The sequence below is a fragment of the Nipponia nippon genome, unplaced genomic scaffold (genome assembly GCF_047370975.1).
Source record: "Nipponia nippon isolate SJK-2023a ecotype South Korea unplaced genomic scaffold, ASM4737097v1 scaffold_6, whole genome shotgun sequence".
NCBI classification, from domain to species: domain Eukaryota; kingdom Metazoa; phylum Chordata; class Aves; order Pelecaniformes; family Threskiornithidae; genus Nipponia; species Nipponia nippon.
Window position 1 is genome coordinate 57,629,704 of NW_028262380.1, and position 102,670 is coordinate 57,732,373.

Here is a 102,670-nt window from a genome sequence, read left to right on the forward strand (position 1 = left end):
TCAAGGAAACTGTAATGTCAAATTTAGTTGATGGTATAAAATACTAGTTCTTCAGAATAAAAGCATTTTTACCCTTAGCTTGCATCCAGTTTTTAGAGATGAGAATGTCTTAAGCAATTGACAAAAACTTGAGAAAACTTGACAAAGCCCAGCAAACTTCCTTATTGGTCACATATATAAGGTAATAATTACTGTTAAAACTGAACAATTTAAAAAGTTAAATCACCTTTCCCTACCTGTACTATCTGTTGTCTGCACTTCATGTGTTATGCAAAGTATACACAAAGTGCACAGTTAACTGTGCTTTCTGTTTCTTTTTTTCCATGCATTAACATTTTCTTCTGGTGTTCGGTGTATGCCCACTTCAGGAAAACGTAGAATCCAAACAAATATTTCAATTTTCATTAATTAATTAAGTAGAATTGATTTTAATTTAAGCATATCCATTATTAAATGTCAAAATTGTCTAGCAGAGCTCTTTTCTCAGCTTTAACTACCTGGCAATATTTTTATATTGTCTAACACAAATAAATTCATGATAAAAAGTGATTAACATTTTGATCAGATGTTTACTAGAGATTTGACATTAGTTCATGTGGTCTGAGGGGTTACTGCTTACTCAGCAAACATACATTCCTAGCTTGCTGCAATGTTTAGTAAAATGTGTTTGTGGAAAATACTATGGAAGGTGTTGTAAAATAATTTTTCTTTCACACTGGAATTGTCTGGTGATGATTACAAATGGGGATTGTTAGAAGTAGAAGAGGGAAATGCCAAATAGATAGAAGGAGAAAAATGTCCCAGTGAAGAGGTTAAGCACTGGAATTTCTTACCCTATGGAATCTGCATCCTTGGAGATACACAAAACTTGACTGGACAGTCCTAAGCAACCTGATAGAGCTTTACATTTAGCCCTGCTTTGATAAAGGGTTGGACTGCATGACCTCCAGAGGTGCCTTCTAACCTAACCTCTGCTGTGACTTACAGTCAACTGTCTGTGCCCTCAATTACCTTTTGTTTCAAAAGATGGAAATACTGTAGGCCAGACAATTTATAATGGAAAATGGATACTTGGTATAAATGTATGTTTTTGTTTCTACTTGTACTATTTTAAAACTTAGTTTCCAGACTGACTTGTTTGAAATATATTTTTTAATGTGTTTATAGGCTGAGCTGCTCTGTATTAACTCTAAAAAAGGCATTTATCATGGAAAGCTTGACCCACAGTTAATTTTAGAGGTGCTAGCAAATGCTGCTGTTATAAAGCCTCTTTTCCTGTTTATGGTAAGAACAGATCTTCTCTTTTCCTCATACTTCTTATCTTGCCAAAACCAGAGGTCATTAGCAAGGTGAATCTCTGTTTTTTCAGTGCTTCTGTCAATATAATTTTAGGAAGTACCCACAACTGCTGTACAATACAAGTTTTCAGATGGAAACCTATGCAATTTTCAAATAGTTAAAGAAACAGTATTTTAGTCCACATTTTTCCCATTACTGTTACTGATGTTATTTGTATTTGGTATGAGGGATGTCAAGATTTTTTTTTTCCAGAAACTGTATGGGATATATTGTTGAAACATAAAGAGGTCCCTGCAGTTTCTCTTACGCAGTTAATTTCTGTAGATTAAGAAGGAGTTTTCTGAAAGCTGAAATGGTTGCAACTAATACAAGTGTACATCCGTTAGGGCCTAGGATGCTATGGCCCATATCTTAGCTGAGCTAACATTAGCAGTACTTAAACAATACAAGCAATATACCTGTATTAAAAAAAAAAAAACAACCTATTTAGTATATAATCATGCAAAACCCTGGGAAGTCAATAAATATATAATACAGACAAACTTAACTTTTCACCCATACTTGGTAATACAAGTGCAGACATACAGTCAGTTTTCCAGGTTTTCACTTTTAGGTGAGGATCTCAAAAGTATTTAAAAAATGAACAGATAAATGGGGAGAAAAAATAGGCTTTTTTTCCCCCAAACAATATGTATAAACTTATTTGAGAGTTTCAAAAGACAGTCCCAACTCATCAAAATCTTTGATAGAGGAGGCTGGTCAGAGGTCCCTTGTAACTGGGCTCTCAAAAAACAGCACTCATAAAATATAATTAGAAGCAACTTGCCCAACATCACAATGCAGAGCTGGAAGTAGAATTCCAGTCTTCTATTTAAAAATCCTAAGATAAACACTAGATTTACAGTGTTCCCTATCTTCTATACAGTTTGGTATTTTTTTTTTGGCAGGCTAATAAAGTTTGGCGTAACACTGTGGGCTTATGTGGCCTTCTTTCTCTCTGTAGCGCTCTTGGAACAATGTTATAATATGGTCATGTTAAAAGGATTTTTTCCAGCACTTTCTGATCCTAAGTTCCTTCTCATATTTTGTGTTCTGGAAGCCTGATCTGTCTCGCATCTGTGCATGCACACATACAGCCATTCCCCCTGTTACTAATATGTTTGAATTCTGAGCTTATTTAAAATTTCTAAGGTTTATTTATTCTAGACACAGTAGATTTCCCACTGATAAAAAATGGTGTGACGTTGGCTTACAGTACGTAGATCAGCGAGCTGAAGTCAGGAATCCTCATCCTGTTTCTGATGTGCAGCTGAACCTTGGAGAAGCCACCACTGTACAATCTTATTTTTATCTGATAACTGGGAAAATCGTACATACCTTCCTTTCTAAAAAATCCTGGAGGCATATGGATAAAAAATACTGAATACTATATTACTAACAATAAATGCTCAAACAAATCAACTGAATATCCATTATATATTAATCTTTCAAGGAGGATTGAAAACATTAAAATTATGTAAAACTTACATTAACACTTAAAGAAAACACCCTTGCGTTATGTGAAAAATAACCGTATCTTTATTTTCTTACTGACTTAAGTGTTTAAGTTATTATTCTTCAACAAAGTCCTAACTTTTTGTCACCTTGAGAATCATATAAAGAAAAGAAGGCAGGTCATACAAACCTTGAATGAAAGTGAGAATATACAGAAAGCACTGCAGCCATCAGAAAAATATGCAGACCACAGGGAAGGAGCAGAGGAGGAGGATGAAAATAATAATGAACAGGGAAAGTTACAGTAAATTTAGGCAGAAGAGAAGCAGTCATAGTATATATGCCTCAAGACTCTGAGTTTGGTAATTCACGACTGGCTTGGATCAGGAAGAATTAATGTTTTTTACAATTGAATAGTCACTGTGAAAATGAAATATTTAGAACTATACCTAATCTTGACAAATATATTATTTTCATACTACAGTTTCTATTCTTGATAAAGAAAATTTAAGTAGTAATTTTAAATCTTGCAGAACAGATATTGTTGTTGTTCTCAACCTTTTTCACATGTTATCCCAAATTACAGAAAAAGAGATATAGGGCTTTCTTCCATTTTGTTTTGGAAACTCCCTCCTAGATCAACATAAAGAGCGAGCTGACCATTATGACCCATCACCTACTTGGGTGCTAAGGACTGAAATAAAATGTGATTCTGGATTTCTCTTAAAAATGTAAAGTCCACAAAATTATTTCTGAATATTTTATCATACAGAAATTTAGTGGAATTTCTAGGATTTTATCAGTGACCTGCAGAACTTCATGGATTTACAGCAATACCAAAACTTTTAAGCCAGTACCTCCCTAAACACTTTACAGATTTAGTAGATGGTCGGTTAGAGCACAGAATAAATTTGTCAGAAGAGAAGCCTTAGTGAGGACCTAGCAGCAGCCTTCCAATGCTTAAGAGAAAGTTACCAACCAAGAGTCCAATGCCAGGCTCTCAACAGAGGGGCGGGGAAACAGAATGAGAGACAGCAGTCAGAAATTCAGAATGGGAGTTCCGGCTAGATATAAAGAAAACATATTTCAGTGTGATGATATTTAAGCATTGGAGCAGGTTTCCCAGAGAGACTGTGCGGTCTCAGAGGTTTTCAAGACCCAACTGGACAAAGCCCTGGGCAGCCTGGCCTGAATTCAGTGTTGACCCGGCTTCGAGGAGGAGGTTGCACTAGGTGACCCCCAGAGGTCCATTCCTGCCTGATTAAGTCTCTGATTTGATTTGCAGCTAACCCTGGCACTGAATGTGACAACTTTTTAACGGGCCACATGCAGCACTGCTTAAGAGTTTAGGACAGAAAGCAAGATGTAACTCTGACACTCTCAAGGAAAATGCAGCTAAGTAGAACAACTTAGTAGGCAAACTGCAGTCCACTTTGCTCCCAGTAACTGAAGTGAAAACCAATGAGCATGCTACAGTTTTCCTTTAAGCCTCTTTGGGCGGTCACACCAGTATTTGCGTGCATCCCATTATGCCCTAGTCTCCATTGCATTTTTTAAAAGATAGTGGCATGAAAACTTTACCATATGAGAAAGTAATTTCCACAAATCCTTTGTACGGACTAAAATGTAATTCTATTAGTGACCTTTAAGTATTGCAACTGTTTAAGAGAAATATACGGGAAGCAAATTTATCCCAGGAGTTGATGTCTGCATAAAAAGACTGCATGATCATAAACCTTTTAGCATCAGCATGGGAACTGTAGTGATGTATAGGAAAAGAGTGGAATGGAAGTGATTAACACTGGCCACGGGTGGGTTGCAGTTCTTCTTCTGTTCTTGGGACAGCCAGTGTAAGCTAGATCATGATCTCTTAGGCAAGAGCTCTCTGGTTCAAATGCAGTTAACCCCCAAATGGTTCCAGAGATGTAAGAACTATAAGACACTTGTATTCTGCCTTACTTCCGAGATTTTATATTTGGGTATTTTTTGCGGTAGGCGGTATCCTGGTGCGTACTTTAAAAATCTGTTTTTCCCCTCTTTCTGTCTGTAACAGGAGTCAGAAGCACAAACAAGGACACGTGTACTAGGGACTGTCTCTACTTTGTCCTTCTCCTTGTCTCCATATGGCAGCAAAAACCCAATTCCTTAAGATGTAAAGAAAGGCATTTTGAATTAGTAACAATAGGTTTTAAAAGGAGATTTTAAAAAATCTCAGTACCTCTAAATGCAATGTTTAACTAACTAACATAATCGCTGCAGCGTGAAGTCTTCAGGAATCATTATGTAGACTCCACTTATGGCTCTTAGGTGATGTGAAAATACTTTTCCACTGCATTGTGGATTGTGTCATCCCCAGCCTGCATCTGTCCCAGGTCCCAGCAGAAAGGCATAGAAGGAGGTCCTAATTAACGAACTCCCAGTTGCCACAAAAACCAGTTTAGCCATGACTGCCTACTATGGCATAGTTCTCTGTTGTTGCAATGTTCTTCTGTTATTCTCGTTAGCCTTTTCCTCAACATGTTTGTGAAGAAATTAACAAAGTTATAAAATAATGTTTAGAAAATACAAGTATCGAGCAGAGTAGGAATAAGAGATTTGAGTGAGAGTGCATACTGGATATTTACAGTGTGGGGGGTTTTTTTGCCTTAGAAAAGACCACAGGTACTGCAGGTTTTCCAGATGGACTAGAAAAATGCTTGCCTGGAGTTATTTCTACAAGGTGATCGACAAAGGCTGCTTTTCGTTCAGGGAAACATGTTTAAAAGCTTCTTCTTTTCAATAATTACATTTGATCAGTAACTCACAAGGGATATTATTGTCAGGGCTGTGGATGCCAACACTTTCTCATAGCGGTTATATGATCAGCAGTGTTTCCACAAGTCAGTCAGTTATTCCTGAGTCAGAAAGGAGCACTACTCTCCAGTCAGAGCATAATATGCTTTGCCTTTCTTCATACTCTGAAAGGAAGATAAGGATCCTCATATTTCTGGTTCCAGTATAGTTCCTTCTTCAAAGCCTATCAACCTGTAGGTCTTTCATACTTTTTATGGCTATTGCTGAACTGGCACAATGCCAATTCAGCTCAACGCGTAATTAATCAGTATCGATTATATTCATAGTAGATACAAGATTCCCATCAGCTTCAGATTGCAGAATACTCTTCCATTGCCATCTTACTTTCTATTGCCTTTCCTAGTGTGTGCAACCTTGGAGACATCTATATTTACAACTCCTTGTGATTTATTTATAAGAGCAGAACAAGAATCTCCACTCTTAGCAATGAAGATATCTCAAAGGTCTGCCTACATATAAACTTGTAGTACCTAAAGTCAAGATTATGCTATGGTGTTTTCCATTGAGACATTTCATGGAAAACTGTCGGCCTCCTCATCTCTTCGGAGATCTGCCCCTCTTCTCAAGCTAGAGACTTGAGAAGACTTCATCTTTTTTCTCATCAGGTTATAGGAGGAACCCTTCTCCCTGTATTATGACTCACCCTTTCTGTGTCCTCCTCCAAATCAATTAAAAAATATGAATCAAAGGAAAAGACACTTTAGAACACATTTTTACGACAGTAAATGTACATTTGGCAGGATATAACACTACCCGGATCCCTTTACTTTGGCTTCATGCCATCAGAAGCCATCTAGCCACATCTGTGTGACGATACATACAAACTGGCATAAAGACTCATCAGGAAGTGCTTTTCAGTCTAAAATATCATCCATTAATCAACATTTTCTCAACTGGGGCCTTTGCGCCAAATCTCTTGGCCATGACTTTCCATGAGTAGAACCAGGGCATTTTGCTCCCATGTAAGAATAAGCCGAAAATTACTTCTGCATACATTTCAAATACAGTGGAACAAAGGTCTACGTGCATCTTTTCACCAAACTCATTTATCTTTTGAGTCCTCTGAAAAAGAAGACATGTTAAAGCCCTGCTAATACACAGAATATCAAAAGAAGCATGTCATATTTGAAATTCAGAACTGATATATGAGTCAGCGCTGCCTTTTGCTTCCTCAGACCTCTGAGGTACATGACTCATTCACTTACTTGAAGGGTAGCTGTCAGAATGTCTTTAGCCGTTATTTCGTAATAGCAAGATTTTATTTAAGACTACTTTGTATACCTTCCAGAATTTTTACTCAAACCTTTTTAAGCTCTTGGAGAAATAGGCGTGGGATTGTATTAAGATCTTTTTTACATATTTGAGGAGCATCACACCCTACACACACACACACACAAAAAAAAAAGGCACCAAAAGCAGCGATCTTTTGGTGTTCAGTGCATAACTTTATTAAGCCCTACTTGTTGGTTGCTGGTCCTTTCATTTAAAAGGAGAAAAAAAGCATCTCCTGTTATGCTAGCCAGAAAGAAAACAAAAAGTGAGTACTCTGGAAAGGTAAGTAGATAAGCAGCTAGAATAGAAGGATCCTTTACTCCTTTCTATCCTTTTCCCAGCTTTTATTGGTATTGCCATTGTGCCTCTTCTGAAGTTTCTTGCATTGCCTGCTACCGGAGCCAGGACAGCAGATTAGATAGGAGGTTACCCTAGTATGATAGATCTCTCCATATGTTTCGGACTGAATTTACATTCAGATGATAACAGCAGTCACTTTTTTTTTTTTTTAAGTAGGCCACCTGTCCCTCATGCAATTGTGTCAGCTGCTTAGGTTTAAAAATAATTTTTGCTAAAAAAAAGTCTTCATAGTAATAGAATCCTAAAATGTAAGGTAATGAGATAAAAATTCTATTGCTCATAAACTTCAATGGGGAGGGGTAAATCGTAGCAGTTTTGGATTGCTCATTCACATTCCAGTTTTACTTCCTTTTCCCTCTATTTTTTTTTCTCCTTTCCCAGCTGAATAAGATAAAATTCTCCTTCATAGAAAAAGCACACACAGAGAGACAAAAGAGACCATCTAGCAACTCCTGTTCAGCTACCGTTAGTTTCTATTAAAATTTAGGGACTTTTTGTTTTGCATTACTGGGGAAAAGCCCTATAAGCTTTTTGTTGAAGAGGACGGTTGCTAGCAGTCAAGGGTTTAGCACAACTCCTCTGCTTCAGATAGGCCTGCTGCAAAAAATCCTAAGGCTGAGAAATGAAAAGGAAGGTACATGGGAAAGATGGGATCAGAGAAGTTAGAGAGGAAAGCTATTCCAGAGCATGAAGAGAAGATAAAGTAGATAAGGGTGAGTAGCAAAGAAAATGGTCTCATTCAGCTGTCAGTTGTCTTTGTGATAATTGTTACAGCTAAGCAGTCTTCTCTTGATTTTCATGCATTTAATGTCATCTCCAGAAATTCTTATGATGTTACAGAAAAGCCTTAATAAGCCTTTTCAGCTGCCTGACAGCATTCTTCTGATCTACTAGTTGTTTCCAAAAATGTTACCTCTTTTCCTAAAGAGGTTGGGAATATTTCCCATACTTCTGCTTGACGCAGTTTCCTAGAATCACCTTGATTTTCAAACTTGCAGATAGAGACAATAAGCTAGAATTTATTATCCTTGTTCCCTCATCTCTCGTTTCCCCCCTACACCCTCTGTCAAGTAAGTACCTGCACTCTTACTATTTCTTCTGAAGCCTTGCTTCATACAAGAAAAGCATTTCTTCAAATGCTGCTGTTGTGTATGGAAAGAGCTCTGAAGCTGGAGTCAGTGATTTTGGATGCGTATATTTTTAGATAGAAAATCAATTTTTGGCTTCAGTTGTAAGGGAAACTGGTTTAAAGAAACTGAACCAGTTCTCTTACTTCACAGCTTCTAAAGCATGTCTGATTTCAGATAGTTCGAATACTAAAAGCATTACCAAAACCAAACAAGCAAACAGTCGTCCCCCCCAAACCCCACCCTGCAGTAGTATCCAAAGGAAAAAATAGGATAACTTTGCGATACAGCTTTTTCTGCTTATATAAGTGAAATACTGAGGAGAAAGTGCAAAGTTTGTTCTCAGTAATTGCTTTGTTAAAAAAAAAAAAAAATCACTGTAGTCTAAATCAGTTTTTCTCTTTCCCATGAGCTTTATCAGGGACTATAAATTCCACAAAGCTTCAGCATTTTTTTCCTGAAATTATCCAAGGATGTTCTCAATACCATGTAAGCCTTTGGAAAAATAGTTTGGAAAACTTAGTGTCTCTGCTTAGCTTTCAGTTATGAAAACAGCTAATATAGCAATTTTTGAGGAATGTATACTGTATAAAGTACTGCGATTAGACAAATGGGAAACAATAACCACAGTTTCTGTCAGTCTCGGAAATGAAAAGAGAGTAGCTGGGGGAAGCCCCTGCCCTTCAGAGATGCTTCAGGCAGTCCCGAGCCAGACAGGCTCCTGCCAACGGCCAGCCCCGCGAGAAGGGCGGCCCGCGCGCTCCCGCCCGGCGGCAGCCAGCCCCGCCCCAGCCCCAGCCCCAGCCCCGCCCCAGCCCCGCCCCAGCCCCAGCCCCGCCCCAGCCCCAGCCGCAGGCGGGCACCTGCTGCCCCCGGCCGCCCGCCCGCCATTGGCCTGCCGCCGCTTCCCGCCTCCTTTCAAAGCCCGAGGAGGCCGGGCGGCACCGGCGCCTCGGCAGTCGGGCGGCGGGGACGGGCCAGGACAGGACCGGACGGGAGCGGAGCGGATCGGATCGCAGCGCAGCGCCGGGCCAGAGCAGGAGGCCGCAGGTAACCCCCGGGCAGTCGGTGGGCGGCTGTCTTCCCTCAGAGTGAGGGCTGCAGGCGGGCTCGATGGACTTCAGTGAGCTTCACTGAGGTTTCTTTGCTCAGGGGTTTGCTTACAAAGTGGTAGCGTTAATCAAAGTCGTCTAACTTTGTGCGCTTAGTCTAGCAGTGCTTGTCTTGACAGCTTAGTGCTTTGTAGTAGGCAGTATTCTTCTTTGCATCTTTATTTGGGTTCAGCTTCTACTGACTTGCTAAGCTTGCTATCTAAGCAGCTGAACTTGTGGTTGTGCTAGCTGTGATGCTTTATAAACGTGCTTCTTAATGTCCTAATGCCTATGATAGTAGGGCAGTACTATGTACTTTTGAACTGTGATGCTTATGAAGTAGTAATGGAAAAACTTGTCCTACAATTTCTTTTGTGGCTTATCTTTTCATCTACTTGCTCAGTTGCCAAAAAATAGTGACATTAATGGTGAACCTATAAGGTAAGCTTTTTTTCCTTGCTCTGAAGCCCTTGGTGACGAAAAAGAACTTGTGAATTGATTAAAATAATTAGGTGGAGACATAGAATTCATGTCATCACTGAAACACATCTGATTCCAAAAGTGTGAAACTTATTTTTGTTAGGTGTTGTTAAGTATTTAGCGAGTGTATGCTGATGGAGAATCACTCTGTGAATTGATAGTCTACATACATTTGGCTTTAGCATATTTTATTCTTTCATAATTGGATGGGAATAATAAATCATTCTGGAGTTACTTCATCTGTTTGAAGGCAGGAGTATCAACTAGCACCTTCACAGGGCTGCTGTAAGAACCAGGGTACAGAATATAGCATTAGGCCTGTGTAGAAGTAGTTTGCAGGATTACCCTGATTTATACGCTACTTGAAGAAAAAGCAAGGAAGAATTATGATGGACTATACTTATTGGGGGGGTATAGGAAACTTCAGTGTAAAATACTGATGTATGCTTTCATCTGCCCTTAACACAGCTGTAATAAAGGCTACAAATATGTGTGAACTCATTAGAACACATGTGCTTATTAGTTCTTCCCTATCAAATTTCTGCGCAGATGTCTGTTATGGCTTGGCTATACAAGTAGGCTATTTTTTTGTGCTACTGTTTCCTCTGTCTATAAAACACAAAGTCAGCTTGAACTAGAAATTGCTATATGGTTATTGCTTCCCCCCCCCCGCCCCCCCCCCCCCCCCCGCAACCCCATCTTGCAGCTTTAGTTCTGTCCCATGGCAGAACTAAGCAGGATTCTGGTGGTAGCTGCTTTTGAAAACTGCCTGGGTGTCCCTTTGGAACAGTCAGGATTTTAATGCACAGACGGGCTGTGTTTGTTTATAGAATTACTGTTTCCAATAATATCCCTGCTGATCTCATGAAAGGGGAAAAAAAATAAACAGTAATGAAAAAGTTGCTGGGTTTGTTCCAGCTGAAAGGAACTGTATTTTTTTTTTCCCCAAAACTCTTCTTTCCTCCCTCCCTCCCATCCGCTGCCCTGGGAGGCGAGAGAGAATGTGACTTGTATCTTGCTCTCCCCATGGAATTTTGTATGTGTGCAAGAGGTTTCTTTTTCCTCATAAAATAAGTCATCATTCTTCAGGTCTTAAGTTCTCTCCCTCATAATTCCTGTCTGAAAAGGACCTTGTGAAGTTAATCTAGTTTAAAGTAACGATGAAGAGATGTGTAATTCCTCTGCCAAGTTTTGTGACTTCACAAATATGCCACTTGCTCTCGAAAGTTTGTTGCTATGCAAGACTTGCAAACAGTAGTTACCAAATTAGTTACAGTCTCCTGCAAGCCGCTCTTCATAGATGTGCTTCTGGGCTCAATGGGAGCTCCGTGGCCAAGTTCTACACTACTTCAACAGGTCGCCGGGAGGATGGGCTTGTAGGGCTGGAAGGGAAGTGTAGCCTTGAACAGAGTGAGCAAATGTACTGTTAAATGCAGTACTTCAAAGAATAATACTTGAAACTAAAGAAAGGACAGTGTTTCAGATGACTGTTGTATCTAAATAATTTAGAAAAATGCCAGTAACTTTTGCTCGTCTTTCCTTTGAACCTTCCTTCCTTAAATGGCTTTTTTTCATTAAAAAAAAAAGAGGGGGGGCCTCTGGCTAGCATTTGCTATATCTATATGTACGTGTGCCTGTAGAAACGGTTTTTTTTACTCTTATTACTCTTTCTATTCTTAAACTGTTACTCTGCCAGTCATTATCCTCTTTTCCTCAAGTAAAACCAATTCTGCAAAGACTTGCACGTAATTAAGCGTGTGCAAATAAGCCCGTTATATGTGTTTGTAACCAGTTGAAAGCAAAAAACCTGCCCTGCTCACGGTACCTCTGTCGTTTCTCCAGGTTTGTTTCGGAGGGTGCGTTACCCAGCTGTAGGAATGGGGGGGCAGGCATATCGGAGCAGGTGAGGTTCCAGCGGATCTCTTCGGTTCAGCGCTAGAGGTGCGTGTGTGCACTCCCCTAGCAACAGGAGCAGCAGTAGTCTAGCTGAATTGTTTATCTGGTTAAAATACAGCATTCGCGTTAAGCCTGTAGGAGGGAAAACTTCAAATCCTGGCATCCTGTCTATAGCAGCGCTCTGCCTGTCGCTGTTGGATCAGGGTAGAGTTTCCCTGTCCCACAGAACTCCGAGAGCGCAGAAAATGTTTCCACCCTGTGCTGGAATAGAGCAGATCGCCCCTTCCCTTCCCCCCGGCTTTTGTGGAAAAAAAACAAAAGTGTGAGCAACCCAAGCAGAACAGCGATCGCGGGGTGGCGGGGCCGTGCGGGGATGTGACAAACGCCGGGTCAGGCGCCGGCCTTGAGGGCGGGCTGCGGGGCGGCCGCCCCCGGCTCGGCTGGCGGCGGGACGGGTGCGCCGCGGCCGCAGCGAGCCGCCGTGCGGCCCGGTCCACACCACCTTCCCCCGCCGGCCCCGTGTTTGTCACCCTGGAAGGCTCCCAACAAAATCGGGTTGCTACAGAATGAGGGGAACTCTTTTAAAAACAGAAGAGGGAGGGGGGGAAAAAAACCAACCAAACAACAAACCTACTCCTCCACCCCCCTAAAAAATCCCCCAGCAAAGCCAAGTCAGAAGACAGGGGTGAAACCCGCGAGAAGCGGGGGGTTTCAGCGACGGTCATCCTTCACTTGAGAACAGAGTTCGGGACATGAAATCCGCCGGCAAGAGCGGGAAGCGCTCCCCTGCTGGGGTCTGGCCTGGCTGCGGGGCCGGCGCCCGGGCAGCCCCGGCACCTGCGCCGCTGCGGGAGCCGCGCCTCTGCCGCCGAGCTGGCTCCCGGGGAGGGCAGCGCTCCTCTCCCGGCAAGTGTCTCACGGGTGCGGCAGAGATGTCGGTGCCCCGTTGTGCCAGCGAGCTTAACCCTTCCCCCGCGGCCGGCGGGCCGAGCCGCCCCCCGCAGAGACGTCTGTGGTCTGAAGCGCAGGCGGCGGCTGCGGGCATGGCAGACGGGATCCGGGCAGAGGCTGCAGGCAGGGAGGGGAGGCCGGGGGCAGCCGCGGAAGGGCACCGGCATGCCGCATCCGCCGAGGCCGGGCGTGCCCCGGAGGAGGCGCCGGCCCCGCCGCAGGGAGGGCGGCTGGGCAGCTCCGCCGCCGCCGGGCCCGGCCGCGCGGGGCGGTGGGCAGCGCGCGCGCGCGCGCGGAGGCGCGGGAGGGGGGGGGGCGGGAGCGAGCGAGCGGGCGGGGCCGCGCAGCCACGCGCCACCTTTATCGTCGGGCGGGGCCTCGGCAGAGCTCCTGCCGGTTTGGCTGCGCTGCCCCCGGAGAGCAGCAGCGCCGGGTGAGTCACTGCTCGGAAATGGAGCGGGCGGGTGTGCGTGTAAGAGAATGAATGATGTCAGGCGGGACTGTGGCCCTCGCGGCGAGCATGAGGCTGGCGGTAAACACGGCGGCGGCGGCCCCGAGCGAGCGCTGCCCTCGGCGCCCCCCGCCGCGGAGCCGCCCTCCAGCGGGGGAGCGCTTCCAGCTGCGGCGCTGCTGAGGTAGCGCTGCGGGCAGGGAACCTCTCCGAGAAGCGTCGCCGCCGCTGGCGCCCTTAAAGCCAATCCCTTTCGCCAGGAGGGAGAAGAGTCTGAGGCTGTCAGAGGAGCACATTGCAGGGGAAGGTGGCAAACTTTCTAGCTGCTTCTGCGTGCCCCTGCCTCGGTGGTGGGAGTGTCTGGCCATAAGGAACTGCAGAGCCCAGACCTGAGAGCCCTGAGGCTCCAAAAAAAGACTTCCAGCTGCCTTTAGAGGAGGAACTGCCAGCAGTGCAAGCTTTTGCATATACAGCTGAGTAGGTAAGTTGGGAACGGCACAGGTGGATTAAAAGCATGGCACACCACAGGTACGCACTTAAAGAACCTCTTTCACAGGAGACCTCTACGTGTGAACTGGACAGCGACTGGGAAGAGCAATCGTACGCTTGCGGTCTCTTCCATTTCTAGTCTATGTATGTTTTACCTGTAAAATAGTCTTAATTTTACACTTGAAGAGAGCCCCCCCCCCCAGTTAGGGATGGTACCTGCTGTTTTCATTTCTCTGGCAAATATGTAATGCATGGAACGCAGTTTGCTAGTAGAATTTTATGGTTTTGATGTGGGCGATGCGTGCATACCACTTAGAGCAGTACCATGTACCTAGTTGAACAGGAGGGGACTTCAAAATGCCTGATTTCAGCTCGGGAAGATAAAGGATTACTGTAAGGATCATAATGCTGGTGTAAAGGTGCATTGCTGTAGAGTTTGTTTGGGTGGGTTTTGTTTGTTTTTCTTGTTGTTGTTGCTGTATGTCTGCTCTGTTGAAGCCACTCTTAAACTTTCTGAAGTGCAGCTAAACTTAACTTCTTGACTTAGTAGCAGAGTGCATTTCTATTAAGGTTGAATTAAATTTAGCTGAAAATCCTTGTGAAAAGTAGTTAATGCATAATCTTCTGGCAAGATAAAACTCCTAGAATACAATGTTGACTAGCTGTCGTTCAGTTTTTAATCCATTTCTAATCTTTTTATTTGATTTTTTTTTTGAGACCTTAGAGAATCAAATATCTATCCTCAAACCACTTAACAGCTATTAATTTATACACAGGTGAATGGTTCTGTAGAGGTATTAGCCTAAACCGAGCAGGTGCATGATATTTTCTGAGACAGCAGGCCTTACAGGAGTTTTGGCAAGCTTCAATTTAAGTTGCATTTATTAAATAGCTGCCTAAAAAACAAACTGCTTTTTAAATTGTTTAATGTAGTTGCTTATGTGTATTATTATTTGACAGGGCAGGTTTTTGGAGACTGTATAGCCCTAGATTCTTTTTCTCTATGAAACCAGTAACTTATTCTTTATTTTAACCTAACTTAAATGATCTAGGGCTTAGTTTACTAGAAAGGTCAATGTTCCTTTTTTTTTTTTTTTCCTTTTGCATGGGATTTACATTGCTTTTCAGTAAAAATTTATAACCCATGCTTGATTTTAGAGAAACATATACATGTGTCCTTCAGAAAAATATTCTTCAAATGTACCCTTTGTCATATGTGCAGTCACAAGGGGTATTTGAACAAATCAAAGTAGTGATGGGGGGAAATTTCAGATGAAATTGTAAGGTGATGACAGTAGTATGTAGATAAAGGCCCTTAATGAGACTGATTTCTGTACTGTCCTTGAAGTGAACGTATACAATGGAGAAATGAGAACTTGAAGAGAGTAAAGGTGGATTATTTTTTTTTTTTTCCCCTCCTACTCTTAGGTTGGTAATCTGAATCTAGAATGACTTTATGTACTCCTAAATTTTAAATATTGAGCCATGGTTGGCATGTTGATAAGCATCTATTTTTCTGGATCATAAAAGCGTCTTGTGATTGTAATATTGTAAGACACAAAAATTATAGGGCTTAACAATCCTGTTTTCATAAACTAGTTTTCTTCTGAATTCAAAAGTTAATGGTCTAAGGAGACATCAGAAGTATTATATCATGATGCAGTATTGTGAAAAACTTCATATTTCCTTATCAATTCAAAAAACAAACAAACAAACCCCATACATGTACCTCCCTATCTCTGGGAGAGCTGAATAAGACTTCATTTTTCATTCTAAAAGCCAGAGAATTCTTTATTTACAGTGTATTAGTATACAGAGTAAGAGTATGAAGACTGGAAAGGAGTGTATTGATTTTTAAAGATGAACAAAATATCAAGACAAGTAATGGGTTTAAAAAAAGGAGTAGTTTTTCTTAAGGACCAGGGAGTGTAAAAGAAGGTTTTTGACAAAATGGCTCATTACAGTTAAGTCTCCTAATATAGAAATGGACTTTGAAGATGTAGATATTTGTAACAAAATTGCATACATCTTCTGTTTTGGATTTTTTTCTAATTTTCATGGGCTGTTGGCCTACAATGTTCTTTGATACTATTTGTGGGGAGTGGACAATACAGATGCTGTGACATTTTATTTAGTATGGATATGGTATTGCAGTAGTCTGAACAGATGCCGGGAAGATTAATGTAACACTAGGTCCACTGTCTTCAGAGATCTGTCTGCCGGGAGAATTGTTTGTACCACGGACACCACTGTCCCCGAAGATGCTGCGGACACTAAGAATGTCAGGCGTCCAGGCACCACTGTCCCAGCAGATGCTGAAGACCTTAAGAGCTGCCGATGGGGAAGCTTTACGGAACACATATAGCTCTGTCTTGTCCATTCTGCACCTGTTTGAAAGATGTTTCTTAACCGTACTGAACCCAACTGTTTCAGTGGGGCTCTAGGACTTTAATAACCACAAGTGTCTCCTATATGAGGACACTTGCTTATGGTATCACTGTTTCTCTTCCCCAGAATAGCTCTTGTGTGGATGTATGTGTAATACAAAGAAGAAAGTGCTTCTTGCCAATATAGTAGGTTTTGGAAGTCTGCTTTATAGCTGTTGATAGGAATTCTAATAGGACTAAACTGTATACTAAAACTAAATGAGCTTCAGGAAAACCTGTTAGTTATCCTCTAGCTAACATCTATGTAGTATCTGTAATACAAGGGGAGTGCTGTGCCTTGAGGTCATGCTTGTGGTTGCTGAGTAAAACTTCCTGCCACACGGTGCGTTAAGTCCCTTTCAGTATATTCAGTGCCAAGTGTGACTCCTCTTGTTGTTTGCAGTCTGACGGCATTAAAAAAATATTGAAGTCTAGTCTGTTGTACGGGTGAAGAAATTAAAATAGTTTGTCAGAGTATCAGAAGCTGTTGAGTTAATCATTGCAAATAGAATGGTTTTTAATAAAACAATGTTCAGGTCTAAATCCTCAAATAAAATAATTCTTGAGCATGATTACTCAGGAAAACTTTGTTGTATTCACTCTGACAAGACAGTTTTATGGTAAAAAAAAGCATGTATTCAATATTTAACTATTTAATTTTCCAGATAAAACACTTTCTCAGGTGTGTAACCCTAGAAAAGGAGAACATCCTGTTCACTTGAAGGTACCTGAGCAAAAAAGCAGGTGTCTTGCTTTCACTTACCTTCCCCAGTTTATATAGTTAACTTGCAACTGCCACGTTTCAGTTTCAAGGACATCCCACTTAGTTTTTGTTTACAGAGTTTAAAAATAATAAGTTGCTGCTGTCAGTGGAACTGTGAGCCTTCCGAAGGGCGAGCTTTGCTGCCGCACAAAGCAATTTCTTACTATTCCTGGCTTTTAGAGTTCATTTCTTGCTGCTCCCTTCTGTAGTCTTCTGTTTTTGTTTTATTTATATATTCACATTTCCTTGGGCTGAATCTTACTAGAATCCTGTGCAATGTGGTAAGCTTCACACTAAGCTTTGCGGTGTTTTTATGAGTCTGTGGCTACTGATGCGAAGTGGACTAGGGCTGTACACCTGTTCTTCCTTGAGGAAAAGATGCTGAGCCTCTTGGGTGCAGCACTGAATGTTTTGGAAAGTTGCATCAGCTTAACTTGGGTGATTTAAGCTGATCTGATGCAGAGCGCTTATGGACACTTTTGCATAAGATTGGCTAAATTTAAAATAAAATCATTCAGGATTACCTTTGATTTAGCAGTAATCTGGAATCTTAAATGAAGTGTGTAGAGCTGAACTCTGTTTCTTAGGTAAGACGAAAGCATATCGTGGCTGAAACTGAACGGAAACATTTGGAGTACAAATAATGATTAACTGTGTATCTTCAATTACAGTAATGTTACTTTGATGGTGAAAGAGATGGATGTCATGAAAGAAATCTAACAAAGTGAGCCAAACAAAACCAGGACGCTAGATATATTTAAGCTGTTCGTTCTAATCCCCCATCTGAGAATTTACAAACTGCCTGCAGCAGTTTGCAATCACTGATTTTTCAGAAACTCCCCAGGCAGTTGGTAATGTTCTTAGTGAAATATGATGTTTCAGAGGCAGGTTTACCTGTTACTTGTCATAAACCAGTATGTCCCATGTAAAGTTGTGTAACGTTTATTCATTTGGGAGAGAAGATCTTTTTGCCTAGTGTCTCCGTTGATATCTTAGGCCCAGGTCAGTCTTGCTGCTGTCGTAACCTCAAATGTTCGAAGAGTGAAGTTTTAAGTAGTAATATGGGTTAACTCATACTAATATGCTTATTCTGTTTTTGTCTTTGTGCAAGTTCTAATGGCAAAGCATCACTATGAACTAGCAAAACTTACTGGAGTTTGCATTTGTACAGTGTAACTTACGGGAGGGGTTTTTTGTTTTGTTTAATTACAGGTCTCTGGCGTTCCTGCCTCTAATGCTAGAACTTTAAATTTGGTTGGGTTGGTTTGTTTTTCTTTTTAAAATCTTGGTTAACTGTAAAATAAGTGGGAGTTTGTAACACTATCAGACTGCAGGAATCTGTCCAATCTCAAAGAACAAGCCTCTGGCAGAGCCTGTCTAGAACCTGGATCTTGTAAGACCTAGCTTAAAGCCTTAAGCAAAAGGTAATGGTTTTCCTTTATTGAAGTGTTATTACAAGTGTTTTGGCATATATTACCTCCCTAATATATCTTTAATAGAACACTTGCATCTATAAAAGTCCTTTATTAAGAAGTCACCTGCTCTCACTGATTGGGTTTTTCCGGTTGAAATATGTTTGCATTCCGTAGTTTTTCTCTTTTTAGAGCTGTTATTCTGCTTAGCCTCCTGACATCTTAAACTGTTGTGTGATGAGTGCCAAATGACTTCTCACAGTTAGTTTCAGTTATGTGAAATGTACATAATGGTGACAAAATGTTTACTTATGCACATGCCCAAGTTCCTGCTTATGTTCACTGTAGTGCTGGACAGTTGGTTAGTGGAGCAGACCTAAATAAGGAGACAGTCTCCTTATTTAGGTGGCATAATTTGCTAAAGAGAAACAGCAGTAGAGAAGGTCATGCCTCGTAGTTGTTAATTCTGTCTTTCATATGGAGAGCATGATATAATCCTATAGCTCGGTGGTAGTTCTAATACATTTCTACAGTAATTACAGCGCATCTGATCTTTTTTTTTTTTCTTCCCCCACATCAACCTTGTAAATGGGAAACAGCACTTGCTGTTTGTAGATGCTTTATAAGGGTGCCAAATACCACTGCCCATGTCTTGGTTTGAGACAGAACACAGACTGTATTGAAGTGAGCTGCTCCCATCATTGCCAGTGCCTCAAAAGGACATTTTAAAAACTGGAATGCTGTGTTACTATCTTAACAGTGCTAAAAACACACTTAATGTAGAATTCTGTCGTTTCATCCTCTGCCAGTTATTCTGGTTCAAATTTATGTATTACAATTTCAATATAAACCCAAAAGCATTTAAACTGAAATTTTGAAAGCAATTTTTTGTTGTCTTGCTGGGAGAAATTAATTCCTATGGATCTACTTTGGATTAGTTCATACTTACTAGTTTTTTTGGTAACTTACCTATTTTAGGAGTGTATAGAAACTATCAATATGTTGTAGCTTAAAAAGTTAACTCATAGTACTGTTAGTTCCTGTGTATTAGGAGCCTGACAAAATTCCTGACAAAGCTTGTGGTTTTTTTCCCTATTTTCGTAATACTGTACTAATCTCTAAGGGTGCTATGTAAGAGGTCTTTACAGTGCCATTCTCAGAAGCATGACCTTATCTTCATTTGATTTCACTCTGATTTTATATACAATTTTGAGTGTGTCACTTGGCAAGAGTTCATTCCTGTCTTCTGGCATACCATCTTGGTCTTGTAGAGGCTCATGAGCACAAAACTTGGCTCTACTTAATAAGTAATAAGGCCAACTTAAGACACTTGCTCAGCTGCAGTTATTGAAGAAGTGCAGATGCTCAGTCTGCTGTGTTTTCACAGAATTGTTTTGTTTCACTGCATATGTATACTTTGCACACAGCTATAGGGAGTGATTTTGAAATGTTTTGAAAAAAACAAGCAACTCTACTTGATGCGGAAGGTGTGCCAGAAAGCTAAAGGTGGTCCTCCGAAGCGAAGTTGTGTTTCTTTCCGTCCTGTGAGAAAGCGTATTGACTGAAATGGTTTGAATTGTATATTGACTATTAAAAGCGATCATGCACTAAAATAGAAAACCCACTCTTTTCAGTGTTTTTGTTTTCGTAGAAATATGTTAACTTCCATGACATACTTCAGTCTTGAGAGGAAGGGCTATGGCACCCTGTTCGGCTCTGAAGCAAGAAGTATTAAAGGCATTGCTGCTTCTAAGGTGCCATAGTGAACTTGGAAGTTAACATGAAGACAGCTTACTGAAGAGTTGAGTGTTATGAGTTTAAACTTCTGTCCGCTGCAGTGATTGTATCCTGAATATGCAGACACTATTTAAAATTCATCACCTTAGGAGTATTTGCCACCATGAAATTGAATACTACACATGCTATGTAGCTGAATGGCGAGCTCTCTCCAATGAGGATAACTTTTTTTTTGTCGTAACCATGGTCACTAGCTTCCTCCATGCAGTTCTTAAAAAAAAAAAAAAAAAAAAATGGCTAAGCTATTTTCATATGCACAATAAGTATTATAAGTAGTCATTTCTTCTGTGTAGCACAACTAGTCTATGTAAAGTAGGGTGGAATAGTGTGTATGTCTATGGTAAAAGTCAGTAGCTTGTACTGACTTTTCAAAGTTAGAAAGATGGATGAAATGCATCTCAACTGACCAACCACAGGACAAGGCACAATGCCGGTCAAATATCAAAGCTAAAGTAGTCGGGCTGAAGAAATTTTCGGCTCTAACAATCTAAATAATTACACTGCTTGCTGTAAAAGTATTTTTCATTGATTTGTAGTGTTTCTTTTTTTTAAAGCGTAATTCTACAGATTGCAGGCAGTTTACACTTTCCTGTGTACGCTGCTTTCTAGTCATTGAACAATCTGAACAAGGTGAGTGGCTTCCTGGCTTAGTTTTACTCTGCAGGATGATTGTTCCTATAAACAGTTTCTGGTTTTGTTTGTTATTGTTTTCTTTTTTCTTAATTTGGACTTAGAGAAAGTTTAAAATAAACTCTTAAACATCATAGGGTTTGGACTAAGCTCTTTAGCTCTCTTACATCTGAGGATCTCGGTACTGAATGACTGAAATTAAAATGGGACACTATTCCCCCTCAAAGGCCTGGAGCACAGAGAAGTGTTGCAGGAAAGCAGGAGCTCTCTGTTCTGTTGTGCTGCATTAAGGGCAAACACTAGAACTGTGTTCTTTTGCCCTACCCACAACTTTTTTTGAGTGTGCACGCATTATGTGCTTTCTTCCTATTCTCCCCCTGCACCCTGTTGTAGTGAAATCGGACACAAAGCTTTTAGCACTGCAAGCCTTTCTAGAACATGTTTAAGGCAACACAGTTTAGTCAAAATTCGATTGTGATGTATGTAATATGCAGAAAAGGTTGTTCGTTATCAAAGTCTGTATTGCAATTGTAAGGACAGCTATAAGAGGAGTATTGTACTTAGGCCTTGTTCAAAGAACTACTGTCTTGATTAATCTTGCATAATACTATTATGAAAGCGCTTACTGCGGTTTTCATGATTTGTGTTAGACTGTTATTACAGAGCAGGTGTTAGACTGTTATTACAGAGCTTATGATTTGGTCATGTTTTGCTGAGAATGGAACATGAAAAATCTACTTACACATGCATTTATAGTGATATTCTATAGTGTTTTCAATTAGAATCAGGTTACAAGCCTTTCTCCTTTCATCAAAAGGCTTGTAAGCTGCAGGACACAGTATTTTTGTTGTTGTATATTTGTAATAATGTGATCCAATGGAGTAAAAGACAGTCTTAGTGGACAGAGAATGTATTGTTATTTAGGATTAATTTTTAGTCTTGTTGTTATGGCTGTTTTAAAACACTCTGATCCCACACCTCTCATCTCCTCTTCTCATGAGTCCTATAGGTCTAGGACAGTTTGCAGATTGAGCTGAAGAGCAAAGGCAGCTTCTGCTGCTTCTTTTTTTTTTTTTTTTTTTGTTTTGCTGGTGCGAAAAACATCTCAAAGTGACACATCATGTCATAATCCCAGATGTGTGAATTGGAAGTACATGTACATCTAGAAAACCTCTGCGCTTTCTTAGTTTAGAATTTCTTGGGTGGTATTTAAACTATGAAGTGGCTGCTGCTTGTTTCTCTGCTAAACCTCACCATTTTTGACACAAGCTCGTTATGAGCAAAATGTCAGACTTAGTCTGAGGGAACAGGTTGAAATGCTTCACCCGAAGCAAGTCTGTTTGGGGAGTTGAAGGCATGTAGGCCAGATGTACTCAGGAATTGACCTATACCTTAGCTCAACAGGACCTTCTTCCTGAGGAAATCAAGGCATCAAAACTGGTTAATCGGTTTTGGCCTAATGTTTAATGTACAGTGTGATGTAACTGCAGTCTAGCCTTGTCTGAGAGGACCTTTGTGTCTGTTTACCTGTTAGCCAGGCAGCACCTATAGAGTGATTGCCCCTGAAGTATGTTTGCAGATACTCAGGCTATATTTCAAATAGATCTTCACGGTGGTATATGACAAACAACATATAGCCTCTTACCTAACAGTTCAGAATGGAGTTACTACTTCAGAGCAAGTACGTAGGTGTGTGAGCACCCTCTTGTCTTGTGTTATTCGGTCTCCTGTACGTGTGACGAAAATGGTTTGTGTAGTTAAACTGAATAGCTAACTTGCCCCCTAGTTTTTTGGTGGTTTTTTTATGTGGGATGTGTGTGGTTTTGTTTTGTTTTTTTAAAGTCTCTGTAGTGAAGTCTGCTCTTCAGCTCAAATGTTGAGGGTTAGTGAAAACTCACATTCTTGCTGGAAGGTGTCTCAATATGTGTATGAATATTCAGTGTCCTGGTGTCTGAACACGCTTAAGAAATTTTACTGTGAATTCTGACCCTGGACGCTTCAGGTGACTGCCCTGACTGATTCCTTCCAGAATAAGAGATCACAGTTTGTGCCATCATAGGGCTTGTGCTGTTGCCCCATAGAAGCAGCGTTGAATAGGTCTCAATTCTGTTTCATAATCTTACTGTCAGACATGAGGAAACATTGGGAAGCCGAGAGCTTTCTCTGAATAGTCCTTTTTAAACTAAGATAGTTAACTACTCTGTTGGAATTGAACTATTTCAGGGTTGAAGATGATAGAACTTTTTTGAGTGCATGTTTTAGTGTAGCTATCCTAGGAAGGTAGGAAGAAACATTTTTGGCTTTGGAAGATGTCTTTACTCAAAAGATGCAACACTCCTTTTCTGCTTATGACCCACACATCTGAGTATTCAATACTTAAGGCAGCTCACAATGTGCATTATCTTAAATAAAAGGAAATCGGATTTGCTCAGAGGCTGGACATGATTTTCAGGCTGACTTATTTCCCAGTCTTTGCTGGAATGCTAACACTACTGCACAGAAAACCTGTTTCTTGCGTGTTCTTTGTCTTCAGTGAGATAGTGCATGATGGGAACTCATCTGGGAAGTTTTAGGAGGGGATAATACCTTTCCTGTAGGGCATAGATCCTGCTTTCTAAGGTACTTAAACTACAAAATTCTAACTCAACTTGTATCTTATGCCAGAGCAGCATTTTGCATTCCTTGTGGTGTAAAGACTTTTTTTTTTAGACAATTTCTTTAAACTTTTTTCCTATGTGCATACATTCAAAGAGCTTCTGGTTAATGGAAAAAAAAAATCCAACAGAAAAAGATTCTTTGACTTCTTAAAAACACATTAATACTATTCTTGGCCTCTTCTTCTGACTCACAGGATGAGGCTCAAATGGAGATAGCAAAATGTCTGGGAAAGGCATTACAGAAAGAATTTGCGTGATATTTTGTAGTTATTTTCTATTGCTGTCTCACTGTTACCATCCTCTTGAAACTTTATTTAACAGTGATACCCAGTGTTGTGGGGAGATAGCGTGCCAGGCAGGAGAAGAGATAATTCTAAGGAAACGTGTGTTCTGTTCATCAATCTGCAGCAGAAACAAAAATGAAGAAGGAAGTGTTGAAGTGCATAATACTTGTGTTTAGTACTTAAAGCTAAACAGTGTCTTCTTCCCTGACTAATTCAATAGTATAAAAAGGAAATGTTTTTTCTTGTCAGCATAATGTGGAAAGTATTTTCTTCTATTAATAGAAAATCTTGAGTTAATGGAACAGTTGAACAAGTTTAAGGGAGACCATGGGACTGCATTGGAAGTTCAGGTTCTGATGACTTTTTTTGAACAGTTTTAACTGTGTAATGCTTAAACTTGATAAGTAGAATTTAAGTGAAAAACCCAATTACATATAGTAAACTTGATACAATTTTGGTTATTGCAAACTGGAAGCTCGAATAATATATTATGAAGGGATTCTGTGCTGTTCTAATTTCCTACATAAACATCTGTGTGGGCTGATCATGGTAGTCACAGAAATTGCTGAGTAGTCATAACTTCTCAGTGTTAGAATTAAACTTACCTGGTTTTACTTCTGAAAGTGTGGCATGAAAAGCTGAAAAAAAGAAAAGTGAGAGGGAAACAAACATCCAGTGTGTGAGCTGGATGTAGATTTGGGTGTCTGAGCCTGTGAACAAACAGCTTGAAAAAGAGGTCCGAGCATTCCCATATCTGCTTTACTGGGGGTGTTGGCTGTGATGCGAGAGCCTTGTGCTGTTGCTGCTCATGGCAGGTGGGGTTAGGAACCAGTAGTTGTAGCAAGAGGGTAGAGGGGAAGACCAAAATAGGGAGCAAATCATGTTTCATCATCAGTTTCAGCCAATCTGTATGTTTACTGTCAAGGATAGAGGATGTGTTGTGTCTGTATCATCCCTCTTGACTAATATTCATGACGCTTTCCAGGCAGCTACATCAGAGTTGAGCAAGCTGAAAACTATCTGGGAGTTCTTTGGGGGAAGAGAGGCGAAGGTATTCAGTGACTCTTTCCTGATTTGTTTGACAGTGTGTCAGGATTTGATCAGGACACATATACAGGATCCCCTAAGGTAAAGGGGGGCGGGGGGAGGAGATATTAGTGTTTCTGAAAAGGGATGTTTTCATTGCTTGAGCCTCTGAACACAGCAAGTGTTGCTCCTGTGTAGAGATCCATAATTTGTAATGTGCCAGTCGAACTGAGGGATATGTGAAACTAGCTTATAGTATGATACTAATCAGTTTTAAATATGCCCTGTTCTAAGAATTCGTGTGGTGTCTTTCTGCTATCACTAGATGAGGATTACAGTTAATGGTTTTCTCTTTAATGTCATATGCCTTGCAAGTACTAATGTCTGTATTAAACTTTCATTAAATGTGATTTATGAGGTATGAACCTCTGGGTATACTTCAATGCTAAAATAGCTTTTGTCTGGGTTGTACGACTTGTGCATATATTCCTTACTTATTACCTGCTAACCTTGTAAAATACTCTGCAGGTTTAAGCAATTATTGTCCTCTCACTTTAAACTTTTAGGAAGAGGGTTCTTACTGCTGCAGGAAATATTCGAGAATGTTCTCATAAATGTGACCTCTTATTTTGGAGTTGGCACTACTGCTTTTTGGGAGTAGCACAGGGGAAAATTTTGACAGGCATTATCTTCTTAATAATTACCCAAATATTTTTAGGGTGTATCACTGATAAAAATTTACTCTTAAGTACGCGACTTCCTCTCCTAGCTGCCTGATGGCTGATAAGCTGTAGCAGAGTCCCTTTAAAGCACACATTAGTCACTGTGATTCCTCACCGCCCTGTGCTGAAAGTGGTGACTAATCTCTGGATCTGACTTTCCATTATGAAGCGAAACCTTTACCCTCGGTAACTAGGTGGAGGATTTCACAAAACAGTCTAAAACATTCTTGCCTTCTGTGCCAGGCCCGCTACCTGACAGCCAGTAATCTGCAACTTTTGCCTGAGGTAGAAAGGATGTGGGGCATCAGATGTGCTGCTAGGCTCTTAACAAACCTTTAAACCTTGCTGTCTCTTTGAGAAGAATCTTGCTTTGGATACTGGTTCTTCAACAGTGTTTGCAAAGCTACAGCAGAAATTAGCACTGAGAAGCCCGAGACGCTTGGACAGCAAACTAAATAACAGCCTGATGATCCAGAGGTTTCTTTTGGCCCTCTTGCGGAATTATTTTGCCTGGTAAGACTGAGGTAGTACAGTGGCTTCCACTCTTTGTAGAGTGTTTATAATAGTCATTTTTAATGAATGGAAAAAAGGACGTGAGCCCAACGTTTTTTTTGCAATGTTATAAAATATGCAGTGATAGAGCACCTTTTTTGCCTTTTATTCAAAAGCAGCTGATTCAGAGCTTAAGTATCAATTTAGGTTAGCAGATTTTTCTGTCCAGATCTAAAATACTGAAACAGGCTCATTTTGGAGAGGATAGATTAAATAGGAAGAAGACTTAATCTCATTTTTCTGCAGTGAAGAAGTTGAGGGAGTCCTTAGCCTCTTGGAAAAAGGTCGGTGTTTCTTTTGGCTCTGTTGAAAAGGGATTTAGCAATGTGCATTGGCAGTGAAGGCAGCCAACGCTGTCCTGAGCTGTATTTAATAGGAGCCTAGCCAGTATTTATAGGGAACTGATTATTCCTCTCTGCTCAGTACTTCTTAGCTGTACCTAGAATACTGTGTCTAGTTTAGCATCCTTGATCCAGGAAAAACATAAACTGGAAGCAAGCCCAGCAGAGGGAGCATGAGGGTGGTCAGGAGGCTGGAGCACAGGCCCTGTGAGGGGAGGCTGGGGGAGCCGGGTTGCTTCAGCCTGAAGAAAAGAAGGCTCAGAGGGACCGAACAGCAGCCCCTTCATACCTACAAGGAGGTCATCAGGAACATCGGGGCCAGGCTTTTCAGTGATGGGAGAATGAGACACAAGGGGCATAGTTTGTAGTAAGAAGTAGATCTGAAAAAAAGTAGATTTAAAAACAAAACAAAACAAACGACTTTTCACTGTGAGAAGAGCCATGCAGTGGAACAGGCTGCCTGGAGAGGTTGTGCATCTTTGGAGCTGTTAAAGGTACAGCTGGATGAAGCACTGAGCAACCTAATCTGATGTCACAGCTGATCCTGGGCAGAGGCCTAGAGACCTCCTGAGGTTTCTTCTAACCAGAATTATTCTGTTAGCGCTTCTGATTCTACAGATATGACTCTGACCATTCTCAAAACCTTTGTTTTAGGCAAGACTGTTAACCTGAAAATAAAACTGCCATATACCTGTGGATTATTGCCAGAATGTGTCACTGGCACTAAAAGATAACAAATAATTGCCATTTAACAGATATTGTGACCTTGGTTCTTAAAAGATAAGGGTAAATAACTGGGAGGAAAATCTAAGCCTGTCATGGTGTCAGGATACAAAGCACCTTTAAAGGACATCAGGCTCTTAGTTACTAAATATGATCCTCTCCAGTCTGGGGACCAAACAGTTGAAGAGTTTGAAGATGCCTTTAAATGATTAAGGCAAACCTACTCAGCAGTGTTCAAAATGATAAAAGAGCTCAAAGATACTTTTTTTTCTTGCTTAGTCACTGGGATCCTGGTGAGTGCTCTTAAGGAAAAATTTATATATATTTATAATCTACATATTTACATGTATGTGGGTGTGAATATTTTTTGTGCTTTTTGGCACATACTGTTTCAGAAACCTGGCATTGCTGTGGAACGCACTGAATACTAAATGCCAGGAAAATGGAAACTAATATCCTTCTTACTATTAAGAGGTGTGAAGAAACAGAATTCCACAGGACTGGTAAAACTTGGATTATACAAAGAGATAACCGGTAACCTTGAAGCTTTTCCCCTCTCTCTGGGAAAGTGTAGGGATTTAGTCCTTAAAGAGATAGCTTCTGTTGGTACGTTAGTAATCCTAAATGAGTTGCAAAATCCCTCTCTCAAGAGGGAGTATCTGCTCTATTTCTACTACTGAAAAGAATTTTATACAGGGTAAGTAGTTAATGCTTTTTACAAAAGTTGAAATTTATTGCAAGTGACAATATGATGATAATCTCAGTTCTGAGAGCATTTGAATGAACAGTACTTCTGTAATACAGCTTTATCTTACTTGCACTTCAGCATCACATGAGCAAGAAATGTGTTGGCAGCCTATTACAGAATGTAGATAAACTTGTAACTTTTAGATAAACTGCAGTTCACTTGTGCATGTATTTATATATTGTAAGCATAAACATTGTGCAGCTGAAAGATGAACCCAACTCTGAAAATATTTTTACTGTAGGGAAATAGAAATGATAAGCAAACCTATTAAACTCGGTCCTGTTTCTGCATACCTAAATGTACTTTGTTCAGATCTGGTTTAGCAGTTGCTTTTTTGGTTTTGGTGTGTCCCCCCCCACCCCCGCAGTGGTCTACATGCTGTGGGGCATACATATAGCATAGAAGAAGGGATACTATAAAAACAAACTGAGACCTGGAATGCTTTTAAGAATAAAAATTAAAAAGAGAAACCCCACAAAGCCTGTTCTTATTCATTGCTGTCAAGGTAGCAGAGGCTACCCAACTTCTTTTCTAGTTCTGGTCCCATAGGTAGTCCTGAAAATTTGACTGAAGAAAATACGAACTAGCTAACGGTTTTCTCCTGCTAAGTGTGATATAGATAACAATATGATACTGTAACTTTCTCTCATGTTATCTCCAATTGTGTAATTTTTTTCTGCAGCACTGTATTTTTTTTTACAGACCCTTTTTATGCAGCTACCAAATACAAGAGTATATTACAGCTGTATCAAATGTTTCAGCCAACCTTAACAAAAGCAGATAAGGCTTAAATACCACTGCCTAGAAACTTTTTTCCATCTTGTACATGAGTGTGTAGCTTTCCTTAAGGTCAGAGTAGATCGCTCTTACTGTTTTGGGTGCTCTTGTTCCAATACCGTAGTTCATATTTGGAACAGCAGGTGAAGAACTAGTTATTTGGAAGGCCTGTGCGAATTGTGACTGTTCAGTCCTTAATAAATTATAAAGTTGGAATATTTTGAGAAATGTTACAGAAGTTCCGAGTACTGGTTGAGAAACACCAATTGTGAGCTAACTTTATGTGAAAATGACCTTTATGTGAAAATTGGATGACTAACAAGCTAAATAAAACTGTTTGTTATTCTTAAGTTCTAGCATAAAGAACCAAGTGTAGACGTGCTTTCTTAGACTTGTCTCAAAGCTGTACCCCCAGTGAGCTATTTTCTTGTGAATGACAGTCAAATGGGGAGGCAGAAAACTAAAGGAGCTATCTGCATAGGAGCAAGTAGAGAAGCTCAGGATAAACAGTTGGGACCCCTGCTCTTTTTGCATCTTTTTACTCTTAAGATCGTCCTTGAAATGTGTTGTTCCTTGCAGCAGTTACGACTTTTGCTGTAATACTGCTGGTTAAGAAGCTCTGCTCTTTGGTGAGGGTATGTGTCTGTTTTTAGAAGGTATTGAAGTGGTTCCAAAAAGAAAACTTGTTCCTAAAGCCTGGGTTTATCCCTTACAGGAATTTTATTTATCCTTTTGGGTTACTGGGCCAATTTTGTCTGAGTCTTTGAGACTCAGCCAGTGGATGTTCCATAGCTTAGAGCAATTGGGTTGGATTTTCAGTCCCTAGGTGTTGGCAAGATGGCCAGGTCTGAGCATTGCTGCCTGGTTACTGAAGAAGTCTAAAGCCTACTACTAGGCACTTCATTGGCATCTCCTATGTTTGATACAGGGGCATTCCACGTTCGACAAAAGAAGCAGTAGGATATTTTACCTAAATTAACATAAGGACAACACGGAAGCTAAAAGGAACGCTCTCCTCATGGGGACTCGGATGGGTATGTGAATTGGGGACAGGAGGTTGGCAGAAAAACCTGTGCGCTTCTGGGGAGTTCCTTTTACAGCCTGCAGCAGAGGACGATTAGGCTGTTGGTGCTCTGGATCTGTCACTTCTCTGGCCAGTCAGATTGGCAGCAAGGGACTGAAAGCTTCAGGCAGAGTGTTTTTGTCTTTTTCATCGATAGTTTCTGCTTTCGTTTAGAATATGGGAGAAACAGGTTGAAATGGTATTATAAAGGAAAGCCTTTATGTTCTTGCAGATCACTGATCAGATGATATATAGCACCTTGAACTACCAATGTAAACAAAGGTTTGACCACAGTATGCACTCTGCTTGAAATAATCTTGATGAGCCATCAGAAATGGTAGATCAATATGCCTTACCGTCCATTTAAAAGTACCAGGAAGGAACACAACTTTTTTTCCTGCAAAGCTGTAGGTATAATTGCTTTGCTTAATAAGTTAATGTAAAAACCTGAGTGCCACTCTACTTTTAGGTCGTTAGGTTATTGTTCATTTGTAGTTCAGATGCTCTTTGATCTTTAAGGCCTATGTGGATGTCATTAAATATCTGGGGGGGGAGGGGGAAATCTTCCTTTTACTTCTGTTACTAGTGGTGTTAGGTATTTGTGGGGAAGAGAAGGAAGTAACTAAGGTTGCTAGTTACTGTGATGCTCTCTTCTTCAGTAAATGCATAATTCTAAAAATGTTTCAACTGTGCAGGATATAAATGTATCAAGTTTTGATTGCTGATCTTTACATCAGCGTCTGCTGTGTAATAACATCGTGTTGAGAAGAAGGGTCTTGACTTGAGAGGAGAGTGTTTAGGTAGACTTGTGTTCCAAAACTAAAGCAATTAGACAAGTTCAGATTTTTTTCTATCCTGTCACTTAAGCATTCTGTCATATGCTTATCTTCAGTAGACAGAGGGAATAGAAGAATGTGTGTGTGTGTGAAGAAAAGGACTTGTGAAAGTTGAAATGTTGTTCTACTACAGTTTTGAGTTAGGCTGTTGCTTTTGCAGCTGCTTTAAAAGAATATTCTTAGCTGTAGGAAGCATCAGAGAGGTCGTTGCCTGGCTGCTGGGTTAAACATCCCCTTGTCTTAGTGAAGCAGAGTTTACAGTCTGATTAGTAAGAGGGAGAAAAAGCATCTGAAATCACCACTTGTTTTCTTGGGTGTTGTTTTTTGGGGGGAGGTGGAGAGTTGTTGTTCGGGTGTTTTGTGTGTGTTTCAGTTTTCACACACTTGTTGATTAGGGATTTAGGAAAGGTCAACCAGCGACAGCGAATTTCAGAAACACTGCTGAGAGGTTGATTTAGAAATGCTTCTTGACTATTTCAGTATTATTTGTATGAATCTCACACATTTGTGATCTAAACACTTAGCTCTTCTCTCAGTAGTAAGGGCAGCAGCTAGGAAATCAGTAGGATTTACGTGCTGACCACGTTAAATGTCTTCTCTGTTTGGGGGAGTTAGGGAGGAGGGACCAAAACGCAAACACCCAACTTTCCAGGCTGTTTTGGTTTAGATTGTCCTTGCTATCACGAGATCAGTTACTGGACAGGTTTTTCCTGAGCAGGTTGTTTTAAGCTAGGTTCTGTGATGTACGCTTAGGGAGACTGGCTGCTGTAGTTTCCATCATGATGACTTAACTGTACATATAGCGTGGCAAACTGTGGCAGCCTGTGTTGGCGTGCAGAGCCTTGAGGTGATGGTAGTGTTGAACTGCTCTTAGAGGAACAATTAAAAAAAAGAGAGAATTATAATTTGCTGGTAGGTAGTGAACAGTGTGTATATGATAATACTACTTTTGCCATAGGAGCTGAACAGAGTGATAAAAATAGGTACATCACAACTACAATAAGTGGTTTCACAGAACTTTAAAGATGGGGGGGGGAAATGACCTTTGTTTTGACTAGAGCAATGTCAGTTCTGTAGAGGTGAATTGAATTCTTTTTTCTTTGTAGAAAATGTTGTTATAAAATGTACGCACTTTTTTATCTAATGAGATTTTACTGAATTGACAAATGCAGCCTGAAATAAATCCCATGCAGTAATGAATCTTGCTATTTGTTCCTGTTTAAAAAAAACCAAACAACTATTTAGACATATTTTTAAGTAATAAAGGCCAAACACAAATCCATTTGTAGTCTGTTCTACATATAGGTTACTGTAACTAAGAATCTAATCCAGAGGCTCTGAAATTTCAGACATTATTTAGTGGGTACTACAGTAGCTATGTAGACACTTTTTTTTTACTGTTTTCGTTGAAATACTCATTTAGATCCAAGAAAATTTAATGGAGCTATCCACTGAGTAGATTTTCCACATGAATCTAAATTACTTTATGCCTTACAAAATCAAATCCTGTAATGCCCTTCTGTTTTCTGTCCTGTCACCTGGACTAACAAGGTTACCTAATCTACATGGACAAACCATGTTGGTATCTGTAGCAACCCTAGGGTCAAAAAGGAGATATTTTGTGTGGAATGCCCCTAAGCAATAAAATTCAATATTGCTGCAAACATGGATTAGTCTTAATTCTGACAACTGATAAAGCAAGTCCTGTCATAATTGTTAAAGTCTGTGGATCTTGTTCTTTTAAAAAAAAAAAAAACAACAAAAAAAACCCACACAAAAACAAACCTATAATTGCTACTAGTTCCTAAACTGTTCAGAGATTTATCAGGTTACTCAGTAGGAGCTGGCTTGAATTATTTCACAGTAAACACCTGTCTCTAGTTTACCTTTTGACTGTACATGTAAGTAGATTTGGGTGGAACTTAGAATAAACATTTTTAAGGTATTTGTTCAGTGTCACATTACTAGTTCTGAAGGTTCTCAGTGTCTGTTTTGGTTTTTTTTGCAGATGATACAGCTCCAGAGGAAAGAGATTTGTCTTCATGACTCGCTTTACAGTATCTGAATAGCAAAAGCACAATGGACACTTTTTAGAGTTTTACAGAAATCAAAAATCATCTAGGAACAAGAACGTTGGACTTCGAGGAGTAACAGAATTTAGAGAGCCCAGAAATTGGTCACTGATAAACCCGATTTGGCCATACAGCTTGGGAATGAATACCATTGAGACAGCAAAGCTTGATGAGCATATGGAGGGTCAAACGAATGATGCTTCTAATGGCTTCTCCCGACCTACTCTCTCAGTCAGTGAAGAGAACAAAAATGGCACTAGCAAACCAAAGGGCTTGTCTAATGGCTTGCGGAAAACAACAAAGAAATATCCTGATTACATCCAGATTGCTATGCCTGCTGAGTCTAGGAACAAATTTCCTCTGGAATGGTGGAAAACAGGCATTGCCTTTGTCTATGCTCTCTTCAACTTGATTCTAACAACTGTCATGATCACTGTGGTCCATGAGAGAGTACCTCCAAAGGAGCTAAGCCCTCCCTTGCCTGACAAATTTTTTGATTACATTGATCGTGTGAAATGGGCTTTTTCTGTATCAGAAATAAATGGAATGATACTAGTTGGATTATGGATATTCCAGTGGTTGTTTCTAAGATACAAGTAAGTAGCTGTATTTTTTTTTTTTTCCCTCCGCTATATGTTTTCAAAATGTTCGTTTCCCTCATTCACTTTGGGTAGAAGAAATCTTATGGTAGCACCTGTAGCAATATTGTAGAATAGGGCAGGCAGGAGAATGACAAAGGGATGACCTCTTTAGAAAACATTCCAGTGTCCATGCTGGATACAGAAACACAGGTTTCTCCTGATTATTGAATAATATTTTTTTTAAATCTGAATTTGACACCTGTGGTGTACTACTCAAATTTATTCTGGGACTGGGCTTTTCAAAGTGTGTTCACTGACATGGTGATGTTTAAACAGAGGAAATCATGATGATGTAAAAAAATCTCATCCAAATTTGAGGAGAAACCCACTGTCCTCTACAGCTAGACTAGAAGCTTTTTCCTTTGTCTTCATTTGTTTAAACTACACATATTTAAGTCAAGTACGTGGTTATAATATGGGACTAAAAAGAGAAGGTCACTGAGTTGAGGAAGACTATGCCTGATGACACAGTTAAGTTAGACTGAGGCCACGTTAAATTGGTTAGATAGCTTTGGTGGGAGCTTTGTGGTAGCTATGTACTATTATGAGCTAGCAAGACTAAAACCTGAAGAAAGACTTTTTAGTATTTGATTTAGAGAATTGTGTGGTGAAGAGCAGGGGCTGGAGCTGCTCTTTAAGTCTAGGGATTCAGCTATATAATAAATCTAGAGCTCCATAACCGTTATACGTATACCCTGCATGTGAACTTTGTACTCAATCTTTTTCCCCCTTTCCCTTACTTTCAGATCAATAGTGGGACGCAGGTTTTTTTTTATAATAGGAACTTTGTATCTGTACCGCTGTATTACTATGTACGTTACCACCTTACCTGTGCCTGGAATGCATTTTCAGTGTGCGCCAAAGGTAAGAAAGAGCCTTTGCTCCCTAATTCTTGCCTTAAGTCTCTGCCTGAGTCCTTATGACTCATTAGAGCAAATAGAGGATAATGTTCCAGGTATGATTAAATAAGACAAATTACTTTCAGCTGATGTCTTCAGAAACATAGATAGCGATAAACCAAGTTTTAAAGTTGTGTGATACAGAAAGAGCCTCCAGCCATTGCTGCAGTTAAGTTGCTTTAAAGGAGAGTACCTATGTTGAAATAGTGCTGCTACCAATTGGTAAACTTGCTTCTGAGGCTCAAGCTAATCACTCTAATAGTGCAGCAATATTTTTTTGTACATGGTGGGATACCTAAGGTCAATATTGTAATTCATAGGGTCATACACAAGCTTGTGTTGCAGTATCCTTTTAAAAACCCACAATGTTATCATGTGCTTTGTCCTGTTTCTCACACTATTTTGTCAAGAGCTGTTGCAATACCTGAAGTCAGCTGCCTGTCCCTGCTTCCAGCCTGCAAAATTCTTTCACATTGGGACAACTTAGGAACATAGTGGATGAACTACTTTTCTTATGATTCAGTATCTATTTGAAAAAGCTTTATTTACGTACCATTATTGTAAAGACTCAACTGTTTTGTTCTAGTAGCTTGGGGAATGACTTTGTGTATTGAGGAACGGGAAGGGGTAAGCAAAGGAAACATTAAATGTCTCTGCTGAAATGCATTTTGCTAGCATTAAAACAGGATGATTTACTTGAATTCTGGAAAAACTTGATAGTTGTTCTGGATTTTTTTTTCCTATGTGAATATTTTTCTGATTATGAAAAACTCAGTTATCCCTTTATCTTGTTTTGTTTTGTTTTGCTTTTTCCCCCAGAGTTAATCTTTAAACAGCTAGGTGAAACTAAGTGTTTGCCTAGTATCTATGAGAAATCAAAAGCAGATCCTAATGCACGTTTAAAAAAATAAATCCTCTAATTCTGAGTAAGTCCTGACTGAGTTTGTAACCACATCTAGAATTAAGTGAGTTTGAGGTTTTCATCCTGAACAGAATAGCAGAAGCAGTATGCAAGGTTGTACTGTATTGGAACCGGTTTTGAATGGGTTTTATCCATTCTGTCAATGGCTATCATGAGATACCTGACCTTACAAATTCTTAACATTTACCTTTCCAGTATATTCTGCATCTCATTCTGATACAATGCATATTTTAAAATAGCCTGGGAAAGCATAGACAGAATGCCAGTGTTATCAAGCTGATCTTTAGCACCTGTCAACTTTGATGTGCGTGCTTATTTGTTTAAGAATATGTGAAAAAAGCCAAAGAAAACAAAGATAATTTGTGTCCTTTTTCTCCCTGTCTCCCTGAATTCACGTATGTTTGGGCAAGAAGTTTACTCAAGTCACTTATGGTGTATCTTAATTTTTTTTTTTGTACTTGTTTTCCTGGTGTTCTAGTTGAATGGAGATTCTCAGGCAAAGGTTCAGAGGATCCTGCGACTGATTTCTGGTGGTGGTCTGTCCATAACTGGATCACACATCCTATGCGGAGACTTCCTGTTTAGTGGTCACACTGTGGTATTAACACTGATCTACCTGTTCATCAAAGAGTGTAAGTGATGGTATTTCAATGCGCTTTTCTTGTTCAAATCTGCTGTACTGAGAAAACACATGATAAAAGCGCATATAAATACTGCGGCCCTCCAAAAGTTACTGCTCAGCTGTACGCAGACTGTATGGGTTTGAAATACAAAATATGACTTTGCTGAGTGAAAACAGAATGCAGGTGTAGTAAAAGTGGTATGGCCTTTAATTAGGGGCTTATCTGACTAGACATGTCTCTTCTGTCTTTATATGGAGTGTTTACTGGGTGATTGAAGCAAGCTAGCTTTTCATTATTCGTTGACAGGTTATTCAAATTTTGGGTAAAAAATACTGTAGTTAATTATGCAGATTGGCTCTGTGCAGGTTGGCTGATACACCTTAGATGTTAAGGAATTTTTGTGGCTTGAGCACAGCGCCATTGCACGCTTGTACTACATCCAGAAGCAACGTTATTTCTTTTAAGTGTGCTGTACATAATTTACTCCAAACAATGGGAAGTTGATTCATGCTCCTTGGATGTCTTCTGCTAGTGTCCTACTTATGCCTCTTAAAGTTGATAAGAATTTGTCAAGCACACAGAAGATGTAGTTGGGGCTATGGTTTCCCCCTTTGCTTTACATTGCTATGGGGCATGGGAGGAAAATCTGTCTGTGCTGCACACACAGCATTGCTTGAAGCTTTGGAGAACTGAGCACCAACTTCTAAATCTGATATAGGGTAAGCAATGCTTCTACCCTGGCAACTTGGCCGCTCACGAATGTGTAGTGGGGAAGTTCCCTTTCCAGTTCACATGTTTGGAATTGGAATCTTCTCTCCTACTGTTGTGTCCCAAACTATGCAAATGGCTGCCGGGAATGTGTAATTCTCACTGAAACAAAAATAAGACTAGCCAGCATCACTTGAATGCCTTCCTTTTATTAAAATGTTGAGGGAAGGAAGTGTTGCAGTGCTACATTCTGCCTTAAACAAAAAAAAAAAAATATATAAAAATGCCTGTTTAATATGACAGACTTCAAATCTGTGGATGCGAGACACTCTTCTTCAAACAGTGATTTAAGATGCTGATTATAGTCTGCTGTTTCTTAGGCCTAGGTCCTTCGTGTAAAGTGAACGTTACTGGGGGAATGGCATGTGTAACTCATCAAAATTACCAGAACAGTATTAAGAAAATAGTCTAATAGTAGATTTGTTGTTTGCCTTGTTTTGTGTATGTTATTGCAGCTTAATGCTGGTCACATACTCTTTCGTATCTTTAGTACCGGGAAAGATGTAGATAACCCAGTACTTTCAGGGCTGGTATAACTCATGTACTTTCATCATAAGGGGCTGGAGGAATTGTATCCTGCAAATTCTTGTAATAAGCCCTTTGACTGCTGCCTAATTGTTAGGCATATATTTCAGTGGAGTTGTGCTTTATAAATGAGAAAAGCATAGCTTTCCTTTTTCTGCCTCCCATATAATTAGCAAAATGTTATCTGAGGAAGGGCTTAAGCCGTATAATTGCTCTGAATCAGAGGTTGCTTATGGTGTTCTTTTCTGTTCTTTTGGTGCCACATCTTCAGTACAAGATGCATTCTGAGGTTTTTTTGGTTTGTGGGTTTGTTTTTTTTTATTTCTGGCTTAGTGGATTTTTGCTCTGCTCTTGTATTCCTTTCATCGTTTGCTGCTTCTTCACTTCTTCCCCTGCACTCCAGCGTTTTTGGCCCAGAATAGTTATTTACATTTTTAGCCTTGGTATGTCTGTCTTGCTTGGGGCTGTTTCCATCAACTTCTTGAGATGACTTGGCTCCTTTTTTTTTTAATCAGGAGATACAGATTTGCCTGCAATGTTTTGGGGAGAGTTAAGAGAATTTACTGTTTTGACACTTGCACCAAAATTTAAGTCCTCCTACAGTAACTATTTTGCACAGGCGCCTCAAACTACTACTGGGTAGGCTCGTTGAGATCAGTAACTCTTCTGCCAGTATTGTGTGAAAGTAAAGGCTGACCATTGCCCCACAAGGCAAGGGGTGCCAAAACCTCCCACTGTGAGTCAAATGAAGCCTGGAGGCCTGTTAGCCTGTCAGAAGTTATGAATGGTCATTGTGACACCCAAGGCATTTTTTCAATGGGGAAAGAAGGGCAGGGGATCTTTTCCACTGAAGTGGCTTAAATGCATTTTGAAGAATAGCTTCACTCCCATTTGTTAATCTTTAATGAAAGGGTATAAATTCACATACTGTACTTCCCCGTACAGTGTATTCTGTTTTACAGAACAGAGGTTTCATGCAGAGTAGTTAAAACCTAGGAATTAAAATAAGAGTGTATTTTCCTGTTTAATCTGTGATCTCTGCTCAGGTTGTATCAATTCTAGACGTTTTACCTGAGTGTAAGTTTACTTGAGCATAGACTGTAAAAACAGCCCATGTAAAATAATCAAAGTGTATGTCTTGCCTCAATTCTGTCTCTTCCCTTGCACCCCATACCCTAGAAGTGATTTAACTGGAAAATTTACTTAATTTGACTAGAAAATGGGTGATGGTGCTGTCTGTCTCTAACTGCAAGCTCATCTTGGGTTCATTTTACAAAGTAAGAACACCTCAGTAAGTTTGCATAATTCTTTAGTCTTGTTTTCTGTGTCAAAAGAGGGTTCTTGTACCAGTGTGGTATAGATGAGTTACGTTTTAAAATTCAGTAGCCTTAATTAAATAATCTTTTTTATCTTCCCCCTTCCTTTTGTGGATTGCTATAATAATGTATATGGCTTTTTCTGTGTGTTTTTGGTTTTTGTTTTTGTTTTCTTTCCCATCACCTCCCTATTTCACAGATTCACCACGTCATTTCTGGTGGTATCACTTAATCTGCTGGCTAATGAGTGCTGCTGGCATAATTTGTATCCTTGTTGCTCATGAACACTATACCATAGACGTCATCATTGCTTACTATATCACCACACGGCTTTTCTGGTGGTACCACTCAATGGCTAATGAAAAGGTGAGTGGCAAATACCTTTAGAATCAACGTATAGCCTGCATTTGTTAATACCCCTCAAATGGCAAAATTAGTTCTTAATTTCAAAATAAAAATAGACATTCCATATTGAAGTTTAAACAAATTGGACAAGGAGTTTCACTTTACTGTGGTTTAAGTAAATATTTAATGGATTAAGATGTTCTTTTTTGATCTGTGCCTGTTATTAAGTTATTTCAAAATTTTATTTTTTATAAAGTTATTTTTGAAATTCCTGATATTTTGGCTTAAAAACATTTTTTTGAACTTCAAGTTTTTATTGCTGTAGTGGATGTATAGAATAGCCTTTATTTGTCCAAGCTTATGAATAAACAGTAGTTTAGTAATAAAATTTCTGACCAACCTAAATTACCTAGACCATCCTAAAATTCTAGTGACAGTTCTGTAAATGTCACTAGAAGTATGTTGTTCAAAAGGTATCTGCTGCAGTTGTTTCAAGAACCCTTTCAAGTAGGGGCATAGCTCTCAAGCCATTTTAATCTACTTTTCAACTGTTAGTCATCAATGGAAACATGACATGCCTGGAAGGACTCACATTCAAAAAGACCTGAGTGCTTTGTCTCACTAAATTTTGTACAGCAACAAAGCATCCCTTTGTGTTAAAGATGCTCAGTTTGTAGTATGCATTTGGACTATGATGTATATGCTATCTCAATACTCTTTTTTTTTCTAGGCTAAACGCACCTTGTCTTTGCAGAAATGCATGCAAATAGATTGCATTTTTGTAGTTGTCTTGACTGAACATAATTGATTATAATGCTTTAAACTGATTGTCTGTTTCCTTTTCCTCTTTACCTTCTTGTGCCAATATAGACTTTAAAGGTCTCCTCGCAGACGAATTTTCTCTCTCGAGCATGGTGGTATCCAATATTTTATTTCTTTGAGAAGAATGTGCAAGGCTCTGTTCCTTGCAGCTTTTCCTGGCCGATATCTTGGCCTCCCAGCTGCTTCAAATCTTCGTGCAAAAAGTATTCACGGGTTCAGAAGACAGGAGAGGACAATGAAAAATCTACCTGAAGAAAAGAAGGAAAGCATCTGCTCTGGTTTTTTTGTGTTTTTTTGTTTTGTTTGTTTTTTTGTTTTGTTTTTTTTTTTACCAAAAGATTAATGCTGTAACCAAAGTTCTTAAGAGGACTACACTGTAACTGAAGAAGTGGACCAAGCTTCTGTGCAATTGATTGGAAAGACAATTGTAGACACACATATTGCCATTTCATATGTTTTCCTATCATCAGGCTGTACAGACCTATTCTACTCTTCAGTGCTAATAGAATGCACCACTGATGGGATTTTTTTATTAAAGAAAAAAAATGGAGCAGGACTTTGCTTTACTAATGAGATAGAGGTGCCAAAGACCACATTAACACTTTCATTACTAACTATCACTCATCCACAGAAGCACCCAAAAATCTCATCTTCAGAGTTCTGGAGTGCATAAGGGCAAAAACATGCTAAAATGTAAAGGCACGATATCGGCGTATTGAGGTATATAAAAAAAAAAAATAACACAATTGTGGGAAGTGGTTTGTTGCATTTTTCTTGCTAATGAAGGTAAGGCCTTTGCGTGACTGGTACAGCTGGAAGCAAGTCTTGACTTTTTTACGGTCTGTGGGTATGAATATCTCATGACCCTAAAATACTACTTACCGCCGTTATCTCTCATATATTCTACTATATACCAATTTTTACATTTTTACTAGTAATTTTATATTTAAACTGTTGTGCTACCTGATGACTTTGCAAATTAGGAATAGCTGCTAACATCAGAGCTCAAGGAGCCTAAAATTTTATTTTTAAAGAAGGACACAGTTTCAAAGTCTAAATCTTTAACTGCAGTTTAGCCTTGTGTATATAGCTATGCAGTGCCTATTGGTGTATGTACATGCATATACACACAAAAGCACACACTGCTGTGTAGTTAAACACGCATTAAACAAAACTACTTACTGGAAAGAGTGATCATACAGTTCTTAATTCAGGCAAAAGTCCTACAGTTCTCACCTGCTTGAGGAATGCAAGGCCAGGTCCAAAATGGGGCTAGGTTTAAAATAAACTTTTTAATTTTAGTAGCTATCTCTTGCTGAAACTATGTAGCAAGTTTGCTTGGGAGCCATAATTCTGCATTGAATTTCTTTTTTTATCTATTGGCATGTTTCTGTGACTTAACTTAAAAAAAAAAAAAAAGTGCCAAGGTGAATACCTACAACAGTAGCATTTCTTCAATTATTACCTAAAACCATTTCACATTAAATGACGCTCTGGTAGAACTTACATGCAGATTACTTTTTTTTCCCCAGGGTTTCAGTCCAACTGAAATGGCTGTTTAAGCAAGTTGGCTGAGAATGTGGGAAATTACCATGGCAAACACTTAACAAAACCACAGATTAACAGCTACCTGGTTCTTGTTGGTTTTTATTGTTTTGTATTGTTGGGAAAGCAAAGTAGAAAATTAGCATACCATGTTTAACCATTTATGTTCTGTATTAATTTCTGCAGTTAACTCAATTTTATTTTCAAATCTTCAGTAAAACCTGATAGCAAAGATAAAACTACATTAAGTGTTGAAGTGATACTAATATAAAGGAAATGCTGCTTATTTTAAGAATGTCTTGAACGGAGTGACAAGTGTGAACACAGTTTAAATAATGAAAACTTGTTTTTTAAAAAGTCCGGTATAAAATGCAATACAGACTATTCAAATACGATTTTTTTTTAGTTAAGGGGATCAATTGCTATGAGTTGTACATGAGAATATTATTAATGTGCATTTCAAATATTTTTGTGCATTATCAAAGTAATACAATAAACAATGTTCCTTACAATACATCCTTGGTAAAACTTAGCTAAGAAAGAAATTCTGCTGATGTTTGGTTTTGTTATTTAAAATAAGCTTCTTAAAATCTTATAACATGGCCCTGGAAGTTGTGTGTGTATGGGCATACCTATGTTTTCATTTGCTTTCTCCTGGCAGACCTTGAGCAGCTAAAAAGCCAGTATCAAAACATTTATAAGAAAGTCCTTTTTCTGTATCATATAAATGAATCTGTTCAATGTCAGTCTGTAAATCTCCCAAGGTCCTTGTTATATCAATACTACTTCGTAGAGCATAATATTTTTTTTTTAAGCTGAATTCTAAGCTTTGTGATATCTTAAATACTACAAGTGGCTTAACATGACTGTAATACTATCTTTTAGAAATTGTGAATGAATTTCATTAGTGGTAACCATGCCTTGAAAATAACATGATGAAAAGCATTCCAGTAAGGAGCTTAAACAGTGGTTTTCATCTGGTGGCTGAATAATAGTCTTTGATAGTCTAGATAGCTAATTGTCTGCATAACCACCACCATGTCTCAGTGGGATTTCTGTAATATATCTGCAAAGTAGAATTTCTTCATGCAGGATGAGGTGTTCGGCTTTTTTACACTTATTCCTCTTTCCGGAAGGAAAAAATATGAAAGTGATGAAATAGAACTAAGTAAAGATTACGCTTTTGTTGGGCAGTGTGAGCTTTCATTCTACTGAATTTGATAAACTTCTATTGTAATACAAAAGGAAAGTTTAAATGGCAGCCCTAGCTCAAAATACTTGATTCCTGTTCTGAGTCGGCCCTCCCTTAAGTGCTTAAATTTTCTCCATTGTATCAAAGCCCTCAAAATGGGGGGGGGGGGGTGGGGGTGTATGTGTGTGTGTTTAATTAGCAGAAAACCCTACTTCTCTGATCTCAATAGGTTTAAATTGCTTTTGCAAACTTGGGTGGTACAGATGTATTTGAAGACTCCTTAGGCCTATATGTAAGGTGATGAAATGGGGTAAGTAATGGAATATGCTAGTGCTTACTGCTGTAGTAGTTAATTCAATACAAACCACAGCTGGTACCTAAAAATTATTACTTTTAAGAACTGAGTGATCATTGTATATAGATACTATGAAACTGAAAACATGGTTTCATCCTAAGAAGAAAAAGGGTTGCAGTGGGTAAAAAGAACAGGAGAAACTTAGACTTCACCTAATGTACTGATCGCTTGATTGTAGGCTTATTTGGGCTGTATATGCCCAATGTTTTGCAGTATGTCATTGTAATTTTTTCCTGGAGTTAAAATAATCTTTCTTACAGAAGACACATGAGCTGCACCTGTACTGTGACGATAAATAAAATGCTCCTTCTCTCTACTGAAGAGCATTTACATGTTGAACTTCTCAGACGCTTAAAAAAAAAGGCACTACACTTGTACACCTGGCGTATCAGTACAACTCAGATACTGTTGGGTGCTTTGTTTTTATGAAACAAGCTTTCTTAAATGCCTAGCCTAAATTTAAACCTGGATTTAAAAGGTTAACTTGAGCATTTAAAGAAATGTGCTTCTATGCGGTCATGCTACAGATGCTTAATTCCAATGCCAGAAATGATTAACATATACCTGGAGCCACTGTAAATTGACATTTTTATGGTACATGCTTAGCACTCCCATGTGGATGTAAATGGTATTAAATGTTAATTATTCTTCACTGCTGTTTTCTTGGAAAGATAGCTACCGGTGGGGTAGTAGCAACATTTAGCACACCTCTTTTTGCTATGAACTCTAGTATGGGATTTGCTTCCCTCCTTAAAAAAAAAAAAAAAAGGGTGGGAGAGAAGGAAGGAAAAAAACCAACCAAGACTGTATTTATATGTTCAGATAGCTACCTTCATGTAATAGAGAAATAAAGCTCAGTAACAGAGACAGAACTGGGAAGTATTTTAAGAGATGAGAGAGAATTCTCTTAATCGGATTATTGCAAATCCACTTATCTGTATCTTAAATCAGAATCTGTTCAAACTCTGGCCTTCTCCCATCAGTAGTATCTGGCTAGACAATTTATCCTAAAGCTGTTTGGTACTAACCCAAATTTTTTTTTTCTCATTTCGGTAGATATGAAGTATGATTTACAGTTCTAGAGACCAGATCCATTAACTTCAGTGCAAAGTGAAGTCTTTCCATTTACTTTAAATGAACTTTCCCAGAGCTTTTTTTTTTTAAGTTAAAAAAAAAAAAAAATTAAAGATTCATGGGGTAATTTTAAAAACATGTCCAATCTATTGGATGTACTGGAACCGTTTTTCCTTACTGGCAGACTTAACAGCTCTGTTGTCATCTTTATTTTTATAATACATGTGTTTTAGACTTACCCAGAAGTCTTCCATAGGCACACAAAATTAGAGTGATACTGTAAGATTGAACACTTCTGAATTTAAGTGTTCTGTACCAGGCATTGTAAAATCAATGTCTTAAACTCAGTTACTGAAAAAGGGGTCTTAAAAATAAATACTTCTGTTGGACACCATTCAAATGAGTGGTGCTGCTTAAGCGCACGTGAGGAAATATCCTAGTGTGCCACTGGAGTAATTTTGGTTATCAGTTAGCCTTCATATGCTACTTTATGATGCTTCCCAGTCTCTGGAAAAAAAAAATTTTGCTGAGAAACTGAGAACGAAGACAAAGGCTTTTGTTCTAGTATTTACAAGAAAAAGGAAGGAAGATGAAAACATTGAAGTAGATGGTGATCATATATTGCTTTTTACATGAAATTGAGGTACAACTACACCCACCTTCTAAGTAATGTAGAATTAAGCTGTTTATGTGTAATAGTGCTGCAAAAAAACCTGTAAGGAAACAGGCAGTGTTAAGCACTTCATTCTACAATACAGATGCATCTGTGGACGGTGCTGGTTCTCATCCATAACTTACAATATAAAAATAAAACCCAACTCAGTGAGAGATGCTTGGAGATTGTAAAATATTTAAATATGGTTAGCAAATTTGCATAAGCTGTTCCTCCAAGCTGTCACTAATAGTTTCTAAAACAAGAAGTCCTGCAATGCTTAAAACATACTCAAGCTTTTTCTAGTTGGCTCAAGTTTCCATGGATTATAACCATTTGATTAAGTCTTATTAACCTAGAAAGCAGCACATAAGAACTCCAGGCTAGGTACAGATAACTTAAATATTGTAGGAAAAAGTTCTAGTTCTGAACTCATCTCTTATTTCAGTAGATAATTGTTTCTAACAAAACACTTAACGTCTGAATGATGTTTTAAGATGAAGTAACAATATTGTGCAGTCTCTAGTGTGTATCTAAAATACTGGTGTTGAGGACACCTTCTTTCCTGGTGAAGATTAATGCTTAAAAATTCAGGAAGATTTGACTCATTTTCAATGAAAATATTTTAATTCCTAAGGACTTGGAGTTTAGCAAATACTATGAGAAGTTTGTTTTCTGTGGCTGTTTGCTGTGGGCTAACCTTTAACTTAAAGATGTAACCCAGGCAGGGCAAACCAGCTCTTGCTGGAAGAAGCCGTTTGTGGCTTTTTGACTTAAAATTACATTGGCTGCATGCTACAGGCAGTCTTATCCATGCTGTAGTAGAAAAAAGATGCTGTATTATACCATTATATTTAGTGTTTGCTCTTTTTCAAATGATTCTGTATTGGTTGGCCCACTTCCCCTAGATGAGGAGTGAGTGTTTTTGTCCTTTACTTATATGGTTAGTCGTAACTGGTTTTAGTTCTGGTAAATGTCAATGGAAAAAATGTAGATCCATTGTATACAGTGCCTGTGGTATTTTTAAAGTCTCTACGCGTGGGTTTCTTCTAGCAGAAATACTCTTCTTTCAAGCTATGCCTATTTAATATTAATTTCAGCTCTTGTATTTGCCCTGTGCATAATAAGGTCTTTAGGAGGTTAGCATTTGTGAAACTGCGAAGACTTATTACAGAAGAATCTCCTTTGTGCCAATTGAGATTAATTTGTACAAAATAACTTTGCTGAAATGTGTTTGAAGGTGACTTTTGCCTTTTTCTTTTTTATTTTTTTTATTTTTTTTTTTATTAAAAGGTGGTCAGAAACTAGTCTGAAGTAAAGGCATCTTGAGCAGTTGGGGACCCAGGCACCATGCAGGCACGTGCATGCGGAGAGGGGTCTCTGCAGCATATGCAATATTGGATGCAGTACACAGACTTCTCTGGGAAGATAAACGGGGTTGTACACGCGCGGTGGGCTGTGAGCCATCTTCGCGTGTCCTTTTGAGCACCTTTCAGACTGAGGGCATAGTACCAAAGGTGGCAATAGCTAAAAAGCGTAGTAAAGATCACTTCCAACCAGAAAACTATTGAAAGGGGCTGAAAAGGCAGACCACTGTAAAACCAGTCATCAGAGAGCCGTGTTCTAATGCAATGGAGTATATTATCTAGTGCTACTTCAAGCCTGTGAGTTGCATTTAAAATTAGTGGGTCTCTTTTCTTTTTCAATTATTACTATTATTAATTTTATTTTTTTAATTAGAGATGGCAGGAGTGCTGAGAATATAAAGAGGGAACTTATCTCCCTGCTTGCTTTTACCTCTACCAGTGAAGGGTTTGTATATGGACCTTAAACAATATTGCTGAACTCCAGCCGCTCTTCCATTTTGAGTAATTTGTTATCAGTGCTTTGTTACTTCTGTAAAAACTGGTTTTGCATTCCACTTTTTTCATAGTTTGTTGCCACTCAAAATGCTGCTTACACTTTAGCCTAGGCTGCTTTGGGTTCCTGTCTTACTTTATCCGCTTCTGTTAACTGCCTTTTCTAAATGGCTCAATACAGAAGAGCAGGATTTACATTTGGGAAGGCTCCAAAATTAACACTAAAGCCAAAAGGTATTCTCGTCAGACACATCTTTGCACACTTTGAAACTTGAAATTATTTTGAAGTACAAAACCTAACATCCTAGGGCCTACTTTTTATCTCGGGAATCAATTCTTGCTCTTTAAATGTTTAGTACATTCATTTGTGTTTATTTTCCTGATTCAGGAGAGCATATATGAAATGTGAAAAACATAAATTCTGGGTGTTTTATGAGGTCAGGGTCACAGCAAGGAACCTGAAAGCAAAAGAGGAAATACTGGTTTTATGGCTGCGGTTCTTGTGTTTTCCATATGACTTTGAGGAGCACTCTAAAGACTTCTGTAAAAACAATACAGGTTGTCACTTTTAACTGCAGCATGGCTTCAGCCTCATTGGCCGACAGCTTTCTTGCGTGATTTCTCCTAGGTTGAAGCCGTAGCTCTGTACGTTAATTGGAGCTATGTATCCAAACTGTGAAAAACTAGGCAAGAAAAGCCATTGGGTACTGAGGAACCCTAGATGGTAATAAGGAGTGCTGTAATGCTCGCGTGATAAGGAGCTAATATATGGCCTTTTTTTTTTTTATAGCTTTAGGGTCCAGTTCTGCAAACACTGTACGGCATAACACTGCAATAACAAATGATGCTACTTAAGAGACCTTTTGTGCTATCGTTTCTACTAATGTTTGTAAACTGGGCCTTATTTATATATATAAATTGTTTATAATTAGCAAGAGTTGGCTTTTATGTTGCAAAACTTTCTGGATGACACTTTCTAGCACGTCAGCTATTTTGGTTAAGTGGATGACAACTGAGTGTTGTGGTTTGCTGTATCCATGAGATACTAGAGTTGTGATTTGTAAGATGTTGCAATCTGTTATTCACTGTGTTTAAAAAAAAAAAACAAAAACACCCCCCCTAAAAAACCCTATTGCACTAGCTGTACTTAAAAAAAAAAAAAAAAAAAAAAAAAAAGCAATAATGTGAGCATCTTGTAGCTTTTATCTCCAAAGGTGCTATCCATCATGATCACTTACACTGTTGACCATGAATTTGGTAAAAACACGTTAAAGAAATTGTCCTGTGTGGTTTACTCAGCACATACAAGTTGAAACTTTTTATGGTCAGCCTGTGTACTAACAAATGCAATACTTTTGTTGGACTATTTACGTGACCACACGCATCTTTAAAAATCAGAAACCTATGTTCGTTTATGGTGCTAATGATCTCTTAAAAATTATCAAGAGCTGGTATTCTCTTCTTACCCATGAACATTGAGGAAAGCTGTTGTGACACCTTTTCAATAAAGCAAAATTTCTCTACATTTTAAGCTTGTTCCAAATGCTTTTTATATAAATATGACCCTTTTCTATTTCTGTTTTATATAAAAACTGCAAAATGTTATAGTAAGTATTTTTAATGCAGGAAAACATTACAAGTGTATATGGGTCTAGACTACAGGTCCAAGATGAACTTTTCATGCATGCTTAGGATAGCTAATCTTCTGAAACTTGGTCTAAAATGTAAGAATTGTATTGGGTAGGGTTAAGGCATAGGCTAATAGTTAAAAATTCTCTGGCTTCATCATCATTGTTGAAGCCTTGGAGACAGAGAGAGAGGCGGTGAAATGGACAAAACTGTATTAGGAGAGCACTGATTATGCAGCGTACATCCATCTTTTGCTGAAACTTTGAAAAACAAATTGTGAAGGAACAAGACCACATAACAATATCTAAAGAACAGAAGTGAAACTTGACATAATTATCAAGGCAATTCATAGTAGGACATTAGAAAAACACATGAAAGAGCCTTAAATTAGGATTGTTTAGATTGTGGAACAGCAAAGTAATGTTCTAACTTGTTTTAAATCTTCACAAGCAACCTTCTCTTAAGATGAAAAACTATCTTGTGCCTTCCCTTGCAGAAGATATTGTTGCTTCCCTTCTTCCCCTGCCCTTTGGTTATGATTTTACGTTGTGTATAATGAAGGACAATGCACTTCCAAATCTTTTCAAGAAGCATCTCTGGGCAGCAGTACCGACATTTGCTCTCCATGGAGAATACAAAGCCTTTAATTCTTGTTAAAGGCCCCTTACTTCTCAACTTGCAGTTGTAAAAGTGTCTGCCTGTAACACATTTGGAAATCCTATTCTAGTCAACTCTGAAATAAGTATGGCGCTCTTAACTGATACGGACACGTGAACGTGCAGAGCGGGTGGCACGTCCAGGCACCGCAGGGTGCACGTACAAGGGTACAGTTCCGAACACTGCCGCACGCTTCCTCTGTGCTACAGCAGTCCACCCTGAGGTTTTGGTCACTAAACAGCTAGCTTTCATATACTGCAATAAGTTCTCTTGAATCACTTGCACCTAGTACTTCAAGAAAGAAACGGGCTTCTCTAAGATCTACTTTATGGAACTTCCGTGTGCATGCAAAGAATATTCCAGGTCTAGAGTAACTTCATTTAAAGCGGAAACAAACCCACCGTCGAGGATAAAAACAGGGCTGGCTGGGTTTTTTGTTGAGTGAAGATGGACAGTCTAGTAAGAATAGGCTGTATTGTGTCTTGCTACTTCTCTCAGCGCTTGCTTTAATAGTAGGACACTTGGAAGAGCCGAAGATAGAACAAAGTCATCCAGTTCCAAACTTTACATTTAGAACAACAGTTCTAAGGCACATTGAAATATAACTTTCCTATCTTTTAATTACTAGATGCTTCTGAGAAAACTAGTTGTCTTTTAATTTACCAAAAAAGTGCAATATTTACAGAAATACTGAGATAAATAGCTGCATGTTTAAATGCCCTGCAAAAATGAAACCTTTGTGAGCATGTGACACACACTTAACTGAGAGCAGATTTTCAGCATTAGCATCTGCTGTGCGTTACAGAAACACGTTTGTCAGTGCACTAGTCTAAAGTCAGAGCTTTCAAATATTTTCAATATTCTTTTGACAAGGAGAGTGTTTTTTTTGTGAATAAAGTGCCTGTGGAAATAAAAATCCAAAAGTTGCCTGCAAGCTTAAATAAAGCATAGAAAAACACAGCCCATACTTGAAGAGAATGGGTGCTAGCTCAACAACTGTATCGAGTGACTGGCCAACAGTCATAGGTGTTGGTAGGATTCAAAGGCTAAGATAAAGTTCGAGAAAGGAATATTATATTGCTTTTGAGAGTTTACTGTGTTAATTAAATTTCCAATGTTTCTGCTTGGGCCTTAACTCTGTAACTTGGTTATCTTTGAAGAAAAATGAGTTAATTTGGACTTTTTTTTTTTTTTTTTAAACACTCATTTTAATGAGTCTTTGGTGGGGTTTTGTATTTGCTTGTTATATGGAGGTTTTCTTACCTGTTAAAAGTAGAGTCACCAAATGCTTTGATTGCTCAATTTAGGGCAAAACAGCTTGAGGAGTGGTTTTTCCTTAAGTGCAGAATTAAATGGGGGTGGTTTTTATTACACTGATACTAGAACTGAGGAGGAATGACTTCCAAGGAAAGCATTATAGTGCTAAAACTTGCATATGTATTATCTGGGGTATGCAGGATATTAGTAAAGTATTTGGTTATATTTTGCTGTTAATTTTATGCTTTAAAAAGAGGCTATTTGGTTCTAATTTTAATTGGAAAAACTGACTTTAATGTTGCAACAACTTGTTATTTTTAAGTAGAAACATCCATTTAATAGTACTTCAGAGCAAAGTTTACATTTGATCAGTAAATTCATGTAAAACTATGAAAATAGTCTCATTTTTACCAAAATTAACATGAAATTTAATCTCTGGGCAACCTAGAATTGGCCATATGCTGCTGAAACCAATCTTTCAACTGCATATGGAGGCAAGGAGAGAATTTCTTTATCTAGTGCTACTTCTCAGCTAGACTGAGAAGGAAGTAAGGCAAAATTACTCTTCTATAAAGAAAATAGGCAAAGCCAGTAATGTGTTTCAGCTGTGCTGAATAGCTTAGCTTCTTATTTTCAGACTGCAGAACTTAAACTTTCCTTCAGACTCAGATCTTAAATTTTTTGGAACAGATAAAGATTTGCCTGGTTTTTCTGTATTTTTCTAATAGATGCATTTTATTTGTGTACATTGTAATTAACCACTGAATTTCTGCCAAATACGGACAAAAAAATAAGCCGCATTCTGTTCTGCCAATTTAAATCTGTGACCTTAGTTTTTCTACTTTGTTTCATCCATGGCTAGTAAAATATCAATTTGCTGTTTATGCTAGATTAAAGAGAGATTGTATCCAGTTGCCTTAATTGCTTGGTGGAAAACTGACCTTGATCATTTGAAGCTTTATGTATTTCTAAAATTCCTGTAACTTCTGTATGATTGCAATAAAACTTTTTTAATATAGTCCAGCCACTATTTTAAGAGCCGCTTGTCACTATCTTTACTGAATGTTCAACTATTTAAAAAACAAAAACAAAAACAAAAAAAACCCACAAAAAAAACAAACAAAAAAAAACCCCAAAACCAAAAAAACCCCAACAAACACACAACAAAAAAACACAACACCCTTTTTAATGGGTAAGCACCATTTGTTCTTTGCATTTTTATATTTTGGGGGTCACTTTCAAGGTGGTGTACTTGCATTTTGCCCACAGTGCTTTTCTCTTTTAGTAAGGGAGTATCAAGAGCGCTTACTAAAATCACTGATGCTGCAGGAAACGGTTTGGAAGACCATGCAGTCACATTTTTCAATGTCTAATTACCATTGTAGGGATTAAATTTTAGGTTGATCAGCTGGAGAAAGTGTACTAAGGTGTATTTCACAGGGCTGGAGAAGTTACCCTGGAAACCAGTTGGGGAGGGTGTTTGTATTGTGTGTTTTGGTGTTTTTGGTTGTGGTTTTTTTTTTTTTTTTTTATGGGGAAGGATAAGAACTAAAACCATCTTTCCTCTAAAATTTAGGTCCAGCTCTGAGGAGCCTCTCTGTATTGTCCTGCATTTGCCAAGCAGTTACTTAATCTAGAGCTGGGACATTGCTCCAGGTTAGTCCTTGTTTATGGAAACAGAAAATGTTGGTGTATTACCTAGAAGTGCCAGCTTTTGTATTTGCGAAGGCGGAGAGGGATCATCTGTATTTCTTTTCCTCCTCAGCCCCGATAAAAATAGATTTTTGCATACGGGGCATTTGAAAGTGAGTTCTATGTCAGGAGCAGTCACTTTTTGGTTTTTTTATTTACTAGATGGACCTATGTGCTTATGTTTAAGGAAATCTTTTAAGCGTTGACCAAGTCCCAGCAGAGAGTCAGCTTTTGACACCACCCTCCCCTCCCACAGCACGCCCCCGCAGGAACCAATTTTGCACTTCGCCGTGTTTACGGCAGCCGCCCCCAGGCTCTGCAGACGAGCGGCCGCAGGCTCGGGGTGCTGTGCCCCCGCCGCAGCGCTGCCATCGCCGCCCCTCTCCGGCGTGGGGCTGGCGGCGGCGTGCGGAAACCCCCCGTAAGCTCCGGGCCCCTTTTCCCCCCCCCGTTACCTCCAGTGGGCCGCGGCGCGGCCAAAGCCGCTTGGGCGCCGCTAACGGCCGCGGCGGGAGCGGAGCCCGGCCCCGGGGCGGACCGCTACCCGCCCACACCCCCGGCGGCGACGGGGCCAAGGCGCCGGTAGGCCTCACCTCCCGCCTGCCCGCCCCCGCCATCTTAAGCCGCTACGCGCGGGGCGGGGGGAAGAGGAGGAGGGCGGGGGGCCCGCCGCGGGGCGCGACGCCGCCTGAGGGGATGGCGGCGGCGGGCATGGCCGCTTGGACGTGGCTGCTGCGGGCCCCCACCGCCACCGAGCTGCTGCTGGCGGCCCTGTGCTGGCTGGGCTGCTACTGGCTGCTGCGGCGGCCGCGGGCGCCGCCGGGGCTGCCGCCGGGCCCGGCGCCCTGGCCGCTGGTGGGCAACTTCGCCTTCGCCCTGCTGCCGCCGCCGCTGCTGAGGAGGTGGGCGGTGGAGGTGCGGGCCGGCGGCCGGGGCTCCCCCGCCTTCTCCCCCCACGTCTTCCTCACCGGCCTCACCGAGATGTACGGCAGCGTCTTCCGGCTCTTCGTGGGCAGCCGCCCCTTCATCGTCCTCAACACCTTCGGGGCGGTGCGGGAGGCGCTGGTGCAGAAGGCGGAGGTGTTCAGCGACCGGCCCTCCGTCCCCATCGTCCTCATGATCACCCGCAAGAAGGGTAAGGGCCCCCCGGGGGCGGCTGCCGCAGCTGGCGGCGCAGCCCCGGGTCCGGCGGGGCGGGCGGGCGGGCGGGCGGGCTGCTGGGGTGCCCGGCGGGCCCCGCTGGGTGAGATGCCGGGCGCTTCGTGAGCTGCCCGGGCGATACTTCGCGAGAGCACCGGGAGCTCTCCGGCTTCGTGGCCCCTGGGCCGAATTTCTGAAGAACTGTTACGAATTACAGGCTGAACTGTCTGCTCGCTGCTTGCTCGTCGTGCGCGTCCCTTGCCCTGCGGGTGACAGAAAACCTACAGAGGGAAACCCGCCCCGCCTGTGGGTGAACTCGCAGCATCCCTGTGAACTTGGCAGCGCTGCCGTGGGCGCCGCAGACGGCCTCACCGCCGCCGAAACGCCTGGTCCCTTCGCCTCTCTTTACAGTGAAGGGAGTGGCGGTGGTGCGGGGACTTCAGGAACAGCTAGTCTGTCACCCGGGGGCTTTCTCATTTTAGCTGTGTCGGGAGAAGACATTTCGAATACTTTGGCAGCGGTATGAAATAATTGTTCGCTTCCCCGGTTCTTACTGAGGTAACGATGGCTAAGAGCAGGCTGCTGTGGAGCCCCGTAGCTGCGCAGCCTGTGCTGCCTGCGTGCAAGCCACTGTCGCTGAGATGTTTGCAGGTGTGTTATTCAGCTGTCAAAACTTCCTGAGCATATTTGGGTGTTTTTTTTTTTTTTTTTAATAGGTCAAAGGAGAGTTTACTAACTTTTGCAAAACGGGCATGAGGAGTTTAAACACATGATGGCAATATCGCAGTTAGAATTTCTTCATGTTTAGTCTTTGGGTCCGTTACAGATCTCAGTGTTTGTGGAACCTACCTTTGCTTCTTCAGTTTAGAAGGGGTAGCCCAGGAGGCTTGTGCTACCGTGCCAATGGTATTGTGAAACTTGTTTATCTCCCTCCCCACCCCGAGGCCAGGGAAATCTATTGGTTGAATGCCTGAAACATTTTATCTTCAATTTTTTACTGTACCAGAATTACCCCAGTAAAGATAAGAGGAAAGCAAGGGACCTAGATCGTGTTTACTAAAAAGCAATCAGGTACCATTGCTGTAATTGGTTTAAAGGATAAAAAAATAAATTATTAATTATACTGGTTTAATGATACTCGTCTTAGACAGATCTTACTGGCATGTAGTTGTTGTTATAGTGCGAGAATATTTTTAGGTACAGTACATTTAGCAAGGACTGGAGGAGGAAAGGGGAAGAGCAGTTAGATCAATTTTAGCAGTGCTGCAAAACCACATGTTCAGCCTCGTGGTGGATTTCTTTTTCCTTGAATGCTCTGAATTTTGTGTTTCTTGTTTTTTGCAGACAGTTCTCTGTTAGACTTTTTTGAACACAGTGACACAAGAGTAGCCAGGGCAGTCGATGCGTGCTACTTACAAAGAATTCATGTAAATACCTGAATAAAATCTCTGATAACCAAGGTAGCAGTTCCCATGGTTGGATGCTCCAGGGGAGTCAAAAGTGTCAGGAGCCTGTTGTCCGGAGCGTGCTGCGGCCAAGTGCAGGGACCGTGCCTGCCTGTGTTGTGCTGCAGCAGGGACGTTATGTTGCTTTACATTTAGTTTTCTCTGGAAGGTCACCACAGCTACATTCAGGTACAAGGCCTGTTATGTGAGGGTTGTCCATAAAACGTACCGAGCTGTTATGTATTGCTTACATTAGCTGGTGCAACAAGTTGAATTGCCGCAGATGTGAGAGTGTTGTAGAATGAACCACAGGGGTCGTGTATTTCGAGTACACAAAGGGAAAAGTCAGTGAATATGGGCAGTGTGGGCCTGCCTGGCCCCCACGCAAGGAGGTTCTCCAAAAGCCGCTGGAAGTCGCAGCTGCTCTGGGTGAGCTGGCTGGGGTGTAGCGGTGGCACGTAGCAGGTGACCGAACCTCTGTGGTGCTGCATTTGTGCTACTGTGAAGGCAGTTGCTGCAGAAGCAGTTGGGTAAGGGGTGAGCGATATAGGTTTTCTAAAAGCTTTGTATTTTCTTTTTTTTTTCATATGGTATAAGTACAACGTAAATATCTAACCTCAGTTTTCAGATATTGTCCATAAGAGCTCTGGGCTAACTAACAAGTGTTTCTGTTTGTGTGTGGTTCATGGGGGAGATAGATGGGTTACAGCACTCAAACTGGAGGCCTCTTAAGTTTGGTGTGGAAGCCTCCTGTGCTTAGTTTCAGGAGTTCATGGGTGAGACTTCGCTACAGATCAGGGCAGCCACAGTTGGGCTTGTATGTACTAGGAAAGGAATTGATAGAAGCGGGATGATTGTGTAACTTCAGATCTGATGCTCACGATGGGTACTACAACGCTGGGACGCTTTGAGTCAGTAAGTGTCCATTTCGGATTCCTACATCTTCGTTCTGTAAACAAACTACCTGGTGTAAACTTATGGGGCTATTTTCTTTTAAGCTACCTTTTCTGTTGTAGTTTTGCCTTTACCCTGAGCTGACCTGCTGGGTATGTTATGGAAGAAAGAAGGGCTTATCTCAGCTGTGTGTGGCTGTATTGCTTGTAAGATGCAAATAAAATATTGTGCCCAGGGGAGAGCAAGTAGAAGCATCAGAAATGGCAAATACTGCATTTCAACAACTGAGTAGCGAGGAAGGGAGGCATTCTTGGCTGCATGGGAGGTGTGGTGAGAAGGGACAAGGTAAAGGTCAATTCTTAATCAAAGGCTTCTGCACATTTCTCTTGCCTGCAGAACGAAAAATACTAGACTGGGGGGAAAAAGTAGGTTTTGGTATTTTTGTTTTAGTAAAACATTTTTGTATTCTATAGTTATGAGAGGTAGCAAAGACTCAGTCTCTAGCTTGGATGGAGCTTGAGTGGTCGTCTGCCTTTATAGTCCTGCCCTGTACGCATCCAGATGTGGACATCGGACAATACAGATGATAATGCTATTAAACATCGTGAATTCTGTTTGTCAATGTTCCCAATATTGCAGCAACACTAAAGTTAGAAGTGAGAAATTTGGGGGTGGGGAGAGAGTTAGCCTTTGCCAGAACTCGCTTCTCGTAAGGATTTGAATTTTTCCTGTAAAAAGGGAGAATAAAAGAAACTTTTTGTTTTTCTGTGTGTTTGCTGCTTTTTTGGTTGTATTGAAAGGTTTTCATTATCAGTTCATAGAAATTAGCCCTCTGTAATGAGCATGAAGTCCTGGTTATTCTGGGTTCCTGTTGCTTGAGAATTTGTTACTATATTTTCTTCATTTTTTAAATTTTGGTTTTGGCTTTTTTTGTTGGTTTTGGTTGTTAGTTTGGTGTTTTTTTTAAGAATACAGTTGTCTATGCTGGGTACGTTGACTTTTCAGGTCATGCAGAGATTTGGTTTGAAAACAGTGAAGTACCATTCCATTATTATTGCCTGGCAGTGATCCAGTTGGCAGTTTTCTTTCTTCTCTTATCTTATCTCTGTTATTCTAACTTTATGCTCTTCTTCCTCCTTAATGTGTCTGCTATGTTATTCTTTCCCAATTTGTGAATCAATTATTAGTATTCTGCAGTAGTTTGGGGTTTCAGGATTTAGAGGACATCACGCTGTGCAGCCGTGCCCTGTGCAGGACTGCTGGAGAGACTCTCTGAGCGCAGGGAGGTTTGTTGTTGGTGTCAGCCTTCCTGTGTGGCTAGGAGAGTCGTCTTTACATTCAAGATAATAGGTCTCTCTTCTTTTATGAAGGTATTTGGATACTAAAACTGATTTTCCTAAAGGCAGAGAGGGGAAGAGATTGTGGATGTATAGTCTGTTTTGGAGATGTTTGTTGTGGGATAGAAATAGTGATAACATCGTTTTGTTCCAAGAAATCTATGTTTCTTCCCTACCTCAGCCGCAAACCTTGAAAACCCAAGTTGGTTCTTGGCTAAGTTCAGCCCCAAATAAGCCTGTTTTTTCACCTGCCTTACTTGAGGATACCAGTGCTACCAGGAAACATTACTTGAGAAAGGGAATCTGAAAAGTTTTTGGTTCTGTTTTTAAATTGCCAGGCAGTAGACATTTGAATAGATTTCCTAAGGAGTGTCTTCACGCAGAGAAGAGGAAGTTCAGCTGATTCTTTGCTTGTTCTGACTTTTCATAATTTTCTGCTATTTTGTTCAGGGCTTTTGAAGCTAGGTCATGTGTTTCTATTCTTTGGTCTGTTGTTACTACTATGAGTAGATAAAGTAATCAGAAAATCTGGCTAGAAAGATTACCAGCTTTATGTTACACTGAACTATTTATACCTTTGGGATTGCAGACCCTTCTAAGTACAGTTATCTCATTTACGTATCTACAGATTTCTGTTTCTAGCTATAGATTTTTTATTTGTTTATTCTCCTTTTTGCATTAGGGGCAATGAACATTACCTACATTTCTATTACAACTTAATGTTAAGTACAGGAATATGGTGTGTCTTTTCTGTTGCTAATTTCTTATGGCCATTTCTCTTTCTTTTAAATTTAACATTAAGATTTGCAGTTGACAGAAGAATTGATGTTGATTTTATAAAGTAACTTTTTATTTTCAGAAAAAAACAGATGTGGTGTCACTTTACTAGAAGAACAAAAGCAGAACTAGCCCATATTTTAATGACTTTTAAACTTTCTCAGGTTAACCATGGAGTACATTGGAAATAGCAGGTTGTGTATTTTGTTACACTGCGGTATCTTTGGTGTGGTCTGTTAATTCAACGAAAGAGATGTTTTTGTCTGTAAGCGAGCAATATTTATACTTGAAGCTAAGGCATTTAATTTAAATGGTGTTTCAGAATGATACAATCATGCAGAATGCATGCCTAGAGGCATCAAAACAGTTGAGATGCAAATCAGGCAGGTTTTTGCCAAGTGGCTCTGAACCTGTCTTCACCTTCCCAGTTTGTTTGCAGCATGCGGATCCTGTATTTTGATTATAAGTTAAAGAAAAATCTTGCTTGTAATAGAAATATGTACACATGCAAACAGTATTGAGAAGTTTGTATAACATGAAGGGGAAAAGAAGTGCAAACCAGTTTGTGTTTTAATGTCTTCAGTTCTGCCTCGCTGAAGGAATTAATGTCTCAGGACATTGAGGAGAAAAGGCTATAGCTAACATATGTCCCAGAGTAACAGTTCCTACAAAATTGTTATCATTTGTGATAAAGCATCTACAGTACCTTTTCTTCATCTGTTAGTGTCTTGCAAAGAGTAGTAAAACTATTGATATAACTGTTATATTCATTTCACTGTTTGGGAAAAGGAAACAGGATTTCCCAAAGCTATTACAAAGAACCTTGTGTTCTACCTTTAGCTCCTAGCCCAGTGCTTGGGATAGATTTGCCATTTATTGTTTCCGTCTCTTCTGGCTCTTGGGTTGCAGGCCTGTCTAACTGTTTCTTCTTGAAAACAGAGCATTTTGGTTTCAGACTCTCCCTTTCTCTTCCAGGTGTTATTTTTGCACCTTACGGCCCTGTCTGGAAGCAACAGAGGAAATTCTCTCTCTCAACACTGCGTCATTTTGGAGTAGGGCGACACAGCTTAGAGCCTAAAATCATTGAGGAGCTGAAGTTTATAAAGGAGGAGATGCTGAAGCATGGAAAGGATTCATTTAATCCCTTTCCGATCATTCGCAACGCAGTGTCCAATGTTATCTGTTCCATGGCCTTTGGCAGGCGTTTTAACTACGAAGATGTGGAGTTCAAGACGATGCTGAAGAACATGGCCCGTGCACTAGAGCTGAGCGTGAACAGCTATATGATTCTGGTCAATATCTGCCCTTGGCTGTACTACCTTCCCTTCGGGCCTTTCCGTGAACTTAGGAAAACAGAATTAGATATTACTGCTTTTCTGAAGAAAATAATTGCACAGCACAGGGATACACTGGATGCAGCAAATCCCAGGGACTTCATTGATATGTACTTCATCCATGCAGAAGAAGAAAAGAACAACAAGGAGAGCAGTTTTAATGAAGACTACCTATTTTTTATCATTGGTGACCTCTTCATTGCAGGCACAGACACTACTTCCAACACATTACTGTGGTGCCTGCTCTACATGTCTCTCTACCCAGACGTACAAGGTAAGACTATTTTTATTCTAGGTGTTTTATTCCAGACTGTAAAGGTCTAGATGGATGTTCAGAAACAGAAGCAAACAGTGACAGTAGAGGAGTCATTTGGAGTGCAAGTAGTACATGTGTACATGTAATTTGAAAGGTTGATAAGTAATCAGGCATTTTCTCTCCTGCTCTGCTATGATGATCTCTAGGTTAGTGCTGTATATTAACTATCTAAATGGCCCTTTAGTCCATGCATTTCTAATGTTTTGGGACAACTTCATCTTTCCCAAGCAATTCCAGGGAACCTTAGCATGTTTCAAAAGCTTTGGCAATTATGGCATTCCAGGCCTATAGTAGTGATACAAGATATGTGGGGTACGTAGTGGTAAGGTCTGCTTTTATGCCTCCCTGAGCAGGGAGGTTCTTGAGCCTAGCAGCAGAGTCTGGGGAAGTGAAACGCTACCCACTCTAGAGGAAGATCAAATCAGAGACAGCTTAAGCAAATTGGACTTACACATGTCCACGGCGCCAGCTGGTCAGTGTCATTGCAAGGCCTCTCCCCATCAGTCTTGAATGGTCATGGCAGTTGGGTAAGTTGCTGATGATGGGGGGAGGAAAGACACATGGAGCAACGTGGCCCCAAAGGAGAGGCAGAGGGAACTGGGCTTGTTCGGTGTGAGGGAGAGATCACTGAGGGGAGACCTTATGCTGTCTACAACTACCTGATCAGAAGATGCTAGGAAGATGGAGGCAGCCTCCTCTGAGGTGTGCAGCGGAGGGAAGAGAAGCAGCAGAGACAGTCTACAACAAGAAAATTCTGATCAAATACTAGGAAAAAAAAATTGCCCTGTGACGATAGCGAGGAGTGCAACAGATTACCCCGAGACTTAACAGAATCTCCGACTTTGGAAGTATTCAAAACTCAGTGGGGTATGACCCTGAGTAGTCTGATCTACCCTCAGAGTTGGATCTAACTTGGAAGATGACTTTGCTTTGAGTAAGGGTTTAGATCAGATGACCTCCAGAGAGGTTCCTTGCAACCCGAATTATTTGATGGTGCTATGATCTGGTTACTGTTTGTGACAGAGTTCTACAAAATGACTTGTAGATTTTTGTGGATATGAAAAATACCAGTGGTGTTGGAGAGGTTACAATATGAAAATAGTACTTGCTAGAGTTGTATTTCAGGACTTCTTAGGATAAATTTCCATTGCCAAAGACTTAAAATTAATTTTGGTTAAATATTTTTCTATACTGAGTCTTGTTACAGTACATGTGGTTGCAAAGCCAGTGTTTTCTTTAGTACTCTTTAGCAAATTTAGATGGTTGAATTTAAGAAAAATAAAGCAATTGATTTATTAATTTATTAGCAGCTTCTCCTAAAGTCCTACATAGCAACTGATGTCCACTAGAAAGTTTGTTGGGTATATGCGGACTGGAAACCTTGGCAGGATGGACAGATTCTACTTAGGTAATTCTGCCTCGGTTTACAGTAGTAGAAACATTTCCCCAAGAGACCACTGCTTTGACCAGACTTCTTTCTACTCTGGAGTGAAGAAGGGTAAACCTCAAGTTATCTAAAACCAATATAAACGTGGAATGCTTTTATCAAGTATTTGAGATTTTGAGGTTTTCATGTGCTGCAGCTGCTTTGCAAATAAGCAAATAGATACTTGTTTACAGCACCTATCTGGAATAATCTGTTTAAAGAGGTTAAGATAATAGTTTATTGCACAAAATCAACCAAATTGTTGAGCAAAGATTGCAAAATAGGGCATCAGTTCAGTATATGGGAGAGAGAGTCCACTGGGGACAAATGTAAAACAAAATTTTATTGCATAGGCTTATTCTTCTATTTTTAATGGTTGTGTGTTATCACTGCTTGACTTGGTAGGCAGTTACATGAATTAGATATGTTCTAAATTACACAAATGAGATCTAGAACAGTTTTGTGTTTGTTTTTTTTTAACCCCTTTCCCTACTGCCTGGTACTGTACATGTATGTGCTAGTCAGCTTTCTCTCCTGCTGATCGCTAACAGTTTTATTGCCTCTCTCTGATTTCCCCTTTCCTTATGCTGTGGCTGTTGTCAAACAATATAAACAAGCTCGGTAGTACAGCTATGTAATGTGATTCTCTTACATAAGGAATGGGATACTAGAAGAATCCTGATTGCCTGGGAGTCTTTTTTTTTTTTTTTTCCTGGTAGTATGTTTCTCTTACCGCTAAAGGAAAAACCTGAATTGCGTAACTTTTAGCAGTAGCAAATGTTGCAGACATAGAAAGGTAAACGAAGGGCTATCAGGGGAAAAAATTGGAAAGAATGTATTTGTCTGTGGAAGCCAGTTTTGCTTTTTACATGGAAACAGAGAAAGGTGGGTGTGCGCGTGCATGTAGGGAGGCAGTGGGGAGTATTTGGTTTGGTCTGTTCCCTGGCTTTGTTTTGGTCTTTGACTTCTGAAAATCTGTGAGGTTTTTAAATGCATGAAATGTAGTGGAGCGGTTCAAATGACGTGCTGTTAGCAGAGATCTCTTGAAGTCTATGTTTTTGCAGTTGGTAATGTGAGCAGCAGTTTGGCTGCTTTCTGTATAGTTCTGCATATCTTTACAAACTCCGAAGAAATGTTGTTCAGGATAAAATGCTGGTGTGACATTTGACATGAGACAGTCTCCTTAATTTTTTAGTTTTTTTTTATATTGAAAAGTTTACTCGTTTAAATTACTCTGGACATGCATATCTGAATACAGGGCTATAATGTGTCATTAAAAAAAGTAGCAAAACCCCACAAAGCAGGTACTCGAGAGCCACACCATTAGCAAATCTCTTGCTCTCAAGGTATTTTTTACTCTGTGTTCCTCATATGAGAACTTGTTTTCCTAGCAAACCCAGTAGGTGGCAGCAACTGTTCGTTGAACAGAGTTTGTGCGATATTTCTGAATGCTTCTCTGAAAACAGAGAAACTTTTTTGCACTGAGCTTTTATTTAACCTTGAATCAGTGCTAAGGAGAGAAAAGAGCAAAAACTCAGTGTATCAGCAGCCTGGGTTCCGACTCTTGGAGAAGGCAAGCAGGACAACCATAAAATATTCAGGATATCAAGGGTAAAAAATGAAAACTGACTTTTATTATTTTTGATTAATGGTTATTTTTGAGGTCTCCTCTTTCAAGGTTGTCTTTTGCTGTGTAGCCAGATTCCAAGTTACCTGGAAGAAAAGGCGCATCATCCTGTACATGTGCTGGTTTTGGCTGGGATAGAGTTAATTTTCTTCACAGTAGCTAGTGTGGGGCTATGTTTTGGATTTGTGCTGGAAACAGTGTTGATAACACAGGGATGTTTTCGTTATTGCTGAGCAGGGCTTACACAGGGTCAAGGCCTTTGCTGCTGCTCACCCCACCAGCGAGCAGGCTGGGGGTGCACAAGAAGCTGGGAGGGGACACAGCCAGGACAGCTGACCCCAACTGACCCAAGGGCTATTCCATACCATATGACGTCATGCTCAGCCTATAAAACTGGGGGAAGAAGATGGAAAGGGGGGGATGTTTGGAGTGATGGCGTTTGTCTTTCCAAGTAATCGTTATGTGTGATGGAGCCCTGCTTTCCTGGGGATGGCTGCACACCTGCCTGCCCATGGGAAGGAGTGAATGAATTCCTTGTTTTGCTTTGCTTGCATGCGTGACTTTTGCTTTGCCTAGTAAACTGCTTTTATCTCAACCCATGAGTTTTCTCCCATTTACCCTTCTGATTCTCTCCCCCATCCCACCGGGGGGGGTGAGCGAGTGGCTGTGTGGTGCTTAGTTGCTGCCTGGGGTTAAATCATGACAACGGGTGAAGCAAATCTTGCATCTTGGAAACTTCTATGAAGAGAATTACTTGTATGCTGAGCCTTTAGTGAGATGAAAATGTCAAACAAATATTTTGACACTTTGTGCCTCACGTGAATGAGAGGGGAGATAAGCTCATTAACTTCTGTTTTTCCTTTGCAGAAGGGCTGTGTGGGGGAAGGAGCATCTGCTGCTGCCTTTTGGGAGAACGGGGAAATAGCTGAGTTTAGGTTCTGTGAATAGAAAGTAGGAAACAGCAATAACAAGTTAAGTGGCTAAAACGCTTGCAGTAACAGCACCAGAATTCCTGCTCCAGAAAGAAGTATCGACAGCAGCTGCATGAAAAGCTTTCCCATCTTTTCATCACCTTTCCCAGTTCTGAGAACTGGATCTCCCCAGGGACAGAGGCTGGTTCAGGCACGCACTGCACGCAGTCTTTTTTTGTTCATTTTTTCAATGCAGGCCAGAAGCTTGATGTTTTCACTATTCAAATTACTGTATAGTTAAACTCTTAAACTAAGATTATGAATACATTTGGAACTGGAACAGAACTTTTCCTGGACTTTTCCAATACAGAAGTGCTAGCAATGTCTGTCATCTCAGTAGCTTTACTCTTGACAGTTGTCAAGATTGTACTTGGGTATTTTGTTCTTAACTGAGTCCGTTCTTAAGGCTTATGTTGGCGTAGTTATTTCAGCTAGGGATCGCATGTCTTGTAGTAATTTTTGACAAATCTATGTAAACAATGAAGCATAGGCAAATGAAATTGCAGTGTTGTTTTCTCACATATTGTGCATCTTTTTTTATTTTTTCATTTTTCTCACTCCCTTTGAATAGAGAAGGTTCATGCAGAAATTGAAGCAGTTCTAGGACGTGACAAAGTTCCCTCTCTTACCCACAAGGCTCAAATGCCCTTCACAGAGGCAACCATTATGGAAGTGCAGAGGATGACTGCGGTTGTTCCCCTTTCTATTCCTCGAATGGCCTCAGAAACTGCTGGTAAGCCTTTATAGAGACTTGCTAATACAGCGTTTCTTTTGTGGATGAAGATCTGATGGGACATCTAGTGAGAATTTACGAAGACCTCATTTATGTATTAGACATGTAACCCAAGTATGTAAAATGCTATTTATAGAGAGTAGGTGGGCTTGAGATACTCCTCTATTTAAGCAGCATGTCTGACCTAACATCCAGAAGTTTTCTAATTTAGAGCAATTTCTTTTCTCGGGGTCAGCTTGTGTTGACTGATGTGCTTAGTGATAGTTGGCAGCTAAGACTCCACCTTTGTACCTGAAAGAGCAGAGTTGTTTTTGGCCACCTGACACAGAGGTCTGAAAACATCAATTCAGAGCAATTAGTTTGCTAAAGCTTGAAAGACATACCATTGAGCTCCACATCGACAGAAAACAATAATAAATATCCTTTTCCAAGTTATCTTGTTGGCTATATGTTTTAATAAACATAGCTGAACACTGGCTAAAGTTATGGGAGGTAGCAATACTTGGCTCTCAAACCCAGTACTGAATTGTTCTGCTTTTTAAAATGTTTTGGCTTGCAGGACAGTGAGGTACAACAAGCTGAAATGAGACTAGTCACTTCAAAACCCTTTTGTGATAACAGTCCAAAACCTGTCCCTCTTCCTTGCCTCTACTTTCACTGTGGTGGGGCTCTGTGACAGCACAGGAACAGGAGGAAACCGGGTCACAGCACTTCCATGCAGCAGAGTGCATTTCTAATGATTGCTGCTGCCTTTTCCCCACAGGGAGCTGTTGGTGTAACTTGATGTCTTGCCAGCTGCTCTGCCTATGTGATTCTGACCGAGGCAGGCTAGCAGAGATCACCTTTGCCTTAAGCTCCTACTACATTTGCAGCCTGCGGCTAGGGAGCCGTATCATTTTTGTGACATCTTCTTGTCGTCTTTTTAATAAGTGTAAGTCTCCTGTGTTTACTTCTAGCGACTTGTCAGGTCCTCTGTCTCTGTGCTTTTGTTTAAAGTGCTGCAGGGATATACCATTCCGAAGGGCAGTGTGATCATACCCAACTTGTGGTCAGTACACAGAGATCCTAACATTTGGGAGAAACCAGACGAATTTCAACCATCAAGATTTCTGGATGAAAATGGCCAGCTAATTAAGAAAGAGGCATTCATTCCTTTTGGAATGGGTAAGATATCCACATGCAGTCAGCGCTGGTTGGGGGTGGTGCTGGTGTTTCAAGTGTAGGGCCTTGAAGGCGTGAGATGTGAGTCGCACACAGGACCAGCTACAGAACTTGTTTTATTATTACAGTTGGTGGCTTGCAAAATGGGTTGGGTTCCTAAAAGCTCCAGTTGCCAGGCAGAAATGAGAAATGATGAATTGTTCTTTGATGGTACTTTTCCTATGGATGTAATTGCTGTTAATATGAAGCAGTACAGCTGAGCAAGGCTTAGACTCAAATACGGGAGGCCAAAGCTTCAGAGTTCATAGTGTAATAGTAGCTTGAGCCTTTCTGTGTTTGGACTGTGCTAGCATAGGAATTGCGTGTGTGTTAACAAATGGATCAACAGTATAAAAAGAGTAATATGTCTTTTCTAACTGTTCTTTAGGTAAACGTGTGTGCATGGGAGAGCAGTTGGCAAAAATGGAGCTGTTCTTAATTTTTGCAAGCCTAATGCAAAGTTTTACCTTTTTGTATCCTGAAAATGCTGCAAAACCATCTATGGACGGAAGGTTTGGTCTGACTTTAGCTCCATGTCCATTCAATATAATAGCTTTGAAGAGATGACATAACATCAAAAAAGATTCAACAAAGAAGTACTGCACTTTTAAAATCCAGCTTTATTTTGTTTCCAGTTTATTTTGTTACTTCCTTTCCAGAAAAACACCAACTGCATAGGCTTTCATAGTCGGTGAGAATGATCCATTTACGCTTCTGGAAAGAGATTTTTTTTTTTTTTTTGTCAGCTGTTGCATTCCACAAATGAACTGACAGCATAGTTTGCAATTTGATATTAAAACTTGCTGGGCTTAACCCGTCTGTTACTAAGCTATTACTGTCAGTTTGTCAAATACTAATTATGGTCCAAAACATCTGTTAATGCTTTAGCAAATAGTAATTGTTATTTTGGTAAAAGCAGTGCGTAAACATTTAATTTACCAAATGAGTGAAGGACATCATCTAATACCAAAAGGGTTAATGAAGGAGAGGGTATTAGCATTTTCTGTGTAAAGAAACATTATAACTGAGCTTAAATAATTGACAAATACTTTTTGGAAATGACTAAATGACACTTTTAACCTTGGAGGGTTCTTTCTTGCAAGTAACTCATAGGTGTAGACTGGATTGAATCAGTCGGGATTCCTGGATCCAAACATTCTTGACTATCAGGGCTCACTATAAACTCTGAAAACTCAGACTTGGAGGCCAAATGAATCCTTGAGTATACCATATCCTTAACATGAAAGGAGTGTGCAGTGTCTGCATGCAGATGTTTTATCTCAGAATATAAATGAGAGCAGATTTCCCTAACAAGAAACAGAAGTCTGCTCTCTCTGGTGCCAAGCAGATATTCAAGACATCTGTGCTGCCACTTCTCATTCGCTGGTTTCCCCACATCAGCAGTGGCTGCAGTCTGGATGAGACCAACAGCCCGCTCATCGGGGGAAACTCTACGTGTGTAATCCTGAAGTTGGGGCTTGCACTCAGGTTTTCCATTTACAGGCAGTGTGGACAGTACTGCCACAACCAGTTTGGCTTTGGGAACTGGAATCTTCAAATACGGCATTGATACGGCACTACAGATGTAGGTCTTATACATTTAGGCATGGAACATGAGGAATCTGGCGAACTTGAGGTTTGAATATAAAGGCTTTCTCTTTGTTATCTTCCATATGGAGTAAAAAGATCTGTAGCTCATACAATATTAGTGTATCAGTACCTTACTCTTTTCACACGCAAAATTTTAGTGCTGTTTACCACTATCAAACCAATTGCCAAGGAAACCTGTTGTTAGGTGTTTCAGAAGGGGGCACTCAATCTTGCCTTTTATTTGAAAGATCTCTCAAACATGGAAAGCGATCTTTTGGGGGGCATGTTACAATTAACCTTTAAATAATTGCTCTTAATCATCCTTAAATCTCTTTATACACCTTTTGATCTAGCAGAATTTCATATCAGATGAAATAAGTACCTACGTACTCTCTTAAGGAAATATATTCCCGCCCCCCCTTGGAGATCTAGAAAATACTAGCAGTCTTCCTCATGTCAAGTTTACAAGAGTGGAGTGTGAAATTGACTGTAAACTGGAATTGGGTATTCCATAGCAGAAGCTAAACCTGCAGTGTAAAAGAAGAGTCAACTCTTCAGCTTTACATTCACCTCTGGTTTTGTCACTTTCTAACTTGAAGTATTAAAAGCCAGGTAAGTGCCTGGCAAAGACTGTAAGTAGTTATTTTGGATTTAAATTAAGGTTTTCTGTTAGCTGTTTTCAATAACAGAGGGGCTTAATTTCTGAATGATGTATTTGGTTGGTCAAGTACTCCACTGGTTGTGTGAGGACTTCCAGTTCTGGTATGGGCTAACTTTTGACTTCACAGGTTAGCCCATGCTCGTGTTAAGTTTTTTCTTTGTATGAGATTTTTTGAAAACCCCATAGCACAATAAAAACTGGAGTTTGGTACCAATGCTAGTAAAATTGCACTAAAAGCTGGCAATCTTGAAGTAATAAGCACTTATTTCTTTAACTTTATATTTTCCAATGAATAAATAGATTCTGTACAGTTGGGATTTTTGTCTGGAAATCCTTAAAATGGTGTATGGTTCATTGCAAAGCTAAAATTAAGTGCTGATAATATTTATCTTTCTGTTGAAATGCTTCTTTAAGCAACATAATGATGTTGGTGTGCAACTGATTGCTTATATAAAATATGCGTCCTTTTGATCAATGAGGACACATGTGAAAAGCACTTTAGTATTTTTTAACAGATTCCAAAGAAGACACAATTCGCATAATCCCCTAGTACGTGGAATTGTACATATTTGTGCTCGTTTTGCCTGCTGGGTTTAGTTTAAAATGTCGCCTTTGAAAACTATCCTTCGAAAAGTATCCTTCTACAAATAGTACTTTGAGATGCGGTTTTTGATGATACCTATAATCAAATGCTGCATAGCGCGACAGGCTAAAAATACTGATGTGAAGGTGCAGCCATGTCAATGTCTGCTAGAATGCAAGATGCTGTTGGAAATGACAATAATATTAGACCTGCCTTTCATGCCTTCCAGATGCACTGAAATTTTCACAGGATGCCATGAAAGTAGCTAAACAACAGCATAAAAGCAACGAAATGTTTGTGGTTTTAAAAGTGTGTTGCCATCTTTCGTAAACTGTAAGTAAAGTGGTAGCAGATTTGGTTTGTGTTTGTAAATGTATACTTCCCCTCCCTTTTTTTTAGCAGAGGAAGCATCTCTAATGCCTTATTGAAAAAGATATGTTTATATAAGTGGATGGCTATTTCTGAATGCTGAAGATGTCTTTGTTTCCAAAAAGGACTTCAGACTTTGCTTCAGTGTAATTTTATTTTTAATAAAGTAATTCCCAAGAAAGTGTTTGAGAGCTTTGCATAGTCATTTTAATGAGTTCCATTTGTTGACTAAGCTTGTGGTGTTTGGTGTTTTCCATCTCACAAAGAAAGCTTTTGAGTGAGGAGATGTTACAAAATGTTTTGGATGAGGAGTGAAGGAGGTGGGGGAATAAAGTGAAACTGGGAAAATACAATGCCAGGCATGTTAGGAGCACATGATAGAAAGAGTATGTCTGTTCATTCTCCCAATGCAGTTTTAAAAACACTGTTACTTGGAATAAAAGGAGGAGAGAGAAGAGTGGAGGTGAGGAAGACAAAAGGGCGAATGAGTTGCTGCCAGGAGGAGATGCACAGCCTGAGGAACGAGGTGGGAAGGAGAACCACGGCAGAGTAGTCGAGGCGTAGTTTTGTTGGGCTCCTGGCATAGAGGGGTCGGAGAGGGGAGGGCAGAGAGAGAAGGGGGTGCCCAGGGAGAGCCCGGGGTGGGGGGCAGAGGCCCGGGGCCTTCGGCGCGGAGGGAGCCCAGGGAGAAGCAGGAGATCCCTGCAGGCAGAGGGGAGGGCCGAACAGGAGGCAGCAGAAGCGCTTGTGGGGAAGGAGTGGGTGTGAGCGCTGGCGTGCACGGAGGGCTGGGCGCTCGGGAGCAGCTGCGTGTGGAAATCCTGTGTCTTGCACCCCAGAGTTAGGTTGCAGGTTACTTGGCACAGTGCTGGGTTTTTTTTTTTTTTTATGAAATTTCATCACTTGTATAGACAAGGAACAGTAACTCGGAGCCTCTCTTTGGGTAAAGCTGTTGCTCGTGGCTAATCTGCTGTCACATGAGGCTGAGCCAGGAAAGGGAATTTTTTGCATTGCGCCTTTGGTACAAAGCGCAGAGACGTGAGAATACTCCCCTGCTTTTGTTTGAAGAAAACAAGTTGCTTAATGTTTATCCCAGTGCTGACTCAAGTAGAATATGCAGTAATTGCCGTCTTGTCAGCTGCCGCTGTTGCTGACTTGAAACGCTGGTCGTTCATGCGATAAAGGAATCAGATGGAAAATTACGGTGGTCTGCATCGATGTAATTCAGCCATTAGTATTTATAAAGGAAGGATTTTTTTTTTTGTTGTTGTTTACTATATAGTTTGTGCGAGCCTGAAAATGAAAGAAATCCCCTTCTAGTTTGGAAATACCGTTATTACAGAGTGCTTCTAACGTTGAGAAAATGAGCGGCTACAGCCCAAGTGTGACCGTTTGGAAGGAAAGGCAGCGACCTCGGCTGCAAAGGGCAGAGGTTAGAGCAGCCTCTGCACCGAGCCTGCCGTTGGCCAAACGCCAGCCAGGGGCTAGCAGGGAAGTTTAGCGGCGCGCGGCAGCGTTCCTGTTGTGCCGACCTCGGTGTTGCTGCTTCACTCCTCTTCAGGAGCCAAAAGTAGCGCAGGCGGAAGGGGTCGGAGCCCTTCTCCCCGCGGCGGGCAGCCGGGCCCGGGGGCGCCACCGCCCCCCCCGCCGCTCCCCGGGGCGGAGCGCGGCGCTCGCCCCGCCCGGCTCGGCCCGGCGCGGCGCGGCCCAGCCCCGCCGCCTCTCGCTCCGCGCTCCCCGCCATGGCCTTCGCCACCCGCCACTTCGTGCGCGCCGCCTCCTCCGCCGCCGCCACGGCGGCCGCCAAGAAGCTGATCGTCAAGCATGTGACGGTCATCGGCGGCGGCCTCATGGGCGCCGGCATCGCCCAGGTGAGCGCGGCCCGGCCCGGCGGCGGGGCGGGGGCGAGGGGAGGCGGCGGCGCGATGGCGGCCGTTGGGCGGCCGTTACTCGGCGCGTGCCCCTTCCCGTCTCGCTGGGGGCCGGGGCTCGCCCCGTCGCGGGCCGGTCGGGTGCGGGGGGGGGGCCGGGCGGCCGCGCTGCTCCCCCAGCGGCTGCGCTGGCCGGGGCCGCGGTTCCTGCTCGGCCGCCGGCTGCGGCCCCCTCCCGGGCCTTGCGGCCCCTTCCCGGGCCTTGCCGCCCCGCTGCGGCGCTCTGACCTGCCCCCGGGCGGGAGCGGGCAGCGCGGGAGGAGGCGAAGCGGTCGCTCTGCGCTCTCGTCCCGTCGGGGCGCGTCACGTGTTGGCGCCAGTTGCTGGCCCGGCCTTGCCAGCTTAAACGAGTCGAGTCGCCGCTCGGGTGTTCTCTCCGAGTTGCACGGCGGGAGCGGTATTTAAAACCAAAAAACCCAACCAAAGCTTCTCTGAATGTATTATAGTTTGCGTTCAAATTATTTCACGCTATGCTTTTTTCAGCCTGCGTTTGCCTGAGAAGTAGTGGCCGCTCTTGCACGGGAGGGGCGTACGCTCGGCAGCGCCCGACAGTCCTGGTCCACCTGCCCTGTGCAAGGCACGTCGGGGAGCTGGGGCGGGCGGCCTGGGTTCATCGCAGCCCCAGGATGAGGGCTGCTGGGAGCGCCGAGGGACGCAGCCGCTCTGCCGTCTTGGCAGACTTCTGCGAATTTTGGTTTTGTTGCTGCCGAGGCGTAGGAAGCACTGCTGCAGCGCTGCTGCCCAGTTGCTCAACTTCCAAACTTTTTGTTCTATTGCTAATCCACACATCTTCAGGTCTGATGGGTAGGCAAGAACCACCAACGTCAATGTTTTAAATTGTTTAAGGTGGTTCTTAAGACAATGCGTGGACTATTTATAAGCCAGACGGTGTGTAATAATGTTTTGAAAATGTTGGTCCAAGAAAGAAGCTTGTTCTGACTTGCCAAGGGAGCAGATCAGGTGACATTCTACAAGTTATTAAAGTAGAATACAGCAGCTAAAATGAACGTTTGGCTGTCCGTCATCTGCAGAATTACAAAGTGGTTAATATTTAAATAGGACTTATTTTCCCAGTGTTTAATCTCAGGCCTTTGGCTTTCAAGTTCATCTTTAACTTGGTAGCTTTGGGACAGAAGACTGAACGGTCCTGTCAGTGATTTGAGATTTAGATATTTACTTAATTCACAGGAAGAGCCTGTTGCCCAAGATAAACAGGGTAGTTCACAAACTTCACAAAGAGCAACTGGAGTATGCAGGCATCCCCAAGTGGAAACTCACAGTGAGGCTGGAGTTCATAAATACCAATTCTCCGTTTTAATGAATTAATGGGTTTCCTTCTCAGAACTGAAGATTTCTCACATTCCTGGCAAACCTCCAGCAGGAGGAATACAGGGGCTATTTTTTTTGCTAGGGAATTAGCTAGTTGTTTATTAACTTGTCTGGTAAAAACACTCCCCTGTACCTTGGTACTAGAGTTTGAGGTTTCCACTGAAGGAACCATTAAAGAACAACTTTGAAGGAAGTTGTTCTCATGTTTGAGGAAGATGCACACTATGCAAAGGTTATAATTCTGTGGGGAAAGTGAACTGATCTGCATATTCTGTTAGACTGCACGTTTTCAGAGAGCAGCTTGTCAAGAGAAATATGTCCGGTATTTAGCAGTAACAGGGGTTGCAGTCTTCTACCACTGTTAAGGACCGAGGACTGTTTTTCTGACCATCTGCCTCCAATTTACCAATCCAAAAGTATCTCAAAGCAGCAATGACTCTAACACTGAGTGGTGTCTCCTCTGCACCCTGTTAATAAAGCTTCTCCTCCCTTTCAGAACACTTAAGAATTTGTCTCTTCTCTTTCCTTGCTTTCTCATACTGTCAGGAGAAGCTAACCTCTGCTAAAATGTATGGCTGAAAGCCAGGAGTTTAGAATTTCTGATTCTGTTATGTGAAAAGCACTTCTGTACGAGAAAAACATTAATTGACGCACCAGCACTCTTGCGTTTCTTATTTAGTATTCTTAAGATCATTCATTAGCAGAGTCCGAGCCAGCATGTGTTTGAATTGCAAGGAGATGGTATGACCTTTTGCCATTTTTCTTCTCTCCTGTCTATGCAAATATGGTAAAAATGAGGTGGCAAACGGGAGATGTTAATTTCTCTAGAATTTTTTTTTTTGCCAACTGGTCAGTGATGGTATAATCATAAATAGATAATCAGTGAAGCATCTCTTATAAATGTGCTTGGTATTGATTTTTCTTCTGAAGAGTGGAGGGTCTTGCTTTGCTGTTGCAAATGATCAGTGAGAGAGGAAGTGTTAGGAGTGCAAGTCCAAGCTTGGTTTAAACGTTTTTTATGATTCAGTTGTTTTTATGAAATGGCCATAGTGAAAATAAAAAAAATAATAAAAAAAAAAAGATGGATAAAGAAATGTCCAGCTGCAGACTGTGTTAAAGCTATACTGCTGCTGTCCAGAGGCAGCCTGGCATTTCTTTATTTGCTGGATTAGTGAGGCAACTTGGATGAGAATAGCACCATGCTTTTCTTTAGGCGATACCTCTGTATTTTTCATTTCAGCTAGCTTTGTTGGAGTAGGTCTTGTGGGCACAGGAGAATCTTTAGTCTCTAGGTGCAAGGTGAGATGTAAAGCAGAAGTTTGTAGAAGGTAAGCTTCTAAGTCATGTGACTTTAAAAACAGCCAGTGGAACCATGTTTTAACATGTTTTCCACAATTATTATATTACAACTCTGTTCGTTCAAGAATTCTGAAAACAAAGACAGGCTGTTGCTAACCAACAAGAGAAACGTGGATTAATGAATAGTGAGGTAACAGTAATGAACAGCTGATTATTAATAGGCTGGTGCAATGTGGGGAAGTGACATTATATGTTTGAAATTAATTGAATACCAACCAAAAAGGCAACCCGGTAGTGCTATCTGTAGCTGAGCCAATGTTTGTACCAAGTCCGTAGTAAGGAGCGTTTGCGGGCCTTTCAGGTCTGTGGCGAACGTTTCACTGCTACGCCCAGCTCCACTGTCACCTGCCTGTTGTTGCAGGGACATGCTCATGGCCTAACAGCAGAGCTGTGTTACGCGACGTCCTGGGAACACAGGGTTAGCCATCCCTTATGCCACCTGCTCACGTTGCCAGCATTCCAGTTTTCGTCTCCACAGCCCTTTTTCCTTACAAGATCCAAGGATCACAGCTAAGCCGCTTGCTCTTTTCAAGACGGCTGCTCATTCTATACCCACAGCCTGAGAATTCAGCTGCCTCCGGGCACAGGCAGCATTCTGCAGACAGCTGGGGGGAAAAATGGATTGCTTTTTGCCTTCCCCTCAAGTTGTTCAAGACCTTTATCCCCCAACTGTATGCAGGTTTTTATGATTTTTCTAGTAAAGTGCATAAGTCTTGATTCAGTGTTCTTTAGCTCTCTTCTGCCTAATTCATTGCCTAGTTTATTGTCTGCCCCAACACAAATCAATATGGTTTGTTGTTTTATGATACTGATGTTGAATCTTTATTTTTTAACTTTCAGGTTGCAGCAGCCAGTGGTCACACTGTGGTGTTGGTAGACCAGTCAGATGAAATCCTTAAAAAGTCTACAAAAGGAATTGAAGAGAGTTTGAAGAGAGTGACAAAGAAGAAATTTGCAGATAAGCCTGAGGTTGACATCATCTTCTTTATAACTCTAGAAAAACTTAGGAGAATGAAACTACCGTACTGAAGTTCTGATATTGTGTACAGTTATGTATTATAGAGCATGTTAATATATTGGCTTAAAAAGAAAACTTTTTCCAGTGTGCTGAAGAACTTGGGGGTTTTTTGTTTTGTTTTGTTTTGTTTTAATTCAGGGAGGCTGAAAGATGTCTTATCTTATTTTCTTTCCTTTGTAGACTTCAGCCTTGAGATAAAGATTGTAAACAACTTGGTGACCTTTTAAAACAGATGCTAAATGTGAAATGGTGCCATATTATTCATCCTAACTTAATAGCAAGCTATCTTTGAGTGCTTACCTGGGAATGCACCAATTTTGTCCAAAAGCCAATAGTCACAGAATTTTCTTAATCCCTTTTTGTAAGGACTTCCTAAAAGAATGAATTCAAAGATCTCCTATTTGCTTCAAAGCAGATTTGATTGGCTAGGAAAATTTTGTTAGTGAAAGCATTGTATCTGTATATACTTGGAACTTTCTCACTGATTTGAAAATGTAGCAGACTGACTGAATTTTTGAGGGCTCAGAAACACTTCAGGGGTTTTTCGTGTAAAAATAAATTATATCATTGTGAACAGACCTTGCAACTTCTTGGAAATGTTTCAGGCTGGTGCTGAGTTCATTGAGAAGACCTTAAAGAACCTCACAACAAGCACAGATGCAGTAGCAGTGGTCCACAGCACGGACCTGGTGATAGAAGCCATTGTGGAGAACCAGGAAATTAAAAGTGAACTCTTCAAGAGGCTGGATAAGTTTGCTCCAGAGTACGTGTATTTTTCCTGTTACGTTTTGAAACTTAGACCTTTGTATCTTCTATTTTTATTTTTACACCATTAGTTCTGCATTGTCTTAGCTGCTTTTTTAAAAACAGGAGTTTTTATCCCTTAGACTAACTGCAGACTGTCATGTGGTATGGAATAGTTGTTGTGCTAGGTGCATATGCTGCAAACACTTTCAGGTGTATTCAGCCAGGTTTATTTACTTGTTGCATTGCTTCATTTGATGTGCTTCTGGGTATGTTTAGTCATAAGGTTTGTCCATCTACTCAGCAAGTTCAAATCCAAATGCAAATGAATAACAGTAGAATAAGCTTGTCATGGTACACACGAGGTATGGTTAACGTATGTGTTCCCATATTTAAATAGGGAATTGGGATGATAAAATATTTGTTTTTAGCGTGCCTAGCATGAAAAGTTTTAAGAAGTCTGAACCTCTTAACTGTAAGTCACAATCAGCTCGACAGTAGCTTAAGTGAACTAAGTTTACTTTGTAATACAAGAGTTTGGAGATAGCTCATTGCTGGTTATTGTGGGTGAGGTAAAAGTGTAAATAATTTCTTAGCATGTGCTCACGCAGTTACTTACAGCCCCTGGAACTTTCTTTGAACTATATTTGATAACTGTTGGAAGTTACTGTTGAATTGGATTCAAACCCAAAAATGCTGTTTAAGCGAGTGTGCAGCTTCAGAAGCTTGATCCTTGTGATGGATGACTCAGGATCACAAGACCTTGACTGCTTGCAGGTTGAGGTTTTAACTAGTACAGCTAAATCTGGGGATATTGGCTGAGAGGTATTCTAGGCTGTCTAACTAAAGAACTAGGCAAGCTGTGGCTTGAATATCATGTCAAGGGAGAAGAGATGTTATCATTAGTTATCATTTTCAGGCTGTCTCATATGATTGGTAATCAAAATTACCTGGTGCCTTCTGAAAACAATAAATGATCACAAACAGTGGTGCACTGAGCACAGGGAAACTTGCTGTTACCCTTAGTCTGACAGGCAGAAGTAAGTAGGTGCCTTTGACAATTAGGAGGACACCTCGTCATGATTAGATTGTGCTTATTTTGTGAAAACAGACTGTTGGTTGCCTGAGTCTGTTCATATTCAGCAGGGAAAGCTAATGAGCAAATTAAGCCTATTCAATGGCAAACTGTCTAGAACCAGTCAGCAAGGAAAAGTGGACACAGGGAGTTGGAGCGTCATTTAATAATATGTATCTTTGGAACACCTGAGGCTATTTTTTAGTAAGACTGAGCTGTTTATAAGCGTAGCTGTCTTAAAACATAAAATTTTACATTACAGAGTGTTAAAAGATATTGGGAGTTGTTCAGATATGCTCCTTCCTGTGGCAAAAGGAATGATTTTGCAGGGTTGGGAAAAGTGACGTGAGACAAGAAGCCTTCCTTTTTAAGAGAAATGATGATAAACGTGCAGATGCCTTGCATGTAGGATAAAGAAAAGGGGAGCGAATGGTGAAGAATATGGGTTAAAGTGTAGAAAGTCTAGATGAAAAGAAAGAAAAGCTAGTAAAGTAATGAAACTTAGTAGCCAAGTGTTTAAAATATTAGCTCTTAGATACAAATGGTAATTTGTAATTATGTGAGGAATACAGAGTTACAGATCGCGTGAGTAGCGTCGGGAAAAGCAGAAATGCCTAGAGAGTGTTTTTCTGTGTGTGGAAGGAAGCAGTGGGCTTTATTCATCCCGCGCGGCACAGCAGTGGAATGGAAAGCTCTCCCTGTCAGCGCAGGCGTCCTACAGCCTTCACTAAGATTCAACGTTTCAAAATTTCTAAAAGTAGTATGTAGGCTAACTGTTTCATCAGCTTAATGGGGGTGGTGGACTTGCGGTTGATTGGCAACAAAGGCAAGATTTGTTTAAAGGTAGCTTTGAGTCTTGGGAGAAGTTTTGCTTCCGTGGGACCCTGGGCGTTAATGGCACAGTGAAGTGTATGTTACGGGCAGAGATCCTGAAAGACCAGGCTTCTGAGGAGGGGGGACTTGTCTGAATTCAAATCTCGGGACTTACCGCAGGGGTAACTGATCAAAACGTAAGGGGCTGTGTATTACAGTTGCTCAGACCAGATGATGAATTATGCCTTTGGAACATAAGCTGTGTGAAACCTTCCATTTTTCTTCTTTTGTACTGTATCCCATGTCTCATGTGTTTCCTCAGCTGCAACAGCTACATATTTGTCTCCCGTTTTTGCACTGCGATGACCTCGCCAATGAAGATAAGTTTGGGAACAGCACAAAAGCAAAGCATTGCATTAAAAAAACAAAATGCACTTAACTTATTTCCTCTTCCTTTTTCTCTATTAATAACTATAATTTCTCTGAAAGTGGGTCTATAAATGGAGGGGGGTGGGAAAGCTATTCTTTATTGAGAGAAGTTTTATTTGGGGGTGGGGAGTGAATTTCTTTGGTTTTCAGAGAAAATGTAATGAGCCAGGAGAGTTTGGCAATGCCAGAGAGCATTGGGAACTCAGGGTATTCCTCATCTGGGTAACTGTCCAGGTGGAACGGTGACTGCTGTTTCTTGGATGCCATCAGTCTGAGCGCATAATGGTTTATGTTCTTAGAGCTTTGCAAAATTCTTTGTGTATGCTCCATTCCTCTCAGTGTTATACTCATCCTCCTAACATGGTAATTGCTACTGTGTTACATGGTCATCGTCTTCAGAGCAGGCAGTAAAGCATTGCTACCCACTCTTCAGTTCTGTTTTCCTTTTCTTGAATCGGGTTCGTCTCACATTTCCATTTTGAAAAGGTCAGCCTAGGGTTTTTGTAGAATATCCCCATGTTCTTTGTGGCTTTTAGGCCTTTAAACACTGCAGCACTTTTCCAAACAGGATCATAGTGAACATGACAAAAGCGTTTTTCAGGTATCCTCTTTAAGAGCTCTTGCCTGCTTGCTTTCTGTTTATTTCTGGGTGGTGAGAATGCCCGTCAACATCTCTTGGTCTAGGATTTATCTTTAGATGTGGAAACTCAGCTGCGAACTGGCCAGTGGTTTTCAGCTGTTCACTGTGTTAGAATCAGCGTGCTATAAAACTGTTACAAAAGAAGCGTTGTTCAATGTTCACTGTGTAATGGAGCTGGACTGTAAGACTCAGTTTTATTGAAATGGTGTGTTTCTCTTGTGTTGGACTCTGTTTTTAATGTCTTCCCATGACCCACTAGATGGCACCAAGAGAAAGCACACTGGCGGTGCCTGGACAAGCATCACTAGGGCTTCACTGTTGCTTTCAAAAGGCTTCCAACTCTGCTGTCACCTGAAGCACGGGTTATGTAATTCTAACTCACAGAGGCATCTAAATTCTATTTTAAACTCCGTTTAAATCAGTTGGCTGGTCAGAGCAGAAAGTGTAAACAAAATGCCTTTGTACACAATACAAATATAACGCTTTTTTTCCGAAGGCTTTGTGTCATGTGAGGCTACAGTATTCACCCACAGAAGTCATGCTGAAGTAAAATCTCTTACTTTAAGTGAACACAGATATAAACCTAGCAAAGATTACATCTCACAAATCAGTGTGCTTAGTTTTTATGTGAATATTTGAATTCTTTGTATACGGTGGCAGATTTTCAGAGAAGGTAAGTGTCTTTTGGATGCATTGACCTTGCAAGGTCAAAACTATGAGATGCAGAATACTCTTTTTAGTACCCCACCTCCGAACAATATAAGGCCCACTTTATGATGGGGAAATAACAAAAGAATATTTGTAAGAAATGTAAACAGGAATTTTCAGGATTTTTTATTTCCTTCTCCGTATCAAATTCTCAAAAACTGAGAAAACATAATAAAAAATGGAAATCAGTGTGGGTTTTGTTATCCCCAAATGTTTTCTTTTAACGCCACTGTAAGATATCCCTACGACTTGGACATAACTTTTCTGGAAGCTCCATTGCAAAGCTCAGTGGTATCTTGGTGAAATGTAAACAAAATACCACTAGAGATTAACATTTGATGAGTGCAGTAGGATAACTTTTTGAAAGGTCAGTAGGATACAGCCCAGAACGGAAGGTAGAGTTTCATCTCTAGTTTAGTTTCTCATTTTTGTGGTTTGAAGAAAAAGCCATTTCTGTAAGTTTTTGGTGTGATGTCAGTGTAGCAGGGCTGTTGAGGTTCTGAGATATTTCTGGAAAAAAAAATAAAACCAACAAACCATTATAAATTGCAATTAGTAAATCTAGTTTATGTCTGGAAAAGGACTTTATATATGTCTTAAAATTCTTGTGATTTTATGTATCCTTTGCAGTGTGCTATGCATGGCAGTTTTTATCTTTTCTCTGTTTTTTTTTCACCAGCTCTTTGCTCTGGTGGTAGGTTTTCTCGTTACGTCTACCATTGATCATTATTAAAAAAAAAAATAGATTCCAAATTTTTCTTAGGGCTCCAAAGTGCATTTTTGACATGGCAAATGATTGGGTTTCCATAGATATGTAAATGATTAACAATAAAAAAATACCATTAGGTTCCCAGGGTTGCTGAAGGAATTACCTGGAATAGATTTGGGGAGTTAACAAAGATTTTCTACTTACGGAGTCTTTTTTTCTGTCACCTAATACAAGTATTCAACATACTTACTTGGGAGTCAGAAACTCACACAGCCCTTCCAGTGGTTATTTCATCATTGCTGTACTTATACCTCAGCAAAAGGACCATGATAATCTGCTGGGATACTTCTGAGAATTCTGTGGATGGTTAGCCAATGGATGTCTATTTATCTTCCGTGCACCAATCTCCTACTGTCAGAAAAAGAGCTGTCATTTATGCAATTCATATGTTTCTTTTTTTCAGGCATACGATATTCGCAAGCAACACTTCATCCTTGCAAATTACGCAGTTGGCTAACTCAACCACCAGGCAGGACCGATTTGGTGGTCTCCATTTCTTCAATCCTGTGCCTATGATGAAGCTTGTGGAGGTAAGTGCTTTGTAACATCATCATCGTAACGACTGTAGCACAGCAATGCAATTGTCATCACTAAGAATTCAGTTAGATGAAAGAGCAGATCTCAGTTTGCAGTTCTTCTGATATGGAATAAGCTACCTCTAGTGATAAGAGGGTGGTGCAGTCTCTGTTGTGGGGCAGGTTGAACAGACAGAGGGAACTCCTTCAGCCTCGAGGCTCCAAAGTTCTCCACTGAACTGCCATGATGGAATATTACTGCCTTGTGACTTTTGAAAAAAGTCAGTCATTTTTGTTTCAATGTTCCACATGATTTGTCTGGAAGTATTACAATATTTCCCAACCCTTAAGGAAGTGTGAAAAGAAGTTTTTACATAACTCTTCAGATGTCTTTTCTAAACATACTCTCTTTGGCTACATCATGCAATTTCTAGTAATACTGCAATGCAGAGCAGAATAAGAAATAATCTGATGTTAAGAGTTTATCTGAGCCTCCAAAGTAAAGATCACATTGCAGAAACACTGACAGGTGTCTTTTCTGCTTTTTCTCACCTTCCCCTGTTACAGCTGACCTTGATCAGCAAGAACTTATAAACTCTAGAGTAAGTGAAAATAAACTTTGCATTCTGGCCAATCTGCCCCAAAGTTTCATGTACTTTGTGCCCTTAAATACTGTAAATCTTTTTCCTCTGTCCCATGAGTGATTAGTTCTAGTATTGCCTTGGTGACAAGCACTTCAAATACGTTCTGCCTGCCTTTTGAACTCCTGAGATTCACTTTATTATATTTTTTGTTTGTTTCCCATTAAAGTACATATTATGCACTTGCTTCCTCTGTGTCGTTGAATGTATCATTCTCTTCATCCCCCTTTTGAAATGTTTGAAACTTTTGGCTGAAATGAACAAATTTGATTCAGAGTATGGTTGTCAGACAAGGGCTCGGTCACTTGCAAATTCTCTCTCACTAACTTCGGTACCCATGTGGATTTTTTTCTTTTTAGTTTAGTTTTATTAGTTAGTAGTTTTTTTAGTATTTATTAGTTTAATATTGCATCCTGTGTGTTGTGACTAAATGCTCTGGGGAAATGTTGTAAGAAGGAAAGGAAGGAATTTTGTAGGTGTTGTTAGAGGTAACAGAAATCTTTAGCATAATTCCTTAGGCTAACATAGGCTTTATTGATTTCTGTGTTAACACCTACTTGTTGGCAGTAATTTATTTCTATGGATGAAATGTTCTATGCCTTGTCTCAAGCCTAAAACAAATGGTAGTCTTTAGAAATCTAAACTAAGCCTTTGTGAGGTTTGAAAATACAGAAGATATCAATCATTGTTTGTAAAAAACAAAACAGAGCAATCCCTGTATGACTGCTGTGGTCAGTCTTTATAATTTGTGGGGTTTTTTTTCACCTGACTTATGAATGTCCTAGCCCAGAGTCACTGCAGTTGATGAGTAGTATTTGAAGAACTTTAAAACACAGAAGCTGTGCTTTTAGTGACTTGATCTTGAAAGGCACCAATATTAGTAAATAAATGCACTTTTTAAGGCTGTGCTTTTATTTCAGATTTACTGCTGTGAGTCAGGATTGGCATTGACAAACACTGTAAAACAACATTTTCTGTGTAAAACAGATGTTTCAGTTTGAAATAATCAGGAGAAAATCAAAAGAATTGCCCAAAATATAAAGTATTACTGAAATTGCCAGTCATCTGTCATGGAAGCTGTCCTTCATGGGTCACAAGTCTGCAGTGCCTTTGAGTCTTATCTGCTGTTTTCATAGATTGCTGATCTCATGCTCAGAAGCGCATAGCTTTGAGGGGATTTCTTTCTCTAATAATCCAAAAGACTAGTGCTAAAGTTTCAAAATTCTGAAGCGTATATTAAAAATTCATTCTTGAAACTGTTGCAGTCTTATGTAAGTATCTCAGATATTTTTTTCTAATGTCAAAGAACACTTTTCTGCTGAGAAACAAGCCTTTTCCTCAGTCCTAACAGTGTTTTTTTGTGTTGGCTTTATGTAAGTCATTAGGATGGGGGGAAATCTCTGTGTTACTTAATTGTATGGACAAGGAGATCAGCCTTAACTGCTTGTGTATAGCATTTTTTCAGTTACTGCACAGGGAGGTCAGTTTCAACACAAATATCACAACCAGTGCAGCTTCTGCAGGTCTTTTTTTTTCGTTTTTTTTTTCCTTTTGTCTTTTTTTTAATTTTCTTTTTTCCTTTTCTTTTTTCTCTCTTTTTTCTTTTTTTCTTTTTTAACTTTTTTTTTAAATTTTCTTTTTTCCTTTTCTTTCTTCTCTCTTTTTTCTTTGTTTTTTTTTATTTTTTTATCTTTTTCCCCCTTTTTTCTTTTTTCCTTTTTTTTTTTTTTTTTTGGGTGGGGGGCAGGTCTCTAATAAGTGACTTAATGCATCCCAACTCCAGTGAAGTATAGAAAATAGTATGTGGCAAAAGACTCAGTTGTGAAGAAAGTCAATGTGGAAACATACTACTCAAAAAGCTAAGAGGCTGTCATATATTTGAAAGACAGATTTTAAATTTTCTTCAGAATTAAGTGTCTATGTCATGTTTACATTTGGCACAGGGTAGATGTTACAACTCTTTATATCAGGAACTATGTCTGTTAATATGGTTCCCTAGATTGATGGCATCATGTTTCCTAAGGCAACAGAGACTGTGTAGCTTTTAAAGTTGTCCTGTTATACTGTAATCTCTAAATGGGATTCCAAAGGATGGTCCCTTTTACCATCCATACTGGCTGACTGGGAAAGTATCTTAAGGAAACACATAATTTCAAAATGTGCAAAATGCTGTATCTATCTTTAAAATAGATTTCTGTGTCTGTTACATATATATCCACTGAAACTGGTTTTTGCAAAACAAATGTTTTATGAATTTCTGGAATAGTGTTCTGGATTACAGTTTAATCATTGCTGCACTGGGAAATGAGAGATTCTGCTCAGAAATGTGCTTATGCTCTGCCCAGGTCATCAAGACTCCAATGACTAGCCAAAAGACTTTTGAATCGCTTATGGATTTCAGTAAAGCAGTAGGAAAGAGTCCTGTCAGTTGTAAGGTGAGTACATTTTGATTATATAGGGTTCAGAAGGTCTGTTCTTGAAAACTGTTAATTTTAAGGTGGTAGGTTTTAGTAGATGTAAGAGCACTTCAAGAATTTCCAGGCTGCTTTTTATCCAGTTTCTCTTCCCTATTAAAAGCATTTTGGCAAAGAAAACGTCCACGTTTACCACAAATTCCTCAAAGTAGAGTGACTCTAGACATCTTGTGAGAAGCAGCAAAACTCACAAGTATCAGGGTTTACAGTTTTTGGTTTTTCTTTTCCAGTCTTGCAGAAGCCTGGACTGGAGAGCTTAAGCAGGAGCTCATCTTTAGCCATGCTAGAGACAAGACTGCTACCTCTTGTACTGTGAGGCAGTTGGATGGATCCTCCATGGTGTGTGCTCGTTGCAAGTTTTTCTTAAGACTGCAATAACTAGACACATATTAATCTTCATTGCTTTGCAGCTTTGTTTTTTTTTTTCTCTAGAGGAACACCCTACTTCCCAAGCACACTTTTTCTGAATCCATTAAGTTGTGGTCTGGGTAGCTTTATGCAAGCTATTGCCTTGAGTTTCACAGCCCCCAGGAGACATTTGGTCATAAAAAGAAAGGCCTGCAATCCGGTAGTTACCAGTAATTCAGCATCTGGATGCTGGACTCTAATTCTGGCTCTGCTGCTAAATTGCTCTGTGGCCTTAGTTGACTTTTTTCCTGTTTCTGTGACAGTTCTAAAGTATATAATGTGCAGAATATGTGATGAATTATTGTTTATAAATTAGCTTGGGTAGAGGGCAATGCAGTCTATATACCTGAACCTTCCCCCCCCGCCTTTTTTTTTTTTTTTAAATTCCTGTTGGTAGAAGAAAAGTTGCATGGAATTCTCTGGATTAAATATTGAGGTAAAATGGAATGAACAGTAAAAATCTGAAACAGTAGTAGTATATGAAATAATACTATATTTGCAAAGCTCTTTCTCTTTCCTTTGTATTTTTGATTTTGATTAAAGCTTGTGTAAAAGAAGTTCTATATCAGTTTGTTATCTTCTTCTGACAGCATATATCTTATCTTTTTATTGGTATTCATTAGTGTTTCCTATTGAAGTGATCCTAATTTTCAAAAGCATGGTTTACCAGTGAGCAATGGAGGAGAAGTACACTATTTAGCCAGGAGTGTTTGTAGTGGCGAACACACACAAAAAAACTGTTAGGGAAGAACTGCTCTTCTTGTATCCTTCAGGAAATTGTATCAGTAGAATTTTGCTAAAGAAAAGGCAGTTGCCAACTGACCACATTAAATTGTTTTAAGAGTAATTGAGTTGGGCTTGTAGTAGTTTTATTGTTCTCAGTCATGATGAATGTTTATGTGCCATTCCTTGTTTGTGAAATTCATCCTTTGTGTTTTAATACGGAGCAGATAAATCAGATGAAAAATACAGTTTAGAAAGTACCAGAAGTTGATGATTCAATAAGTGTCTTCATCCACTTGTTTAATTTGTCATGTAGCATTTGAGTGTAGTACTGGTAGAGAATGTATATTTAGAACCCTTTTTTTTTTCTTTCCATAGGATACTCCAGGGTTTATTGTAAACCGTCTCTTGGTGCCATATATGATGGAAGCTGTTCGACTTTTTGAGAGAGGTACTTGTTGGGATATTGACTTCAGGGAATGTTGACATATAACACTGCTGAATGTTGTATCCCTTCAGAAGAGCCTTGGGATTCCCTCAAAAATTTCAGACCTTAAAGGCTGGAAGTGAATAGTGAATATCAAATATGAGCCAATATGTGTAGTTGGAAAGACCTTGTCTTTACTTTGAAATGTCAGTGTATGCAGAGTTGGAAGGCACTTGTTACTTGTGTGGGAAATTTCTGGTGGTGGAAAATGTTTCTGGTGTGGAGATGACAAGGTGAGTGTAGTGCCATTGTAAAAATATCCTCTTCCAGCTGGTCAGGAACCTCCCTCTCTCCATCCCAAGAGGTGTTAATGAAAGTGGCTGAAAATCCTGTAGTGGGACCATTAGCAAAGTTCTCCTGAGTTCACTTATATTGGGCTTGCGAAATAAAACACCAATTTTGAGGTGAGGTAAGTAGTATAATACTCAGTGTCACACTATGGTACTGGCATACAAGTGATTTGGGCTCAACTATTGCCCTGCAAAACCTCCTATTCTCTTTCTATGTCCTATTTTAGACATAGGTTCTTTAGGAACTCCCATCTCACTGCTGGTCTCTTCTATGTTAATTTGGAGGGTAGGTAGAAATAATCACGAATCTCCAAAGAATCACTAATTTTTTCAAAGCATTGATAATTGTTTGAAAAGGAAACAAGCCAATAATGTAGTGGATAAAGAGGAAGTTATGGAGTATAACTGCTTTTATTTCAAGTGCTCTGCTCATAGCTGTGTGCTACTAAGAATGTCATTTGAAACATTTTGTTTTTGAAATCACTCCTTTTTTACAGATGAAAGCACTCCATTATCAGGATTCCACCAAATATGCTTTAAATATTAAAAATCTCTTTTATAGCACATGGAAAGGATGGTTTGATCTCCAGAAAAAATCTAAACCAACACTACTTGTTTATCCATCAACAGATGTACCTAATTACATCTCAAAGGGAGAAAAGAGCAAATTTAGTGACTTGAAAGGCAAAGGCATGGATGCGAGGGGGTGTTCTTCTCTTAGAAAAAGTCACAGTTTTAAATAAAGTGTAGGGGTGTTCCAGTGTGTGTAAAAGAGGTGCCTTTATGTGACATGTATCATTATGCATATTTCAGGAGACAATAGAACTTTTAATTAAATGTAGAAGAAAACAATCACTGAGATTGTATGTTAAAATTGACTCTTCTCTGCCTAAGCAAAACAATATTTTGATTTAATCTTTATTCTGTTTGTATTTTGTTCAACGGTATGATATTTCCAAACTTGTTAAAGTTCATTTATGAATTTTTAACTCTAATGAAATCTATTTAAAAAGCTGGTTAATGTTTTGAAAAGCCTGATGGCTGTCTTCTAATTCATATATTCCATTGAATCAGGTTAAATTTTTATCACATCCTTTGCGTTAATTCTCAGAGTAGACACTTGAGCCAGATTGTCATCCACACTCGTGCGAAATTTGGGGCTCTTTCCTGGCAACCTCAAGCACTGAAATACAATTTTATTGGGGCAGTCCTTGAGTCTTTATTTATACAACATCTCCTTGGGTTAAATGTGTGCTTTTGCATAGGGAAAATACCTTTAGTATATTAACAGTGATTTAAACAGCAGGCATATTATAAATATTAATGTATGGTGGTCTGTACTGCCCTGTTCTTAGTGAAAAACCAAAAAAGCAGTCAGCCAAGTTTCTATGGAAGTCTGCTTTATACTAGGAGACTAGTATGAACTAGGGGTCCAACCTTTGTTTGCCTTTTTACTGTTTTTAATTGTATTGTAACGCAACTGTATACTGTCAGTGGCCAAGTCCCGAGTTCGACAAACAAAGTGGGACAAATCTGTTGATAGAAGAAGTATGTACACCTGCATGAACTTCAAATGAGTTGAGGATTTATGTGTGTTTGAATTTGGGGAACTGAAATTATGTTAGAATTAACTAAGGCTAATTTACCCAGTTTCTCAGAAATAAAACGTGGTTTAAAAAAAAAAATTGTCAGCTTTAAAGGGTAAAAGGAGATATATAAAAATTATTACTTTGTACAGAACTTTCACTGAAGTTGTTGACTTTACAAGAGGTTTTGAAAATTTATTTCTAAGTTTCTCTGATCTTAGGTGTATAAATTGCATAGGCTATGTCTGCCGAGCTTTTGGACACCCTGAATGCCTGTACGCATCAAGCATGGAGGTTATTTAACAAGTACCTCTGGGGTTTGATTAACTTTGTCCTTTTTACAGCATCTGCAAAGAAGTGCACTGCCTTTACCAAAATATATGTTAGAAATAAGCAGTAGAAGTGTATCTGCTTTCATGACAGTATAAAATATGCATTCCCAGCAAAAGAATGAGGTGAATATTAACTGTGACAATGTGGCAATGCAGGATTTATATTTTTATGAGCACAGACTGAAGTAGAAGTAACAGATTTCTGATAATTTTGATTATTATTTTTTAAAATAATTTTGGAATTCACAAATTTAACTGCACCTGCACAGTCTCTTCAGGTCACTCTTCTCTGCCATCTCTGGTGCTGATGGATATCCTCAGGTGAAAGTTGCTGTAGCTAAGCGTGTTACTCAGCTGCTACTGCTCCCCGCCCCCCATGCCTGCCTTGTCCATCAGCTGGATGTCACTTGCCTTCTGGCTGTTGTAGAGTAAGGGTAGCTCTGTCCTGTGCATCATTCAAAAGCTGCTGCTGATCTGATGAAGCTGAAATTGAGACCCTTCCTTACTTACACTATTCAGCTGCTTCTAAAAGAAGCTCTTGATTCTTCATGGTGACCAGTTCTTCCTCTAGTCTTTCTGGTAGGTTCAGCACAGTAGCTCTGGCTCCATCAATAGCGTAATGATCTATACTGAAATGCAAGAGGAAGCTTGAAAAATGGAAAGCAGGCCTGCAGGGCTTTTTTTTTTTTTTCTGTGAGAGATTCAGCTTTATACTCCAGCATGTATATGCTGACTCTGGTTTTTGTGGTTCTGAAACGTGCAGAGATTTCTGTGAAGAGCTGCACCAGGGTGAAATAACACCCTGTTAATTATTTATGAGTGGTGCCAAGTAGATGTGGAATCTTCTCTGTTCATCAAACTGTCAATCTTTTCTCTAGGAGATGCATCAAAGGAAGATATTGATGTTGCTATGAAGCTTGGGGCTGGCTATCCCATGGGTCCATTTGAACTGCTGGACTATGTTGGGTTGGATACCAGTAAATACATTATAGATGGTACTGCATGCTTATTTTCTTCTCTTTTTCCCCTTTTTACCTAAATTGTAGATGAATGTTCTAATGAAAATCTGACTCTTAATTCGTTTAAACTGAATGTTTATGGCATAGCCTTTTAACTGTTGAGGACAAAGGAATGAGAATTCATCTCAGAATGCTGTGTAAGTACAGTATTTGTACTGTATGCCTGTACCCTATGCACATGGGGACAGAACAGTGGTGGTTTTGCTGCCTTCATCAAGTTCCAGGGGAAAATAATAATAATATTAGTGGAACTTGATATGTCTAAAAAGATTCAGTGGGAAGAGACACATGTACTGGAGGTAAGAAATTCTGATGAAAAGCAACAAATGTTGAGACTCCCTATCCTATTTCTGCCAGCCACGTTTTCATTCTCAATTAATAGGAAACCCAGTAAATACCTTAAAAGATGCAAGTATACCATCTCCCTTTCACTGCAGTTGATAAGGGGATGAATGTCAGTACAATAACAAAAAAAGACATAATTGGTGACGGCTTGTTGATGATTGTTGTATTATTTTGAATGAGCAACTTAAATATTCTCAAAGGCAGAATGTCACTTTCAAAATGGCATCTTCAATGAAACCACTTTTGCTTTTAGCCAGTACTGTGGAGTAGTGTTATATTGTTCTAACTGACCATATCTTTCACCAGTATAAATTCAACTTGGAATTTCTTTCCACTTGAATTTCTTTTCAGCATAGCCCTTGTTTTATTTCTTTGTACTTATCTATATTTTAAAAGTTCTCATTTTTTTTTAAAGTATTAAAAATCCTCAGTCATGCAGATTATAAAGTGTTCAGAGTAGACTACACCTGAAGACTAATTGCTAGATTTGCTCATAATCATCAATACTGATCTGTGCTTTATGCAGCTGTCTTGGAGGGTCTCAGAGAGTCTAGAATAAGTTCCAAACCTCCTTCAGTTTTCTGACCTCTTAATATTTTTCTAAGGAGATGCAGATCTCTATTACGTTTGCATATAAACAGAACTGTTACTAATTCATCCACTTCTTTTCTTCGACCAGGATGGCATTCATTAGAGCCCAACAATCCTCTTTTTGCGCCCAGCCCACTCCTGAATAAACTGGTAGAAGAGAAGAAGCTGGGTAAGAAGACTGGAGAAGGATTTTACAAATACAAATGAACTCCAAACTTCAAGAGGTGTTAAACTGTCTGTGTATGCTATTCAGCATTGCCATATTACAGGTGAATTCTGTTTAAATCTTCCCAAGGATGGCACAAGCTGCATTTAGAACATAACCCACCTCTGAACTGAGCGATTGCGCTAGTTAACTACTTCTCTGCTGAAAGCTTGATTCGGTAGATAATTTTTTTCTTGTAATTCTGAAAAGCTTTATATGTACAGTGCCTTCATGCAGATGTTGATTTTTCAGGTGCAGGACAGAATGACAAGTGAATTTATGTATTTGAAACATTATTATATTAACAGGAAAAATCCTAAAAATAACCGCACTTTCTTAAAAATAAAATTTTCAACAATTCTGTATGGAATGTCATGGCTTGCAGTTGATGTACTTGGTTGTAGGCCACTGGGTGGCAGTCTCTTTTCACTCTGGCAAATGTAGTGACGAAAAGGCAGTAAGTTGTTTTGTGAGGGTTTTTCTTAAATGCAGTGCTAATCTGTAGGTATAAATTACAGTGCCTTGAACAATAATTTTTTGAGTGTCATACTGTTTAAAAATAAAAATCCTGCAATGGCAGGCTGTCACCTGGACAGAAGGTTCCCAATACAGCATTTAAAAGCAGAACTCGTGATTTGTGTTGGGATTTTCTGGCATTTTCCATTACTGGTTGATGGCCTCCTTTTGCTAGGTGCTGTAGAAACATAACAAAGTGGTAGTTTCTATTCTGAAGGGCCTAATACATAGATTTGGTTTTTATTAACTAAGCTAGGAAGCTGGTGAAAGCTTCTGTACGCTTTCTAGAGTCCTGTAAATTGGCTTTATTTACTGGCTCTTCATTTCAAGTGTCATTTTTACACTACCACTGTAGTTGAGTATTTTGGGGGATTGAAATTGGAGTCTGTGCTGTGTAAACAAATAGGTATGTCTGGCTGTGTGAGGCACCTTCTGGTTTGCAACTTCACTTCCTTGGAACTTAGCAGAGCCTGGATTTGTTCATGGCGGGAGTGCTGCAAATCCTGCCTTTTCTCCAAATATCGCAGAGCAAGTGGTCATGAGGGTTGGAGTTCCAGTTCAACTGAGTAGTAGTAGTCTTTTACTTTGTGTATGTTGCATCTGCAAACTGAGTGCTTATATATTTAAGTAAAGAAACGATGAATAATTATTTAACTCTAAGTTGCCTCTTCCTCCCCAACTTCAATTCAGATTGCATATAAAGAAACCGAGGCTGACAGATGTTAATTTCCTTGCACACGATCACACAAGAAATCTCTGAGTAGAGAATAAAAATTGTTGGTTTATTGGATCCTGGTTCCTATTACAGATCTTCTGATTTTGAGACGCTTGTCTTGAAAGAAGAGGGTTAAAGAAAAGAAATGGTACTGTAGATAGTCTCTTTCCTTTACTAATATATCGTTAAATTGAATTGATTTGCGTAAAACACAGTCCACTTCTTGCACCTGAAGTCTGTTTCACTTGAAGGTTCTTAGTGCCTGTAATTCAGTTGAGTGACTTCTAAGTGCTGCAGGGTGAAGTTAACTTCAGAACTTAGCTTAGTTTTCAGTAGTAATTAAAAATGGAAATGTGTTTTACTCTTCTGTCTTAAACAATGTTATTTGTTTTTTACTAAAACATTTGGGCAGAATTAACCTGATGCTGCTCCCTTTACTTGGAAGATCATCTTTATTTTTAATTTGGAAATGCTTAGGTTTATAGCAAGGCATAGGCTATTTAATAATAAATGTGCAAAATATTTTTCGCTATTAAATGTGATATTGTAGAAAAACAAACTTTCTCTAAAACAGTGTTGTCCTTTCAGGAGCTCTAACAGGTACAGTATGTATATATGTAATATATACAAGAAACCTGAAAGAGGCATTTGTAAGTTTGGCTTTCTATTTCAGAAGAGACTTCTTTTTCTCTGTAGCAAATAGGTCATGTGGAGGTACTTTACTGGTGGGTGGGGATGGTTTATTTTATCAGCATGTGGAGTACTGTGCCAGAACGAGCAGAAATGAGGTAAAGGGCCAAAACTTCAAATACTCTCCCTTAAATCTAGATCAGAACTCTTAGTGGTAATTGAATGACTGGGGCCATTGAATCAAGGTAAGCCTTTTCTTTTGCTCCTCTGTCAGGAGGTGTGGAGGATGTAGAAGTCCCTTGGCTTCAAGATCATGATGAAATTAGTCAGAAGTAGGATATTACCTAGTCGCTCCTGATTTGTACAAGAATTTCTGCAGCTTTGACAGTTTAAAGATGTCTGGGAGGCTCAAAGAATGAGCAATGAAATAAAGGAATTGTCTGTCTCCACCTTTCCCTCAATAAAGATTATTTCCCAGCCATTGCTATGCCTGGACTTGATGCGGAGGTACGTGAGCCACCTTCCACTGCATGTAGTGTTGAACAAGTGAAGGGCAATCTCCTACTAGTCAGTACCTCAGACCAGGACATGGTACATTAGACCTGCTCTCACCAGTCAGCTCTTCCTGAATTTTTATTAATAGGGGAAAAGAGATGGTGGAAAAAAATGAGGGATAGAAGAGAAAAGAGGAAGGGTGTTTGGCTTCCCTCACTGCCTCCTCCTAAAACCTTTAGTCTTCATTATCCTTTTTGTCAGCAGGCCTCACAGGTTTGGAGCATTTGCCCCACTTCAGTCAAAGCTTTGAGATGTACGCTTGGCACTGCTTGGGGGCAGCTTGACAGCCAACAGCTGAGGAGTCGGACGTGAGCCTAGCTACTATTGCAGCTGGGAAGATGGCTCCAGATTCAGCATCTGGGTCATTTCAGCTGCCAAATGTGCTCCATCTATGGTCATCCTAGCTGCTGACATGAGTGGGGAGAAGACTGGAGCACAGCAGACTTTACGGAGGGAGCTGAAAGCAGAATCTTAATTGGACTAGAGGAGGATGCTCTGCATGAGTGGCTTATGGAGTATTAAGTGCAAGAGGCAGCAGTAAAGTTTGATCTGAAGAGGAATTAAGCGTGTAGAAGTTAAAATTTGGCTTTGCTCTAATGAATGAAATACTCTCCGTTAATGGCACTGAGCACAATAATACACAATAGTAACAGCTGCCTGTTTGTTGAGTGCAGATGTCCTAAAGTTCTAAATCTGCATCTGTGCTTGCAAAAGTCATTGAGCTTTTCCGGTATATTACTGTAGGAGATTAATTTTCTTAGAAGATACAGATATCAACTTGCAGTATGGATTTGAATCTGGCATGGAAAGTGGAGTTTGTTGCTTCCTCCTGCCTTCATTGTGGGGACTTGCAGAACATCACCTTGGTAGGAATTCAGTTGGGAAAACAGCATTGCCAAAGAATTTAATGTATGTTAATTGTCTGTTGATGAAGTCTAGCCCTTGGAAATGAGTAGCTGCCTTGAAGTGCATAGCCCAGCTCTGTCCAGATGGGAGTTTTGTGAACCTATGCGTTATTTTACACAGCAGGAAGAAGGGTTGACTGAGCAACTGCATAAAACAACTTGAAAAAGTACCTTTTTTCTTTTCAGACAAGTTATATTTTTCCCCCAAACCATCTGAGTCAAGGGTTTTGAAGTGACAATGCAAAATGTCCTTCAAAAACCAGTTGTTACAAACAGCAGGCTATTGACAAGACTGGAGTTAACTCCAGCATCTAGCATGGGCTCTTCAGATCCATGAGATCCAGCCCTACCAGCCCAGTGCTCCAGCAGTGAATCAGGCCTCTGAAAAGCATGGTAGTGGCTTCAAAATGAGATTCAGAGTTTTGTTTTGGTTTTGTTTTCTTAATGCCATATTTGGTGGTTCTTCTTCTCCCAATGTTTGTTCTGTGGATAAGGTTCTTATCACACTTTCAGATATCTATGAAACTTTTGAGGTTTGTCAATGAATTTCTTCTGTAGATCCACTTACTATAAATTAGTGCATGTTTATCAGGCTGGAGAGGAAAAAAACAAGAGACTTGTTGTATAAAGCTAAGTGTAGCGAGATGCGATTGTCTGGTTAAATCTGTCCGTGTTATTAGAAAGAGAAGGGCATCTGAAAAAGAGGTACTTCCAGTTTGCCCACCCAAATGGTTGTCTTGGTGTGAAAAGGTCTTGTGTATTCCTGACTTTGTGCCAGGCTTTGGTCAGTAAAGTCTGCAAATGAGTTAGGTGTAAGCCAACTCAATGTAACATATTCCTGCGGTCAGAAAGGTAGGTGCTAGGGGATGTAGGTACCAGCAAACAATCTCTGCTGTTGTGTTACTTTGTACTTTGTTTGCAGTGCAGTATTGAGGGCTGAGATCACTGAGGACAGGGTGTTTGGGGGTGTACAGTGTAGTGGCATCAAGGTGATGGGATTGCATTGTTCCTCAGGGAAAAAAAGAGTATGATCAGCCATGAGAAAGTACGTGCTCTTTCTGCTGCTGCTTTGGGAAAGCACTTTTGACTTTTTTTATTTCATGAAAAATTCTTCTTGCAGAGAGATTGGAGAACTTGTGTGAAACTATAGATGCTTGCTGTTCTCTGATGAATTCTTTGTGTAAGCATCCACTGCGTAGCATCGTGAGAAACGAAATGTTTTCCATGTCTCAGACTATTGCTTTTCAAGCCTGTGTCCATTTTGATAGATATATAGTTGATGGTTATTGCAAATGTTCAAACGAATAATTTTTATTAAGCTATCAACACATAATTGCCAAAGTTTAATGAATGCTTGTTATTCTTACATCTAGGGAAAGCTACTGTACAGTACCAAGTGGCTTTAAAGATGTGGGCAAACCAGAAGCAGTTTTTGTAGTTCGTAGTGACCAACTTTCCCTAAAAATTTACTGCTGACAGTTTTGGAGTTAATTTTTTCAAGAGAGGCCATAGTCTTCTTGCACCTGTAGCTGTGGTGCTATGTTCTTACTTTTCTAACTAATACCACAGCAGTGACCCACATCTCAGTATTTTTATTCACTACAGTTTGCAACCACGTGAGCAATTATAAAACTGACCTGAATGATGCCTATTGCCCTGTGCCTTTTGGAAGAGCTGAGACCAGGAGCAAAAGCAGATGCTATGATTCTTTTGTGAGCTAGATCTTTTCATGTTATATGTTCCTTCAGCAGCTTTTTCTGTTGTTCACAGCCAGAGGGAAGTGCTTCTGCTGAATTCTGTTAGAGAAGGGTTAAGTAGAGCCACAATCTGGCAACTGTAAAGATGATTTGTAGAATGATCTGTCTTGAATTTTATGATCTTCTCAAAAGTTCATGTTAAAACTGAAATCCCTTTTTATGTACCATTTGCTATCCAGTATACTTTTCCATTTATAAATGCAGTGCTATGCAGAGTCTTAAATTAAATGTATATGATCACAGAACAGTATGTAATGAGGTCTGGTGTTGTTACTGATAAGATATTAATCAGATTTAGGTTTGTATGCCCATGAAGCAGCTTTGCACTTGTTCAATTCGCTCTTCTCTTTTATTCCCTTAGAGGTTTTCTATTTGGTTTTCTATAAATTGCAAGTAACTTGCAGCAACGCATTCTTTGCAGAGAAGCTAGCACCACAGAGGTCTAATGCGGGCGGGATGTTTTGGTTGCTTCTGGGGTAGGAATAATACAAACCACCAAACCTAGTTATTAAAGGAGCCGTTTCTTTTGTCATGTGGTGGCATGAGGCATCACAACGAGGCATAAGGCCAAGTTTTGTTTCCAGCCTTGGGTCAGATGTTGTAAGTTGGCCAGGGCACAGGAGGATATTTTAGCACAAGGTTTTTGCTTGGCGGGCACAGAGGAACTTGTCGCTTACTTTGGCTGTTTCATGCTGCCAGATAACAGGATTTTTTCATAGCCTGTTGTTCACTGCTGCTTTGCTTGGTGCATCTCTGTCCTGCCTGGTAACAGCTTCTTCTATTCTGGTCCCATTTTTCTGCCAGCAACCACTTCTAGGGTGGTTTTCTGTAAATGGACAATCCCTTACAGTATTCACTAGTTAAAGAATGCAGAATTTTTGTCATTAGTAACCTAAACCCCCTATTTCAAGTTTTGGCTTCAGCAACAAAAATCTTGTGGATTAACCACTTTCACCAGCAAGAGGCTTTCTGATGAGCTGTGGGAAGAAGTGTATGCTTGGTGGTAGGTCTACAGTAAACAGCTGGAATTTGCATGTGGTGAATTAGCACCAAATAAAATCCCCCTCTTTTTTTGCTTAATTATCCTTCCATACTCAAATGGATCTATTAAACGTTTGCGCAATAGAAATTGGTAAAACCACGCATTTACAATAAGTGGGTTTTGATTGTGCACAGACTGAGATTTGTCTGCTCTGCTGGTGGCAGGGCCTGTGTAGGTAACATAATGGTCTATGATCTGATGAAGGGACCGCTCAGTTCCCTGACTCCTCCTCGGCACGCAGCGATGCCCGGAGCCGGATTGAAGCACTCCAGCCATTGGAAGCCCTTGCTGCAACTCTGAATCTTCAACTACTTTACATTAACTTTGTTTGAGGCCTGCTGTTTTGAATCCGACAAAGCTGCAAGCATAAGCAGGTGTAAGATATTTCTATTTCACAGGCTTTTTAGTTGTTCGTTTTCTCTAAAGAGGTTGTAAAAGGTAGAATGTTTCTGACAACCACTTGAAGTCGTTATTTCTCTGAAGATGACAAGAGGGCTAATGGGTTCCTTACAGCTGATGTTGCAATTCTTTCTTCGTTGCAATTTAGGGTGAGATTTCTAAAAGCCTTTTGTTTCAGTTGGAAGCCTACTGATGTTTGCCGGGAAGTCTAAGCAGGTGAGGCATTTATCTTCCAACAATTTTTTTTCAGCGCTGAAATGCCTCTCAGAACTTAAAGAAGAAGTATTTATGGAAGAGCCTGGTTTTGGGGGTCCTAGTTTTATTTAAATCTTGAACTTAATTTTCAAAACAATGGGGAATATTAGAAGAGAACCGGCGTGGATTTTGGTGACAAGTTCCCCCACCCCACTCCAGTTCTTGCGAGAATGTGAAAGAAAAGAGCAGCTTTCAGCCTTTTCCTTCTCTGTTTGCTGTTTGTCTGCTTTCTTGAACACCGAATCAGTTACAGGAACAAAACTCTGCTCATGCTGCTAATTATTAATGTCAGGCAGTAGCAATCAGACTATACTTCTAACAGTCACAAAAAACACTGCCTTCAGATTTCTTCAGCCTCCCACTTCACTTTCTTTTGAGGCAAAGGGTTATCACAACTGTTTATGGATGGATTTCTGGGTGCTCTCCTGACATTAGTGTTGGAGAGCAAGCAGCAAGAGTTAAGCACCCAAAATAATGTTTTAAGTGTCTAAAAAAACTTGTGTGAGTCCTTTGAGAAAGGAGCGTGGGTGAAATAGGCTACAGGGAAATACGTCATTGAGAGAGCTGATCTGAACGAGGCTGTGGATTCTAAAACCCAGTCAGGGTGCTTTTAGGAAAATGGCAGTGTCTGTGAAGAGTGAGATCTATGATAAGCATTTAAATAGCTTACTTTAGGAGACAGAAGATACTTAGAGAATTTAATTTGCTCAGTACTAGAGAGATGAGGTTTTTAAAGTGGTAAATTTTTCTTTTAAAAGGAGGATGGGGGGGGGGGGAAAGATGCTGTTAATTTCACATAAGTGGTTTTCCTGATACCATCTTTTTCATTTCTTTAAACAAAAGCATTAATTGAAACTGAGGAAGAAGTCTTTCTCTTTCTTAGAGACTTGGCATTTTATTTTTGGCTAAGACTGAAAGCTATTGTTGCCTAAGTTGACGCTAAACTGGCAAATCTATGAACTGAAGCCAGTATTGTTATTTGGATCTAAATTTGTAAGGACATTTTGTTGTCTTAGAATTAAAGTTGAGCATATAGTTTACCTCAAGGGCAGAGTTATACTCTAAAGATTATTTGCACAGTTTTATAGCTGAAAACGTTGCTTAGCTTATTGACACGTGACATTTAAAGTAGCATGTTGGTGGAAGGGAAGAATGATGGCAAATGATGGTGAATGTGTCAAATGGTCATACAACAGACACGATCTTCATCCACAGGCTCACTGCTTTTTGGGAAAGGGCAGAGCTTTTCTACAGTGGCAGCTAACATTACAAGGAGGAAAGTTTCCAATGAAGACTGATGTTGAAAAATCGCTTTTATTGTGTTTTTAGGCAATGAACTGTTTCTGTGACAGATAAGACTGGGCTTAGCTATGGCTGGTATCAGTTTGACTTAGAATTTCATTTTAAGTCACGTTATGAGAGTAAGAGTAGTGCAAACCCGCAGGCACCCAGCTCAACTTAGAACTGATTTATATTGAAATTGGGAATTAAAATCTAAAAATCAATCTAAATAATTAAATTAAATCAGTCTAAACAAAGGCAGTGCCTGTACAGCAGGCTATTCTGATTTAAGTACCGCAGTTTGCTAAGGCTTGCTTGCCCACAAAGCTTGCTTTCTTTTAACTAATATTCCATGTAAATTTTTGGCTACTGGCAGGGAAGGAGAGCCACTTTCTCTGCCTTCTGCGTGGAAGGAAGATCTTTTGGAGAACTTGCTGGATCTGCTGAGGAATAGAGAGAGAAGTATCAAAATTTGATGTTTGGCGTGACAGCTGGAAATCCAGCATGTGTTAAAGGATTTTAAATACCTTTGAAAAGAACTGATTTCAAGATGTGAATTAGCAAGGACATCCTTCAACCCCAACTAGTGTATGCTCCAAAGGACTTTGCAGGCTTTCCTGTCCTGTTTAGGAATTGTCACATCTATAAATTACCCAATTTAACTAAGTATTGGCCGTAACATCTGAAAAAAATTCGATGAAATTTGGTAAAGGGACAGAGGAGAAAGTGCTGCCTAGCCTTCAGTGTTCAGCAGTCATAGTAGTGGTGGGTAGCTGGGACTGGTGTTATGCTTTTCAATGTTGTCTTTTCTGTGAGGTGCTAGTTCTGCTTCCCCGGGATCATGGAAGGGTAATGCTACAATAGCGCACAAGAGAAAATAATTCAGGTGAAACACTTAAATCCATGCCCATCAACTTACTCTGTTCTCTTACTATTCTCTGAGTTGTTACCGTTGCCTCTGGAAGTGAGGTAGCTCCAAAACAAAAATGACAAAGCGTTAAGCTAGTGAGACAGCTGTTGGAGTAAGGTGATCTGAAGACTTCTTCGAATGTTGGTTGATAAATACAATATATTACGTGTTTATATAATTGTGTGGTAGCAGTTATAACAACTATACCCATAGTGTAGTTGTATGCATCTCATTTAAGATATCCCTTAATTCTTCTGTCTGTGGTTTACACTAGTTTTATATAATCATATCTGATCCTCAAAACATATCTGTGAGCTATGGAAATACCATCCTTGGAATGTGTTTGCGGAACAGATATATAGGGAAATTCTTCCTTGAATTGACTTGAAAATAGTCTTTTCACTCATTCTTTCTTCAAATGGTATTTATTTTCAAACTGGACTGAATGAAGATACAGTATAGGTGTTAGACCTGTGCGAGATTTAAGTCCGTCTTTTTGTGTTCCTAGGAAATCCAGCATCAGGCCATTGGAAAGGGGAGGCTGCTTCCCAGTGGGCGAGAGCGCTTAGCAGTGCTGTTCCACCAGCAGGGAAGCCCCCGCTGCCCATGAGGACAGGGCAGGAGCAGAGGGGTCAAACTCGAGAGAGAAGTGGGAGGATGGAGAAACCCTAGAGCAGGAGTAAAATCAAATGGACCAGAGGAAGAAGGGAATAAACTGCTTGGATATCGAGAAATTCCTTGCTATTCTGTTTCAGTAAGTAATTTCAGTAAATTCACACTTAAAAAAAAAAAAAAAAAGTGGGAGTAATTGCTTTAGAATACCAGCATAGGCAGAACTAGGCTGCTCAGTGGTTAACTGAGTGCTTTGAGTGGTTTCATTTCTGAGTCATGCAGTTATACCAGTCCCACACAAAGGGAAACTTTTAGACCCTATGTCAAAATCTTCCTTATGCAATCTGAATTTTCAAACAGTGACTAAAATCACTCATTGTTAAATTTGTTGAGGGACCTTACATTAAAGTGTTTTGATTGTGAATTCTTTCAGGACATTGTACTAAAAGTTGGGTAGAGTTTGAGCTAGCAGGTTTTTACAGGAAAAAAAGTAGTGGCCACGGTGTGATTCCTCAGGCATGGTTTGTTTGCAGATATGATTACTGCCTATCTAATTTAGGATTGAGTGGAGAGGAAGAAGTTGTTGCTGATGACGTTAGTCATGACAGAATAAAACATTTCACAGGAGAAGAGTAAGAAGGAAACGTATTTCAGGGTAGCAAAAGCAGCAACTAGATTTTAAGAGTCTTGTTTATCTCAGGCTTTGAAACTTCGTCTCAGTCAAGGGGTGTAGCCACTGCCATGTCTGGAGAAGAGGAGGCTGAGGGGAGACCTTATTGCTCTCTACAACTACCTGAAAGGAGGCTGTAGTGAGGTGGGGGTCGGTCTCTTCTCCCAAGTAACAAGTGATAGGAGGAGAGGAAACGGCCTCAAGCTGCGCCAGGGGAGGTTTAGGTTGGATATTAGGAAAAACTTCTTCACCGAAAAGGTAGTCAGGCACTGGCACAGGCTGCCCAGGGAAGCGGTTGAGTCTCCATCCCTGGAGGTATTTAAAAGAAGGGTAGACGTGGTGCTTAGGGACATGGTTTAGTGGTGGACTTGGCAGTGATAAGTTAACGGTTGGACTGGATGATCTTAAGGGTCTTTTCCAACCGTAACGATTCTATGATTCTATGATTCTGTGTTCCGGTGTGTGCTGTCTCCTCTTTTATTACCCAGCACTTCACTTTCACAGGCAGGTGCTGAGAAAACCTAACCCTTCTATAGCATTTGGCTTTCTCAAGATCTGAGTCCTTGTTTCTGTGGCTTGTTCTCTCTTAAAAGAAGACACAGAGATGGTCCTACCTCAGTCTAATGAATATCCTGCAGGATAATTAGCCAGTTTTGTTAGCTGTAGGAAATTAGTCCAAATTCAAACAGTTGCCTCTCCATATAAGTGTCTTGACCATCAGGAAGTTGTGGAGTATGTTACTTAGTTATCTTTTCTCAGCACAGGACAGGCCAGTTCTTGGGTGAGTTGCTCCTCTGGTATGAGGCAGATGGAAATTTTTCTCCTAGCTCTGCTGGTTCATGTTGGTTTTCCATAGCTGAGAAGGATGAACAAACCTGTCAGTTACTTGTATGTGTTGGGTTTCTGGAAGGTGGGATGGGTGAGTTTATCAAAATGTGTTTTGTAGCAAATCATTCACAGGAAGAAAACCTTAGTATCCCAGACCAGGTAAGCAGTGACTATTATCTCAGCCAAGCAGACGCTGCTTCTGTGGCTCAGTGAAGTTATGGTTGTTGCAGGAGAAGTGTGCCAGCCAGAGAGAAGACGTCATCTAAAGGCCATGGCCTGCAGGTATGAGCATTTATCTGGACAGGGAGCAGAATTTTAGTCCTTGCTTTGACCTGGCTGAAAGCTGATGGTTAAGAGGTTCATTTCCCGTATTTCTGGCAGGTATGTCCCTTTTCCTGGGGCTGCGGATGCTTGCTTGCTTGCTTGCTTTCTAAAGCTGATCTTTTTATCTGTGAGGAGACTCACAGGGTAAATTCACACATTAATCCAGAGGTTCTCTTCCTGGCCTGTCACAGGGAAAAATGAATGTGTTCGGGCACGCTTTCTAGGTTTTTGACTTCATCTCAGAACGTCTGTGTTTACAGCAGGCCATTTTCCTGTTGCAGCTGGTCTCCTTTTGGCTAACTTCCTTCTTAGCCCAGTAGTTCTGTCACTGACCCGCCTTTGGAGAAACGTGTTCATAGCTGACAGGCTTCTGGCTATTCGTGGAGTTGCTTCTTTCCTCTGGAATGTTTTACTTTGTATTAGGTCCTTATGCCAGAGGGGAGCCTGCCTGGCATGTTAGCCCCCTTGGGAAGGGAACAAACTGCAGGTACATTATTGGAGAGGTTACTGGGCATTTCTTAGTCTCTGCAGTGTCCTTCGTTTTCTGCCTGTCTTGCTTTAGCCTAATTAGCCGCCGTGGAGATCAGAGCAGGAGGCCATCAGGAAACAGGGAATGGTTGCTTCAAAGCCTTGTGTGCACTGTTGTGGTTTCCAAGGAGTGCAGATGACTGATGCTCCGGATTCTGCTGTCCTACAGCCTGGAGCAAGGACTGGCACCTTAAGGTCCCGCATTTGCTGCAAATTGACCTAACCATCGAGCTATCACTTGTACAACTAACTTACTGCCTTTTCTGTTAGCTAATCCAAAGCAGAAACTACGACAGAAGATAATTCTCTAGAGCTGGCGAGTCCCTATAGGCAAAACTAGTCAATCTGTCATCACTTGCTGTGTGAGCAGCCAAAGTTAGCCTGGGGCGTTGTTCTTTTATATAACAGAGGGGAAGTGGCTCTGGTCCAGGTGATCCAGAAGCCTGAGGAGCCAGACTGTCCTGTGATGTTGGCCTGATTAGCTGGAAATAATCCTGGCTCAACTGCCCCGTTCTGTGTTTTTGCCCTCGCTGTTTTTTCGGAGAGGGGAGGGGGAAGGCCGTGTGTTCCCAAGCTACTGGGCTATCTCCTGTGTTTAGGAATGGGACTACCTGTACCGTGATCTGTGCAGAACTGGTTTTGGTGCATGCATGGAATGAAGTATGGAGAGAGAGAGGGTGGGTTTATGAATGCTTGTACAGAAGCATCTGGATAATTAACTCGGCAATTAGGTAGGAGCATTTAAATCCTTAAAGACATTTTCTGGGGGAAATACAGGGTAATCATCTCCTCAGGCACCCAAGAGAGACATGCTTAGATGCTGACTTCTGCCTTAGTTGCACATCAGGAATTCAGGTGTCATTTTTGAGTCTCACCTGGAATAATTTATTTGATATCGCAAGGATATAAACATAGTCTTACTGCCAGGGTAGTACCATCATCACTAGGCCATTTTTACTAGCTCATCTGTCTCCACTGGCAAGCTGGTGCAGTACAGTGAGGGCCCAGGTGAATTTGCTCTTTCAGTCCCCCAGGAACCAACGCCCCTCAGCATTGGAGGGCAGGAGCAGACACTGACCCAAGTTGCAGAGGGTATTCCAGGACAGCGCCGTTACTCTGTTGCAGGTGCTCTCACCCCAGCATCCTAGGCCTTGCATATTAGTTAACCTTTCCCATAGTTGCTGTATGTGAAAGGTCTTTGATCTATGAATGAGGCCAACACATGGTGCTTGCTCACTGTATGTTAACAGCAGAGATGTTATTTTTAGCTCCTGAATTCTTTTTCTCCTTCACTATTAGAGCTGAAAGACCTTTCGTCCTTAAGACAGGCAACTGTTCACTACATAGTGTATTTGGGACAATGTGCTACATAAGGCTAACACCTCTATTGGGAACAACTTTTTTGCAAAATGGGTAAGTGGCTTTTTAAATAGCCATTAAAAAATCTAAATAAAGTAGTTGCATTTTAAAAAGTTTTTAAAAGAACTGTTATTTTTGGAACATGTAATTTAGAGAACTCGCTGCAGTAATCCTTGATTTAGAACAATTACTGCAGTAAAGTACTTGCTTTCTTCCCTTTAAAAACAAAAACAAAACCCAAAAACAAACCCCAAACCAAAAACCAGACAGGTTTCCAGCAAAGGCTGGGATAATTGACTGGAATAGAAACGTAGCCAAGTCTTGCAAAACTCCAGTGTACAGTTGCTGTTCTCTCAGAGGTCTTCTCCTGCCATCTGAGAGCGTTCCCTTGCCTGGTCACTTGTTTTGCTTTTTTTAACGTAATCACTAGTTGCTAGAAATAAATATTGCCAGGACTAATAGGCTGGTTACATTCTTACAATTGGGTTTGTGTCCAGTGCATGCTGGTTTAAGAGGAAGCTGTTTTATAACATTTTTAATTACGAAATTTCTTATGCAACAGCGTTTAAGGGTCAGTTATAAACAGTCTCATCATGAAGCTTCCTTAAGCAGTAACTCACCTGTGTAATTCGTTGTAGCTGAAGCTTGACTCAGTCCAGATTCAGGAGCTAGAATTCAAGGTATGCTGATTCAATGTAGAGTTCATAATATTTCTTTTGCAGTGGTGCTCACAAACCACTGGAATAGTTTATCTATGGCTACAGTGTTTTATTTTTCTTTTGAAGTCCTCCAGTAGAAGTCAGGCAGCTGTGTCTGTTTTTCAGGGCTGTGGAATACCAGTCCCTGAACAAAAGGAGAAGGGTATCGGAGAAGTTGCTGGTGGCGTTTGGGGCTTGAAAGACTTCTAAACGCCTGTGTTTTTAGCTTTGAAGCATGCAGAAGAGCTGCTTGCTATTGCAGGAATGTCTCACGGGCACCACTGGCAGTTGGTGGGCCATGCTGACTCTGGATCTGACACCACAAAACCAGGCTCTCTGCAGCTGATTCTGCAGCCAGCTCCAGTCCCTGGCTGCAGGATAATTTATACAGCTATAAGAAATTTAACTGTAGTCTCCTACCCCTTGTGTGGGCATGGACATGGACTGCATCCAGAAAGAAGGGAATCCATATTCCTAATCAACAGCT

At 40.3% G+C, this 102,670-nt stretch overlaps 3 protein-coding genes across 9 annotated transcripts; all 3 read left to right on the forward strand.

Annotated features, from left to right (window-relative positions):
* Positions 1-9,358: 9,358 nt before the first annotated feature.
* Positions 9,359-41,237, forward strand: SGMS2 (sphingomyelin synthase 2). 5 transcript variants are annotated; one of them, XM_087737827.1, is made up of 6 exons: positions 9,359-9,455; positions 32,529-33,188; positions 33,980-34,097; positions 35,533-35,686; positions 38,486-38,652; positions 39,502-41,237. In XM_087737827.1, the coding sequence occupies exons 2-6, from the start codon at positions 32,734-32,736 to the stop codon at positions 39,703-39,705; spliced, it is 1,098 nt and encodes a 365-aa protein (XP_087593953.1). In that variant the 5' UTR covers positions 9,359-9,455; positions 32,529-32,733; the 3' UTR covers positions 39,706-41,237. The 5 variants fall into 5 exon arrangements, with proteins under 5 accessions (XP_087593953.1, XP_087593954.1, XP_087593952.1 ...); XM_087737828.1 differs by lacking the exon at positions 9,359-9,455 and adding an exon at positions 13,191-13,256; XM_087737826.1 differs by lacking the exon at positions 9,359-9,455 and adding an exon at positions 13,263-13,755.
* Positions 41,238-51,811: 10,574 nt separating this feature from the next.
* CYP2U1 (cytochrome P450 family 2 subfamily U member 1) lies at positions 51,812-67,950 on the forward strand. 3 transcript variants are annotated; one of them, XR_015700026.1, is made up of 6 exons: positions 51,812-52,500; positions 57,934-58,566; positions 63,204-63,365; positions 64,362-64,529; positions 64,954-66,767; positions 67,629-67,950. XR_015700026.1 is itself a non-coding variant. In XM_087737534.1 (5 exons), exons 1-5 carry the CDS (start codon positions 52,062-52,064, stop codon positions 65,130-65,132), a joined length of 1,581 nt encoding a protein of 526 aa, XP_087593660.1. In that variant the 5' UTR covers positions 51,812-52,061; the 3' UTR covers positions 65,133-67,950. The 3 variants fall into 3 exon arrangements, 1 of the variants encoding a protein (XP_087593660.1); XR_015700027.1 differs by having other exon boundaries at positions 67,802-67,950; XM_087737534.1 differs by having other exon boundaries at positions 64,954-67,950.
* Positions 67,951-69,437: 1,487 nt separating this feature from the next.
* Positions 69,438-88,564, forward strand: HADH (hydroxyacyl-CoA dehydrogenase). The gene is made up of 8 exons (XM_087737340.1): positions 69,438-69,639; positions 73,228-73,356; positions 74,011-74,168; positions 78,987-79,113; positions 82,085-82,174; positions 83,723-83,795; positions 86,918-87,034; positions 88,083-88,564. The coding sequence occupies exons 1-8, from the start codon at positions 69,511-69,513 to the stop codon at positions 88,199-88,201; spliced, it is 942 nt and encodes a 313-aa protein (XP_087593466.1). The 5' UTR covers positions 69,438-69,510; the 3' UTR covers positions 88,202-88,564.
* The last annotated feature ends 14,106 nt before the right edge of the window (positions 88,565-102,670 follow it).

What these genes read in the sequence shown, in the direction of transcription:
- HADH (XM_087737340.1), top strand. Translation starts at nt 69,511, where the DNA reads ATGGCCTTCGCCACCCGCCACTTCGTGCGCGCCGCCTCCTCCGCCGCC. An exon ending in AATTTGCAGATAAGCCTGAG is followed by an intron (nt 73,357 to 74,010) that starts GTTGACATCATC and finishes GAAATGTTTCAG; the next exon opens with GCTGGTGCTGAGTTCATTGA. An exon ending in CTGGATAAGTTTGCTCCAGA is followed by an intron (nt 74,169 to 78,986) that starts GTACGTGTATTT and finishes TCTTTTTTTCAG; the next exon opens with GCATACGATATTCGCAAGCA.
- CYP2U1 (XM_087737534.1), top strand. Translation starts at nt 52,062, where the DNA reads ATGGCGGCGGCGGGCATGGCCGCTTGGACGTGGCTGCTGCGGGCCCCC. An exon ending in CATGATCACCCGCAAGAAGG is followed by an intron (nt 52,501 to 57,933) that starts GTAAGGGCCCCC and finishes TTTCTCTTCCAG; the next exon opens with GTGTTATTTTTGCACCTTAC. An exon ending in ATTCATTCCTTTTGGAATGG is followed by an intron (nt 64,530 to 64,953) that starts GTAAGATATCCA and finishes ACTGTTCTTTAG; the next exon opens with GTAAACGTGTGTGCATGGGA.
- SGMS2 (XM_087737827.1), top strand. Translation starts at nt 32,734, where the DNA reads ATGAATACCATTGAGACAGCAAAGCTTGATGAGCATATGGAGGGTCAA. An exon ending in TGGTTGTTTCTAAGATACAA is followed by an intron (nt 33,189 to 33,979) that starts GTAAGTAGCTGT and finishes CCTTACTTTCAG; the next exon opens with ATCAATAGTGGGACGCAGGT. An exon ending in ATTTTCAGTGTGCGCCAAAG is followed by an intron (nt 34,098 to 35,532) that starts GTAAGAAAGAGC and finishes CTGGTGTTCTAG; the next exon opens with TTGAATGGAGATTCTCAGGC.